Source organism: Ranitomeya imitator, chromosome 2 (assembly GCF_032444005.1).
Source record: "Ranitomeya imitator isolate aRanImi1 chromosome 2, aRanImi1.pri, whole genome shotgun sequence".
Lineage (NCBI taxonomy): Eukaryota > Metazoa > Chordata > Amphibia > Anura > Dendrobatidae > Ranitomeya > Ranitomeya imitator.
The window spans coordinates 638,499,431-638,643,609 of NC_091283.1; the positions used below are offsets into that span (position 1 = coordinate 638,499,431).

General features: G+C 46.8%; 3 protein-coding genes across 3 annotated transcripts in view; 2 read left to right on the forward strand and 1 right to left on the reverse strand.

Moving 5' to 3' along the window:
- Positions 1-7,806: 7,806 nt before the first annotated feature.
- On the reverse strand, positions 7,807-80,310 carry LOC138665342 (gastrula zinc finger protein XlCGF53.1-like). The gene is made up of 6 exons (XM_069752734.1): positions 80,269-80,310; positions 52,513-52,872; positions 49,979-50,143; positions 43,460-43,591; positions 26,915-27,038; positions 7,807-11,391 (listed from the first exon to the last, which is right to left on the reverse strand). Exons 2-6 carry the CDS (start codon positions 52,858-52,860, stop codon positions 10,061-10,063), a joined length of 2,100 nt encoding a protein of 699 aa, XP_069608835.1. The 5' UTR covers positions 52,861-52,872; positions 80,269-80,310; the 3' UTR covers positions 7,807-10,060.
- Positions 80,311-110,980: 30,670 nt separating this feature from the next.
- Positions 110,981-115,873, forward strand: LOC138665343 (uncharacterized). The gene is made up of 2 exons (XM_069752735.1): positions 110,981-111,580; positions 113,909-115,873. The coding sequence occupies exons 1-2, from the start codon at positions 111,511-111,513 to the stop codon at positions 114,865-114,867; spliced, it is 1,029 nt and encodes a 342-aa protein (XP_069608836.1). The 5' UTR covers positions 110,981-111,510; the 3' UTR covers positions 114,868-115,873.
- Positions 115,874-141,966: 26,093 nt separating this feature from the next.
- The window catches only part of LOC138665348 (gastrula zinc finger protein XlCGF66.1-like), a 15,822-nt gene continuing 13,609 nt past the window's right edge, over positions 141,967-144,179 (forward strand). The window contains exon 1 of the mRNA XM_069752747.1: positions 141,967-142,041. The gene's annotated coding sequence lies outside the window, so the exon portion shown is untranslated. The remainder of the gene's footprint in view (positions 142,042-144,179) is intronic.

The window sequence follows — 144,179 nt, forward strand, 5'->3', positions numbered from 1 at the left end:
ATCATCCCTCCACTCTCCACACAGCCCCTCATCATCCTCCCACTCTCCGCATAGCCCCTCATCATCCCCTCATTCTCCATACAGCCCCTCATCATCCCCCACTCTCCACACAGCCCCTCATCATCCCCCCATTCTCCATACAGCCCCTCATCATCCCCCAGTTCTCCACACAGCCCATCATCCCTCCACTCTCCACACAGCCCCTCATCCCCCCACTCTATGCACAGCCCCTCATCATCCCCCAGTTCTCCACACAGCCCCTCATCATCCCTCCACTCTCCACAGCCCCTCATCATCCCCCATTCTCCATACAGCCCCTCATCATCCCCCAGTTCTCCACACAGCCCCTCATCATCCCTCCACTCTCCACACAGCCCCTCATCATCCCCCACTCTCCCCACAGCCCCTCATCCCCCATTCTCCATACGGCCCCTCATCATCCCCCAAATCTCCACACAGCCCCTCATCATCCCTCCACTCTCCACACAGCACATCATCCCCCCACTCTATGCACAGCCCCTCATCATCCCCCAGTTCTCCACACAGCCCCTCATCATCCCTCCACTCTCCACAGCCCCTCATCATCCCCCATTCTCCATACAGCCCCTCATCATCCCCCAGTTCTCCACACAGCCCCTCATCATCCCTCCACTCTCCACACAGCCCCTCATCATCCCCCACTCTCCCCACAGCCCCTCATCCCCCATTCTCCATACGGCCCCTCATCATCCCCCAAATCTCCACACAGCCCCTCATCATCCCTCCACTCTCCACACAGCCCCTCATCCCCCCACTCTATGCACAGCCCCTCATCATCCCCCAGTTCTCCACACAGCCCCTCATCATCCCTCCACTCTCCACAGCCCCTCATCATCCCCCATTCTCCATACAGCCCCTCATCATCCCCCAGTTCTCCACACAGCCCCTCATCATCCCTCCACTCTCCACACAGCCCCTCATCATCCCCCACTCTCCCCACAGCCCCTCATCCCCCATTCTCCATACGGCCCCTCATCATCCCCCAAATCTCCACACAGCCCCTCATCATCCCTCCACTCTCCACACAGCACATCATCCCCCCACTCTCCGTACAGCCCCTCATCATCCCCCCATTCTCCATACAGCCCCTCATCATCTCCCAGTTCTCCACACAGCCCCTCATCATCCCTCCACTCTCCGCACAGCCCCTCATCATCCCCCCTTCTCCCCAAAGCCCCACAACATTCCCCCATTCTCACAGCACCTCATCATACCTTCTCCACACAGCCCCTTGTCATCATCTTCTCTATGCAGCCCCAGTCAAGTAACATCTACCCTTTCCAAAATACATCCTCAGACCATTCACACAGAGTCCTGTGTCCTCATTCCCATTTGTAAAAGGGTCCGTGGTGCAGACCCTCAGTTCTCTTCTCACACGGTGTGTCCCCTCTGTCCTCTCCTCACATGGCTCGATGGTGCAGCCCCTCGGTCCTCTCCTCACACAGCTCCATGGTGCAGCCCCTCGGTCCTCTCCTCACATGGCTCCATGATGCAGCCCCTCATTTTCTTCCTCCAGCAGCAACAGCACAACGCTGCTTCCCACTATCCGGTCTTCACTGGACTGAAGGAGGCCCCTTCCCTTCCGGTGACATCATTACCTCAAAAAATCAATTCTGTTCTAGTCGCTACCTCCCTCTACTGCCTCTGGTACCCACTCAGCCTGTACTGCCTGCGGTACCCACACAGATCCTCACTGGCTGCGGTACCCACCCAGCCCTGTACTGTCGCGATACCCACACAGCGTACTGCAGAGTAAAGTAATGCAGTGTGCAGGTGCTGGGAAAGGTTAGAGAGGCCCAACTCCTGAGCACTGCAGTACTTTACTCTGCCCTCAACAGGGCAGAAGTTTTAAATATATACATTTTCCGCACTGAATTCCTTTCCTTTTGTTGATGCTGCCTGTTATGCACACACTTCTCTGTACTGATTGCTGTACATAACCAAAGCTCTGTATTGCCTGCTTTACACCAGATTTCCATCCTTTCATGAAAACGTTTTAGAAAGATTCCTAAAGAATAGATAATTAGAATAATCACCACGGTGAACAAGAAAACCCACAGATTTAGGTGTAGACGATCTGGAGATCTGCACCTGCGGTGACATTTCGGGGGTCCCCTTCTTTCTCAAGTACAGTGGTGCAGGATGGAGTAATAAAGTTATACACTGAGGCTGAGGGGAGGGATATGCTTCAGTAGGGGGCTGTATACAGTGACCGAGAGGAGTAATGTACTACAGGAGGGGGCTGCGTAGAGATGAGTGATGGTCTGCAAGATGGAACTATATAAAGGGGCTGAGAAGAGTAATATACTGCAAAAGGGGACTGTGCATAGGTGGGAGAAGTGATTTTCTGCAGAATAAAGCTGCACACAGGGACTGAAAGGAGTGATATACTGAATTGCGTGGTTGACTATAGAGGAGTGATTTTCTGCAGGATAAAGCTGCACACAGGGACTGAAAGGAGTGATATACTGAATTGTGTGGTTGACTATAGAGGAGTGATTTTCTGCAGAATAAAGCTGCACACAGGGACTGAAAGGAGTGATATACTGAATTGTGTGGTTGACTATAGAGGAGTGATTTTCTGCAGAATAAAGCTGCACACAGGGACTGAAAGGAGTGATATACTGAATTGTGTGGTTGACTATAGAGGAGTGATTTTCTGCAGAATAAAGCTGCACACAGGGACTGAAAGGAGTGATATACTGAATTGTGTGGTTGACTATAGAGTAGTGATTTTCTGCAGAATAAAGCTGCACACAGGGACTGAAAGGAGTGATATACTGAATTGTGTGGTTGACTATAGAGGAGTGATTTTCTGCAGAATAAAGCTGCACACAGGGACTGAAAGGAGTGATATACTGAATTGTGTGGTTGACTATAGAGGAGTGATTTTCTGCAGAATAAAGCTGCACACAGGGACTGAAAGGAGTGATATACTGAATTGTGTGGTTGACTATAGAGGAGTGATTTTCTGCAGAATAAAGCTGCACACAGGGACTGAAAGGAGTGATATACTGTATTGTGTGGTTGACTATAGAGGAGTGATGTACTGCAGGATAAAGCTGTATGCAGGGTCTTAGAAGATTGATGTACTGCAGGGTGAGGCCATTTATAGAGGAGTGGTATTCTGCAGGATAAAGCTGTGCATAAATTAAAGGAATGATAATACTGTAGGATGGGTCTGTTAATAGATGTGAGGGGCAATAGTCTCCAGGGTGGCGCTGCATATAGATGAGTGATGTACTGCAGAATGGGCTGAGGGGAGTGCTGTAATGCAGGATGGGGTTTTGTATACAGTGGCTGAGACAAGTGATGCTGCAGAGTTATGCTGTACAGAGACATGAGGAGTGATGTATTGCAGATGGGGCTCTGTATAGGTGTTAGGAATGATATACTGCAGGATGGTGCTGTATATAGATGAGAGGGATGATGTTCTGCAGGATGGGGCTGTATGTAGATCAAAAGATTTATATACTGCAGGGTGGAGCTGTATATAGAGGTGCTGAGTGGTGTGCTGTTTTGCCATATGGGGCTGTATACAGAGGGTCTGAGTGGAGTGATGTTCTGCTGGATGGGGCTGCATAAACAGGGACTGAGAAAAGTGATGAACTGCAGGACGGAGCTGTATGTAGAGGAGAGTGCTGTTTTTAAAACATGGAAAAGCAGAAGTGCAGGCCTGGGGATGGCGACCGCTACTTGTCAAATTCGCTATGCCACAAAGCTTACTCCAGCAGGGACTGGAGTAGGACTTGTGACGAAGCCCGTGCCACTCGACCGACGCTGCTGACTTATCAGAATTTACCGACTCAAGAAAGCCGAATGAACATGAGCAACGCTGGTCTTGATGTATCAGCCCCAATACAGTGGATATTGAAAGTATTCATATCCCTTTAAATTTTTCACTCTTTGTTTAACTGCAGCCATTTGGTAAATTCAAAAAAGTTAATTTTTTCACATTAATGTACACTCTGCACTCCATCTTGACTGAAAACCCCCCAGAAATATAGAAATCTATGCAAATTTATTAAAAAAGAAAAACTGAAATATCACATGGCCATAAGTATTCAGACCCTTTGCTCAGACACTTATACAGGGTGGAGCGCGGTAATTTGATGATTTGGGAATGAAATAAAAAAATTATGATCATTAGAAAAATTTATTTTATATTTTAATTATACTGAACAGTAATGGAATTTTTAAATTACATGGTTTTAAATAGTGTATCTGGCAAATGTCGACCTTTGCTATCCACACACTGCTGCATACGTTTTCTGAAGTTTTCATGAACTCTAACAAGCATGTCCACTGGTATTCTGCCAATTTCAGCTTCAATATTGTTCCTTAGGTCTTCCAAGGTGTTGGGACTGTTGATATACACCTTAGACTTCAGGTAACCCCAAAGGAAAAAATCGCATGGGGCTAAATCTGGTGAGCGTGCTGGCCAGTTCACATCTCCCCTCAATGAGATAAGCCGTCCAGGAAATATTTGCCTCAAACAATTCATGGCAACCCTCGCTGTGTGTGCAGTGGCACCATCCTGTTGGAACCATGTATCCTCTAGTTCCATTGCCTCAAGAGCCGGCTGAAAATAATCCTGTATCATAGACAAGTACCGTTCGGAGTTCACAGTTATGGCACGACCATTATCCTGAAAAAAGTAAGGACCAATGATGCCTACTCGTGATATGGCGCACCACACAGTGACGCGGTCCGAATGCAGAGGTCTCTCGTGAACTTCTCTGGGGTTTGTTTCACTCCAGTAACGCACATTTTGTTTGTTTACACACCCACTGAAGTGAAAATGTGCCTCATCAGAAAAAAACACAATTGCGTCACGGGGTATCGTTGCTAACATGTCTTCACAAGAGGTCCGCCGTGTCAAATAGTCCCATGCTGACAAATGTTGGACCACGCACATTTTATACGGGTGAAAATTCAGTTCATCATGAAGAATCCGGTGGAGAGAACGTCTTGAAATGCCAAGAGCAAATGATTGCTTCCGAGCAGAGCGTTTCGGAGATTGCAGTACTGCTGCTCTAACTCTCTCGATGTTTTGTGGTGTTGTAATCCTTCTCTCAGGTCCCCTTCGTACACATGACACATTCCCTGCTGTTCTGAATGCATTCACCCAATTTACAATTGATTGCCGTCCAGGAACACGTCCGCGTGGAGGAACAGCGAATTGTAAACGAAAAGCACGCTGCACTGCAATGATCGAGTGGGCATTTGAAAAATACGCTTCAACACAAAATGACCTCTCCTCACGTGTCCACTGCATGATGGCAACTGAAAGGCAGAGGAATACAAATCTCCCATCAGCCACTGTAAGCCACACCCACTCTCCCCTCTCTTCGACCGACAGTGCCGCCACAGCATGCAGTGCAAAAAAGCAAATTACCGCGCTCCACCCTGTATTTAAGTCACATGCTGTCCATTTCCTTGTGATCCTCCTTGACATGGTTCTACTCCTTCATTGGAGTCCAGCTGTGTTTAATTAAACTGATAGGACTTGATTTGGAAAGGCACAAACCTGTCTATATAAGACCTCACAGCTCACAGTGCATGTCAGACCAAATGAGAATCATGAGGTCAAAGAAACTGGCCAAGGAGCTCAGAGACTCGTGGCAAGGCACAGATCTGGCCAAGGTTAGAAAATAATTTCTGCAGTACTCAAGGTTCATAAAAGCACAGCGGCTCCATAATCCTTAAATGGTAGAAGTTTGAGCCCACCAGAAGTCTTCCTAGACCTGGCCGTCCAGCCAAACTTAGCAATCGTGGCAGAAGAGCCTTGGTGAGAGAGGTAAAGAAGAACCCCAAGATCACTGTGACTGAGCTCCAGAGATGCAACATAGAGATGAGAGAAAGTTCCACAAAGTCAACTATCTCTGCAGCCCTCCACCAGTCGGGCCTTTATGGCAGAGTGGCCCGACGGAAGCCTCTTCTCAGTGTAAGACAAATGAAAGCCCGCATAGAGTTTGCTAAAAAAAACACATGAAGGTCTCCCAGACTATGAGAAATAAGATTCTCTGGTCTGATGAGACAAAGATAGACCTTTTTGGTGATAATTCTAAGCGGTATGTGTGGAGAAAACCAGGCACTGCTCATCACCTGCGTAATACAATCCCAACAGTGAAACATGGTGGTGGCAGCAGCATGCTATGGGGGTGTTTTTCAACTGCAGGGACAGGATGACTGGTTGTCATTAAAGGAAACATGAATGCTGCCAAGTACAGAGATTTCCTGGATGAAAACCAGAGTGCTCTGGACCTCAGACTTGGCCGAAGGTTCACCTTCCAACAAGACAATGACCCTAAGCACACAGCTAAAATACCAAAGGAGTGGTTTCAGAACAACTATGTGACCATTCTTGACTGGCCCAACCAGAGCCCTGGCCTAAACCCAATTGAGCATCTCTGGAGAGACCTGAAACTGGCTGTCCACCAACGTTCACCATCCAACCTGACGGAACTGGAGAAGATCTGCAGGGAAGAATGGCAGAGGATCCCCAAATCCAGGTGTGAAAAACTTATTGCATCATTCCCAAGAAGACTCGTGGCTGTACTAGCTCAAAATGGTGCTTCTACTCAATACTGAGCAAAGGGTCTGAATACTTATGACCATGTGATATTTCAGTTTTTCTTTTTTAATACATTTGCAAAAATTACTACATTTCTGTTATTTTGTCAGTCAAGATGGAGTGCAGAGTGTACGTTAATGAGAAAAAAATGAACTTTTTTGAATTTACCAAATGGCTGCAATGAAACAAAGAGTGAAAAATTGAAAGGGGTCTGAATACTTTCCGTACCCACTGTAATTATGTATTTATGTACAGTATGTATGTGTGTGTGTGTATAAGGCAATTCCTATATAAGAGCCATAACAAGTGAATACATGCTACCTAATTCTGCCCATATTTAGGATTCTGTGGGATCTATTGATTTAGAAATTATCTGCGCAAGCTTGAAAGAAAACAGAGCTTTGAAGAATTCAGTTCATCCATTGATTCAGTCCATTTAAAGGTAAGTCCACATGTATTAGAATTGCTATGGATTTTACCTGTAGATTTTCACAGGTAAGATCCACAGGTGATTAAAGTACTAAGCATGTGGATGAGATGTTATAAATTGTATTCAGTCGCTGCATTATTTTTCTTTATCAAGATTGACATGCAATGCAGATTTTGAAATTCACATCATGGAAATTTCTCTTTGGCTGGGTTCACACTTCGTTATGGGCGTCTGTTAGACGGACTACGTTACACTGCGGCTGGGCGTGCGCTAGCGATGTGCTGTCATTGAGTGACGGACCCTGGGATGCGGGCTGCAGCGTTTCCGGGTCCGTCACTGCTAGCACAGATAGAGCATCAGCTAGCTCTATCTGCGCTAGCGCGATGACAAATCGGCACTTGCGTTAACAGTAGCCCGTTAACGCAATGTGAACCTTGCCTTACACTGCTGATTTCAAACCTTTCAGTTTCACAGGGGTAAAGCAAAATATACATGTTACACAAGCAAATTTTGCCACCCTTAAGCCACATTCACACTTTCAGGCCGGGATCACACATGCGAGAAACACGTCCGTGTCTCGCATGTGAAATCCAAGCTCTGGCGCCGACACTGTGGAGCGGAGCGTGTGGCCACATAGCAACACATGGAGCCGCATGCTCCGCTCTGGAGTGCCGGCGCCAGAGCTTGGATTTCACATGCGAGACACGGACGTGTTTCTCGCATGTGTGATCCCGGCCTCAGTCTTTTTTTTTTTTTTTTTAAATTCGTTTATTAATTTCAGAATAGACAAACATTGCACATATTACATTTATCATTATTAAACATACCATCAGATACAAATGATTACAAACATCATCGCATCCAAAGTTCAGAGGCAATAGACTGTGCATGTTGAATCACTAGTACCTACAAAATACCTACTATACAACTTAAACAACTTTAACCTTTAGTAATAAGTCGCCAAAAGAAAACAGATTCAAGTTTGCTCTGCAACGATGTCCCCAAACCCCATGCCCTCCTCCCCGGCCTCAGTCTTTGATCAGTACTTTACCTCAGTATTTGTAAGCCAAAACCAGGAAAGTGTGAAAAATGCAGAAGTGATGTTTCTATTATATTTTTCCTTGAAGATGCTCTGTTAATACCTAAGCATACTTGGATAACACCTTATCCAAGCACATTCTCTCATCACTATTTAACACTAAATTTTTCAGAATAGCAAATGTTACCCATAAACCAATAGTAATTGCTATGCAATTTTGCAGGCCAAACAGATGTTCTGCAAAATCGAGTGCTCAAAAGTTAGTTTAAAAAAAAAAAACAGGTCATGGCAGCACTACGAATACTACATGGCCACAATATATGGTCTAAACCTTAAGATTTAATGCTCGTTCGCACGGCCAAATATATTGGATGGGTGCTATCAGTGGTTTTCGTTGATAGCACTCGTACCCATGATATTCTATGGGGTTGTGCACATGTACGATTTTCAGGGACATATCTGATTTTGATCCGAGTGTCATATGAATACTGGCAATGCAGCCTTTGGGTTCATGAAAAACATCAGATGTTTCGAGTGCGGTTCGATTTTCACAGACAGAACAGAGAGGGTGGAGAACCTTTTTTTTCTCTCCATCCCCTTAAAAAAAACCTGATGCCACTCTGATCAAACTCTGATCAGAATAATCTGACCGTTTTTCTCAGATGGAGAGAAAATGATTGCGTGACAGTGAATTGAGAGTACTAAGACAGATCAGTCCGGGAGAAGAAAGAAGCATATTTCTCAGATATATTACAACATTTCTTATTTTCATGTGTACTATTGAGTTATACACATATAAAACATTAAATGATAGCTATTTTTTAGGCTTAAAGAGAACCTGTCAGCAGTTTTGGCCACTATAAGATGCGGCCACTGCCTTTCAGGGCTTATCTACAGCATTCTATAATGCTACAGATAAGCCCCCGGCCGACCTGCAAAATAAGAAAAAATAAGTTTTATTGTACTCACCCGGGGGAACGGCCCGATCTGATGGATGTCGCAGGTCCAGCGCCTCCCATCTTCTTGCGACGCTGCCCTCCTGCTAGCTTCATGGCTCCCCAGCATCTCGCTTATGCTCAGGCGAAATTATCTGCCCTGTTGAAAGCAGAGGAAATTCCTGCAGTGCACAGGTGCTGGGCCTCTCTGACTTTTCCCTGGCCTGCGCATTACGGTACTTTGCTCTGCCCTCAACAGGGCAGATAAGTACGCCTGGGCATAAGCGAGATGCTGGGGAGCTATGAAGCAAGCAGGAGGGCAGCATCACAAGAAGATGGGAGGAGCCGGACCCGGACCTGTGACACCCATCAGACCGGACCGCACCGCAGGTGAGTATAAGAAAACTTATTTTTCTTAAATTTCAGGTCGGATCGGGGCTTATCTACAGCGTTATAGAATGCTGTAGATAAGCCCTGAAAGGCAGTGGTCGCATCTTATAGCGGCCAAAACAGCTGACAGGTTCCCTTTAAGAGGAGTACCAAACTGAATGTTTGCCCTGGGTGTAGGAAAACCTAGTTCCGTCTCTAAATGGAACTTACCGAAACAACTAAATGTTTTTATTTTCCATTTTGTGACAAGTTCTTCCAGGTATAATGATCTTAAAACAAAAACACAGATAGACGAGGCTCCAACATTAAACCCCATTTGCTTTTAAGGTTTAAGTAGTAACATTTCTCCTTGTAGAGAGTGACCTACCAGGCCTAGCATGCCAATGTAAGGAGGCTTACTGAAATCCTAAATTAGCTCACAAGAATCAGGGCACTGACTCTTATATGTTCATGACCCAAGTTAGACTTGTAAACTTTTTTTTACACAAAGCTCACAAGATATAATTTGTGTTCATGGTTGACCCACACTAGAGCCCATCGCTATGAAATCCCACATAGCTGTTCTTTCCTAACTCATATGACAATATTTTCTGCAAATATATTTCTGGTAGGGTCTTCCATGAAGCATCACATGAATGAGAGTTGGACCATTATTGAAGCATCTGAAACGAGGCCACATTTGAGTCTAGCATAAGGGTCACTGGCATCGGGAGAAAGCTCTTCATAGTCATTGGCTTTTTTGCTTTATGCACCTTTTGATGTTTCATGAGATTCCCCTTACCAGGAAAGCATCGTCCACATTCTAAGCAGACAAAGGGCTTCTCTCCCGTGTGGATCCGCTGATGTATGATCAGCGTGCTTTTCCTAGTGAAACGTTTCCCACAAGCGGGACATGAATATGGTTTTTCTCCTGTATGACTCCTGATATGATTAGCAAGATTTGACTTATTTGAGAAGTATTTCCCACATTCCGGACACTTCAGTCTTTCGATTCTGTGGATAGTTTGATGATATGCAAGATCTGACTTGGAGGTAAAACCTTCAGAGCACTCTGTGCATTTAAAGGCCAGAGTGTTGTCGGGGACCCTTATTTCTTCCAGGGTGAGCAATTCTTCTTCAATGTGAGTAAATGGGTACCGTTGTGTATGACCCATTGGCATACACATATTTGTCGTTGTGGAAGTTCCTGCATCATATATCTCTGGTTCCTCCTTAATATGAACATAGGGATGATGTTGCAGATGGTTTCTGGGTGTATAAACATTGGTGTCTGCAAGATCTCCATCCTCATAGTAGACTGGCTCCTCTTTGATATTCATAGATGGGCATGGTATGTGACCTGCTGGTGTATAAGATGTGTTAGGTGTGGTAGGTTCTGCCTCACGTAGGATATATTCCACTTCTATATGAGGTGCTGGAAAGCATTGTGTATGAAGTGTGTTAGTTGTGGCACTCGTTCGTTCTTCTTCACAAGGAATATATTCCACTTTTATATGTTGAGGTAGTTTATGTGGTATAGGATTTACAGGTATAGAAGGGCCAGGGTATATAGGATGTTCCCTATTATGGGTACTAAATTCCTTAACACAAGTAGACAGACAGTTTTTCACACCTTCTGCTGGTGGAAATCTAGTGGCATCTGGTAGAATATTTCCTTTAAACTCCACCATATCCAGAGTACATGGATACTCTTCTGTATGATTTGTGGGTGTATACCCACAGGTATTTGTGTTTTTCCCTCCATTACTTGTGACTGGTTCCGTCTTAATAAATGTAGAGAGATCTGTAGAAGCGGCATTTGCATCTGAGCCATCTTTTTCTTTGCATGAATTACCTGCTCTTGAGATATTTCCTACCCGTTCTTTCATTTTGTTGGCCATTTTAAGACAAGTAGATTTTTGGATGACACGATTTCTATTTGGGATGCCACGGTTTGAACAAGAAGTGTGCTGAAAATATTGAATTTGTTCACATGAAAGTCCTGTAAAAAATAATAAGTCACCGTAAATCTATGTTATTCTACTATAACAATCAATATCAGCTCTTCAGGTCTTCTGTGGAAGTGTCTGGGCTCATTCACACGTCAATTTTTCGCATATGAATGCTATCCATGTTCACATGTCAGTGATTTTTTGTGGACTGAGTGATCCGAGCAAAACTGATAGTAATCAAAGTGTCAGATCAAACTCAGCAAAACAAGTCTATCGGACCATGAAAATAATCGGACAGCACTTGGGTAACATCCATCTTTCACAGACTGCTATATAGAAAAAGATAGAGAAATTGTCTTTGTTAGATTCCAGCTTGGTAAAAAATAATGAAACTGGGACCAAATTCTGATGATAAAAACTGACATTTACCAAACTCTGATGACAATCTGATAAAAAAAACTATAATGAATCTTGGACGACAAAATCACTGACGTCTGAATGAGCCTTCAGTCTGCTTTCACACTTTTTTTTTTACAGCACTGATTTTAGTTTGTAAAAAAACAACACACCATAAATTTACTGTTTTTTGATGACTTGGCAATATTAGGTTACGTTCCCACAATGAGCTTTCCGTGAGTTTTTGACACTGCAGAATTACTACTTATTATTTAAATTAGGTTACTTGTATTATTTCATTTTTGTATTTGTGTGCGTTTTGTTAACATTTTTTTTTATACTGCGTTTTTTTGTCTCTTTGTTTTGTCATATCAAACCCCTTAGCGACCGCCGAAATGCATAAAAATGACGACTGCTAAGTTTTAAAGGCGTTTTAAAACTGTGGAATTTTCAACATTTTCGCCAAATAACCCTTTTTTTCACAAATAAACGCAAGTCCAAATCAACTTTTTAATCAAAGTACGCTGTTCTTCTGAACAATGTCTCGTATGACCCATATTTCTCAGGTTTTCAAGGAGAAATGCATGTACAACATGTCCTAACTGAATCCAACCTATTTCTTTACAGAATACAGTTAGGTCCATATATATTTGGACAGAGACAAAATTTTTCTAATTTTGGTTATAGACATTACCACAATGAATTTTAAACAAAACAATTCAGATGCAGTTGAAGTTCAGACTTTCAGCTTTCATTTGAGGGTATCCACATTAAAATTGGATGAAGTGTTTAGGAGTTTCAGCTCCTTAACATGTGCCACCCTGTTTTTAAAGGGACCAAAAGTAATTGGACAATTGACTCCAAGGCTATTTCATGGACAGGTGTGGGCAATCCCTTCGTTATGTCATTCTCAATTAAGCAGATAAAAGGCCTGGAGTTGATTTGAAGTATGGTGCTTACATTTGGAAGGTTCTGCTGTGAAGTAAACATGTAGTCAAAGGAGCTCTCCATGAAGGTGAAACAAGCCATCCTTAAGCTGCGAAAACAGAAAAAACCCATCCGAGAAATTGCTACAATATTAGGAGTGGCAAAATCTACAGTTTGGTACATCCTGAGAAAGAAAGAAAGCACTGGTGAACTCATCAATGCAAGAAGACCTGGGCGCCACGGAAAACAACAGTGGTGGATGATCGCAGAATAATCTCCATGGTGAAGAGAAACCCCTTCACAACAGCCAACCAAGTGAACAACACTCTCCAGGAGGTCGGCGTATCAATATCCAAATCTACCATAAAGAGAAGACTGCCTGAAAGTAAATACAGAGGGTTCACTGCACGGTGCAAGCAACTCATAAGCATCACAAATAAAAAGGCTAGACTGGACTTCGCTAAAAAACATCTAAAAAAGCCAGCATAGTTCTGGAAGAACATTCTTTGGACAGATGAAACCAAGATCAACCTCTACCAGAATGATGGAAAGAGAAAAGTATGGCGAAAGCGTGGTACAGCTCATGATCCAAAGCATACCACATCATCTGTAAAACATGGCAGAGGCAGTGTGATGGCCTGGGCATGCATGGCTGCCAGTGGCACTGGGTCACTAGTGATTATTGATGATGTGACACAGGACAGAAGCAGCCGAATGAATTCTGAGGTATTCAGAGCCATACTGTGTGCTCAGATCCAGCCAAATGCAGCAAAACTGATTGGTCATTGTTTCATACTACAGATGGACAATGACCCAAAACATAAACCCAAAGCAACCCAGGAGTTTATTAAAGCAAAGAAGTGGAATATTCTTGAATGGCCAAGTCAGTCACCTGATCTCAACCCAATTGAGCATGCATTTCACTTGTTAAAGACTAAACTTCAGACAGAAAGGCCCCAAACAAACAGCAACTGAAAACCACCGCAGTGAAGGCCTGGCAGAGCATCAAAAAGGAGGAAACACAGTGTCTGGTGATGTCCATGAGTTCAAGACTTCAGGCAGTCATTGCCAACAGAGGGTTTTCAACCAAGTACTAAAAATGAACATTTTATTTAAAATTATGGAATCGGTCCAATTACTTTTGGTCCCTTTAAAAACAGGGTAGCACATGTTAAGGAGCTGAAACTCCTAAACCCTTCATCCAATTTTAATGTGGATACCCTCAAATGAAAGCTGAAAGTCTGAACTTCAACTACATCTGAATTGTTTTGTTTAAAATTAATTGTGGTAATGTCTATAGCGAAAATTAGAAAAATGTTGTCTCTGTCCAAATATATATGGACCTAACTGTAATTAACCTCACTAATTGAACTCCACACTGCTGTTATTTTGAACACACCCCCTTTCAATTAATTATTCTAACACACAGACTCGAAAACATGCAGATCAAGAATGAGTCTGTTGGTTTTCTTAGAATCTATTGCACCAACTGGTAAATTGTTGACATGTGGTAATATAATTTGTAACGGGGTCTATCAAGCTGGGGTACCTCTTTCAGTACCACCCCGTGTTTCAGGAGGTCCACTCTGCTTTAGGCCTGTCCCACACGTCCAGATAATTCCGGTACCGGAAAAATCGGTACCGGAATTATCCGTGTCCGTGTGCTCACTTGGCACATCAGTGTGGCACACGTGCGGAATCCGTGTGCCGCCCGTGTGCCTACTGGGTACCACACGCACCGTGCAGGAGACAGCGCTACAGTTAAGCGCTGTCCCCTGCATCTGGTGCTGAAGCTGCCATTCATTTCTTCTCTCCAGCAGCGTTCGCTGGAGAGAAGATATGAAAAATCTTTTTTTTTTTTTTTTTTTTTTGGTGTTTAAAAAAAAGATCCCTGTCTCCAACCCACTCCCACCCCCTGTGCCCCCCCCCCCCCCGCTGTTAATAAAATACTTACCCGGCTCCCTCGCTGCTTCCTCTCCTCGCCGCAGCTTCTCCTGTATGAGCGGTCACGTGGTACCGCTCATTACAGTGATGAATATGCGGCTCCACCTCTATGGCCGCTCATACGTGGCCGCTCATACAGGAGAAGCTGTGGCGAGGAGAGGAAGCAGTGAGGGAGCCGGGTAAGTATTTTATTAACAGCGGGGGGGCACACAGGGGGAGGGAGTGGGTTGGGGAAAAGGATCTTTTTTTTAAACACCAAAAAAAAAAAAGATTTTTCATATCTTCTCTCTAGCGAACGCTGCTGGAGAGAAGAAATGAATGGCGGCTTCAGCACCACGCTGGGGGGACTGTTGTGAATTCAGCTTTTGGGCTCCATCCGGTGGTTGTAGAGGGTAATGCAGTTGTGCCTGAACTGCAGGATTGGACAGGTGTATCTACTAATTGCAAAACTGACTGGGGTATATAGCCTTGCAGGACTCTTTTGTCCCTGCCAGTTGTCCATTGTTTATGGAGGATTCACATCCCTTCTGGTCTCTCCTGTTTGCTGTGCTTTTCTTCAAAGATAAGTGCTGGCTTTGTTTTTGCTGTCCACCTGCTGTGGACCTTATAGTTCTGTGCATATTCATGTTTTTGTCTTGTCCAGCTTTGTCTGTGAAGGATTTTTTGCAGCCAAGCTGTGTCTCTGGAGATGCAGATATACCCCCCATGTCTTTAGTCGGATGTGGTCATTCGTATTTTCTGTGGTGGATATTTTCTAGTGTTTTTATACTGACCGCATAGTACTCTGTTCTATTCTTTCTTTTTAGCTAGTATGGCCTCCTATGCTAAAATCTGATTTCATATCTGCGTATGTTATTTCCCTCTTCTCTCACCGTCAATATTTGTGGGGGGCTATCTATCCTTTGGGGATTTTCTCTGAGGCAAGATAGGTTTCCTGTTTCTGTCTTTAGGGGAAGTTAGATTTTAGGCTGTGCCGAGGGGTCTAGGGAGTGTTAGGTACCCCCCACGGCTACTTCTAGTTGCGCTGCTAGGTTCAGGGTTTGCGGTCAGTACAGGGACCACCTTCTCCAGAGTCCGTCTCATGCTGCTCCTAGGCCACCAGATCATAACAGGGGACAGCGCTTACTGTAGCGCTGTCTCCTGCACGGCACACGGACTGCACACGGACAGCATCTGTGTGTGGTACGTGTTTTACACGGACCCATTGACTTTAATGGGTCCATGTAATACGTGTGCTCCCACGAACACTGACATGGCTCCGTGTTTTTCAAACGGACACACGGTCCGGGAAAACACGCTGACATGTGCAGAGACACATTGATTTTAATGTGCCTACGTGAGTCAGTGTCTCCGGTACGTGAGGAAACTGTCACCTCACGTACCGGAGCCACTGACGTGTGAAACCGGCCTTAGGCTGGAGTCTGAATGAAGGACGCTGGCTGGAATTACTTGGTTACATGGGCACATATAAAAGATCACTGCTTCTCCACGTATTTCCAGTCTGACAACACTTTCACAGGACACAGAATATATCACACAGATACAGAGGGCAGGCCAATAGAAAAGCGGCAGGCCAGACATACATTACAATAGCCGCAGGTGGCCGGAGCCTGCCGATATTTACTGTGGGAATTACAAAGGTGGGGGGCGGACAAAAGGGGAATATAGTGTCCCCTCTGCCCAGGAGCGCAGCCTATGGGCTGATGCATTAGGGACATGCATCTCACATGGAACCTATTATACATACATATAACTGCACAACATATTCTGGGTGCTGAGTGGTTCCGTAACACGTAACATAATTTATACCAAAAACAGTGATTAATCTGGTTAGTCATATTGGACTGCTATTATTTTGAACACTACTGTACACACGTAGACCCACTCAATTAAATGTGTCTTTGCACATGTCAGTGTGTTTTCACGGCCCGTGTGCCCATGGGCAAAACAAGCTGACATGTCCGTTTTTACTGGCAGCACGAGCCGCAAAACATCTTGCACACAGACGACACATTGGGATGTCATCCATGTGACATGTACCATAAGCTGAGAAGCAGTGGTACATTAAGCGCTGTTCCCCGTCGCTGGGTGCCGAAGACCGCTCCCATCATTCTCCCCTGCACGGCTGGCAATCACCGCGAGCAGGGGAGAATGATGAGAGCTATATTCAAGTCATAACAATGAGAGCAGGCGGCGACTGATTGGCCTATTACTTCCATCAGCCTACACTTGCTGCCGCTAATAACAGTGAGAGCAGAAGCGGCTAATGGGAGTATTCATCACCCGCTGCCTGTGTTGAATGAATAAATAAAAAATCTGGCGTGGGTATTTCTATAACCAGTCAGGCACATCTGACAGCTGAGGGCTGCAACCCTCACCTGCCAGCTTCAGCAAGGCTGGTTATCAAAAATAGAGGGATTTCCACGCTGTTTTCTAAATGATTTAAATAAATCTAAAAAATGGCATGGGGCCCCACGTTTTTGACAACCAACCAAGCTGATGCAAACAGCTGGGGGCTGGTATTCTCAGGCTGGTAAGGGGTCATGGATATAGACCACCCCCAGCCTAAACATAGAAGCCCGCAGCAGCCCAGAAAAAGCACATCTATTAGATGCACTAATTCTGGCACTTTGCCCGACTCTTCCCATTTACCCTGTAGCACTGGCAAATGGGGTTCATATTTGTGGGGCTAATGTCACCTTTGTATTGTCAGGTGACATCAAGCCCACGGCTTAGTAATGGAGAGGCGACTATAAGACACCTATCCATTACTAATCCTATAGTTGTATTGTAAATAAAGAGACAGCAAGTATAAAGTCCTTTATTAGAATTAAACGTTTTCCATTTGTATTTAAAAATAACAAACACAGTTATACCCACCTAACGCCTAATTACAGTGAATCCCTCGTCTCCTGCAATAAAACAAAAATAACAATATCCCTCACCTGTCTGTCGTTCTGTCCCACACCGTAATCCATGTAAAGAGTCTTCCACCTGAACAGTGCCAAGATGCGATCTTCCAGGCTGAGAACCACTGGTGAATGAGCTGCTGCGAGCGTAGCATTAGTGACCAGCGGTGACATCATTGAGGTTACTGCCGGTCATTGTGGCTGAGTTCCCAGCCGGGCTGAATTGCGGTGACCTCGGTATCATAGGAAAAAGTCAGTGACGAGGTCACCGCAGTTTAAGCTCAGTAATTTCACCGCAGATCACGGTGATCTGCTGTGAACTCACTGAGCTTGAACTAAAAACTATTTATACCCTAGCCATGGATTATTATTTATAGCACAGGCGGCGGGTTGTAAATACTCGCATCAGCCGCTGTCATTGTTATCACATGAATACAACTCTCATCATTCTCCCTTGCTTGTGCTGATCGCCGACACAGCACGGTAGAATGATGAGAACCATCTTCAAAATCTCATTGTGGGGAATGTAGCCTTACGGGTAGATGAGGAAGTCATCGCTGCAGCAAAAACTGAAGACAACTGCTGGAGTGGCGTTGATGTAACAGAGGAGTATAGGTTCATTTGTTGTTTTATACCATTCTCTCCTTTAGGTCAATTCTTTGGGGGATCTCAGAAAACCCTTATAACCAAAACTACAAAGACTGATTTCACATGAAGCTAGGTGATTAGATTATCAATAACTCAAACTGTTAAAGAGGTTGTCAGGTCCAAATCGATAAGTCACTATGTGACTGCAGACTTCTGAATGACGCCCAGCGCACGCACTGTGTGCTATGAGGATTCATCGGTTTCTGGCCAGGACCCATCAAGTGAGCGTGGCCTCGCTCCATACACTTGTACTGAGTGAGGCCGCGCCCCATCTAGTGGTGCAGTGGGCATGGCCAACTAGAGGGCACGGCCTCGCTCAATACAAGTGTATGGAAGCAAGGCCAAACCCACTGGCTGGGAGTATGTATAGCACATACAGTGGGGAAAATAAGTATTTGATACACTACCGTTTTGAAGTTTTCCCACCTACAAAGAATGGAGAGGTCTGTAATCTTTATCTTATGTACACTTTAACTGTGAGAGACAGAATCTAAAAATAAAAATCAGAAAATCACATTGCATCATTATTACATAATTAATTTGCATTTTATTGTATGAAATAAGTAATTGATACAATAGAAAAACAGAACGTAATATTTGGTACCGAAACCTTTGTTTGTAATTACAGAGATCAGATGTTTCCTGTAGTTCTTGACCAAGTTTGCACACACTGCAGCAGAAATTGTGGCCCACTCTTCCATACAGATATTCTCCAGATCTTTCAGGCTGTTGCTGGGCAATATTGAGTGTCTCTAAAATATAACTTTTAATATATAAAGTTTTAAAAGAGTATTCCAAAATTGGAGACAAGTAAAAAAAATTTAGTATATATCATAGGGAATAATATGAATACCAATAGTGTATCCTGTTTGGCCCTATCAATAAACTAGACTGACCCCTACCTGACAGTGGAGGTTGGCACCCTAAGTTTCAGCGGTAGGCGCCTCCACTCCGCGGCGGCTTGCCCTGCTGTCCCTACAAATCCCTATGATCAGCCAAAAATATGTCCCAATACACCCATTGTCCATGTGAAAAACACAAGGAAACTTCAAAAAGAAAAATAGAAAAAAAATGAAATAATAAATAGAGCGGGTATTTCCCCAACAATAAATACTCTATTTAGCTCCAAAATGGGAGATAATATCCCCTTTACAGCAGAATGTCCATATCAATCTGTAGGCAAATGCGGTGTAAGATTATATACTTGTCTCATTTGCTCTGCAGTATTGTTGAGAGGATGCAAAAACTCCGCATTCTATACCACTTTTTTAAAAAAATATATATATTTATATACACGTCCTAAATCACCAATAAATACCATGATGTCTGTTTATATAGAGTATATTGCAACTGATCAAATACCCTCTAAATAGAACCCAGAACGGAGTTTGCTATCCACATTGGGCCACCGATCGACCTCCACAAAAATAAAGGCCATTTTCAAACGTAGTAGTTCCAGAGACCTCCAAATAGCGACCTCCAACCATTAATAGGGTTTAACACATTATCACAGTATAAACGTTTAAGGCTGATAATATTCATCAATTTTATGCCACATGTCGTGCACAAATAGCCATATACTCATCTGTGCTATGATGTAAAGGGTCGCAGTCACACCAAGTTATCGGTAAGCCCACATATGAACGACATCCCAGATATTATCTCCCATTTTCTCCCATTTTGGAGCTAAATAGAGTATTTATTGTTGGGGAAATACCCGCTCTATTTATTATTTCATTTTTTTCTATTTTTTCTTTTTGAAGTTTTCTTGTGTTTTTTTCACATGGGCAATGGGTGTATTGGGCCATATTTTTGGCTGATCATAGGGATTTGTAGGGACAGGAGGGCAAGCTGTCGCGGAGTGGGGGCACCTACAGCTGAAACTTAGGGTGCCAACCTCCACTGTCAGGTAAGGGTCAGTCTAGTTCATTTATAGGGACCAATAGGATACACTATTGGTATTCATATTATTCCCTATGGTATATACTAAAAATATTTTTATATGTCTCCAATTTTGGAATACTCTTTTAAAACTATATATTAAAAGTTATATTTTAGAGATCCCTGTTTTCTTCTTTGGTTTTTCTGGTAATTTAGGATCTCTACTTATTTGTTTTTGGTGGATCAATATTGAGTGTCAGCTCCCTCCAAAGATTTTCTATTGGGTTTGGGTCTGCAGACTGGCTAGGCCACTCCAGAACCTTGAAATTCTTCTTACGGAGCCACTCCTTAGTTGCCCTGGCTGTGTGTTTCGGGTCAATGTCATCCTGGAAAACCAGCCACGACCCATCTTCAATGCTCTTACTGAGGAAAGAAGGTTGTTGGCCAAAGTCTCTCAATACATAACCCCATCCATCCTCCCTTCAATACGCTGCAGTCATCCTGTCCCCTATGCAGAAAAGCACCCCCAAAGTATGGGGCTTCCCCACCACCACCATGCTTCATGATTGGGACCATGCTCTTTGGGTTGTACTCATCCTTCATCTTCATCCAAACACGGCAAGTGGAGTTGATCCCAAAAAGTTCTATTTTGGTTTCATCTGACTACATGACCTTGTCCCATACCTCGTCTAGATCATCCAGATGGTCATTGGCTAACTTCAAATGGGCCTGGACATGTGCTGGCATGAGCAGAGGGACCTTGCGTGCCCTGCAGGATTTTTAATTTATGATTGCGTAATGTGTTACTAATGGTAATGTTTGAGACTGTGTTCCCAGCTCTCTTCGGGTCATAGATCTGGTCATCCCATGTAGTTCTGGGCTGATTCCTGGCCTTTCTCCAAATCCTCCTTAATCCACGAGGCAAGATCTTGCATGACTGAGGAAGACTGACAGTCATCTTGCGTTTCTTCCATTTTCTAATACTTGTGCCAACAGATGTAGCCTTCTCACCAAGCAGCTTGCCTGTTGTACTGTAGCCCATCCCAGCCTTTTGAAGGTCTACAATTTTGTTGATGGTGTTCTTAGACAGCTCTTTGGTCTTGGCCATGATAGAGAAGTTAGGAGTGTGATTGATTGTGTGGACAGGAGTCTTTTATACAGGTAACGAGTTCAAACAGCTGCAATTAATACAGGTAATGAATGTAGAATAGGAGGGCTTCTTACAGAAAAACTAACAGGTCTGTGAGAGCCAGAATTCTTGCTGGTTGGTAGGTGATCAAATACTTATTTCCTGCAATAAAATGCAATTTAATTATTTATTTAAAAATCCTACAATATGATTTTCTGTTTGTTTGTTTTTTAATTTTGTCTCTCACAGTTGACGTGTACCTACGATAACAAACACAGACCTCTCCATTCTTTGTAGGTGGGAAAACTTGCAAAATCGGCAGTGTATCAAATATCTATTTTCCCACTGTATATAATCTGCAGTCCTGGGTCACAAGCTGGCAAATCCCGACAGCGATTTGGACCGGACAGCCCCTTTAAGGTGGTTGTACTATCTTGTACATTTACGGCATATCCAGAGGATATATCACTGCCAATTGCATCTCCAGAATGGGGCATCATTGCGTTACACTGTGAGAGCTGCACATACGTGGTTGCCTCTCCTGAAATAGGAGCTCCACTCTCAAGATAAATATGTTCTCACTGATGAAACCCTGCATTTATCATAAATTTATCACATTGTAGGGATTTCACTCACTCGGGTGCGACGTCTGAGACTCAGGAGGCACGTTTCTTGAAAAGTTCATAGGGTTTATTGCATCATAAACCACGTGCCGAAATAACAGAAAACAAATAGCCTTTGGCTCAGGAAAAGAAAACAAATGTCCAGTCCTTCCGGCTCAGTCCTGGAGCCTTGACACACACAGGAGGGTTTCACCTCCTCACATATCTACCTGTGTTAAGCATTAGGCTTTCTTTTATATGTCTAACCACACCCAGAACCCATCACATGAACAGACATGTGGTTGTGACATCACCACAGGTCCTGAAACACATATAGGTAGCTATGGTTACATCACAGCAGCAAGCCATCTATAAGACACATATCTCCCATCGATTAGACATCCTTTAGCCACGCTACATACCTCCCCCCTCTGCCTAAAGCCGTGGGGCTTGGCACTTTCCCCCACTAGACAAGGGATTCTTGACAGGGCATCAGCATTACCGTGCAGCTTTCCGGCCCTATGTTCCACATGGAAACGGAAGTCCTGCAGGGCTAAGAACCAACGGGTGACCCTAGCATTTCTACCCTTCGTTTCCCTCATCCACCTAAGTGGGGCATGGTCGGATATCAGTCTAAATTTACGTCCCAGCAAATAGTACCGTAATGTGTCGACTGCCCATTTTATGGCCAAGCACTCCTTTTCAACGACTGAGTAGTTCTTTTCAGACGAGGACAGCTTCCTACTCAGATAGAGAACAGGATGCTCTTCTCCATGTAGTTCTTGGGAAAGGACTGCTCCCACCCCAACATCTGAGGCATCTGTCTGAAGAATAAACTCTTTCTTGAAGTTTGGGGCCATCAGAACGGGTTGCTTACATAAAGCCTCTTTCATTTCTTGGAAGGCTGAATCTGTTTCTTCGGACCACTTAACCATTACTGATTTTGTCCCTTTTAGCAGGTCAGTCAGAGGCGCCGCCATTGTGGCGAAGTTTGGGATGAACCTCCTGTAATATCCCACGATTCCCAGGAAGGCTTTAACTTGCTTCTTGGAAACTGGTTTTGGCCATGTTTGAATTGCCTCCACTTTACTGATTTGGGGTTTTATTTCTCCATGACCCACTATATATCCAAGGTACTTAGCTTCTTCTTTACCCAATGCACACTTCTTCGGGTTTATTGTAAATCCGGCCTCTCTTATAGCATCAAACACCGCTTGGACTTTCTCCAGATGACTCTCCCAGTCCGGGCTAAAGATGACGATATCATCTAGGTACACAGCAGCGTATGCCTTGTGGGGTGCAAGGACTCTATCCATAGCCCTTTGGAAGGTGGCCGGAGCTCCCTGTAGGCCAAATGGCATCCGGACATACTGGAAGCATCCATCTGGTGTAGAAAACGCCGTCTTCTCCTTGGCTTCCTGTGCCATGGGGATCTGCCAATACCCCTTCGTCAAATCCAAGGTGGTTATGTACCTGGCGGGCCCAAGCCTTTCGATGAGCTCATCAACGCGGGGCATGGGATATGCGTCGAACTTGGAGACCTCATTCAACTTCCTATAGTCGTTGCAAAATCTCCACTCCCCATCAGGTTTTGGGACCAGGACAATTGGGCTCGACCAACCGCTCTTGGACTCCTCAATGACTCCAAGCTTCAACATACGCTCCACTTCCTTGGAGACTATTTCTCGACGGGCCTCAGGAATTCTATAGGGCTTCACGTTCACGCGCACATGGGGCTCTGTCAGGACCTCATGCTCTATGACCTTCGTGTACCCAGGCAACTCGGAAAACAGGTCCCTGTTTTTCTGGAGTAACTCCCGGCATTGCTGTTTCTGGGACTCCGATAGCGTCTCCGCTATAGTTACCGCTCCAACCTCATCTTCTGGGTTGCTTAACAACGATGGAGTTACTGTCGGCTCTCTATCTTGCCACGGCTTGATAAGGTTGACATGGTATACTTGGAACGGTTTCCGTCTTCCTGGCTGGTGAATTTTATAGTTTACTTCACCAAGTTTCTCGACAACGTCATATGGCCCTTGCCATTTGGCCAAGAACTTGCTTTCCACTGTCGGAACTAACACAAGAACTCGGTCTCCCGGATTGAATTGCCTCACTCTAGCAGACCAGTTGTAGACCCTGGCCTGAGCTTCTTGTGCTTGGAGAAGGTGTTCTTTCACGATAGGCATCACCTTTGCAATCCTCTGCTGCATCAGGGCCACATGCTCAATGACGCTTCTGTAGGGCGTGACTTCGGTTTCCCAGGTTTCCTTGGCTATATCCAGGAGTCCTCGTGGATGTCGGCCATACAGAAGCTCAAACGGTGAGAAACCTGTGGAGGCCTGTGGAACTTCACGAATGGAAAACATCAGATAGGGTAAGAGACAATCCCAGTCTCTACCGTCTTTCTCTATAGCTTTTCTCAGCATGCTCTTCAGTGTCTTGTTAAATCTCTCAACAAGGCCATCTGACTGGGGATGGTACACCGAGGTCCTCAACTGGGAGATTTTCAGGGCCTTGCATAACTCCCTCATCACCTTGCTCATGAAAGGTGTCCCCTGGTCAGTCAGGATCTCCTTCGGCAGACCTGTCCGGGAAAAGACATGGACCAACTCGCGAGCTATACTCTTTGAAGAAGAATTTCTCAAGGGAATTTCCTCAGGATAGCGTGTGGCATAGTCCAGGATGACTAATATATACTGATGGCCCCGGGCTGATTTAACTAAGGGACCGACCAAGTCCATGGCAATTCTCTCGAATGGCACCTCAATAATGGGCAGTGACACAAGGGGGTTCCGGAAATGAGGAGTGGGAGCAGTTAGCTGACATGTAGGGCAGGACCTGCAATAGTTCACTATTTCCCGGTGGCACCCAAGCCAATAGAACCTCTGCACAACCCGTTCCTGCGTTTTTTCCACCCCTAGGTGTCCACCCAAGATGTGTGAATGGGCCATGTCCAACACCTTCCGTCTATATGGACCCGGCACTACCAACTGCTCTACCAACTCCTCCCTTATTTTCGTGACCCGGTACAACAACTCCCTGCTCATTAGAAAATGGGGAAATCTTGTGTCTGCCCCCGGCTCCTGTACCACCCCGTCAATAACTGTGACATTATTAAAGGCTTCCCTCAGAGTGGGGTCCCTATGTTGGGCAGTCCCAAAATTTTCACCGGACACCTCTAACTCCAGAATGTCAGATGCAGGGGACACTTCCTCCTCATCTCCAACCAGGACACAAAAAGGAAACCTGTCTGACTCTGGGTGTGGCGACACCTTTCTAGGGTTCATTGGTTCCCTACTCTTGCTAGGCAGCCCAGAACCTTTCCCCCACAAATCCCAAAACAAACAGAAATCCCAGCCAATAATTATAGGGTGCAACAAGTCCTGAACGACGCCGACTATGTGGGACTCAGTGCCACATGCCGTTTCAATGTCCACCCTGGCCATAAGGTAGTCCTTTGCATCACCATGTATGCACCGCACACCGACCTTCTTTCCTGGGAGCAGGTGGAGAGGAAAAGTGGCCCTCACCAGGGTCACTAGGCTCCCCGAGTCTAACAGTGCCGTTACTGCTCGACCGTTCACCTTTACGGGACACGCTTGAGGTCCCTCGTTGGATGGAGAGTTCACACTACAGGCTGGATACGCATAGTATGAACAACGGCGTCCCATGCTGCAGTCCATCTGCTCTGTGGTCTGGGAACAACGGGCAGCTATATGTCCCGGCCCGTGGCACCTCCAATAAATAATATCACCCGTAGGGACCTTGGGCACCACCTCCCCCGCCCTTTGTGACCTTGGACGCACCACCCCTTTTTGGGACTCAGCTCCCTTCTGGGACCCCCAGTACGGCATGGGCTGCCTCCCGAAGGAGCCTTCCAACCCTTGGTATCTCTCAACCAGTCCGATCAGCTCGTCGGCATTCTGGGGATCACCCTGGGCAACCCAAGACTGTATAGGCCTTGGGAGGGAATGGACAAACCGATCCATCATCACCCGTTCTACCATCTGTGCAGGTGTAGATGACTCTGGCTGCAGCCATTTCTGGACCAGGTGCAACAGATCAAACATTTGGGAATGAGGTGGTTTGTCCCGGTGATAGGCCCAGCAGTGAATTCGCTGTGCCCTGACAGTCAGTGTCACCCCCAAACGTGCGAGAATCTCGGCTTTCAACTTGTGATACTCCTTGGCATCCTGCAAGGTCAAGTCATAGTACGCCTTCTGGGGTTCTGCCGTCAGGTATGGCGCCAATACCTCTGCCCACTGCTCTGGCGGAAGTTTTTCCCTCTCAGCGACCCTCTCAAACACTGTCAGGAAGGCCTCAACATCATCCCCGGGGGTCATTTTCTGCAATGCGCGTCTTACCGTCTTCCGGACGTGGGCGTCATCAGCCAAACCTGGTGTTGGGGCACTCGTCTTGCCCTGGATGGCGGTTGCCAGAAGCTGCATCTGCTGCCGTTGCTCCTGCTGGCTCTGTTGTATCTGCTGCGTCAACAGCCTGTTGCTCTCTTGCTGCGACTGGAGCAAGTGTTTCAGCAGGTCCTCCATTTTCCCCGGCAAAGCTTGCTGGCTTACCACAGACTTGACCCAGGACATCCAATAACAGACTCTTCGTCTCCGCTGGGAACGCTGCCCGCACGTCTACCGCCAATTGTAGGGATTTCACTCACTCGGGTGCGACGTCTGAGACTCAGGAGGCACGTTTCTTGAAAAGTTCATAGGGTTTATTGCATCATAAACCACGTGCCGAAATAACAGAAAACAAATAGCCTTTGGCTCAGGAAAAGAAAACAAATGTCCAGTCCTTCCGGCTCAGTCCTGGAGCCTTGACACACACAGGAGGGTTTCACCTCCTCACATATCTATCTGTGTTAAGCATTAGGCTTTCTTTTATATGTCTAACCACACCCAGAACCCATCACATGACCAGACATGTGGTTGTGACATCACCACAGGTCCTGAAACACATATAGGTAGCTATGGTTACATCACAGCAGCAAGCCATCTATAAGACACATATCTCCCATCGATTAGACATCCTTTAGCCACGCTACAACATATAGATGGGAATAACTGTTACCTTGAGAACTGGGGTGGTAAAATATTTTTTTTCACTCTTTATGAATATATTTTATTACCTGATGATGGAAGGTTCTGGTGATTCTCCATCATGACGTCCTTGTACAGATCCTTGTGTCCTTCTATATAGTCCCACTCCTCCATGGAGAAATGGACGGTGAAATCATCGCACCTTATAGGAACCTGACACACAATGATACAGTCATCATCCAGACACATTAACCCTTGTTAGTATGCTTACATTTTATTAAATAATACTTCATCCGCCCTGCTAAGTATATATCTTCCATACATGAAAAGACACCCCTCACATTTTTGTAAATATTTATTATAACTTTTCATATGACAACACTGAAGATATGGCACTTTCATACAATGTAAAGTAGTCAGTGTACAGCTTGTATAACAGTGTAAACTTGGTGTATCCTCTAAATAACTCAACACAGCCATTAAGGTCTAAACCGCTGGCAACAAAAGTGAGTACACCCCTAAATAAAAATGGCCAAATTGTGCATAGCACTCATCCGTATTCCTCTCTAGTGTGACTCCGGCCTTAATGTGATTCTATTTTTCAATACTTACCTGTATTTTCTTAATGCCTTTATTCACATTGGTAAATTGTTATACCTATTATTGTGTCTGATGGTGTAACCTTATTCATGTTTTGGGGAGGACCCTATTCGGTCAGGTTTTTCCAGCCATTTGGGGCATTTTAAGTGTTTTTATTGTTTATGGTTGTATATTTATGTCTCTGTGTATTGAAATAGAAATAAAAATTATTTTTAAGGTGATTCCTAGTTGTACGCATACCTCTTTTTCTCTTTGGTCTCTACAATCTCCCAGGGGCCCCCAGCCAGTGGTGTGCACCAATAGTCAATATAGACGCCGATACAATTGAAAACAGTGATGGAGGAGAAAGTGTCAGATGACGCTCCCTCCCACATCACTCCCCCTCTGCTTCTGACTCAGCATGTGCACGAAGGCGTCACTTCATCGTACGCCATGCTGTGCCAGCATTGGAGCCACTGCAGAAGCCAGAACAGAGGGGGAACGGGGAGAGATAAGTATTGTGTGCGTCTGCATTATAGTATGGGTAATAATGCTGGACTGTGGGGCTGTGTGTGTATAGAGAGGCTGCATTATATTGAGTGTGTGTGTGTGAGGGACTGCATTATACTGTGTGTGGGGGCTGCATTATACTGTGTGTGGGAGGGGCTGCATTATACTGTGTGTGGGAGGGGCTGCATTATACTGTGTGTGGGAGGGGCTGCATTATACTGTTTGTGTGAGGGTTAAAATATACTCTGTGAGGGGTGCTGCATTATACTCTATTAGGCACGCTGCATTATACTCTATGTGGGGGAGTTGCATTGTACTCTATGAGGGAGCCATGCATACCAGGATAGGGATGAGGGGGCCATGCATACCAAGATAGGGGTGAGGGAACAGTGCATACCAGGATGGGGATGAGGGAGCTGTGCATACCAGGATAGGGATGAAGGGGCCATGCATACCAGGATAGGGATGAGGGGGCCATTCATACCAAGATAGGGATGAGGGGGCCATGCATACCAGGATTGGGATGAAGGGGCCATGCATACCAGGATTGGGATGAAGGGGCCATGCATACCAGGATAGGGATGGGGGGCCATTCATACCAAGATAGGGATGAGGGGGCCATGCATACCAGGATAGGGATGACGAGGCCATGCATACCAGGATAGGGATGAGGGAGCCAAGCATACCACAATAGGGATGAAGGGGCTATGCATACCAGAATAGGGATGAGGGGGCCATGCATACCAGAATAGGGATGAGGGGGCCATGCATACCAGAATAGGGATGAGGGGGCCATGCATACCAGGATAGGGATGAGGGAGCCAAGCATACCACAATAGGGATGAAGGGGCTATGCATACCAGAATAGGGATGAGGGGGCCATGCATACCAGAATAGGGATGAGGGGGCCATGCATACCAGGATAGGGATGAAGGGGCAATGCATACCAGGATAGGGATGAGGGGGCCATTCATACCAAGATAGGGATGAGCGGGCCATGCATACCAGGATAGGGAGGAGGGGCCATGCATACCAAGATAGAGATGAGGGGGCCATGCATACCAGGATAGAGATGAGGAGGCCATGCATACCAGGATGGGGATGAGGAGGCCATGCATACCAGGATAGAGATGAGGAGGCCATGCATACCAGGATGGGGATGAGGGGGCCATGCATACCAGGATAGGGATGAGGGGGCCATGCGTACCAGGATGGGGATGAGGGTTTTGCTAGCTGCTCTGGAGGCAGGTAAATTTTGTCTGAATCCTAAAAGGTTTCCAACTTTGGCTTTGCTTGAAAAACTGTGGAAACAAATAAAGCTATGGAGGGGTATAGGGAAATACATGAGATACACATCCATTTGGTATGACCCTCGGCTGACTGAACTGCTAAGTCTACGGAATTTTGGACACTGGAGAAGAATAGGTATATGGTATGTGTCGCAGCTGCTAGATGGTGAGACATGTAAAACATTTGAAACACTCAGGAATGAGTTCCTTTTGGAGCATACTATGTTTTACCAGTATCTACAGTTGTGACACGCATTCTCTAGACAGTGGAGAAGGTCACCGATAGTGATACAGAGTGACAGTATGTTGAATATACTTGGTCCACAGAGGGGTACTAGGGGTCTTATATCGCTAATTTACAGGGGACTGCTGGATACGCTTTTGGATAGACACCCATTGATGGCTAGATCCAAATGGACAAGGGATTTGTGAGACATATCGGATGATCAGTGGGAGTCGATTTTACAATATGTCCCTAGAATATCTATAAGTGAATCTGGGAGGGTGTCGCAGTTATTCACTATACATAGGGTATACAGGACACCTGTGTGGATGAAAAAAGCTGGACTAAGGGCAGACTCTGGATGCCCGAGATGTACGATGGATGAAGCTGATATTCTTCATATGCTATGGTCTTGTCCAAGATTACAGGCATTTTGGATTGTGGTCCTAAATTTAGTGGAAAGAGTGACGGAAGCAACTATTACTCGAGATCCATTGACGTGTATTTTAGGACATGTAGAGGAGGTGACGTCAGATGAATGGTGTAGGCTAGCAATAGCCAGACTGCTTTATGTTGTAAGGAAGACTATCACATTGCACTCGTTAGATGAAAATCCTCCTACTAGGAAGGAATTTGTAAATAGAGTTAATTTTGTAATCCTTATGGAGCGAAGCGTATACATGAAAAGAGGCAAGATGAACCACTACGAGAATATCTGGGGGGGCTGGTTGGACTTTCCTGGATTGGCTTACGCAGAACTCGTCAAAGATAGGATATTAGGGTTATAAAAGAGTGTACAACATTGTAATACATGGATAAGGATTGTAGAAGCGTGATGGGGGGGAGGTTGGGGAAGGTTTTCTTGTTATTGGAGGGGGGAGGGATGTGTTTGGTGTATTTACATTTATTACAAAATGGGGAAAGTATTATCATTTGTACTCTAATGCATTAATGCATGCTTATGTATGTAATTTTATCCTTTCTGCTTTCTTCAATAAAAAATATTTGATTTAAAAAAGGATGGGGATGAGGAGGACATGCATACCAGGATAAGGAAGAGGAACCATGCATACCAGGATAGAGATGAGGAGGCCATGCATGCCAGGATAGGGATGAAGAACCATGCATACAAGGATGGGGATGAGGGGGCCATGCATACCAGGATAGGAATGAGGGGGCCATGCATGTGCATGTGTTTGGATGTGCAGGTCAGGTTTTTGAAATGTATTCTCTAGCCTTCTGATCGTGCACTCCGCCTTCTAGCCACAGGTGTTTTAATTACAGCAGGTCCAATACCCCTCCATAGAGAGAGAGAGAATTTTAGTCTAGGAAGAGGTTTCACATGTACCCATTCAGATGGAGACGTTTATTCTCAGCGAGGTAAGGCAAGCGTAGGACCTGGTATAAGAGAGATGCCGTAAAGTGGCTACCAGGTACACATAAAATTGGCCATTTTTATGCGCTAAACGCTCTCATTTTTCATATTTCTAGTGCAGTAATGCAGTTCAAATTTCGTATTTCAAGTTTCCATGTTCTAGCGCTGCAGTGTGCTGCCTTATTTATTTAACATGCATACCAGGATAGGGATGAGGAGGCCATGCATACCAGGATGGGGATGAGGGACCATGCATACCAGGATAGGGATGAAGGGGCCATGCATACCAGGATAGGGATGAGGGTGCCATGCATACCAGGATGGGGATGAGGGGGCCATACATACCAGGATGGGGATGAGGGGGCCATGCATACCAGGATAGGGATGAGGAAGCCATGCATACCATGATAGGGATGAGGAGGCCATGCATACCAGGATGGGGATGAGGGACCGTGCATACCAGGATAGGGATGAAGGGGCCATGCATACCAGGATAGGGATGAGGGTGCCATGCATACCAGGATGGGGATGAAGGGGCCATGCATACCAGAATAGGGATGATTAACCATGCATACCAGGATGGGGATGAGGAGGCCATGCATACCAGGATAGGGATGAGGGGGCCATCCATACCAGGATAGGGATGAGGGGGCCATGCATACCAGGATGGGGATGAAGGGGCCATGCATACCAGGATAGGGATGAGGGGGCCATTCATACCAAGATAGGGGTGTACTCTGTTTTGTTGCCAGCGGTTTAGACATTAATGTTTTTGTTTTGAGTTATTTAGAGGGCACACCATATTTACACTGTTATACAGATTGTACATTGACTACTTTACATTGTATCAAAGTGTCATTTCTTCAGTGTTGTCCTATGAAAAGATTTAAGAAAATATTTACAAAAATGTGAGGGGTGTACTTATTTTTGTGGTATACTGTATGTTCTGTATGAAGAAAGAAAAGCTTTAGTGGCACAGCACCAAGCAGAGAATTTGGACCTTTCCCTTCAGGTTAAATATAGGGCTCCATGCCCCAAGCAATTGCAAATCTGGCAAATGACAGATAGGGGCAACTTCACCCCCGCTGATCAAATGTTCCCAGTACAGGCGGCAGCCAGATGTGCACAGTTGCAGAGTGGAACAACATATCTACGTCAACACAATAGTGGCAGCGGCTGGGTCCTGCACAGCCATCCTCTAATGGAATCAACTGGGGCAGATGTGTAATACCTGGCCGCGGCCACTGTGCATTTGATGGAGCAGTGCACTTCCGCAACTCAGCAGATGCGGCTGCCACCATCTGGAACGGCTGATCAGCGGGAGTGCTGGGTGTCGCACAACCAATGATTAGATATTGATGACCTATCCCAAGGATAGGCCATCAAAATTAAAGTACCGGACAACCCCTGTCAGTAGAATAATATCACTCCAATATTCTCAAAGATTGGAGTGATACTCTCATAAATCCTCAACATTCTCATAAATGGTTGCACATCCAATTGATAGAGTGTTTCAAGTGGGGTACCACAAGGCTCTGTCCTGGCCCAAGTGTTGTTCAACAGTTTTATAAATGATCAAGATAAGGGAACTGAAGGTAAACTAATTACATTTGCAGATGATGCAAAGCTAGGAGGGATCGCTAAAGGTACCGTCACATTTAGCGACGCTGCAGCGATCCAGACAACGGTCCCGATCGCTGCAGCGTCGCTGTTTGGTCGCTGGAGAGCTGTCACACAGACAGCTCTCCAGCGACCAATGATGCCGGTCCCCTGGTAACCAGGGTAAACATCGGGTTACTAAGCGCAGGGCCGCGCTTAGTAACCCGATGTTTACCCTGGTTACCAGCGTAAACGTAAAAAAAAAAAAACACTACATACTTACCTTCCGGTGTCTGTCCCCCGGTGCTGTGCTTCTCTGCACTGACTGTGAGCGCCAGCCGGAAAGCACAGCAGTGACGTCACCGCTGTGCTCTGCTTTCCGGCTGGCCGGCGTTCACAGTGCAGAGAAGCACAGCGCCGGAGGACAGACAGCGGAAGGTAAGTATGTAGTGTTTTTTTTTTTTTACGTTTACGCTGGTAACCAGGGTAAACATCGGGTTACTAAGCGCGGCCCAGGACACTGCAACGTCACGGATCGCTAGCGATATCGCTGAGTGTGAAGGTATCTTAACACTAGACAGAGAAAGGATTCAGAAGGATTTTGATAAGCTTGAACAATGGGCGACTAATAGAATGGTATTTAACAGGAAGAAATGCAAGATTCTACATCTGGGCAAGCAAAACAAAAATTACATCTGCAGAATGGGAGGAATAGAACTAAGCAACAGCACGTGTGAAAAAGACTTGGGTATACTAATAGATCACAGACAGCACATGAGTTTACAGTGTGATGCAGCAGCAAAAAACGCAAATACAGTTCTGGAATATGTATTAAGAGAAGCACAGAGTCTAGATCACGTGAAGTAATCATTCCCGTCTATTCCTCCTTGGTTATACCTCATCTGGAATACTGTGTTCAGCTCTGGGCCCCACATTTTAAAAAATACATTGAAAAACTAGAGCAAGTTCAGAGAAGAGCTACCAGGATGGTGAGCTGTTGTGAATTCTGTGGTCAAGCTCCCTCCTGTGGTCATGAGTGGTACTTCGGCTGGTTCTGTCTATGAGCTTCCTCTGGTGGATGTGAGTGGGGCTGCGGCTTCTGAGTTTCCTTCCTCAGGTGACGAGGTTAAGTCGTTAGGTGCTGCTCTATTTAACTCCACCTAGTTCTTTGTTCCTGGCCTCCAGTCAATGTTCCAGTATTGGTCTAGCTCTCTCCTGGATCGTTCTTGTGGCCTGTCTGCCCTGCATAAACTAAGTTTTGCTTGTGTTACTTTTGTTTGCTATATTTTCTGTCCAGCTTGCTATATTGGTTTTTCTTGCTTGCTGGAAGCTCTGAGACGCAGAGGGAGCACCTCCGTACCATTAGTCGGTGCGGAGGGTCTTTTTGCCCCCTCTGCGTGGTTGTTTGTAGGTTTTTGTGCTGACCACAAAGCTATGTTTCCTATCCTCGGTCTATTCAGTAAGTCGGGCCTCACTTTGCTAAAATCTATTTAATCTCTGTGTTTGTATTTTCATCTTACTCACAGTCATTATATGTGGGGGGCTGCCTTTTCCTTTGGGGAATTTCTCTGAGGCAAGGTAGGCTTATTTTTCTATCTTCAGGGCTAGCTAGTTTCTCAGGCTGTGCCCGAGGCGCCAAGTTTTTGTTAGGAGCGCTCCACGGCTACCTCTAGTGTGGTTTGATAGGATTAGGGATTGCGGTCAGCAGAGTTTCCACGTCTCAGAGCTCGTCCTATATTAGTAACTATCAGGTCACTTTGTGTGCTCTTAACCACTAGGTCCATTGTGGTTCTGAATCACCTGTTCATAACAGTGAGCGGACTGCAAAGTATGTCCTACGAGGAAAGGATAAAGCATCTGCGAATGTTCAGCTTTTAAAACAGAAGGCTAAGAGGGGACTTAATAGCGGTCTACAAATATCTGAAGGGATGTGATAAGAACAGGGGTGGGCAATTAATTTTCCCGAGGGGCCACATGAGAGAACCTGACTGTTGTGGAGGGCCGAACTGATAGGCTGAAATTATTTAGGCTCCATAATAATATCAATATATTAATTTTAATTATATTAATAATTATATTAATATTAATTATATCACTTAATATTAAGTAGAATTAAGTAGAATTAAGTATGCTGATATCCATCTATATACCGTTTGAACCCAAATCCAGCCCCTTTAATATATCATATGATGCCCACACAGCCTCACCAGGGCCAGCATCTGAGGCCCACACAGCCTCCCTAGGGCCAGCATCTGAGGCCCACACAGCCTCCCCAGGGCCAGCATCTGAGGCCCACACAGCCTCCCCATGTCCAGCATATGAGGCCCATACAGCCTTCCCCTGTCCAGCATGAGGCCCACAGAGCCTCTCCATGGCCACCATGTGAGCCCCACACACCCTCCACATGTACAGCATACGAGCACCATACAGGCTCCCAATGTCCAGCATATGAGCCCCACATAGCCTCCCCATGTCCAGCATACGAGCCCCATACAGCTTCCCCATGTCCAGCATATGAGCCCCACAAAGCCTCCCCATGTCCAGCATATGAGACCCACAAGGCCTCCCCATGTCCAGCATATGAGACCCACAAGGCCTCCCCATGGCCACCATATAAGCCCCACACTGCCTCCCCATGGCCACTATATGAGCCCCAAACAGCCTCCCCATGTCCAACATATGAAGCCCACACGGCCTCCTCATGTCCACTATATGAGCCCCACACAGCCTTCCCATGGCCACCCTATGAGCCCCTCACAGCCTCTTCTTGGCCACCATGAGACTCACACAGCCTCCCCATGTCCAGCATACGAGACCCATACAGCTTCCCCATGGCCACCATATAAGCTACACACAGCCTCTCCATGGCCACCATATAAGCCCACACAGCCTCCCCATGGCCACCATATAAGCCCCACACAGCCTCCACATGTCCAGCACATGAGCCCCACACAGCCTCCCCATGTCCAGCATATGAGCCCCACACATCCTCCACATGTACAGCGTATGAGCCCCATACAGCCTCCCCATGTCCAGCATATGAGCCCCACAAAGCCTTCCCATGGCCAGCATCTGAGCCCCACACTGCGTCCCCATGGCCACCAGGTGAGCCCCACACTGCCTCCCCAAGGCCACCAGGTTAGCCCCACACCGCCTCCCCATGGCCACCAGGTGAGCCCCACACTGCCTCCCCATGACCACCAGGTGAGCCCCACACTGCCTCCCCAAGGCCACCAGGTTAGCCCCACACCGCCTCCCCATGGCCACCAGGTGAACCCCACACTGCCTCCCCATGGCCACCAGGTGAGCCCCACACTGCCTCCCCATGACCACCAGGTGAGCCCCACACAGCCTCCCCATGGCCACCATATGAGGCTAACACAGCCTCCCTATATCCAGCATATGAGGACCACACAGCCTCCCCATGTCCAGCATATGAGGCCCATACAGCTTCCCCATGGCCATCATATAAGCCCACACAGCCTCCCCATGGCCACCATATGAGCCCCACACAGCCTCCACACATCCAGCATATGAGCCCCACACAGCCTCCCCATGTCCAGCATATGAGCTCCACACATCCTCCACATGTCCAGCATACGAGCCCCATACAGCCTCCCCATGTCCAGCATATGAGCCCCACAAAGCCTTCCCATGGCCAGCATCTGAGGCTCACACAAACTTCCCATGGCCACCAGGTGAGCCCCACACTGCCCCCCCATGGCCACCAGGTGAACCCCACACTGCCTCCCCATGACCACCAGGTGAGCCCCACACAGCTTCTCCATGGTCTCCATATCAGCCCCACACAGCCTCCCTATGGCCACCATATGAGCACCACACAGCCTCCCCATGGTCACCATATGAGCCCCACACAGCCTCCCCATGTCCAGCATGAGCCCCACACAGCCTCCCCATGTCCAGCATATGAGCCCCATACATCCTCCACATGTCCAGCATATGAGCTCCATACAGCCTCCCCATGTCCAGCACATGAGCCCCACAAAGCCTCCCCATGGCCAGTATCTGAGGTCCACACAGCCTTCCCATGGCCACCACATGAGCCCCGCACAGCTTCCCCATGGCCACCATATGAGCCCCACAAAGCCTCCCCATGACCAGCATCTGAGGCCCAAACAGCCTCCTCATGTTCATGTTAAGATCCACATTGCCTACCCATGTCCATGTTAAGACCCCATATCCTCCTGTAAGACTCATGCTGGTGTGGTAGTTGGAGGCAGATATATCTCGCCCAGGTGTTTGTCCTATGTGAATTAGGCCACTCAGTATCTTCAGGGTGCTAATGGGTTAATGATTGCAGGAATAAAAGATGACCAGCTGGGTGTTTCCAGTGTCTGCCTGGGGCACACAGATTGCCTGCCTGTGTGAGACAAACGTGAGTGAAGAGCTCTGCTCAAGAATTGTGTGATGTTAGCTGGGTGGGAGAAGCCCCCCCAGTTGTTGAGATAGCAACGTATTTGTTTAGTTAGTGCCGGACAGGCTAGGATTTATTTTTATGTTTTGTTTTTTGTGTTGCTTTCACGTTAATAAATCTGACCTGAGGTCAGCCTGCTCAGAAACCTGCTGTACGCCTCAGATTCAATGCACAAACCACGTGTCCTTTGACCCCAGCAAAGGCGATCCCAGAGTGTTTTGTCACATTGTGGTGGAGAACGCGGGCATACCGTGGCACAGGCGACAGCATGGAAGACGTGGTGAAAGCCTTAGTACAGTCCACTGCCGTACAGCAGCAGGCCACTGCCGCACAGCACGAAGCTAATCGCTTGATGGCCGCACAGCTGAAGGAGTTACTGGACATGACGGTTGCAGACCGCCAACTTCTCCAACAGGTGGCGCAGCGCCTGGTGAGCATGCCTGACGCTGACCCGGAAGCAGAGTCCAGAAGGATCCATGTGAGTCGATACTGGCAAAAGCTGACTGCAGAAGATGACGTCGAGGCATACCTGACAACGTTTGAGCGGACGGCATTGAGAGAGAAGTGGCCGAAGGCACGATGGGCCGATTTGATTGCCCCGTTTCTCTCCGGCGAGGCCCAAAAAGCTTACCATGATTTGGACCCGGAGGTCGCTCAGGACTTTGAGAAGCTGAAAGCTGAGATCCTGGCCCGGCTGGGTGTGACGACGGCTGTCCGTGCACAGAGGGTACATCAGTGGACATACCAGCAAGATAAACCGGCGCGGTCTCAGATGTTCGATCTGATCTACTTGACAAAGAAATGGCTGCAACCCGAGGTACTGACAATACCCGAAATAATCCAGCGGGTTGTCCTGGACAAGTACCTGAGAGTACTACCCCCAGCGCTGAAAAGGTGGGTAAGCCAAGGAAATCCCACGACAGCGGATCAACTTGTGGAGTTGGTCGAGCGTTATTCCGTGGCAGAAGGACTTCCCGACGACACCGCCAACCCCCGGTCTGTGCCTCCTCCTCGTGGAACCGGTAAGACTGTTCCAGGGACCATGGGTGAAGGAAAATCGCTTAAAACTGTGGGGGAGGAGTCCGGGACTGCTCGCACTCCGAGACCAAGAGTATTGGACGGTGGTCTCAGTAGGGGACCTGTTAGGTGTTTCCGCTGCCATGAGAAGGGTCATGTTTCTGCGAACTGTCCTGTTACCGCTGAACCCATGCAGTGCGACGTTATAGACTCTAGAAAACGCATGTCTTTGGTTACACAGCTAGTGAGTGTGAATGCGGGTCAAAATGATACAGTGAAACACCTGTGTGAATTATCTGTTGATGGGAAAAATGTTGTGGCATTACTAGACTCTGGAAGTGTGGTGACTCTGGTGAAAGCTAGTCTGGTGGCACTTCCGTCTGGTCCGTCTGACAAGTTTTCTGTGACGTGTGTGCATGGTGACACCCGCTCGTACTTAACAGCGGTAATATGGATTTCTACTCCCTATGGGTCAGTGCAGCACAAAGTGGGACTCGTCCCCGCATTGTTACAGGAAGTAATCCTGGGCAGGGATTTTCCCTATTTCTGGCAGTTGTGGGAGAATCAGTTGCTCCTTCACGGTAGCTGTACCCGTGAATCTTCTCCCATGCCATCTGGAGGTCCCGAGTCCCTAGAGGAGACCCCACAGGAAGATGTTGCTGGGGAGGTTGGTGAATCTAACCTTCAGTACCCCTTCTCCGTCATGGCGGGGGAAACAGAGGAAACTGAGGAACCTCAGCGAGAGGCGGAGGCAGACAGCCATCCGGCACCCTGCCTGCCAGATTTGGGAGTCCAGGTGGATGACTTCCACAGCGAGCAAATGAAAGATCCTACCCTAACTCCGGCTAGGAAAAATGTAAAAATGATAGATGGGGTACCCGTAGAACCTGACACTAGGCTAGCGTACCCGTATATGGTTCTTGAAAATGATTTGCTCTACCAGGTAGAAAAAAAAGGGGAAGACACAGTGCAACGGTTAGTGGTACCCAAACCTTATCGGCGGAAGGTACTGGATTTGGCCCACGGACATATAATGGGGGGGCATCTGGGGGTACAGAAAACCACAGAAAGGATATTGCATTGTTTTGTGTGGCCTGGAATACATTGTGATGTGCGTAACTATTGTGAGTCCTGTCCAGAGTGCCAAATCGCGGCCCCTAAATCTCAGTTCCGTAGCCCTTTGGTACCCCTTCCTATCATCGGGGTCCCTTTTGAGAGAATTGGGATGGATTTGGTTGGGCCCCTTCCCCGATCCGCACGTGGGCACCAACATATCCTAGTCATCATGGACTATGCCACTCGTTACCCGGAAGCCGTCCCTTTGCGTAACACAGCTACCAAGACGATCACCAAGGGATTGGTACAAGTGTTTAGTCGGGTGGGAATTCCAAAACAGATACTCACCGACCAGGGGACTCCCTTTATGTCGAGGGTAATGAAGGAGCTCTGCAGGCTCTTACAAATAGACCCGTTGCGTACGTCTGTCTATCACCCTCAAACAGATGGCCTGGTTGAGCGCTTCAACAAAACCTTAAAACAGATGCTCCGGAAGGCGATAGACAAAGATGGGAAGAACTGGGATTACTTGTTACCCTATTTGCTGTTTGCCATTAGGGAAGTTCCCCAGTCTTCCACAGGGTTTTCGCCTTTCGAACTGTTGTACGCCCGTCGTCCCCGGGGACTGCTGGACGTCGCAAAAGAAACCTGGGAAGGTCAAGTCACTCCCTTTAAAACGGTGATCGACCATGTAACACAAATGCAGGATCGTATTGCCGCTGTCATGCCCATTGTTAGGGACCATATGTTACAGGCCCAGGGAGCCCAGAGGCAAAGTTATGATAGAGGCGCTAAGGTCCGTACATTTGCACCCGGCGATAGGGTGTTGGTCCTAATCCCTACGGTGGATAGTATATTCCTGGCGAAATGGCAGGGCCCATTTGAGGTCCGAGAAAGAGTTGGTGAAGTGAACTATAAAGTGTACCAGCCGGGTAAGAGAAAACCGGAACAGATTTATCATGTGAATCTGATAAAATCCTGGAAAGACCGCTCTGCCCTAACGGCGGATCTGCCCCGTCCGGTTTGTTCACCTACTGTACCAGAGGTGCAGGTTGCTGAGACTCTCTCAGAACGACAAAAATCTGAGGTTAAGCAATTTTTGTTACAGAACCGACAGTTTTTCTCCGAAAAACCTGGCCGGACTAAGTTGGTGAAACATGAGATTGTCACAGAGCCTGGCGTCACTGTTCATGTGAAGCCCTACCGGATTCCGGAAGCCCGCCGTGAAGCCGTCTCCCGGGAAGTGATGGCAATGTTGGACTTAGGAGTCATTGAGGAGTCACACAGCGCCTGGTCCAGTCCAATTGTGTTGATACCTAAACCGGATGGCTCCATCCGGTTTTGTAATGACTTTAGGAAACTGAATGCAGTTTCTAAATTTGATGCGTACCCTATGCCCCGGGTCGATGAGTTGATCGACCGGCTTGGTAAAGCCCGATACATTACGACCCTGGATTTAACAAAGGGGTACTGGCAGATTCCTCTGGCCGAGGCGGCCAGAGAGAAGACGGCATTTGCTACACCGGAAGGTCTGTTCCAGTATGTCTATATGCCGTTTGGACTTCACGGAGCTCCCGCAACGTTCCAGAGATTGATGGATCGAGTCTTGAGGCCTCACAGACAGTACGCTTCTGCCTACCTGGATGACATCGTAATTTACAGCATGGACTGGGAAACTCATCTCCAGAAGGTACAAGCGGTGATTGATGACCTGCGAGATGCAGGTTTAACGGCAAACCCCAAGAAATGCCACATCGGGCTTGAAGAAGCCAGATACTTGGGCTACGTGATTGGCCGAGGAGTGGTTAAACCCCAGATCGACAAAATACAGGCAATTCAGGGCTGGCCACAACCAGTGAACAAGAAACAAGTGCAGGCTTTCCTGGGGATTGCCGGCTATTATCGCCGGTTCATACCCAATTTTGCAGCCATGGCTACTCCCTTGACGGATCTTACCAAGGGGAAGGGTTCCGTCATGGTAAAATGGACCTCAGCTGCTGAAGAGGCCTTCCACAGCCTGAAACGGGCTTTGTGCTCTCAGCCCGTACTAGTGACTCCTGATTTCAGCAGCGAGTTTGTGGTACAAACTGATGCCTCTGATACTGGTGTCGGAGCTGTACTTTCCCAGGTGAGGGACGGAGTCGAACACCCGGTCCTCTATCTCAGTCGGAAACTGAATGTACATGAGCAGAGGTATGCGGTGGTTGAAAAAGAGTGCCTAGCCATTAAATGGGCTCTCGACTCCCTCAAGTATTACCTGGCTGGTAGGAAGTTTAGGCTGGTCACAGACCATGCCCCTCTCAAGTGGATGCACCTCCACAAGGACCGTAATAGTCGGGTAACCCGGTGGTTCCTTGCCCTGCAGGCTTACTCTTTTACGGTGGAGCACCGACCTGGGGTGCAGATGGGGAACGCCGATGCCCTATCCCGAGTGCACTGTTTCAAAAGTGTTCTTGCTCGACCGGAGTGGTCTGAGCAAGGGGGGGGATATGTAAGACTCATGCTGGTGTGGTAGTTGGAGGCAGATATATCTCGCCCAGGTGTTTGTCCTATGTGAATTAGGCCACTCAGTATCTTCAGGGTGCTAATGGGTTAATGATTGCAGGAATAAAAGATGACCAGCTGGGTGTTTCCAGTGTCTGCCTGGGGCACACAGATTGCCTGCCTGTGTGAGACAAACGTGAGTGAAGAGCTCTGCTCAAGAATTGTGTGATGTTAGCTGGGTGGGAGAAGCCCCCCCAGTTGTTGAGATAGCAACGTATTTGTTTAGTTAGTGCCGGACAGGCTAGGATTTATTTTTATGTTTTGTTTTTTGTGTTGCTTTCACGTTAATAAATCTGACCTGAGGTCAGCCTGCTCAGAAACCTGCTGTACGCCTCAGATTCAATGCACAAACCACGTGTCCTTTGACCCCAGCAAAGGCAATCCCAGAGTGTTTTGTCACACTCCCCATGTCTACGATAAGACCCATATAGCCTCCCCATGTCCATGATAAGACTCCATAGCCTCTCCATGTTCATTATAAGACCCCATAGCCTCCACATGACCATTATAAGACCCATATAGCTTTCCCATGTCCATGATAAGACCCCCATAGCCTCCCCATGTCTATGATAAGACTCATATAGCTTCCGTATGTCCATGATAAGACCCCATAGCTTCCCCATGTCCATAAGACCCATAACCTCCCCATGTGCAGTCTAACATCCCATACACAAATAAATTAAAAAAAAACACATACTCCTCTTTCTCCCGTTCCCACAGTGCTCTGCTATGCATCTGTCTCCAGTGCGCTGATCGCCGCAGTACACATCTGACACGATGACATAACATCATCGCGCCAGCTGTTTCACACGCTGATTGGTGGAGGAAGAATCTGGAAGACCCTCCTCCACCAATGCAGTCAGCGTGGATGGAGAGTGACTGCAGGCGTGCATGGTGCCGCCCATGGGCCACTGTTTTCAGCCCCTTGGTTGCCTTGGTCTGCTCTATGGAACTTTCACTTATTTCACTTTAATTGCAGGTATAATACATTGCAATGCACTAGTAAGACACCAAGTCACCATGGCAACGATTAGGCCCTGCAATGACGTCGCGGGGTGCTGATCTGAAGGCAGAGGGAGCTCCCATCCCTGTCTCACTCCTACTGTTGAGATCGCTCTCGATTTTAGCATTTAGGGGGTTAAACAGCCAAGGGTGGTGTTGGCACCGTCTATGGTTGTTAGTGCAGGAGCTCAGCCACTAGCCGCGCCGTGCTCCTGGTGTGATCAGTTGGGAAGTGCTGAAATATCAGCACCTCCTGCACGATCATGCTGTGATCAGTCACTCAGATTAACTGACCAAGACCAATCACAGCACCCTGAATGAAGGGACTGACGGCATGGGTCCCCGCACCTCTTTCCATGCCGCTCAGCTGTGAGTGATGTAAAAACGAATGTTTAGCAATGACAGCAGAATGACCCCATTATAGTAAACAAGGCACTTCTGCTCATATTTGCATCTGTTATGTAACACATCCATATTACATAAATTCTCTTTCTGCAGATAAGTAAAACTCATAATGCAGGTGTGAACCTAGCCTAAGTTCCTTGGCCTGATTCTGTCCAAGAAAAAAATTGAACACATGCACTGCTTCATTGAAAAACATGGCGATGAGTGCTATCTGTCAAAACAACAGATTCCAGTCCTCTGACCTTTGCTGTCGTGTGCCTTTGGCTTAAAAATACTGAGGTAAAAAAATAAGTAAGTGCTCAACGTGTGCATGTGGCCCAATAGTGATAAGTCAGGAGGTCTCCTTTTAAATTAGACTGTTAGCAAAACTCACCCAAATTATTCTCAGTTGCACGTGATGCTAAAGAAAGTGGCACCTGATTAAGGTTATCAAAATTCATGTTGGAAAGCAACAATCATATTCACAGTAAACAAAATCAGCTTTTCATAACAGAATGCCATCCCTACCGTTAAACATGATGGAGGATCACAGATGTTTTGGGGTTGCTTTGAAGACCAACAATTTTGGCCAGGTCTTTAGAATGTCCCAGCAGCGCTCACCTCTCCTGTCAGTAGCTCTATGATCTTGTTGGTGAGTTTTATGATCTTCTCCATGTTGCTTTTCTCATGAATCGGTGAGTGAGGTGGGGATTCTGTGACGAGGTTCTGGGACTTCTTCACAAGGGCAAAATCCTACATAAAAAAGACTATATTTATATATTATATGTATACTCTCTCTCTATATTAATATATATATATACTAGCTGAAGAGCCCGGCGTTGCCTGGGCATAGTAAATATCTGTGGTTAGTTATAGCACCTCACTTCTCTTATTTTCCCATCACGGCTCTCATTTAGCACCTCACTTCTCTCATTTTCCCATTACACCTCTCATTTCCCCCTCACACCTCTCATTTTTCCCCTCACTCCTCTTATTTTCCCCCTCAATCCTCTCACTCCCCCGTCACTCCTCCCCTAACCCTTGTCATTTCGACCTCACATCTGTCATTTTCTGATCACTCCACTATTTTCCCTCATTCCTCTCATTTTGCACTCACACCTTTTCATTTTCACCTCACACCTCTCATTTTCACCTCACACCTCTCATTTTCCCCTTAGTATATACAGGTTTGTCATCTCCCTTATATATAGTATACACCTGTATGCCATCTCCTGTATACAGTATATACCTGTATGTCATCTTCCCTGTATATAGTATATACCTGTAGGTCATCTTCCCTGTAAATAGTATATACCTGCTGTATGTCATCTCCTCCTGTATATTGTATATACCTGTATGTCATCTCTTCTGTATATAGTATATACCTGTATGTTATCTCCTCCTATAGTATATACCTGTATGTCATCTCCTGTATATAGTATGTACCTGCTTATTGTCATCTCCTCCTGTATATACCTGTGTCATCTCTTTTATATAGTATATACCTGTATGTCATCTCCTCCTGTATATAGTATATAACTGTATGTCATCTCCTCCTGTATATAGTATATACCTGTAAGTCATTTCCTCCTGTATAGTATATACCTGTGTGTCATCTCCTCCTGTATATAGTATATACCTGGTCATCTCCTCCTGTATCTAGTATATAATTGTCTAAGGGTCACTTCCGTCTTTCTGTCTGTCCTTCTGTCTGTCTGTCACGGATATTCATTGGTCGCGGCCTCTGTCTGTCATGGAAATCCAAGTCGCTGATTGGTCATGGCAAAACGCCCATGACCATTGCCACGACCAATCAGCGACGGGCACAGTCCACCGTCAAAATGGCCACTCCTTCCTCCCCGCAGTCAGTGCCAGCTCCATACTTCCCTCCAGTCAGCCCTCACACAGGGTTAATGCCAGCGTTACCGGAGCGCGGAGTAACGCACTCCATTAACGCAGCTATTAACCCTGTGTGATCTGTGTGACCAACTTTTTACTATTGATGCTGTGTATGCAGCATCAATAGTAAAAATATCTAATGTTACAAATAATAATAATAATTTAAAAAAAAAACGTTATTCTCACCCTCCGACGTGCGCGCTGTCCTCGGCGGTGCAAGTGGCAGGTTCCGGTGCCAAGGATGCTATGCGAGAAGGACCTGCCATGACGTCACGGTCATGTGACCGCGACGTCATCACAGGTCCTGCGCTCATACCAACCCTGGGACCGGAAGCTGCCGCGTGCTCCGCACACAGGCGCCAGCACTACAAGGGGCCCTCGGAAGGTGAGTATATGTTTATTTTTTATTTTAAGTCTTTTTTAACCTGTTACATACGTGGCTGGGCAATATACTACGTGGCTGGGCAATATACTACGTGGCTGGGCAATATACTATGTGACTGGCCAATATACTATGTGACTGGGCAGTATACTACGTGTCTGTGCTGTATACTACGTGGCTCTCTGCTGTATACTACGTGGCTGGGCAATATACTACGTGGCTGGGCAATATACTACGTGACTGGGCAATATATTACGTGACTGGGCAATATACTACGTGACTGGGCAATATACTACGTGACTGGGCAAAATACTACATAGCTGGGCAATATACGTCACTGGGCAATATACTACGTAGCTGGGCAATATAGTACGTGACTGGGCAATATACTACATGGCTGGGCAATAAACCATGTGGTTGGGCAATATACTACGTGGCTGGGCAATATACTACGTGGTCATGCATATTCTAGAATACCCGATGCGTTAGAAACGGGCCACCATCTAGTATAGTATATACCTGTGTGTCATCTGCTCCTGTATATAGTATATACCTGTGAATCATCTCCCTTGTATATAGTATGTGTTATGACCTGGTGGTTAGGACAATAATGGACCTGGTGGTTAAGAGCACACGGAATGACCTGATAGTTACTAATAATACAGAACAAGCTCTGAGACGTGGGAACTCTGCTGACCGCAATCCCTAATCCTATCACACACACTAGAAATAGCCGTGGATTGCTCCTAACGCTCCCTATGCAACTCGTCACAGCCTAAGGAACTAGCTAGCCCTAAAGATAGAAAAAATAAGCCTACCTTGCCTCAGAGAAATTCCCCAAAGGAAAAGGCAGCCCCCCACATCTAATGACTGTGAGTAAAGATGAAAATTACAAACACAGAGTTGAAATAGATTTAGCAAAGTGAGGCCCGACTTACTGAACAGACAGAGGATAGGAAAGGTAACTTTGCGGTCAGCACAAAAACTACAAAAAGACCACGCAGAGGGCGCAAAAAGACCCTCCGCACCGACTCACGGTGCGGAGGCGCTCCATCTGCGTCCCAGAGCTTCCAGCAAGCAAGACAAAAATCAAAATAGCAAGCTGGACAGAAAAATAGCAAACCAGAGAAAAACAAGCAGGAACTTAGCTTCTGCTGGGAAGACAGGTCACAAGAACGATCCAGGAGCGAACTAGACCAATACTGGAACATTGACAGGTGGCATGGAGCAATGATCTAAGTGGAGTTAAATAGAGCAGCCAGCTAACGAATTAACCTCGTCACCTGTGGAAGGAAACTTAGAAGCCACAGCCCCACTCACAACCACCAGAGGAAGCCCATGGACAGAACCAGCCGAAGTACCATTCATGACCACAAGAGGGAGCTTGACAACAGAATTCACAACAAGTATGTACCTGTATGTCATCTCCTCCTGTATATAGTATATATGTGTGTGTGTGTGTGTGTGTGTGTGTGTCATCTCCTCCTGTATTAGACCTCGTTCACATGTTATTTGGTCAGTATTTTTACCTCAGTATTTGTAAGCTAAATTGGCCTGATAAATCCCCAGTCAACAGGAAGCCCTCCCCCTGGCAGTATATATTAGCTCACACATACACATAATAGACAGGTCATGTGACTGACAGCTGCCGTATTTCCTATATGGTACATTTGTTGCTCTTGTAGTTTGTCTGCTTATTAATCAGATTTTTATTTTTGAAGGATAATACCAGACTTGTGTGTGTTTTAGGGCGAGTTTCATGTGTCAAGTTGTGTGTGTTGAGTTGCGTGTGGCGACATGCATGTAGCGACTTTTGTGAGATGAGTTTTGTGGCGACATGCGTGTAGCAACTTTTTGTGTGTCGAGTTGCATGTGACAGGTTGGTGTAGCAAGTTGTGTGCAGCAAGTTTTGCGCATGGCAAGTTTTGCGCATGGCGAGTTTTATGTGTGGTGCGTTTTGAGTAGGTGCAAGTTTTGTGTGAGGCAACTTTTGCATGTGTTGCAACTTTTGTGCATGTGGCAATTTTTCCCCATGTGCAAGTTTTGCAGGTGGCGAGTTTTCCATGAGGTGAGTTTTGCACGTGTGGCGAGTTTTGCGTGACCCTAGTTTTGCATGTGGCGAATTTTGTGCATGGCGAGTTTTGAGTGGTGACTTTTGTGTTTCGACTTTTATGTGGCGAGGTTGGTGTATGTGTGGTGAAATGTGTGCTGAGGGTGGTATATGTGTTCAAGCACGTGGTAGTGTGTGGCGCATTTTGCGTGTGTGTTCATATCCCCATGTGTGGTGAGTATTCCATGTCGGGCCCCACCTTAGCAACTGTACGGTATATACTCTTTGGCGCCATCGCTCTCACTCTTTAAGTCCCCCTTGTTCACATCTGGCAGCTGTCAATTTGCCTCCAACACTTTTTTCTTTCACTTTTTCCCCATTATGTAGATAGGGGCAAAATTGTTTGGTGAATTGGAACGCGCGGGGTTAAAATTTCGCCTCACAGGCTGCTCTCGGGGTCCTGACATGTGACTGTGCAAAATTTTGTGGCTGTAGCTGCGACGGTGCAGATGCCAATCCCGGACAAACACACATACATACACACACACACACACACACACACATTCAGCTTTATATATTAGATTTATACAGCTCTGGCAAAAACTAAGAGACCACTGTAAAATGTTCAGTTTGTCTGATTTTTCTCTTTATAGGTATATTTTTGAGCAAAATGTAAATTGTTTATTTAGTCTATAAACTTCTGCCAACATGTCTCCGAATTTCCAAGCAATAAATTTTGTATTTTTTTTTCTGAAAAGAAGAAATGGTCAAAGAAAACCCAAAAAAACCCAGTGCTTTCAGACCTCAAATAATGCAAAGAAAACAAGTTCACAATCATTTAGAAACAATAATACTAATGTTTTAACTCAGGAAGAGTTCAGAAATCAATATTTTGTGGAATAACCATGATTTTTAATCACAGCTTTCATGCGTCTTGGCATGCTTTCCACCAGTCTTTCACACTACTTCTGGTGCAAAAATGTAAGCAGTTCTTTGTTTGATGGCTTGTGACTATCCATCATCCTCTTCATTACATTCCAGATGTTTTCAATGGGGTTCAGGTCTGGAGATTGTTCTGCCATGACAGGGTTTTGATGTGGTGGTCTCTTAATTTTTGCCAGAGCTGTGTATATATACACACACATAAACATTATACCAATGGTTTCCCTATCTTTATAGGTACAGATACAAAGTGCTACGAAATGCATGGAGGGTGTGCAAGCAGATGATACAAGGGACCAGATTCTGAGGAAAATTTTGGTAGGGTAAAACGGGAACAGTTTGTTCAGTGAAATGAGACGATAAACCTGTCTAAAGAAATGTGTTTTTAGGGCCCACTTAAAACTGTGGGTGTTGGGAATGACTTTAATTGTCCAGGGTAGTGCATTCCAGACAATTTTCCTGGCTCAGCACACGAGAAGTCTTGGAGACAGGAGTGGGAGGTTCAGATTATTGACGATTTTAGGTCATTAGCGGAACGGAGGGCACGGGTAGGGTAGTAGACTGAGACGAGGGAGAAGATGTAGGGCGGTGCAGAACTGTGGAGCGTTTTGTTGGTGACAGTGATAAGTTTGTATTGAACTTTGTAACGGATGAGCAACCAGTGCAGAGACTGACTCAGGGTAGAGATGTCAGTGTGGAGATTGGACAGTAATAAAATCCTGGCTGCTGCATTCAGGACGGATTGGAGAGGGGAGAGTTTAGTAAGAGTGAGACCGATTAGTAGAGAGTTGAAGTAGTCCAGATTAGAATGGTTAAGAACAGTGAGAGTTTTTGCAGAGTCAAAGGTAAGAAAAGGTCGAATTTAGTGATGCTTTTGAGGTGCAGGTGACATGAGAGAGAGTGATCCGATGTAGGGAGTGAAGGAAATATCCAAGTCAAGTATAACCTCAAGACAGCTGGTTTACTGCTTGGGAGTTAGTAGAACCACATACGGAAATGAAAATGTTGAGTTTAGGAAGGTCAGGGAAGAAACACAAGGAGTTCAGTTTTTGACAGATTCAATTTTAGATAGAGAACTTGAATTTAGTGACAATAGACAAAGAATTAATATTATGTTGTAGTAATGTAGGTGTAATGTCAGGAGACAAAGTGTTTAATTTGGCGTCATCAGCGTAGAGATGATGCCGAAAATAAAATCTATTGATGGTTTATCCAATAGGGGCAGTGAATAGAGAGAAGTGGAGGAGATGTAGGACTGAAACCTGAGGAACCTCGATAATGTGGGAGAGAGGAGAGGAAGAGGAGCCAGCAATAGATACTGTGAAGGAGCGATCAGAAAGGTTGGTAGGAGAACCAACAGAGAGCAGTATCCTTCAGAACGATAGAGCGGAGCATAGTGAGGAGGAGCTGGTCATCCAGTGTTGAATACTGCGGAGACAGGGAGTAGTGGCCATTAGATTTAACTGTTAGTAGATCATTAGAGTAAGGGCAGTTTCAGTAGAGTGCTTTTTCACATAGCTCCTTAAGGACAGAGTTACGATGTGATCACAATGAACCCACAGTGCTTACATGGAGTCTGAGGTAGTCTGAGACACACCTCCTGTCTCATTATTGGTTCAGTCTGCTATTCTCCCCCTCCCCCTACAGCTCTGCCTTTTCAGATTGGCTAATGTGTAGCCTATCACAGGCTCACAAATAAGCAAGTGCCTAGAGAGTTACTTGCTTATTGCATAAGGACAGTTTAATTACAAAGCCATAAATAACCCTTTCATTTCTTGCAGCCATTGTGAGCAGTACATTCTGGGCTTTGGGCCAGAAAAGATTTTGCACCCCTAGGTAGTTAGGATCAATTCCCAGAATCCCTCACCTCTCCAGTCAGTAGGTAGATGATCTCTAGTGTGAGATTAATAACTATTCCAGTTAACTCTCGTCCACTTTTTACTGATGTGGGGTTGTCCTTACAGAATAGTTTTGTTTCCTGTGAGTACCGTGAGGAGTCTTCATTTGCTCTTCTTTTCGTAAATTCTTTAGGCTGAATGACAGAAATTTAAAACATAAATAACACCCTTTAAAATAGTAGTTTTTGGCACTCAAAATTGAAAAGAAGAAAATAAGTAATAGTATCGTCCCTGCATAATATAAACAGTCTGTTGACCTGGAGTTTTATATGTTTTATGAACACTTCTGCTATGATTCATAAATATAACAAATAAGGACATTTTCATATATACAGCTAATGAAGACATGAGGCTGAGAGCAAATACACAGAGAATCAGTTTACATAAAAAGACTGCACAACCCCTTTCACATAGTCAGGTTTATGTCAAGTAAAAAAATAATCATATCAAGAAGAATCATTTCAGAATTTTTTCTACTTTTAAACCCCTTCACGCCATGGCCCTTTTCAGTTTTTGTTTTTTCCTGCCTTCTTCCAAGAGCCATAACTTTTTTTTTTCAGGCAATATGGCCATATGAGGGCTTGTTTTTTGCGGGACGAGTTGTTTTTTTTAAAATTATTTACCATGTTCACTATTTGGTAAAACTGACATGGCAATATGATCCCCGAGGTCAGTACGAGTACACATATATCAAACATATACAGGTTGTTGTTTTTTTTTCATTTTAGTAGTGAGAAAAATTCCAAATTGTGCATGAAAAAAAGTATTTGCAATTGTCACCATTTTCCGAGACCTGTAGCTTTGTAATTTTTTTTGGATCTGGGGTTGGTTGCTGGCTTTACTTTTGCATCCTGATCTGCACGTCTGCAGCCACACAGTGTGACTGCAGACTTACCGATTTGGACTGGACAACCTCTTTAAGACCTTGCTACTACTTGTGTATAAATCAGACGAGTGCAATCCGAGAAAATATGTTATTTAGTGAGACAGTGGAGATTTGCGGATTTTTTCTCAGCATGCTGCAATTTCACTCCGAAATCGGATGGGTGTGAGAAAAAAAATTGCATGCCATATGGACCATCAGGGTGGTATGCAATTTTTACAGATACATTGCAATTGTGTAACACAGGACACTGTAAATGATAATGTAAAAGATTAATAAATGCTGAGTAAAAAAACGGATTGCATACACACAGATGACAAGTGAGAAAAAAATCATCCCACTCTCCTGGATGAGACTCTGACCGATATTTTATATGCCAACGCGCGTTGGGGCTACGGTGTGGATCCTCCTTGATGCCAGTGTATGGGTAAGAACCCGGGGTGGGAATGATTGTTTCTCCTTAGACTTTTTGAGCCTCTTTATAGGGCCAAATGACCTTTTCATACGGATTAAATATACCCCTGTGTTTCTGCTTGCCCATATTTGCACTATGCACTTTATTATTATCTGTTTACGACATCGGGTGTGATCCGCACTGTGTTTTGGTCTGTGCTACCCGGTTTTTCCCTGACTGACTTAGCTGGTATCTTTTGTATTTATATGAACTAATCTGTGAATTGTGAATTGTGACATAATAAACTTGTAACTTGTTTAAATATGGACATATACTCCAGTGTTTTTTTTCTATGGATCTAATAACACTAGTAGGCAGCATTTTCAAGAAAAGAAGTCAAGGTGGGTGGATTAGGCATAATATGACTCACCCACAGTGACCAGAAAATTATCATTCCAGTTACATTATAGCATAGTGGAGCATGAATTTTGTAAAATGTTTTCATCATGTTTCCTTTTCAGCTGACATCTTTTTGTTCTGATAGAGTAATAAAATTCACCGCACTCACTTAGAGAGTGCGGTGAATTTTATTACTCTATTAGATTCGGGCCTTTGGTCCATTATACCAGCACCTCGCCCTATATAGGCTGAGTGCACGCCAAATAACCCCTTTATATCTTTTTGTTCTGGTTAGGAGGAAAATGTAAGTGTGATGTGAAATGCAGCAATATGGTAACCATTGGGGCTGATTCATCAAGACTGGTGCAGTGCATACTGACGCTACGCCAGTCTTGCTGGAGTACAAAGTGCCAAACTCATTAAGAAGCGCATGCCACTTTATGAATTCGGCGCAATTTCTGTTCGGAGTCGCATGCACCATGCCAGAAATGCTAATCCGATAAGTGACTAGAGTGGCATTTATGCTCCACAAAACGCCGGTACTTTTAATTAATGATTGGGCGTGGAATGGCCACTCCCCATCCAAGGTCCTCCTCAGCTCCACCCATTTCAACAGAGAGGATTCATACGACAAAAGTTGCTACATTTTTAGAGCAACTCCACATTGCACAAAAATTTAACAACTTTTAAAGCTTTTCCGCACATTCTCTGGTGTTAAAGAGTTGATGAATCGGCCCAAATGTTTTTTTCCAATATAATGGTATTACCAATGTACAGAGATATAGACCTCATCAGTTGTGTCGATATACTGTAAGTCCACAACTTACCTGTCTGCTCAGGGGCTCTGGCCTATGGATACAGCTTGGTTCCGTCACACAGGGAGTCAAGATTGTTGGAACTGCATTTTTATTCAATACTTTTTTGTCTCCATTCACCATATAACATTGCTGGGAAAAATGTTCAGAGCAAATGCGATACGAGTCATGCTTTTTGCCCTCATGTATTTTTGCAGCCATCTCATCAAGGTTCTTGAAAACTTGACCACCTTGTTCTAAAGATTTCAGCCAGGTTTTTATTCTATCAAGAGTGGTTGGAAAACCATGGAGAATTACATTGGCATAATTTTTCCGCATTCCAGCATAATTATGGCAATAATCAACAATGCATTTTGGCATTTTTGACTTTTCCTAGAAGAGAAGACATAAAGCAGTGTTAGAGAACAGTATGGAGATAAGTCTGTTGGCTGACAATGGTCTAATAGATGCTTAATAGATTTAGAGGAAGAGCCTTCATTATTTAAAGGGATTCTCCAAGAATTTAATAATAATTCAAAGAGCAACCAGTCCTAGTCACCTGTCAGGGTGGGCTGCAGTCTGAGAAAACAGCTCCCAAGACCTCATCTCTCAACTCAGCCAAGAAGGGTGTGACATCAGAAGAAAAGAGACAGAAGATCCGAAGAGACAATTTGCATATTTCCCAGTGGAACATTGCGGCTTAAAAGTCTCCTCATATCGGCATGCCTGGCATGTCACTCTCCTTAAGGAGAAACGTTACCCCTTGGATTCCGATCAAACGCCTCTCACCCAGCCAAAGCAGATGTCACACTTTGCACTGATGAGGGGAAGCACCCCGAAACACAGTGTCTGCAAATTGAGATTCTGGTTTTGTTTTTTATCCTAAGTCATGTGATAAGGTTCATTAAAGGGTCAACATTGACTTTTAGGATTACTACTTCCTATAGGTGACACTAGAGTTCTAGTCCTCTTCCTCTCTGAAAAGACAATTTACATCGCAAGCCAACTTTTTTATTTTTCCGTCAATATGGCCATGTGAGGGCTTATTTTTTGCGGGACGAGATGTTTTTAATTGTTCATACTACATCTTAAAAATCGGATTAACCCCTTTCTGACCTCGGACGGGATAGATCCGAGGTCAGATCCCCTACTTTGATGCGGGCTCCGGTGGTGAGCCCGCATCAAAAAAAATAGCCTAGTCATGTTAGGTGTCTATGAACTCATAATGACCTGGAGAATCATAATGTCAGGTCAGTTTTAGCATTTAGTGAACCTCGCAAAAAAGCCAAACAAAAAACAAGTGTGGGATTGCACTTTTTTTGCAATTTCACCGCACTTGGAATTGTTTTCCCATTTTCTCGTACACGACATGCTAAAACCAATGATGTCGTTCAAAAGTACAACTCGTCACGCAAAAAATAAGCCCTCACATGGCCAAATTGATGGAAAAATAAAAAAGTTATGGCTCTGGGAAGCAGGGGAGTGAAAAACGAACACGGAAAAACGAAAAATCCCATGGTCATGAAGGGGTTAAAAAGCGATAAAAAAATGATGTGCCCAAAATCTCAATGCACAAGAAGCACCACAATATAGTGCCGAAAAACCTTTTTTTTTTAATACTTTGTGGTAGCAGCAAAACATAAAAAAATATATAAATCTTGTATCGCTGTAATCACACCGACCAGAAAAATAGAAAAATAAAACCGTCGTATCCCCTATACCGCACAGTGAAATTTGCTCTCCTAAATCCAATTGCCCCCTCTTTCTGAGCCCCACTGTGCCTAAACTGCATTAAGCAGCCGCATGTTTGGCATTATTGTAGCAGGGAGAGCGCAATTAAAAACTTACGTGGTGTGTGTCACCAGAAGCACAAGGCTGGGCACAATGTATGGGGGCTACTACAATATCTGGGGGATCAAAACTGTATGGGGACACAATGTATGAGAACTAAACTGGCAGATTTGTAATTTTTCAGGAAAAAAGCATGGCGTCAATGTTACAAAATAAAATCAATAGTGGGAGGTTTGCTCCAGAGCGCCAAGAAGGTAGCTCCAAAGAAACGGGGAAAGTGCAAAGTCCCCCCGCATCTCCAGCCGAACACCTCCAATGGAGGATACAGACACGGGAAAAAAAAATGAAAGCTCAGTCTAAGGAGCACAGAAAGAAGACTCTGACACCAGGATATGGTTAAGCCACAAAGCGTTTCAACGGAAATACCGTCTTCATCAGGTGGACACAAAACATTATGTGTAACAAAATAGTCACTGCAGCTGTAGATGAATATGCTAAGAGGTGCAATTTCTACAAAGGGGGTCACTTTTGGGGGGGGGTTTCTGCTGTTCTGGCACCTTCGGGGCTCTGCAAATGTCGCCCGCATACTATTTTACCAAAATCTGTGCTCCAAAAACCAAATGTCACAGTTCCACCCGTCAGCGTGTCTGGGATGCAGTTACTGACAGCTTGGCCATCCATTCTGGTACAGGGGCATGCTGAGCTGTCAGTGTGTTGATTGACAGCTCGACTATCCAATCTGAGACTGTGAGGCATCAGCTGTCTCCATGTGTTCATTATTCCAGTTAATGACCATGCTTCTTAACTGAGCTGTTTCTCCCAGAGCTGCTAGATGTACATTCACCTTGTGAGGTTTGTGCTTTCCTGTGCCTTGAGTTCTGTATGCTTGATCTGTTGCCTGATCTTGGACTTCGTTTTGACCATCTGCCTGTTTTACCCCTTCAGCTCTGATCTGTTATCCTCTCGGTACTCTGACTTTGGAAAGTTACCTGACTACGCTTTTGTCTCTTCCTTCTGTTTATGACGTATGACGTACCCTCCTGACATTTGACCTTGGACTTCTTGACCACTGTGACTCACAGCTTGACCGTGAGAAGTGACTAGTGTCACATTACGTTTGGCCCATACGTTTTTCTTTTTCATCAGTATGGATCCTGTTCAAACACTTTGTGACCAGGTGGTGAATTTGATGCAGATGACTCAGGATCTGGCGAAGGATTGCAAGAGTCTGGAGTCATCGCAATATCAGTTGCAGGGTCAGATAGATATCTTAGTGAAGACCTCCCATAGTCCCCCACTGCTGGCAGTTGCCGTGACATCAGTACCCTCTGATGTACAGTTGGTCTCTCCCGAACCTGTCATATCCCTCCCTGATAAATTTTTGGGAGAGAAAGACCAGTTTAGGGTATTCAGGAAGAGCTGTAAGTTATTTTTTACCCTGTGCCCCCCGGTCATCAGGGGACGGGTTCCAGTGGGTGGGAATAATCATGTCCCTACTGCAAGGGGGTCTTCAAACCTGGGCATTTTGTTTGTCCCCACAAGCACCAGAACGGTTTTCTGTTGATGCCTTTTTTGACAGTTTAGGTCTGATATATGATGAACCTGACAGAATCCAGGCCGCGGAGGCTAAGATCACGAACCTTGCAAAGGGCGGTCGCACAGATGATGACTACTGCACTGAGCTCGGGCAGTGGTCCACCAAAGTTCTATGGAATGATGCTGCTTTCAGGTGCCAGTTCCAAAGAGGCCCTTCCGAGTCACTCAAAGATGCTCTGATCCTCCATGACGCCCCTTGTCCTCTGATGGAGGCCATGACCCAGGCCATACAAATGGACCGCAGAATCCGTGAGAGACATGGTGAACAGCAGGCTGCATGTTATACTTCCCTGAAGCAGGTCCATTTACCAGAGGTTAGAGTTGCCAGTCTTTGCGCTGCGGAGTGAAGATGTAGACAAGATCTCGGACTCTTTCTATACTGTGGTCTCTCTGGACATTTTCTTAAAAATTTCCCAACTCGTCCACAAGCCACCAAACCATCGGGAGAACGTCTGAGTCTGGATGGTGACCGAGGAGGTCACCCAGACTCCCAGGTACCCTTTTCTTCCACTAATAAATATGATGATTACCTTCGGGAAGCAGGTGTTATCAACATTAGCATTCATTGACTGTAGGTCTACTGCTAACTTTATTGATTCGGGACTGGTTCTGAAGTTAGGGTTAGGGACATTTAGTTTAGAAAGACCCATTCAAATAATTGACCTTGACATGACACCGTTAGCTCACAATTTGGTCAAGAGCACAATGGTGGATTTCACTCTCCAAGTGGGGGGCACTCCACTCTGAATCCATGTCCTGTTTTATGTTGGATAATTTACCTGCTGTATTGGTACTGAGGTTTCCGTGGTTGTGGATTCACAATCCAGTTACTGATTGGTGTCTGAAAGAGATTGTGAAATGGAGCCCCAGTTGTTACAAGAAACGTCAAAAAATAAAATATACAAATATGCTCCGCTAGTTTGGAAGGTCTTCTGGGGTACCTGTAGGACTTTGGACGTGTGCTCTCGGAAAAAGAGGTGGAGATACTACCTCCCCATCATCCCTATTGACAGAGCTATTGACCTTATTCCTAGCGCCAAATTGCCAAAAGCTCGCCTTTACAATTTGTCGAGGCCTGAACAGACCGCCATGAAAGAATATATTCACAAAATTTTATGGAAGGGTCATATCTGTCCTTCCTCCTCTCCTGTAGCTGCTGGATTTTTCTTTGCTAAAGATGGCGGGTCTCTGTCCTTGCCTTGATTTCCGAGAACTAAACAAGATCACGGTTAAAAATACTTACCCACTTCCACTCATCCCTGACCTATATAATCAGCTTCTGGGGCCAGGGTGTTTTCTAAACTTGATCTCAGAGGGTCTTACAATTTGATACGTATCTGGAAGTGATGAGTGGAAAACGGCATTTTTAACGTCTGAGGGTCTGTTTGAAAACCTTGTTATGCCTTTAAGATTATCTAATGCACCTGCTGTGTTTCAAAATTGTATGAATATTTTCTCTGATTGCATTGGAAGATTTGTTGTGATTTACCTCAATGACATTCTAATTTTCTTGCCAGACTTAGACACTTAGACATGTCCATGCTATGTTAAGAGACTGGGAGAGAACTCTCTATTCGCTAAATTAGAGAATTGTGCTTTTTCTATTCAGGAAATCTTTCTTGGGGGTTTATCTTGACAGCAGAAGGGTTTATGATGGACCTTGGGAAGCTACAGGCCATAATTGATTGGGTTCAACCTTGTGATCTTAAGGCTTTGCAGCGTTTTCTGGGATTCACCAACTATTATAAAAAATTTATCAAGGGGTTTCACAGATTGCTAAACCACTTACTGAACATACACGTAAGGGGGCAAATCTCAATTTGGTCGCCGGGTGCTATCAGGGCTTTTGAAAGATTAAGAGTGTTTTATGTCTGCACCCATTCTGATCCAACCTGATCTCCAAGAACCATTCATTGTGGAGGTGGATGCTTCGGAGATCGGAATGGAGGCAGTCTTATCGCAGGAGCCCAAAACGCTGACTAACCTGTGTCCTTGTGCTTTTCTTTCTAAAAATTTTTTCACCGGCATAGAGAAATTATGATGTTGGGAATTGGGAGTTACTTGCTGTCAAATTGGCCTTTGAGGAATGTAGACATTTTTTGGAGGGGCGGTTCATCCAGTTACGGTGATCATGGATCACAAGAATTTAGCTTACATTGAATCGGTTAAAAGGTTAACACCTAGTCACGCCAGATGGTCCTTGTTTTTCTCTCGCTTTAATTTTTCTATTACTTTCAGGCTAGGGTCTAAGAATGTGAAAGCTGACGCTTTATCTCGTAGTCTAGATTGCATTTTTCCCCAGAACCTCCATCTTCCATTATTTCTCAGGGTATTGTAGTGTCTATGGTAACCTCAGAGCTGGAAGAGGAGATTCGTAAAGTCCAGTCGTTGGCTCCTTTCACTTCCACAGGGTCTAAATTATTTGTGCCTGTGTACCTAAGATTACGGTGTTACAGAAATTTCATGATTCTGTTTTAAGTGGTCATCCTGGGGTTACTGCCACAAGGAAAGCCATTGCTAGACTTTTTTGGTGGCCATCCATGCATAATGATATTAAAGATTTTGTATCTGCTTGTGAAGTCTGCGCACGCGCCAAAGTTAGTCATAGTCGGCAGGCTGGGGAACTGGCTCCATTGCCTATTCCTGAAAGACCATGGACTCATTTGTCCATGAATTTCATTACAGATTTACCTCTGTCTGAAGGTAAGGGTACCGTTACACTATACGATTAACCAACGATCACGACCAGCGATACGACCTGGCCGTGATCGTTGGTAAGTCGTTGTGTGGTCGCTGGAGAGCTGTCACACAGACAGCTCTCCAGCGACCAACGATGCCGAAGTCCCTGGGTAACCAGGGTAAACATTGGGTTACTAAGCGCAGGGCCGCGCTTAGTAACCCAGCGCGCTGTGCTCTGCTTTCACTTTACGGCCGGCAGTCAGTCAGTGCGGGAAGCAGACGGCAAGGGACCTGACGGACACCGGAATGTAAGTATGTACTGTTTTTTTTGTTTTTTTTTACATTTACGATGGTAACCAGGATAAACATCGGGTTACTAAGCGCGGCCCTGCGCTTAGTAACCCGATGTTTACTCTGGTTACAAGCGAACGCATCGCTGGATCGGTGTCACACACACCGATCCAGCGATGACAGCGGGAGATCCAGCGACAAAAGAAAGTTCCAAACGATCTGCTACGACGTACGATTCTCAGCAGGGTCCCTGATCGCTGCCGCGTGTCAGACACAGCGATATCGTATGGATATCGCTGGAACGTCACGGATCGTACCGTCGTAGCGACAAAAGTGCCACTGTGAGACGGTACCCTAAGACTACTATCTGAGTGGTAGTTAATCGATTCAGCAAACAAGCTCATTTTGTTCTTTTGTCAGGATTACCTAATGCGGAAACACTCTCCGGGTTGTTTATTTCTCATATTGTAAGGTTACATGGAATCCCTCTGAACATTGTATCTGATAGGGGAGTACAATTTGTCTCTAAATTTTGGAGAGCTTTTTGCCTTAAACTAGGGGTTGACTTGTCTTTTTCATCTGCTTATCACACTGAAACCAATGATCAGACTGAGAGGACAAATCAGTCTTTGGAACAAATTTTAAGGTGCTTTGTGGCAGCTCGGCAGGAAGGCTGGTCTTCATTTTTACCTCTCTATGAGAGCTTTTAACAGTCGAGCAAATCAATCTACTGGGACCTCACCGTTCTTCTGTAATTATGATTTTCATCCCCATTTTGGTGAATTTTCCAGGATCAGTTCTGAATGCCCTGGGGTGAGGTCGCCGTGCAGAGACTTGGGGATGTCTGGAGGGAGGTTCAAAAAAATATTGAGACTGCCCAGATTCACCAAAAACGAAAGGCAGATAGAAGACGTTCAGTGGATCCTGTCTTTGAAATTGGGGATAAGGTTTGGTTGTCTTCTAGAAACATTAACAATAATAATAATTTTATTTATATAGCGCCAACATATTCCGCAGCGCTTGACAAATTATAGAGAGGATTTGTACAGATAATAGACATTACAGCATCACAGTTCAAAATAGATACCAATAGGAATGAGGTCCCTGCTCGCAAGCTTACAATCTATAGGAAAAAGGAGACACGCGAGGTGGATGGTAACAATTGCTTTCGTTGTTCGGACCAGCCATAGTGTAATGATTGGGTGTTCATGTAAAGCTGCATGAATCAGCTAACAGCCTAAGTATGTAACAGTACAGACACAGAGGGCTATTAACTGTATAAAGTGTATGAGAACATGATGTGAGGAACCCGATTAAGGTTTAAGGTTTGTTGTTTTTTTTCTTGAATGGGCCACACAGGGATAGTTAGGTTAATGCATTGAGGCGGTAGGCCAGTCTGAACAAATGCGTTTTTAGGGCACGCCTAAAACTGTGGGGATTGGGATTAATCTTATTAACCTGGGTAGTGCATTCCAAAGAATTGTCGAAACACGTGAAAAGTCTTGGAGACGGGAGTGGGAGGTTCTGATTATTGAGGATGCTAACCTCAGGTCATTGAACATTAAACTTAAAGTGTTGTCGGCAAAGTTGGGTCCAAAGTTCATTGATCCATATGAGATCCTGGAGGTAGTCAATCCTGTGGAGTTTAGATTAAAGCTTCCTCCATCCATTCACATCCCTAACGTATTCCATAAATCCCTATTAAAGGAGTATGTTCCTTCTACATCGTCTCCCTCATCCCCGCCTCCTCCGTTTCCATGGACGGTAGCCTGGAGTATGAGGTTCAGAAGTTTCTGGATTCTCAGAGAGTCTCTAATTCCCTCCAGTACTTCATCCACTGGAGGGGAAACGGACCAGAGGAGAGATCCTTGGTCCCTTCTTGAGAAAGCCGATCAGTTAGGTAGGGCCTTCCATCTAAAATCTCCTCGGAAGCTTGGGGGTCCGGTGCCCCCTCCCCCCCAGGAGAGAGGGTACTGTCATGATTCCACCCCTCAGCGTGTCTGGGATGCGGTTACTGACAGCTCGTCCATCCAATGTGGTATAGGGGTGTGCTGAAGCTGTCAGTACTTTGACAGCTTGGCCATCCAATCTGGTACATGGGCGTGCTAAACTGTCATTGTGATTGACTGCTCAACGATCCAATCTGAGACTGTAAGGTGTCGGCTGTCTCCATGTGTTCATCATTCCAGTTAATGACCATACTTGTTAACTGAGCTGCTTCTCCCACAACAATGCCAGATGTACATTCACCTTGTGATGCTTGTACTTTCCTGTGCCTTGAGTTCTGTATGCTTCATCTGTTGCCTGACCTTGGACTTCGTTTTCACCATCTGCCTGTTTAAACCCTTCAGTTCTGATCCGTTATCCTCTCGGTACTCTGACATCGGAACGTTACCTGACTACGCTTTTGTGTCTTCTATTTATGACGTACAATCCTGGCTTCTGATCTTGGACTCCTTGACCACTCTGACTCACGGCTTAGCCGTGATAAGTGACTAGCATCACACCAAATAGCACTCCTTCCTTTTCAGCCCTGACATGTGGCCAAACAAGTTTCCAACATAGGGCATCAGCGTGTGTGAGGAAAAATTAAGCAGTAAATAGTGGAGTCCACTATCACCTATTAACAGTGATGAGCGAGTGTACTTGTTGCTCGGGTTTTCCCGAGCACGCTCGGGTGACCTCCGAGTATTTATGACTGCTCTCCGGAGATATAGTTTTCATTGTGGCAGCTGAATGATTTACAGCTACTAGCCAGGCTGAGTGCATGTGGAGATTGCCTGGTTGCTAGGGAATCCCCACATGTATTCAAGCTGGCTAATAGCTGTAAATCATTCATCTGCAGCTATGAAAACTAAATCTCCGAACAGTCATAAATACTCAGAGACCACCTGAGCGTGCTCGGGGAACACCCGAGCAACGAGTACACTCACTCATCATTACCTATTAACCTTTGGGTAACTGACAAATTTGGAGCAAATAAAAAAGATACATTCTTTTACCACTAAAATGTTATATTCCCCCGTCCCAACACTCACTACACCCCTAGATGAATTCCTTAAACAGTGATGTTTCCAATATGGGTCACTTTGAGGGGGGTTTCTGATGTTCTGGCACCTCAGGAGCTCGGCTAATGGAGCCCACAATCTACGCATGTAGCGTCTCTTCCCATCCGCTCTGTCGTGTACTCAAATAGTAGTGTACAACTACATATTGGGTATGGCTACGTTTGGTAAAAATTGCATAATAAATTATGGGGTCCATTTTTCTTATTACCCCTCGTGGAAATTATAAATTTGGTACTGAAACAGTATTTTAGTGGAAAAAATGTTAACTTTTTGTATTGACACCTAAATGTTATAATGTTTTGTGAATCACCTGTAGGTTAAAAATGTTCAATATGCTACTAGTTGAATGCCTTAAGGGGTATAGTTTCCAAAATGGGGTCACTTGTGGGGGTTTATGCTGTTTTCTTATGTCAGGGGCTCTACAAATGCCGCATGACATTCACAATCTAATTCAGTCAAATTTATGCTCCAAATGGCACTCTCTCCTTTACAAACCCTGCCCTATGTCCAAACAGCAATTTTTGACCACAGATGGGGTAGCGTCACTTTCAGGAGAAATTGTGTATTAAAAAAAAATTAAAAAATTATGGGGTCGGTTTTCTCCTATTATCACTATGAAAATTACAAATTTGAGGCTAAAGGGGATAAGTCCTACTGGTAATTGTTTCCAGGAGTCCATCATGACAGCACCACCAGGATGTAGGCCTTCACATCCTTGATAAGGACAGGAACACACAGAAGGCTAAATAACCCCTCCCTAAACCACCCAATAGTGATTTTCCAAGTAAAACACCAGGATGGATGCAACTCAAATTTATATGTTTACCTCACATAGCAGAAAGTAAATTCAAGGGCAGGAATGTAATGGGTGTTGTCATGATGGACTCCCGGATACACAGTTACCGATAGGACTAATTCTCTCTTTCCAGGCTGTCCCTCCTGACAGTACCACCAAGAGAATACCAGAGAAACTATTCATTGAGGGATAACTGCCTGGAGGACCTTTATTCCAAAGGTTGTCTTGTGGCCTAACATAACCTCCAGATTATGATGTCTGTAGAAGGTGTTGAGGCTTGACAATGTCGCTGCCCTGCAGATCTGGCCCACTTAGGCCCTGGTACGCTCACCCCATGATGTAGAGATTGCTCTTGTTGAATGGGCCGTGATGTTATCTGGAGGAGTACATCTTGGTAATTACCTCACCAGAAGTTACAAAAGGACAGGCGCCGCCATACTCAGCACACTGACGCCATTGCACAGCTCCAAGACAGTTGTAATTGGAGGGAGAGAGCAGTTATCCAGGCCTGTGTGTGCGTAACTAATCAGAGTCCTCTAGTGTTGATACTGGTGCTGATTCATCATACTAACAATCCTTCTAAGGGTAATCTTGTGCTTTGCTGTCTGCATCGCATTCTGCATTTAGCATAGGGACAGTTGAACGAGCAGGGAAAGTAGCAGAATACAGCCTCTAGGCAGGGCTTAGGGTTTTGCAGTCCGCTGCTAAATATACAGCTGCTGCATGTGACCACTTTTCTTTTTTAGGGGTGAAAAAAGTGACTATATTGCCATCCATAGAGTATTACGTGCTTCGTGTTACATTTCGGTGCTATATAACACTTAAAAAAAATTCTATTTTTTTTTTTTATGGATTCAATTAGTCATCCACAGAGTTTAATGTGGCTAGTATCACATTGCATTGATATATAAACCTCAAAAAAAGTTGGCAGAATCCCGAGGAAGCGACCAGGGGAATATCTGAGCCAGATTAAGCTGGCGTGACAGCAGGGGTGGTAGAAGCCTGTGGTCCACAACCACCAATGCCCGAACCCAGGCCACAGCCTTCACCGTAGAGATTCTTGCAGACTGCGGATGGGAGAGCCAAGATCCAGCAACTGGTGAGTGGACTTCGGAGCCAAGGCTGGTCGGAAGAGAGAAGAAGGCAAACTAGGACCATGGCTGGAGAAATGCTAGGAGGCCCGCTAGCCGCAAGGAAACAAAGGCTGGCATCCCAGGAGGAGGATGTTGCATACCACTGGCAGCGATGATGGGTGACCATAGAGTTTGAGACATCACATCGAGTTGAACCAGTGGGCATTAGATACTGAACACTTGCCTCGAAGGCTGCCAGAGCTGACCGCTGGAACCAAGGTCACGTTCCTTAAAATGGAGGGGCGACATCGATAGTATGCGGTGGGTGTAATCTGAGGAGGGGAGCAGGACGAACCCTTTCTGAGAAATAAACAGGTCTGGGAGAGGCTCCTCGACACAGGGCTACCACCCCAGAGAGATCAGACTGTCCTTGGGGTTCCCCACCTCCTATGTGGGAGCAAGCGATGGTGCAAGTGACACAGGGGGTTGTTGCCCATTTCTACATGTTGGGCTCTCCGGCAGTACCCGAAGCATGGTCACTTAAAGCCCAGGCACCTGGGAATTGAGCTCCAGGAAGCAGGTGGAGCCAGTCCCCCCAGCCTCCCGAGAAAGGATAATAAATAGTGGACACCTGAAGAGGATTACTGTATTACCCTCCTTATCATTTTCTCCTGACTTTACGTTTGTGTAAAGCTTTTATAAGTGTAGGAGTAAATTAACTACACTTTCAAAATATTTGAATGAGGCCCACAAGTTGTTGCCTTCAAGGGTCTATGGATGACTCTCCTTATAACTTTTTGTGGATTTGCACTGTGTGCAAAGCCTCTGAGTGTAGGAGTACCACAGCTACACTTTGTTCACAATAACTGAATGAGGTACTACAGTTGGTGCCTTCGAGGGTGTATGGCTAACCCTGCTTGTCATTTTTGGCAGGCTTTGCACTGCACGTATTTGAACATAATGTGTATAAGGCCCTGCTTTATTGTTAATACAGGGTGTATCTAAGTCCCTCTTCCATCTAATTTTTGGCAACTGTTGCTTTCTTCATAAATTACACTGAAATTTCCCAAACAAATGTATTCAAAAATTCAATTTTGGTTTACTTATCATATTTTGCGGTTTGTAAGACTCACCGAATTATAAGACGCACCACAAATTTTGAGGAGAAAATAAGAAAAAAACCTTTTTACTAAAATGGTGGTACTTCTTACAATTCATGTGTCTTATTGTTTACCAGGGGTGGTGAATGAGGTGAAGCGGGGTCGCTGCTGGCAGAGGCAGGAGTGGGGTGGTGCTGCGGACCCCAGACTGGGAGAAAGGGGTGTGCGGATGTGCGATGCTGCGGGTGTTCGGTGGTACAGGGGCTCCACTGACATTTTGTGAAAGCCCAGAGTCCCCGTACTTCCATGGTTTACTTTGCAGTGGACTCCAGGGAAAATGGCTGCCGGGGGCGGCGCATGAGCAGATGGAGATCTTGGCGCGGAGATCTCATCTCCCAAGATCTTGGTGTCGAGATCTCTATCTATGCCTGCTCTGCCCCAGCAGCCAATTACCCAGAGTCCACTGCAATGTAAACCATGGAAGTGTGGGGGTCCCGGGCTTTCACAATGTCGGCGGGGCCCCCTGCACCACCAAACACCCGCAGTGTCGCACCTGTCACACCTGCTCATCCCAGCTTGCGGCCTGCAGCTACGCACCACTCTTGCCTCCTCCAGCAGCGACCCTGGGACCCAGCTCCACTGCAGCTGGTAAGGTATTTTCAAATTATAAGATGCACCCCCATTTTTCCCCACAAATAATCCCAAAAAAATATGGTACTTTTTTTTTCTTAATCCTTTTTAAATTTTGCCTTATATACAAGTCATTATACAGGAAAGAATGTTTCTTAACTTTTTTTTTCCTGTAAACTAAAATTTCTCATCGATTTTGAATGTTTTATTGTCGGTGACAGTTCATTTTCCTACGCTGCCGAGTTCACCACGGGTCAGGCTGAGAGGCTGCGCTGACATCACTGATGCTGACGCCAGCAGCTTCTCATTCATTCCTCAGTGGTTTACAGCCAGGACGGTAGCATTAGCACCCGCTCCCGGTTGTAAACTATATATCCCCCAGATATGGATTACGCCGTGGGACTGACTGTATGCCGGACAAGTATGGGTATATTGTTAGTTTTTTTTATTTATTACAGGAGATCGAGTGCATCATTTGGATTGGCAGAAGAATAATGATGGCAAAAAACTGTGTGTTCATTTCATTAAAATACTTTATTCTGCGTGTTTATTTAACCCTTTTACAAACTTTAGGATTAGTAATGGATGTTATTGACACCTCTCCATTACTAAGCCAGGCTTAATACCACCTTACAATACAATATATATATATTAATTAGTTTTCCTCCAATTATCTGACTAGGCTTCCAATATCTTTTTTAGAATGTTGAGCCTGAAATTGGATCCCAAATTCTAGATGTGGTCTCATAAGTGATTTTATACAGGGGTAACAATACATTTGGATCACAGGATTTTATCTCTTTTTATACACCCTAAAATCTTGTTTGCTTTTGCGGCTGCTGCTTGACATGGAGTACTGCTGCTCAGCTTACTTGTAACCAGAATACCCAAGTCCTTCTCCTGTTCTGTAGCCCCGTGTACACTATATGCAGCAATAGGATTACTCCATCCTAGGTGCATTACCAGTTCAGTCTCCCCTGTGTTACTACGATACACTGTTAGGATGCTCATCCTCCATGGTGTCCGTACCATTATAATGAGACCAGCCCATATTACTATTAGAAGACCAGTGACGAAGCTGAAGTTGGTTTCTTATTCGTTGGTTTCTTATTCGGCAATTGTTTCTTTTCTGTTTGTTATAGGTTTAACAACAAAAAATAATCATCACGATAATAAAAGACAATGCAGTGAGGTGCCCTAATGTGAATACACTTAAAAACGGCTACAAAAACAATAAAACTGGCACAAAAATGGGCATCAAAGTGGGCACCAAAGAGCGCTCAAGAAAGGGTTAAATGCCTTTGGGCCACTGATCTCACACTGCAGCTATATAGAACAGGGCGCCCCACATCAAAACCAGTTTTTTCCAGCCTGGCCCAAATGGGTTCTGGGCATCAGAACTGGCATCAAAGTGGGCAGACAGTCAATTTTGGACATTTGAATAAGTGATGTTTTTAAGGGGCTAAATGCCTTTGGGCCACTGATCTGACACTTACAATACACAGAAAGTGATGCCCTGCATCAAACCCAGATCCCTCCAGCCTGGCCCAAATGGGTTCTGGGCACTAAAACTGGCAGAGTGGGCAAACAGCCCATTTTCACAGATTTGAATAAGTAACTGATGTTTTTAAGGGGTTAAATGCCTTTGGGCCACTGATACGACACATAAAATTCACAGACAGTGATGCCCTGCATCAAACGCAGGTCCCTCCAGCCTGGCCCAAATGGGTTCTGTGCACCAGAACTGGCATCAAAGTGGGCAAACAGCTCATTTCCACAGATTTGAATAAGTAACTGATGTTTTTAAGGGGTTAAATGCCTTTGGGCCACTGATACGACACTTAAAATACACAGACAGTGATGCCCTGCATCAAACCCAGGTCCCTTCAGCCTGGCCCAAATGGGTTCTGGGCACCAGAACTGGCATCAAAGTGGGCAAACAGCCCATTTTCACAGATTTGAATAAGTAACTGATGTTTTTAAGGGGTTAAATGCCTTTGGGCCACTGATATGACACGTAAAATACACAGACAGTGATGCCCTGCATCAAATGCAGGTCCCTCCAGCCTGGCCCAAATGGGTTCTGTGCACCAGAACTGGCATCAAAGTGGGCAAACAGCCCATTTCCACAGATTTGAATAAGTAACTGATGTTTTTAAGGGGTTAAATGCCTTTGGGCCACTGATATGACACTTAAAATACACAGACAGTGATGCCTTGCATCAAACCCAGGTCCCTTCAGCCTGGCACAAATGGGTTCTGGGCACCAGAACTGGCATCAAAGTGTGCAAACAGCCCATTTTCACAGATTTGAATAAGTAACTGATGTTTTTAAGGGGTTAAATGCCTTTGGGCCACTGATACGACGATTAAAATACACAGACAGTGATGCCCTGCATCAAACCCAGGTCCCTTCAGCCTGGCTCAAATGGGTTCTGGGCACCAGAACTGGCATCAAAGTGGGCAAACAGCCCATTTTCACAGATTTGAATAAGTAACTGATGTTTTTAAGGGGTTAAATGCCTTTGGGCCACTGATATGACACTTACAATACACAGAAAGTGACGCCCTGCATCAAACCCATGACCCGTCAGCCTGGCCCAAATGGGTTCTGGGCACCAGAACTGGCATCAAAGTGGGCAAACAGCCCATTTTCTCAGATTTGAATAAGTAACTGATGTTTTTAAGGGGTTAAATGCCTTTGGGCCACTGATACGACACTTAAAATTCACAGAAAGTGATGCCCTGCATCAAACCCAGGTCCCTTCAGCCTTGCCTAAATGGGTTCTGGACACCAGAACTGGCATCAAAGTGGGCAAACAGCCCATTTTCACATATTTGAATAAGTAACTGATGTTTTTAAGGGGTTAAATGCCTTTGGGCCACTGATCTGACACTTAAAATTCACAGACAGTGATGCCCTGCATCAAACCCAGGTCCCTCCAGCCTGGGCCAAATGGGTTCTGGGCACCAGAACTGGCATCAAAGTGGGCAAACAGCCCATTTCCACAGATTTGAATAAGTAACTGATGTTTTTAATGGGTTAAATGCCTTTGGATCACTGATACGACACTTAAAATACACAGAAAGTGATGCCCTGCATCAAACCCAGGTCCCTTCAGCCTGGCCCAAATGGGTTCTGGGCACCAGAACTGGCATTCACGTGGGCAAACAGCCCATTTTCACAGATTTGAATAAGTAACTGATGTTTTTAAGGGGTTAAATGCCTTTGGGCCACTGATACCACAGTGCATACATATCGAACATGGAGCCTCACATCAAAAACAAGTCCCTCCAGCCTGGCCCAAATGGATTCTGGGCACCAGATCTGGCATCAAAGTGGGCAAACGTCCCTTTTTTACAGATATCAATAAGTAACTGATGTTTTTAAGGGGTTAAATGCCTTCGAGCCACTGATACCACAGTGCATATGTCAGGAAATAGGAAGAAGTCCTGATTACTTCAATTACATATACAGCGCTCTGAGCTGCAACTTCCTCTGCCTGCCAGCACAAGGCTGGAATTCTAAGCCACTCTTTCTCCCTCCCCCGCTATACAGCCGTAATGTACGATGAGCCTGCCAGCGTCATTGAAGAACTTATATGGCCCTGTGCTGCTGTCACGATAATGCCAAAAATTGTCATATTGTGAGTGTAGTTTAAGAAGGACATGGCTAACTACACACACACACACACACTCACAATGCAGCTGCGACCCCTTGCTCTTCCCCCCACTCAGTTTCACTCCTACCCGAAACAAAGCCTATGATAGAGACTGGGCTAGCTGATACTAATGGTGGGCAGGGTGTGGCTTTAAACTGCAGGTGACCAATGCGGCAAAGCCACCCGTTGTCCCTCCCCTCTCACTCAGGAATGCCTTTGTCTGAGACCTTGGAATAAGTAAAGAACTATCCGATCAGTGCATATCATTAAACAGCCCTTTAGTGATGTCACAAGCTCAGAAGTATAAGTCACTATAGTCTTAGACCAGCCATCAGTCTTGGCCGGGAAGCGATCTAACACAGCTTGGCAAAGCTGTTCCATGCATCTGGATGTATTTATCCTCCTAAGGCTACTTTCACACTAGCGTCGTTTTAGCTACGTCGCAATGCGTCGTTTAGGAGAAAAAACGCATTCTGCAAAGTTGTCCGCAGGATGCGTTTTTTCCCCATAGACTAACATTACCGACGTATTGCCACACGTCGCAACCGTCGTGTTGTGGCGGACCGCCGGCACAAAAAAACGTTCAATGTAACTTTTTTTTTGCGTTTTGTCCGCCATTTTCGGCCGTGCATTCGCGGCCGAAGCTCCACCCCCTCCTCCCCGCAACTCACAATGGGGCAGCGGATGCGTGGAAAAAATGCATCCGCTGCCCCCGTTGTGCGGCGCTTCCACAGCATGCGTCGGTACCTAGGCCCGACGCTCTGCGACGGGCCAAGCCCAACGCTTATGTGAAAGTAGCCTAAGCCACAGGCCAGCCAAGATGATACCATGACATAACCTGTAAGTTCTTTTTTCAACGTTAATCCTTTTTTATTTTGTAATCTGTAATGTACCGTATTTTCCGGCATATACGATAACTTTTTAACCCCTGCAAAGCATCTCAAAAGTCGGGGGTCGTGCAGGGAGCGGTCCTGTATGGTTCCCAGGATCTAAAGGAGAGGAGACTCTCCTTCACGCCCTGGGATCCATATTCATGTAAAAAAAGAATAAAAATAAAAAATATGGGATATACTTACCCTTCGACGGCCCGCGGCTCTCATCGGTGCAAGGGCCGGCCTCCGATCCTAAGGATGCATTGAGCGAAGGACCTTTGGTGACGTCACGGTCACGCGACCGCGACGTCATCAAAGGTCCTTCGTTAAATGCATCCTTAGGAACGGAGGTCGCCGCTTGCGCCGCTGAGAGCCGCGGGCCGTCAGAGGGTAAGTATATACCATATTTTTTATTTTTATTCTTTTTTTACATAAATATGGATCCCAGGGCCTGAAGGAGAGTCTCCTCTCCTCCAGACCCTGGGAACCATCCGCACCGCACATGCTGTATAAGATGACTGGGCGTATAAGATGACCCTCGTCTTATATGGCGAATATATCCCAAACTCCATATTTTATATGGAAAAGTTGGGGGTCATCTTATATTCCCAGTCGTCTTATACACCAGAAAATACAGCATATATGAATTGTCTGCTTTCTAATATCTTTTTATACTTTGTAAACACTGCCTAATTTTTCATGGAGTAAAATATTTAATTGCTAGCTTGTCTCTTCTGCTCTATAATGAACTGTGTCCTCTGAAGTGAATTGCGCTACTGATTTGGGTTGGCTCCGGACCCGTTAATTGGAGTTGGTGGCAGCATACTTTGTTCTGTGCGATTGGGAATCTTTGCAGCGATGGCAACGTTGATAATTATTGTTCCCGCCTGTGTGGGAGTAGTTATATCGCCCTCGCTGCAGTGTGCCCAATAGCCAGTACATAGCAGGCAGCCTTCCTGGCAACTAATTACCCTAGGTGCAGTACCTAGTCTGACCTGAGGGTAAAGGGGCGCCAGAGAGCTGCAAGTTCCAAACCGGAACTGGGAAGTGGAATATAGGTTAATCCCCTTCAGAAGGAACCAGGGGCAACCAAACAACCCCGGTTCATGACCAATTGGTGTGAGTAGTGGGAACGATAAAGATATCCTCCCTGGGATCCCTATGGCTGTGAGGGGGCCTTCCAGGCATTGAAAACAGCCCTGTGCAACTCTCCCGTGTTAAAAGCAGTCGACAGCAGTCGACCGTTCTTGGTGCAGACCGTCGCCAGCGAGTTTGGCCTCGGTGCTGTGCTCAGCCAGGTCGACTCAGGGAACCAAGAGCACCCCATGTTGTACCTGAGCCGGAAGCTTCTGTCGAGGGAAGTGGCCTATTCCACCATCGAGAAGGAGTGCTGGGCCATAGTCTGGGCCCTGCAACGTTTGCAGGCCTATCTGTATGGTCGCACCTTTACTATGGTGAACGACCACAACCCTCTGCACTGGCTAAAAGCCATGTGTGGAACCAACGGAAGGTTGCTACTCTGGGGCCCTGCCCTCCATCAGTACAACTTTCCAGTCAAACACAAAACGGGCAGGGAGCATGACAATGCAGACGGGTTGTCCCGCCGGGGCAAACGTGCTGAGGTGCGCATGGAGGAGTACTGCGAGGTTCTGCCTCCGTAAGGCAGTCAAAAAGGGGGAGGTGTCAGGAAATAGGAAGAAGTTCTGATTACGGCAATTACACATACAGAGTTCTCAGCTGCAGTTTCCTGTGCCTGCCAGCAGAAGGCTGGAATTCTAAGCCTGCAAGCTACTCCCTCCGCCCTGCTATATAGTTGTAATGTGAGACCAGGAATGTTTATGCCTCTGTGCTGTGACAAACAAGTCTCCCTACACTCCTCATTCCCCTCTTCCGCCTGTCACTAGCTAAAACCGGTAAAGCAAGCATGGGATTCTATTGTTCTTTTAAAGGTTATGTATATTGGCACCGATCACAGCTGTAGATATAAGGATTATATATTCTGAATGTCCATCGAGAGATCTATAGCTCACGGAAATCGCTAGGAGCTAAACACAATGAGTGCAAGGAGCGGGTTCCTCTGTAAGCGAGTTATGTAACTATGCCATGTTTACACTTAAAGGAATCCCCCCTATGGGATGCACATCCAGATCATTGTGTATTTCATATAGGAGGTTCTTACAGCGAGCTTTGAATAAAAATGGTTGCCAGAACTCTAAGAAAAGGGGAGGATTCAGCCTCTAAGCGAGGTCAGCACAGGGGGAGTGCCTTGGTTATAGGCTGGTAAATAAGTGAGTGAAGCAGCAGTCTTCCTTTTTTTTGTCCTGGGTCTAGCTGAGAGACAGGGGTGTGATGCATCTGGAATTATGCTCGCCATTCCTCCACAGCACACGGTCAGCCATGAGATGAAATGACATAACGAAATGTAAGTGTTTTTCAACTTTAATCCCATTTTATTTGCAATTGTACTGTACATACAATATTTGTCTTCTTTATAATATCTATTTATATTTCTGTCACGGATAACAGGGAGGATACCTTTATCATCCCCACCACTCACACCAATTTGTCATGAACCGGGGTTGTTTCGTTGCCCAGTTCATTCTGAAGGAGTTTTATCTATATCCCACTTCCCAGTTCCAGTTTGGAACGTGCAGTTCTCTGGCGCCCCCCTTACCCTCAGGTCAAACAGGGTACTGCACCTAGGGTAATTAGTCGCCAGAAAGGCTGCCTGCTATGTACTGGCTATTGGGCACACTGCAGCGAGGGCGATATAACTACTCCCACACAGGCGGGAACAATAATTATCAACGCTGCCATCGCTGCAAAGATTCCCAATCGCACAGAACAAAGTATGCTGCCACCAACTTCAATTAACGGGTCCGGAGTCAACCCAAATCAGTAGCGCAATTCACTTCAGAGGACACAGTTCGTTATAGAGCAGAAGAGACAAGCTAGCAATTAAATATTTTACTCCATGAAAAATTAGGCAGTGTTTACAAATTATAAAAAGATATTAGAAAGGAGACAATTCATATATACCGTATTTTCTTGTGTATAAGACGAATGGGCATATAAGACGACCCCCAACTTTTCTAAATAAAATATGGAGTTTGGGATATATTCGCCATATAAGACGGGGGACATCTTATACGCCCAGTCATCTTATACGGCATGTGCGGTGCGGATAGTTCCCAGGGTCTGGAGGAGAGGAGACTCTCCTTCAGGCCCTGGGATCCATATTCATGTAAAAAAAAGAATAAAAATAAAAATATGGTATATACTTGCCCTCCGACGGCCCGCGGCTCTCAGCGGCGCATGAGGCGGCCTCCATTCCTAAGGATGCATTGAACGAAGGACCTTTGATGACGTCGCGGTCGCGTGACAGGTCGGGTGACCGTGACGTCACCGAACGTCCTTCGATCAATGCATCCTTAGGATTGGAGGCTGGCCCTTGCACCGATGAGAGCCGCGGGCCTTCGAAGGGTAAGTGTATCCCATATTTTTTATTTTTATTCATTTTTTTTACATGAATATGGATCCCAGGGCCTGAAGGAGAGTCTTCTCTCCTTTAGATCCTGGGAACCATACAGGACCGCTCCCTGCACATGCCGTACCTGGCATATAAGACGACCCCTGACTTTTGAGATGCTTTGCAGGGGTTAAAAAGTCGTCTTATACGCCGGAAAATACGGTACATTACAGATTACAAAATAAAAAAGGATTAACGTTGAAAAGAGAACTTACAGGTTATGTCATGGTATAATCTTGGCTGGCCTGTGGCTTAGGCTACCTTCACATTAGCATCAGGCTCGGCCCGTCGCAGAGCGTCGGGCCCAGGTACCGACGCATGCTGTGGAAGCGCCGCACAACGGGGGCAGCAGATGCATTTTTTCCACGCATCCGCTGCCCCATTGTGAGTTGCAAGAGGAGGGGGCGGAGCTTCAGCCGCGAATGCATGGCCGAAAATGGCGGACGCAACGCACAAAAAAGTTACATTGAACGTTTTTTGTGCCGGCGGTCCGCCACAACACGGCGCAACCGTCGCAAGACGGTTGTGACGTGTGGCAATACGTCTGTAATGTTAGTCTATGGGGAAAAAACGCATCATGCAGACAACTTTATCATCTTGGCTGGCCTGTGGCTTAGGAGGATAAATACATCCAGATGCATGGAACAGCTTTGCCAAGCTGTGTTAGATCGCTTCCCGGCCAAGACTGAAGGCTGGTCTAAGAGTATAGTGACTTATACTTCTGAGCTTGTGACATCACTAAAGGGCTGGTTAATGATATGCACTGATCAAATAGTTCTTTACCTTATTCCAAGGTCTCAGACAAAGGCATTCCTGAGTGAGAGGGGAGGGACAACGGGTGGCTTTGCCAGATTGGTCACCTGCAGTTTAAAGCCACACCCTGCCCACCATTAGTATCAGCTTGCCCAGTCTCTATCATAGGCTTTGTTTCGGGTAGGAGTGAAACTGAGTGGGGGGAAGAGCAAGGGGTCGCAGCTGCATTGTGAGTGTGTGTGTGTGTGTAGTTAGCCATGTCCTTCTTAAACTACACTCACAATATGACAATTTTTGGCATTATCGTGACAGCAGCACAGGGCCATATAAGTTCTTCAATGACGCTGGCAGGCTCGTCTTACATTACAGCTGTATAGAGGGGGGAGGGAGAAAGAGTGGCTTAGAATTCCAGCCTTGTGTGGGCAGGCAGAGGAAATTGCAGCTCAGAGCGCTGTATATGTAATTGAAGTAATCAGGACTTATTCCTATTTCCTGACATATGCACTGTGGTATCAGTGGCTCGAAGGCATTTAACCCCTTAAAAACATCAGTTACTTATTCAAATCTGTGAAAAAGGGCCGTTTGCCCATTTTGATACCAGATCTGATGCCCAGAACCCATTTGGGCCAGGCTGAAGGGACCTGGGTTTGATGCAGGGCATCACTGTCTGTGTATTTTAAGTGTCGTATCAGTGGCCCAAAGGCATTTAACCCCTTAAAAATATCAGTTACTTATTCAAATCTGTGAAAATGGGCTGTTTGCCCACTTTGATGCCAGTTCTGGTGCCCAGAACCCATTTGGGCCAGGCTGGAGGGACCTGGGTTTGATGCAGGGCATCACTGTCTGTGAATTTTAAGTGTTGTATTAGAGGCCTAAAGGCATTTCACCCCTTAAAAACATCAGTTACTTATTCAAATCTGTGAAAATGGGCTGTTTGCCCACTTCGATGCCAGTTCTGGTGCCCAGAACCCATTTGGGCCAGGCTGAAGGGATCTGGGTTTGATGCAGGGCATGACTTTCTGTGTATTGTAAGTGTCATATAAGTGGCCCAAAGGCATTTAACCCCTTAAAAACATCAGTTACTTATTCAAATCTGTGAAAATGGGCTGTTTGCCCACTTTGATGCCAGTTCTGGTGCCCAGAACCCATTTGGGCCAGGCTGAAGGGACCTGGGTTTGATGCAAGGCATAACTGTCTGTGTATTTCAAGTGTCGTATCAGTGGCCCAAAGGCATTTAACCCCTTAAAAACATCAGTTACTTATTCAAATCTGTGGAAATGGGCTGTTTGCCCACTTTGATGCCAGTTCTGGTGCCCAGAACCCATTTGGGCCAGGCTGAAGGGACCTGGGTTTGATGCAGGGCATCACTTTCTGTGTATTTTAAGTGTCGTATCAGTGGCCCAAAGGCATTTAACCCCTTAAAAACATCAGTTACTTATTCAAATCTGTGGAAATGGGCTGTTTGCCCACTTTGATGCCAGTTCTGGTGCCCAGAACCCATTTGGGCCAGGCTGGAGGGACCTGGGTTTGATGCAAGGCATCACTTTCTGTGAATTTTAAGTGTTGTATCAGTGGCCCAAAGGCATTTAACCCCTTAAAAACATCAGTTACTTATTCAAATCTGTGAAAAAGGGCCGTTTGCCCATTTTGATACCAGATCTGATGCCCAGAACCCATTTGGGCCAGGCTGAAGGGACCTGGGTTTGATGCAGGGCATCACTGTCTGTGAATTTTAAGTGTTGTATTAGAGGCCTAAAGGCATTTCACCCCTTAAAAACATCAGTTACTTATTCAAATCTGTGAAAATGGGCTGTTTGCCCACTTTGATGCCAGTTCTGGTGCCCAGAACCCATTTGGGCCAGGCTGGAGGGACCTGGGTTTGATGCAGGGCATCACTGTCTGTGAATTTTAAGTGTTGTATTAGAGGCCTAAAGGCATTTCACCCCTTAAAAACATCAGTTACTTATTCAAATCTGTGAAAATGGGCTGTTTGCCCACTTCGATGCCAGTTCTGGTGCCCAGAACCCATTTGGGCCAGGCTGAAGGGATCTGGGTTTGATGCAGGGCATGACTTTCTGTGTATTGTAAGTGTCATATAAGTGGCCCAAAGGCATTTAACCCCTTAAAAACATCAGTTACTTATTCAAATCTGTGAAAATGGGCTGTTTGCCCACTTTGATGCCAGTTCTGGTGCCCAGAACCCATTTGGGCCAGGCTGAAGGGACCTGGGTTTGATGCAAGGCATAACTGTCTGTGTATTTCAAGTGTCGTATCAGTGGCCCAAAGGCATTTAACCCCTTAAAAACATCAGTTACTTATTCAAATCTGTGGAAATGGGCTGTTTGCCCACTTTGATGCCAGTTCTGGTGCCCAGAACCCATTTGGGCCAGGCTGAAGGGACCTGGGTTTGATGCAGGGCATCACTTTCTGTGTATTTTAAGTGTTGTATCAGTGACCCAAAGGCATTTAACCCCTTAAAAACATCAGTTACTTATTCAAATCTGTGAAAATGGGCTGTTTGCCCACTTTGATGCCAGTTCTGGTGCCCAGAACCCATTTGGGCCAGGCTGGAGGGATCTGGGTTTGATGCAGGGCATCACTTTCTGTGTATTGTAAGTGTCATATAAGTGGCCCAAAGGCATTTAACCCCTTAAAAACATCAGTTACTTATTCAAATCTGTGGAAATGGGCTGTATGCCCACTTTGATGCCAGTTCTGGTGCCCAGAACCCATTTGGGCCAGGCTGAAGGGACCTGGGTTAGATGCAGGGCATCACTTTCTGTGTATTTTAAGTGTCGTATCAGTGGCCCAAAGGCATTTAACCCCTTAAAAACATCAGTTACTTATTCAAATCTGTGAAAATGGGCTGTTTGCCCACTTTGATGCCAGTTCTGGTGCCCAGAACCCATTTGGGTCAGGCTGGAGGGATCTGGGTTTGATGCAGGGCATCACTTTCTGTGTATTGTAAGTGTCATATAAGTGGCCCAAAGGCATTTAACCCCTTAAAAACATCAGTTACTTATTCAAATCTGTGAAAATGGGCTGTTTGCCCACTTCGATGCCAGTTCTGGTGCCCAGAACCCATTTGGGCCAGGCTGAAGGGATCTGGGTTTGATGCAGGGCATGACTTTCTGTGTATTGTAAGTGTCATATAAGTGGCCCAAAGGCATTTAACCCCTTAAAAACATCAGTTACTTATTCAAATCTGTGAAAATGGGCTGTTTGCCCACTTTGATGCCAGTTCTGGTGCCCAGAACCCATTTGGGCCAGGCTGAAGGGACCTGGGTTTGATGCAAGGCATAACTGTCTGTGTATTTCAAGTGTCGTATCAGTGGCCCAAAGGCATTTAACCCCTTAAAAACATCAGTTACTTATTCAAATCTGTGGAAATGGGCTGTTTGCCCACTTTGATGCCAGTTCTGGTGCCCAGAACCCATTTGGGCCAGGCTGAAGGGACCTGGGTTTGATGCAGGGCATCACTTTCTGTGTATTTTAAGTGTTGTATCAGTGACCCAAAGGCATTTAACCCCTTAAAAACATCAGTTACTTATTCAAATCTGTGAAAATGGGCTGTTTGCCCACTTTGATGCCAGTTCTGGTGCCCAGAACCCATTTGGGCCAGGCTGGAGGGATCTGGGTTTGATGCAGGGCATCACTTTCTGTGTATTGTAAGTGTCATATAAGTGGCCCAAAGGCATTTAACCCCTTAAAAACATCAGTTACTTATTCAAATCTGTGGAAATGGGCTGTATGCCCACTTTGATGCCAGTTCTGGTGCCCAGAACCCATTTGGGCCAGGCTGAAGGGACCTGGGTTAGATGCAGGGCATCACTTTCTGTGTATTTTAAGTGTCGTATCAGTGGCCCAAAGGCATTTAACCCCTTAAAAACATCAGTTACTTATTCAAATCTGTGAAAATGGGCTGTTTGCCCACTTTGATGCCAGTTCTGGTGCCCAGAACCCATTTGGGTCAGGCTGGAGGGATCTGGGTTTGATGCAGGGCATCACTTTCTGTGTATTGTAAGTGTCATATAAGTGGCCCAAAGGCATTTAACCCCTTAAAAACATCAGTTACTTATTCAAATCTGTGAAAATGGGCTGTTTGCCCACTTCGATGCCAGTTCTGGTGCCCAGAACCCATTTGGGCCAGGCTGAAGGGATCTGGGTTTGATGCAGGGCATGACTTTCTGTGTATTGTAAGTGTCATATAAGTGGCCCAAAGGCATTTAACCCCTTAAAAACATCAGTTACTTATTCAAATCTGTGAAAATGGGCTGTTTGCCCACTTTGATGCCAGTTCTGGTGCCCAGAACCCATTTGGGCCAGGCTGAAGGGACCTGGGTTTGATGCAAGGCATAACTGTCTGTGTATTTCAAGTGTCGTATCAGTGGCCCAAAGGCATTTAACCCCTTAAAAACATCAGTTACTTATTCAAATCTGTGGAAATGGGCTGTTTGCCCACTTTGATGCCAGTTCTGGTGCCCAGAACCCATTTGGGCCAGGCTGAAGGGACCTGGGTTTGATGCAGGGCATCACTTTCTGTGTATTTTAAGTGTTGTATCAGTGACCCAAAGGCATTTAACCCCTTAAAAACATCAGTTACTTATTCAAATCTGTGAAAATGGGCTGTTTGCCCACTTTGATGCCAGTTCTGGTGCCCAGAACCCATTTGGGCCAGGCTGGAGGGATCTGGGTTTGATGCAGGGCATCACTTTCTGTGTATTGTAAGTGTCATATAAGTGGCCCAAAGGCATTTAACCCCTTAAAAACATCAGTTACTTATTCAAATCTGTGGAAATGGGCTGTATGCCCACTTTGATGCCAGTTCTGGTGCCCAGAACCCATTTGGGCCAGGCTGAAGGGACCTGGGTTAGATGCAGGGCATCACTTTCTGTGTATTTTAAGTGTCGTATCAGTGGCCCAAAGGCATTTAACCCCTTAAAAACATCAGTTACTTATTCAAATCTGTGAAAATGGGCTGTTTGCCCACTTTGATGCCAGTTCTGGTGCCCAGAACCCATTTGGGTCAGGCTGGAGGGATCTGGGTTTGATGCAGGGCATCACTTTCTGTGTATTGTAAGTGTCATATAAGTGGCCCAAAGGCATTTAACCCCTTAAAAACATCAGTTACTTATTCAAATCTGTGGAAATGGGCTGTTTGCCCACTTTGATGCCAGTTCTGGTGCCCAGAACCCATTTGGGCCAGGCTGAAGGGACCTGGGTTAGATGCAGGGCATCACTTTCTGTGTATCTTAAGTGTCGTATCAGTGGCCCAAAGGCATTTAACCCCTTAAAAACATCAGTTACTTATTCAAATCTGTGGAAATGGGCTGTCTGCCCACTTTGATGCCAGTTCTGATGCCCAGAACCCATTTGGGCCAGGCTGGAAAAAACTGGTTTTGATGTGGGGCGCCCTGTTCTATATAGCTGCAGTGTGAGATCAGTGGCCCAAAGGCATTTAACCCTTTCTTCACTTCTCTTTGGTGCCCACTTTGATGCCCATTTTTGTGCCAGTTTTATTGTTTTTGTAGCCGTTTTTAAGTGTATTCACATCAGGGCACCTCGCTGCATTGTCTTTTATTATCGTGATTATTTTTTGTTGTTAAACCTATAACAAACAGAAAAGAAACAATTGCCGAATAAGAAACCGACGAATAAGAAACCAACTTCAGCCTCGTAGACCAGTGTCACCTCCTCCATGTTACTATTATAAGATGCGCGTATCCTCCTTGCCCATGTTACTACCATTACAGTAGGGTCCGAGTCATCTCTTCCATGTATTTCACATATTATGACATGGGTGATAACAGTGTTTAGGAGTCACTTTCTCCAGGTGATTTCCCAGCATGCTCTGCTGTCCCCTCCCTGCAGATCCCTGCTCCCTCATGCATGGGTTACAATCATCATTACGCCATGTATAATAACAGTGATTAGATTTCGATACCTGACCTGGAAATGCTTCCAGACCCAGCAGCAGCTCTGCAGCCCCCACTTCCTGCCCATGTGATCATATGGAGCCAAGCCATGCCCCTCCTTCTCTACACCAGGCAGGGGTCCTGCTCAGTGACTGCATTAACTCCTCCACTGCTGAGCTGCAGTCCACTGATTCAGGGGGCAGATATATCATTGGTGCCACCTGTGCAGCTGGCCATGGGCCCCATGGGGAAGGGACCCTTATACTGCCCTTGCACAGGGGCCTCCTCAATTTCTGCCAAGCAGAGCACAGCTTTCTAGCCCTTCTAGAAATGTAATGCTGATTTCTGAGCAGCATGAAGGGTGACTATTTACAGGCTGCACTGCCAGCATGGTGCACAGTCACCAAAAGTGACTGCATGGTGCACATGCCAAAAGCAAACACATTTTACCTCAGATTACAGCATTTCTCACCATGTTTTGGAATCATATTTATTTTACACTTATGTTATTAAAAGGATTGTCCACTACTATGAACCATTTTGTTCTCCCATATTTCATCTTTTTTTTTTTCCATTTTTTATACGTGCTTCTAATTGCGGAATTTAGGAATCTGGTGCACATGGGAAGGTTTACATACCTCTCGTGGCAGTAGCGTAGCTACCGGAGGGGCAGAGGGCTGCGGCGCCCCGGGCCCAGCGCTCTGAGGGGGCCCACTCGGAGCTACACTACTGTAACCATACAGTTACATTCTGCGGCAGAGCAGGGAGAATCAATCTCCCTGCTCTGTCGCTATGGGGCCCCTGAGCAGGTGGGGGGCCCGGTGCCAGCAGTGGGCCCCCCGCCGTCATCGCATGGTGAGCGGCAACTAGCCGATACAGCTCACCGCATTGAGGGAAGGAGTGCTGCGCTGTGCTCCTTCCCCCATCATCCCCCTGTCAGCGTCTGACGTCACTCGCAGACGGCGACACTGACAAGGGGCGCGGTGACATCACCGCCCTGCGCCCGCTGTCAGGACAAGAACGGGAGCAGGGAGCGCTGCTGGAACAAGGAGGAAGAGAGGTGAGTATTGTGGTTTTTTTTTTTTTTATGGGGGCTGCCTAAGGCTACGTTCATATTTGCGTTGTGCGCCGCTGCGTCTGCGACGCAACGCACAACGCAAATAAAAACGCACGCAAAAACGCTGCGTTTTGCGACGCATGGGTCGTTTTTTGCCGAAATTTAGACGCAAAAAAAATGCAACTTGTTGCGTTTTCTTTGCCCGACGCTTGTGGCAAAAACAACGCATGCCTCGCACAACGCAGCACAACACATGTCCATGCGTCCCCCATGTTAAATATAGGGGCACATGACGCATGCGTCGCCGCTGCGTTTCCCGACGCTGCGTCGGGAAACGCTAATGTGAATGTAGCCTAATACACTAAAGGATCTGACTATGGGGGGGGGGGGCTGCTGCCTAATACACTACAGGATCTGACTATGGGGGGCTGCTGCCTAATACACTACAGGATCTCCCTAATACACTACAGGATCTGACTATGGGGGGGGCTGCTGCTTAATACACTACAGGATCTGACTATGTGGGGGCTGCTGCCTAATACACTACAGGATCTGACTATGGGGGGTGCTGCCTAATACACTACAGGATCTGACTATGGGGGGCTGCTGCCTAATACACTATAGGATCTGACTATGGGGGACTGCTGCCTAATACACTACAGGATCTGACTATGGGGGGCTGCTGCCTAATACACTACAGGATCTGACTATGGGGGGGCGCTGCCTTATACCACAGGGTCTGCCTATAGGGGTACTGCCTTATACTACAGGGTCTGCCTATAGGGGTACTGTCTTGTACTATATTGAGGACTATCTGACACATTATACTATATGGAGGTTATCTATGGGGCCATCATACAGTGTGGGGATTACAGTGAAGGGGCCATTATACAGTGTTGGAGCCATCAAACAGTTTGGAGTCTACTAAGGGGTCAGTATACTGTGTGGGTGGTACTATACAGTGAGGGAGCATCATGCTGTGTATAGGGGAGCTGTACAGGGGGAGACTCGGGACATTATTAAGTGTAAAGTGGGCACTTAGTGTCGGGTTACTGTGACTATCAAAGGGGCACACAGGACAATATTACTTTCTAGGGGGCAAAATATGGGCAGTGTTTTCTAGGGCACTGGCACCTGGCATTACTATATTATAGAGGGGTGCTTTAGAATTTACACAGCAGGTGCAGTAATAGGGACACATACAGCAGCGGCTCAGTATTGGGGTATCAGGTGCAGTAATAGGGACACATACGGCAGCAGCGGCTCAGTATTGGGATATCAGATGCAGTAATAGGGACACATACGGCAGCGGCGGCTCAGTATTGGGGTATCAGGTGCAGTAATAGGGACACATACGGCAGCGGCGGCTCTGTATTGGGGTATCAGGTGCAGTAATTGGGACACATGCAGCAGCAGCTCAGTATTGGGGTATCAGGTGCAGTAATAGGGACACATACTGCGGCAGCGGCTCGGTATTGGGGTATCAGGTGCAGTAATAGGGACACATACGGCAGCAGCGGCTCAGTATTGAGGTATCAGGTGCAGTAATAAGGACTCACATGGCAGCAGTGGCTCAGTATTGGGGTATCAGGTGCAGTAATAAGGACACATACAGCAGCAGCGACTCAGTATTGAGGTATCAGGTGCAGTAATAAGGACTCACATGGCAGCAGTGGCTCAGTATTGGGGTATCAGGTGCAGTAATAGGGACACATACGGCAGCAGCATCTCAGTATTGGGGTATCAGGGGCAGTAATAGGGACACATACGGCAGCAGCGGCTCAGTATTGAGGTATCAGGTGCAGTAATAGGGACACATACGGCAGCAGCATCTCAGTATTGGGGTATCAGGGGCAGTAATAGGGACACATACGGCAGCAGCGGCTCAGTATTGGGGTATCAGGTGCAGTAATAGGGACACATATGGCAGCAGCATCTCAGTATTGGGGTATCAGGGGCAGTAATAGGGACACATACGGCAGCAGCGGCTCAGTATTGGGGTATCAGGGGCAGTAATAGGGACACATACGGCAGCAGCGGCTCAGTATTGAGGTATCAGGTGCAGTAATAGGGACACATACGGCAGCAGCGGCTCAGTATTGGGGTATCAGGTGCAGTAATAGGGACACATATGGCAGCAGCGGCTCAGTATTGGGGTATCAGGTGCAGTAATAGGGACACATATGGCAGCAGCATCTCAGTATTGGGGTATCAGGGGCAGTAATAGGGACACATACGGCAGCAGCATCTCAGTATTGAGGTATCAGGTGCAGTAATAGGGACACATACGGCAGCAGTGGCTCAGTATTGGGGTATCAGGTGCAGTAATAGGGACACGTACGGCAGCAGCGGCTCAGTATTGAGGTATCAGGTGCATTAATAGGGACACATACGGCAGCAGCGGCTCAGTATTGAGGTATCAGGTGCAGTAATAGGGACACATACGGCAGCAGCGGCTCAGTATTGGGGTATCAGGTGCAGTAATAGGGACACATACGGCAGCAGCGGCTCAGTATTGAGGTATCAGGTGCAGTAATAGGGACACATACGGCAGCAGTGGCTCAGTATTGGGGTATCAGGTGCAGTAATAGGGACACATATGGCAGCAGCGGCTCAGTATTGGGGTATCAGGGGCAGTAATAGGGACACATACGGCAGCAGCGGCTCAGTATTGGGGTATCAGGGGCAGTAATAGGGACACATACGGCAGCAGTGGCTCAGTATTGGGGTATCAGGGGCAGTAATAGGGACACATACGGCAGCAGCGGCTCAGTATTGGGGTATCAGCAGGATGAGGAGTTTGTGCAGGCTGGGAATAGATGATGATGGGGCTGGAATGTGAGAAGTGAAATGTGTCTTTGTTGTATTCTCTGCAGACGAGTCCTGGCTGGAAGAAGTTGTCATGTCGGTCTGGGCCAGATGAATAAGACGGGAAAAGTGAACAACTCCATCAGAAAGAACGTCAGCGGTAAGACATTATCTGTAACTGCTGTGACCTCTTATATGTTCTGTAGGACTGTATTTACCACTGACCGTATGGTGGTAATATCTATGTTGATTCTCCTCCACTATTAGGGCACGTCACCGAATTGTAATCAAGGTTACCTGGTTAGGGGCCCACTCAGAAGCTTCGCTCCCCCTGAACCAAAACCCTAGCTACGCCTCTGTCTCGTGGAGGTTTTTTTTTCACAATGTCACTGCTAAATCCATCAGTTTCAGCCTGTATCTCTCATGTACCTCCCTACCACAGACGACCTGCACCTTACATGTACCTCCATTACACACAAATCTTCCATTCTACACTCCACATTTACCCCCTATTTCACACACACACAGCCTGCATGTGCTATTTATCAGACAGGCTGCACCACCAAATACCTCACACACAACCTGTGCTCTCATGTACCCATCTATCACACACAGTCTACACCTCGCATGGGCCATTTATCAGACATATAGGTACATGATGGTGCAGCCTATTGCGCACACACACAGCCTGTGCTCCCATGTATTCCTGTATTACACACAGGCTGCAACCCCACATGTTCTCTCACACACATATGTGTACTCCTCTAACATACACAACCTGCACCCCTATGTTTCCCTCTATCACACACCACTTGGACCTTAATATTCCCCTCTGACACACACAGCCTGCACCCATGTACCCCTCTATGACACAGCCTGTGCCTCATGTACCCTTTATCTCACACAGCTTGCACCTCCATGTACCCCTCTGACACACAATCTGCACCCATGTACCCCTCTGACACAGCCTGCACCCCACGTACCCTTTATCACACAGCTTGCACCTCCATGTACCCCTCTGACACACAATCTGCACCCATGTACTACTCTGACACAGCCTGCACCCCTCTATGACACACAGCCTGCACCCATGTACCCCTCTATGACACACACCACACGGCCTGCACCTTGTACCGCTCTCTGACACAACCTGCACCCCATGTACCCCTCTCTGACACAGACAGCCTGCACTCCATGAACCCCTCTGACACAGCCTGCACCCCATGTACCCTTTAACTCACACAGCTTGCACCTCCATGTACCCCTCTGACACACAGCCTGCACTCATATATACCCCTCTATGACACACACATACCCCAAGTATTCTTTTCCAGCTCTTTTTCTTCCATGTGGTTGTTACCTACTGAGAAAATGGTGGCTTAGAAAGGAGTTGCTACTGTGAGAAATGCTGTCACATGACATTGGTATTGTCGACCTCCGTGCAATAAGTGCCTGCCCATGGGTCTCCGACCCTTCCCCCCAACCCCAAATGACGACACGACTCCCAAATTGGATATAGTTGGCCACAGCGGCCTTTATTATAAACAAACAAAACATATAACAGTGGAATAAGCTGGGAAGGGGTCCTTTAAGCTAAAAATCTGGTGTTAACCATAGGATAAACTAGTGGACAGAAAACCAACAAGCCTGGGAGCTTTCTAGGAAATTTCCCACGATCTATGAACATCCAGCAGAGGGCGCCTCACCGCAAATGAAGCTAAATATAGCTCATTGATCTATATTTAGACTCATTCCCCGGAGTTTTGCAGCGAGGAGCAGCCTGCATTAGCAAAGCTCCTTGCTGCAAAATGTTTTAACCCCTTCAGAAGGATTTACATCGTTGGACGTTACAGATCTGCGGAGGGTAAGTATATTGTTGGTTTATTATGTTTTTTCTTTCACAGAACGAGGGTCTTCAGTGACTGGATTGGCCGTAGAATAAAATACTCCAACAACCATTGTTTTTATTTCATTAAAATAATTTTAAATAATGTGTTTGTGTTTTATTTAACCCTTTCATTCAATTGGATTAATAATGGATAGGTGTCATAACTGACGCCTCTCCATTATTAATTAGGCTTAATGTCACCTTACAATAGCAAGGTGGCATTAACCCTTCATTACCCCATATCCCACCGCTACACGGGAATGGGAAGAGAGTGGCCAAGTGGCAGAATAGGCGCATCTTCCAGATGTGCCTGTTCTGGGGTGGCTGGGGGCAGATATTTTTAGCCAGGGGGGGGCCAATAACCATGGACCCTCTCCAGGCTATTAATATCTGCCCTCAGTCACTGGCTTTACTACTCTGGCGGAGAAAATTGCGCGGGAGCCCACGCCAATTTTTTCCGCCATTTAACCCTTTATTTTAAGAGCTAGAACGGCCAAATTTTGCAGATACACACTACTGACATTAGTAGTGTGGAATCTGCAAAAAAAATGGAGAGAAGACATGGTTTACTGTATGTAAACCATGTCTCAAATCATGTCGGGTTTTAGGAAGGAGAAAGAAAAAGCCGGTAATTGAATTACCGGCTTTCAAGCTGTATAGCGCTGGAAAAAATATTAATATATATACATCTATGTGTCTAATGACATATATATATATATATATATAGACAGTATATATATATATATTTTTTTCTTTTTGGGACACATGGATCATTTCTATAGCGGTATGTTGGTTTTGCAAGCCTGCGAGAGAACCACACAGTACGGATGCCATACGGATTACATACGGAAGATGCCATGCGCAAAAAACGCTGACACACCCTGCCTACGGAGGAGCTACGGACCACTATTTTCGGGACATTTCAGCGTATTACGGCCGTAATATACGGACCGTATTTTCATACGCTGAGTGTGAAGCCGGCCTAACAGTGAAATAAGCTGGGAAGGGGTCCTTGAAGCTAAAAATCTGGTGTTAACCATAGGATAAACTAGTGGACAGAAAACCAACCATAGTTTACTCATAGCCGTTACCCCACTGGCTCGAGAGCACCAAAAATACCCCAAAGGGTTACCATTCTCCACTTCCAACTTTGGAATCTGGCCCACCGTTGCCAAGATTCCCCCAAATCACCAGACCTGCAACCAAAACTTATACCAACTGAAGAATCCATATCCCGACGGATACCCCAGACAAATTTAGCGCCAACTCCAAGGACCCTTCCCACCGCCACAACGAGGGCACTTGACCCCCTCAAGTACCCAATACCCCACCAACCTTAACCGCTATGGCTCTTTCGATTCCAGTCTGCAGCCCCAGGGCCCACAAATCACTGCCCACGGCGTTCAAATGTACACCATCACCCAAAAGGAATTCGTCACCCCCACGTTCCAACTCAAAATGACGCACTGCCAGGCCCCCATTCCGAACAACAAAACCAGACACGACCCGATTCACCTTGATGCGGGCCTTATTGATCTTATCCACCGACCTAGCATGCCTCCAAGATTTTCACGGAACAATCTCCGACCACACTATGGACATCTCCCGAAATGAAACCCATAGTGTAAGTAAGTCATGCTTGATGTCCCGAATCAACTCGCGACAAGGGTGAACTCCCAAGTCGTTTCCCCCAACGTGCAACACCAAGATATCAGGCGGCCTATCCAAGCGAACTCCATTGTGCACCTCCTGCATGACTCTGTTCCAGCCCAGGCCCTGAAAACCCAACCACCTGATAACGGCCACATCTCTGGAAAAACCGAGCTGCCTTCCATCCTGACGAACGTCTGCCCGCGTCGCGCCCCAATAAACGTAGGAGTGGCCTACAATCCAAACCAACAGCGAGGATGAACCTGGAAAATATAAACAACTTAGACAAGTGCAGACAACAAACAAGTTAACCGATCAGCCCATGCCTCTCAAGGCCTCACATAACTCTGATAACGGCCAGACTCCCACCGACCTATCCTCTGTACCACTGCAGGAGCCAAACCACCCAGTGCTGCCTCCGTAGCAGCCCCAATCTAGAAAGAATGAGAGGCAAACCTGGAAGAATCTACTCTGATGGCAACCAAAGCCTGCCGAAAAACCGCCACAAACTGGTATCTGGAAAGAAAAGACCCGTCCCCGTGACGCAACAAAGGCCCATCTCTAAGCGGTTGAAAGCTATCAAAATTCTGCCAACAATGGATACGACACATAACAGAACCCGGAACGGCACCAAAAACCACCTTTTTACCCCGTCCCGCCTGATCCGTCTTAGACCTCCGAATCCAAAATTGCAAAGAACTTCCGGTAAGGAAGACATCCCCGGCCCAAAGCCCCTCCTGCCGAACAGTCATAGGGGACACCAGCTCCCCAATCCTCAAAGCTCCAAAAATGCAAGGGAAAAAGCTAGGCGAAATAAGGTAGCCTCGAAACTGGAATCACAAATACCATCCAGCCGCGTCTCTAACTGCTCCAACATCTCAAAAGACACCGGACGCCTACGATCACCTCGGATGCATGCTCTTCTCAAACCCTTTGCCCCTTGCCTCACCAAAAAGGACTTTGTCAAATCCTGAACACCCCGAAGCCGAAAACCAAACGCCAAAGCCGCTATTATCCTGTCCACCTTCGCCACCGACCATCCTTGATCTGCCCCATGCCTCAGCCATAACAACAAGGCCCCAACTTGACCGATATTACCAACCTCGCACGACGCCAACCAACTCTCTCAAGCACTCCATACCGACCGATAAGCAGACCACGTACTAGGAGCCAAAGACGCCTGAATTAAAGGTTCTGCAGCCCGGACACCACGCTCCAAAGCTCCGCCGGGCATTCCAGCCCCATCTCCTGGGCATCCGGAGCCAGCGACCGGAAACGCTCCCACTGGAAACGAGACAAAGAGTCGGCAATACAATTTTTTACACCGGGCACGTGAGATGCCGTAAAATAAGCATTCATGGATAAACAAAACAGAACTAGTTGACGAAGGACCCTGATCATTGGGGGCGAGGCTGTCGTCAAACTGTTGATAGCACATACAACTGCCATATTATCGCAATTAAAACTAACCCTTTTATTTCGGAAATCATCGCCCCATAGATGCACTGCCACCAAAATCGGGAAAATCTCCAACAAGGTAATGTTCCGTACCAACCCGGTTTCAAACCATTCCTCCGGCCATCTAGTGGCACACCAACGACCCCCGAAAAAGGCCCCAAAACCGATACCGCCCGACGCGTCAGTGAAGAGATCCAGGTCAGCATTGCCCACTACTTCTTGCAATAACAACGAATGCCTGTTGTAACAAGACAAAAAACGATCCCAAACCTCCAAATCAGCCTTGTGTTCAGCCGACAAACGAACAAAATGACGCGGGGCACTAACCTCAGCTGTAGTGCTAGCCAATCTGCATGAAAAATCTCTCCCCTTTGGAATTACTCTCTGGCTTCCCTTTCTTCTTAAAACATCTGAACGCTCCATGGGAAGAACCGTTGCAGTGCGAGCACAAGTGCTTGAACTTGCAAGTTGTTCCAAACTTACACTGGCCTTCATTGAACTACCAGCACACGCCATGTTTTTGACCACCGGATTGACCTGACTGACCTCCGGTTCCAGAAGAGCTACCTTGCGAAGCAGCTTGGCCGGAAGCTCCGGCCCCGCTTTGAAAGGAGTGACCAAACTTCGTTGGCGCCATCACCCGCAACCACAACCCGATGTCCTTCTGGTCCCACGAGATTGCAGGACGAAACGCCTTCCGCTGTCTAAACTGTTCATCGTACCTCAACCATGCGTGGCCTCCATAGGCCCTATGCACCTCTCCTATAGAATTCATGTAACAAAACAAAGCAGAGCAATTCTCGGGGGCCTTCTGTCATGTCGGAAGCTGTTCGCACTAGGGCGTCCGACAGACAGCGGTAATTCCACATTTGTCCACTATACGCTCAGTGGCGCCGGCTAGATTTTATCCAGGTTATCCAGGGTTAATCTGGCTGGTAATCTGGTTGGAGGCTGGGTCACACCCGTGGCCTTTAAATAGTGATTCTGGACTTTGGGCGTCGCCGATTATAGCTTGTGTCTTGTGCCTGGTGATCTCGGTCTGGAGTGGTGGTCTAGGAGTTGAAGTATCGTATCCGGTAGTGTATTATCCTTTGTCATATTTCTCCTTCCTAAATTTTAGTTTATTTTTGCCCTGTGCACATTATAGTGTTTTCCTGTGTGTCTGCGGCGAGGTGCGTTTTTAGTTTTCCCTGTCTGTAATTTCTGTGTAGGTTGGTTTGTGGTCTTATCACTGGGTGGCGGGTGGAGGTCTCAGCATAGGGCTGAAACAGGAGTCAGGGTCAGGCCTGGCGGCCCAGACAAGCACACCATCGGTGTAAATTCTGGGAGAGGGACAGACAGGGTTTTCCCTAGTCTGAGGGATATCGCAGGGGCCCGGGTAATCAGCTTTAGTCTACCCAATACCCCCGTGACACCTTCTCACCAATAACACTTGCTAAGATCGCAAATGCCTGAAGCCAATTCACAAAAGTCTGAGGAATAAGGCGCCATCTCCGTTTTTCCTCGTCCTCCTTCTTACTATCCTCCTTCTTGCTCTTATCTAAATTAAATTTCTCCAACGGCAACAGCGAAAATATCTCCACGTACTCATCTTTCCAAATCACTTCCTTCTTCAAATGCGCCCCTAATGGCCCCTCAAAAGACATATACCTCACCACGCGCCTTATCATCCAAACGAATGCCCCTTTCCTTCTCTTTCTCTGTCTGTACGGATACAGAAACTGGCTTGGCAGACCTGTCCCGCACCGTAACACCGCCACCCGATGCCTCAAGCCCCACATCAGACGATCCCACCCAGGCTGACAAAGGGGACGGCCCAGGCCTAATACTGCCCAATCGCGACAACAGCGCTCGGACACCCGACAACAGCTCCCCCACCCCTTCACAACTCGCATCAGCACGCCCACTGACTCCCTTATCCCGCTCCACAGACCCCCCAGCCCGATCTACAGTAATTGAAGTAGGCGTCAAAAACGCCGGCAACAAACGAGACACAGAATGATTCTCACCAGGCTGCAGGGGAGCTGTGATCCCCCCAGCCGCAGATGCAGTAGCCATCCAGCCGTCTCTTGATCGCGATGCCTTACTTGGACCCTCCTGGACGAGAATGTCTCCTCTCAACGCAGCTCCCACCGTCCTGGTTCCTGCAGCTGGGACTGTGATGAATCGGTCAGCCGCGGGTGCAGCCTGGTGTGAAGGAGCCCCAGACCCACCATCCGGTCCGGTGCCATCTGTTCCCGCCTAACGATATGGTGCCGGCCCGGTCGCAGGTATAAGAGGGGAATTGTGACCCCCAGCTGAGTCCAGCAGCCCCGTTGGATCTGGGGCGCTGCCTGCCTCTGCCTCCGGAATACTCCCCTGCCGTCTTGTGCTGGTGGAAGAGGCAGACTGCCCGGCGTGGACATCACCACGGCGGCCCGCTGCGACATCGCTCCGACCATTAGTATGTCTGGCGCGTGCAGGCCCCGCCCCCCAAAGCGATGGGGGAGAAGGCCTGACTGCCGCCGCAGGCCTCAGCGTGGCTGGCGGATTCCTCCCAGACCGCGGTCTGCTTGGGCGTTTGTGAGCAGGCACGCGGTCCGGAGGGTCGCTGGAGGGGCTCCTACGCTGCCGCTGAGACGCCTGGGGCAGATCGGGGGATAGGCGCTCCGGGGGCCGTACTCGCCTGGACCTCCGCTTGCCGGAACTTGCTGCCGTGGAATCCCCGCTGTTGCCGCTGAGAATGCCGGCCACCCGCGCCTCCAACCAGCCGGGGGGGCCGGGACACCGCAGCCGCCCGCAGCTGGGACAGCATGAGTTCTATGGAACTCATCCCGGGTGAGTGCAGATGTCCTGCTCCAATGCCTTCTGAGCGGGAAGTGACAGGCTCCAACCCACCACCAATGCTATAGCCCCCTTTCTCCACAAAACCCCTCCCCCCTTAAAGATATAACCCCGGCCTCCCCTATTCCTGGCTCCAAACCCCCTGTCATGACGGCTTCCACGTACACCACCCGTGGGAGGGGGTGGGGCGGCTCGCTCCAGCCTGTTCTGGATAGAGCTCATAAAGAATCAAGGTTGTGCATGTATGCTGGTAACTACTCTAAAAGGAGTGATGTGCTCAATTATGGAGATGCATATAGAGGGGCTGATCGGAGTTTATATACAGCCCCATCAAGCAGTACAAAGGTTCTCTATACAGAGGGTCTGAAAGGAGTGATGTACTGCACGATGTGGCTGTATATAAAGAAAATAGTAAAATAGTTGTGGATCGCCCCCAGACACAGGGCCACGAGTTCTCGGTACCGGGCCTCTCTGGTTCGGTTCTGAGGCTGTCACGGTGGCTAGACCCGGTCCACGACCCTGCTGAGGGGCATCCAATAAAGGTGGTGCAGTCTGTCAGGGGTTCTTGACGCCACCTGTGGTGTTCGGTCAGGGTGACCGATGCTGTGGTGGGGTCCGCTGGGGTGATGGAACGGCAGCTGGATGGTATACCTTCCCACAGGTGAAGTATGTCCCCAGGGCTTCCCAGTAAGGTGGATGGTGATGGTGTGAGGTGCAGTCAATAACCAGGACACAGGGTTGCAGTCTCTTTACTGAAGACTTCAGGATCCTCAATCCAGAGCACGTTTAACAGGGCTATCTGAGACCGGCCGGTCCGATGGGCACTTCCAGAGTTTCCTTCGCAGATGGAAATCGTTGCCTACCACTAATGCCTGTGTGTTGTAGTCCTACCCTGCTGAGCATTCGGAATAGCCCTCACAACTGCTGTTCTCGTTCGTCGTTCTCTACAGCTCTCTCTCTCTTTAGTTCCAGATGTTGCTAGTTTCTCGTCCCCCAGATATGTTATGGCTAGGACGCACCCGTATGACGGGAAGGCCTGGAGGTCTTCTAGGACCCTAGAGACGCCCCTCTCCCACTGTTGCCCCCTTTGTCTATACCTATAATTAACTGTCCTGCGGAGTTCGAAGTAAGGCCTAGAGTCAGTTACTCCCGCGGTGTTCCGGCCACCGGCTACGCGCCTCAGTAGGATGTTGCCTCGGTCTCACGGCACGACTCCTACTGGCTCTCCTTTGTGCTTGATCTCGTTTACACTGTTCCACAATATCCTTCCCTTCGTGTCTCTTTCTTTAAGATACCGCCGCAAGGTAGTGCAGGCGTGGTTCTGTTACGTTCTGTCCTGTTCGCTAGGCACCTGCCAGGTTCCCACGCCTGACAGGGACCCCCCGGTGTCTTTTCCCTGCAACACCCCCTGCCACGGGATGTTGTCTGAATCCAACCCAGTCAGCTTCTGACTAACTTCCTCCCCAACCCCTAGTTTTACCAGTGTGAGGAGTGGCCCAATAAATAAAGCCTTTTTCTCCCTCTAGTGGCCGGAGTGTGAAGTGTAATGTGTTCTGGTGATACCTGGTCAGGAGAATTCCTTCAGTGCCATCAGACGTACCATCACTCCCCTTAGTGGCAGAGTGTCATACTGCAACGACCAGATCTCTGGGGCGCTGCACTTGTACTGCAGGATGAGGTTGTATTCCGAGGGGCTGAGAAAAGTGATGTATTGCAGGTGGGGGCTCCCCAAGAGGGGAGTGAGTTTTTTGGCAACTTGACTGTATGGCCTCTTTCACACTTCCATCTTTGAGCTCCCGTCGAAATCCATCGATTTTTTTTTTAAAAAACAGGATCCAGCAAATTTTTCTTCTCGATCCTGTTTTATCCCATAGACTTGTATTAGCGATGGATTGTGATGGATGGCCATCCGTTTCATCCGTCGTGCACTGGATCCGTCGGAAAATCGCTGTCCGTTGGGCGGAGAAAACAAACAGAGGAACGTTTTTTCTGCACGTCAGAAAATCGCTCAGTGACTGTCAAAAGCAGGAATCCAGCGACGGGTTCCGTCTTTTGAAACTGAGAATGTGGATCGCCCCCCCAGTAGGGCAATACGGTACTCGCAGCCGGGCCCTTCGGTTCTCTTCAGGGATGTCACGGTGGCTGACCCGGTCCGTGGCCCTAGGAGACGTCCGTTAATAAATGGGGGGGAAAGGTCTTTAAAGGGATAGTGTTCGTGACGCCACCTGTGGTATTCGGTCAGGGTTACCAACGCTGCTTAGGGGTCCGCTGGGGTCATGTGATGGCAGCTAGATGGTATACCTTCCCACAGGTGAAGTGTATCCCCAGGGCTTTAAACATAAGGATGAATGACCTCGGGGATATCAAAACATCCAACACCGCGGAGACACCGTCACGTGTTTCTCAACGCAAGCAATAAATAGCCAGGTCTTTCACCGGGAAGGAACAACCACGGGAAAAGCAGCATCCACAAAGGAAAACCACCTATGCCAAAACATGGTATCCATCCACAGACAGCTGTTTCAGGGTATTTGCCCCTTATCAGTGTGGAGTAGGAAACTGGCTATTAGGAGTAGTGCCTAGTAAAAGGACTATAAACTTCCCAGGGCTTCCCAGAGTGTGGATGGTGTGAGGCGCTGTGAAGAACGAGGACACAAGGTTGCAGTCTTTTTACCTTTACTGAAGGCTTCAGCATCCACAGTCCAGAGCACCGGATTGCAGAGCTAGCAGAGTCCGGCTGGTCTGAAGGCAAATCCAGAGTCCCCTTATCCAGGTGGAAATCAGTAGCCTTCCTCTAGCTCCTGAGTGTTGTAGTACCTCCCTGCTGAGCTTCTCGGTGAGGTCCTCACAACTATTGTAGATGTAATGTCTCTTTCTCTCTGTCCCCCTGATGGATAGGATAGGACAAACCCGTATGACTGACGGCCTGAGGCTTTTTACAGGGACCCTACGACGCCCCAGCCCCCACAAGTTGCCACCGTGCCTCCTGGGTATAAGGTCGGGCAGCCAACATGGAATTAACTGTCCTGCCAATCTCTGAAGTAAAGCATAGAGATCCTTACTCCCTCAGTGTTCTGGCTACCTGCTTCTGCGCCTCAGAGGGAGGCAGCCTATTGCAGGGCAGAACTCCCTCTGGATTCCTCTCCTTGTGCTATGACTTCGTTTCTCACTCTCAGCAATGCAATTCCCTTTGTGTCCTTTCTTAGGATGCTACCGCACATGGGGCAGGCGCAGCTCCGTGAACCCTCGTTCTCCGCAGACCTCAGTCTGCATCTGGCTCCCTCTCACTCAAGCCAGCTTCAGCTTCAGTCTGCATCTCCCTTGTTCTGCCTCACTTTCTGTCCAGACTACCAGTTTTACCTAATTGTGAGGAGTGCCCTAATAGATAGAAGCATGGCTCCCCCTGGCGGTCTGGAGTGTGAAGTGTGTTGTGTGGTTTGTGATACCTGGTAAGGTGATCTCCTTTATTGCCATCAGACGTAACATCACTCCCCCTGGTGGAAGAATAGACATTACTGCAACGACCAGGACCCTGGGGCGCTGCACATGCGTGGAAGAATTTCCAGTCAGGGAAATTCTCTCTAGCTTGCTCTCTCTCTTGGTACTATTAATGATGCCTATGCAGCGGTTTTCCGCTGCGAAGATGCACACACAACAGGTGCACATAGCCTCGACGGGTCTGTCAGAAAAACGAGCCCAGTGCAGTTTTTTACAATCTGCACAGGATCCGTCATTTCAACAATTTGACGGATCCTGTGCAGATTGTAAAAATGGAAGTGTGAAAGAAGCCTATGCTGGTGGGAGGAGAATAGAGTTGAGCTAAAAGATTGAGGCTAAAGCTAGTTTCACACTAGCGTTTTGAGGAGCTGCGGAGGGCTGCGGACTTCCTCCGTGAAGCCCCGTCCTCAGCCACACCTTCGCCGCTAGCTCCGCCTACTTCTGCATACGGCCTGCATACCTTTCTTTAACATTAGAGTCCAAGAAGTCAAAGGCAGCACACCATTGCAAATGAGTTCAAAAAGTGTTTAAGTTTAATAGCCCATCATGGCGACGTTTCAGCTCATGGAGAGCCTTTCTCAAGCCAATTTTGAACATTAGGTACGCAGGTCGTGCGGCTGTATGTGGATGCTTTCGCATGCGTCGTTTTGACGATGCGGCGAAAAAAATAAATTGCTACCAGCTGCGTCCTACGCTGGTCGCCGCATCGTCAAAACGACGCATGCGGAAGCATCCATATACAGCCGCACGACCTGCGTGCCTAATGTTAAAGATAGGTACGCAGTCCGCATGCAGAAATAGCCGGAGCTAGCAGCGGAGGTGCGGCCGAGGGCGGGGCTGCACGGAGGAAGTCCGCAGCCCTCCGCAGCTCCTCAAAACGCTAATGTGAAACCGGCCTAAGTGCAGACGTTACAGAATTGCCGCAGAAATATCCGTGGCAATTCCGCAACTCCTGCCGCGGGTATATCGCATGCGGAACTGGCATACGTATTCCCGCTAAACACTAGCATTTTGTAAGCGTAATTAGCTTGCAGAATGCTAGCGTTTTCCATGCGATCTGTAGCATCGCTTGGAAAACTGATTGACAGGTTGGTCACACTTGTCAAACATAGTATTTGACAAGTGTGACCAACTTTTTACTATTGATGCTGCCTATGCAGCATCAATAGTAAAAAGATCTAATGTTAAAAATAATTACAAAAAATTATTATTCTCACCTTCCGACGTCACCCGATCTCCTCAGTGGTGCACGCGGCGGCTTCCGTTCCCAGGGATGCTGTGCGCGAAGGACCTGGGATGACGTCACGGTCATGTGACCGCAACGTCATCCCAGGTCCTTCGCACACAGCATCCCTAGGAATGGAAGCTGCCACGTGCACCGCTGAGAAGCGGGAGGACTCCGGGGGCCATCAGAAGGTGAGTATATCCCGATTATTATTATTATTTTTTTTTTTGTTACAGTGATATGGTGCCCCAGTCCGTGGACGAGTCTCCTCTCCTCCACCTTGGGTACCATCCGCACATGATCCGCTTACTTCCCGCATGGTGGGCATAGCCCCATGCGGGAAGTAAGCTGATCAATGCATTCCTTTGTGTGCGGAATCCCCGTGATTCTGCAAATTAATGAACATGCTGCGTTTCTTTCCGGAATGCGTTTCCGCTCAGGAAAAAACCGCAGCATGTGCATACAAAATGCGGATTGCATTCTTTTAATAGGATGCTTAATGTGAGCTTTTTTTTTGCGTTTTTATAGCGAAAAAAAAACGCAAAAAATCTGGAACGTGTGCACACAGCCTCAGAGATCTTTGGTTCAGCAGTTATCTCAATAGTTTGTAGCTACCAGAACAGTGTCCTGCAAACCTCAAAGGCATCATGTTTTTGCAGCCTAATGCTCCTACCCGCAATTGTCTGAAGTAGGGAAGAGTGAAACCAGCATTGACTGGTCGCATAACATAACAGTGTCACGAGGTCACCAGGAGAGCGTCTGAAATGGTGCCAGTGGTGGGTATAACTTATTTCACTGGAGGGGAGGAGACATAGGGATTCAGAAGGGGTTGTCCAAATAGTGGACAACCACTTTAAAGCCCAAAGTATCCTGAGACACATGGAACCATAACTTAAACTCTTAACCTCCGGAGCTTTTTTCGCTTTCGTTTTTCGCTGCCCTCCTTCCCAAAGCCATACATTTTTTTATTTTTCCATCAATATGGCCATGTGAGTGCTTATTTTTTGCGGGACAAGTTGTACTTTTGAGCGACACCATTGGTTTTACCATGTTGTGTACTAGAAAACGGGAAAAAAATTCCAAGTGTGGTGAAATTGCAAAAAAAGTGCAATCCCACACTTGTTTTTTGTTTGGCTTTTTTGCTAGGTTAACTAAATAATAAAACTGACCTGCCATTATGATTCTCCAGGTCATTCCGAGTTCATAGACACCAAACATGTCTAGGTTCTTTTTTATCTAAGTGTGAGAAATTCCAAACTTTTCTAAAAAAAAAATAAATTGCGCAATTTTCCGTTACCCGTAGTGTCTCTATTTTTCATGATCTGGGGTTGAGTGAAGGCTTATTTTTTGCAGCTGAGCTGACGTTTTTAATGATACCATTTCGGTGCAGATGGGAGATAAAAGGAACCTGTTATTGCATTTTAATGCAATGTCGCGGTGATCAAAAAAAACGTAATTCTGGCGTTTTGACTTTTTTCTTGCTACACCGTTTAGATGAATCTTTGTTTATTAATCGGGTGATTCTGAACATGGCAATATCAAATATGTGTAGGGTTTTTTTAATTATTATTTTGAATGGGGCGAAAGGGGGGTGATTTAAAAAAAATAATAATTTTTTTTTTCAGATTTTTAAAAACATAATCTTTTTTCATTTTGGCATGCTTCAATAAGCTCTATGGGAGGCTAGAAGCTGCCATAACTCAATCGCCTCTGCTACATAGAGGCATGCTCAGATTGACTCTATGTAGTAGAATTATAGCATTGCTATGAGCCCCGACCACAGGGTGGCGCTCATAGCAATCCGGCATCAACAACCGTAGAGGTCTCAAGGAGACCTCTGGTTGTCATGCCGATGCACCGATGATCCACGATCATGTGACGGGGGTCACTGGAGCACGCATTTCCAGCTGGATAGCCAGAAGAACTTGTTAAATGCCACTGTTAGTTTGACAGTAGCATTTAACTAGTTAATAGGCGCGGGCGGATCGCAATTCCGCCTGTGCCTATTGCGGGCACATGTCAGCTGTTTTGAACAGCTAACATGTCCCGGCTTTGATGCAGGCTCATCGCCAGAGCCCACATCAAAGCGGGGGTGCTGCCATTGGACGTACTATTCCGGACGATGGCAGAAAGGGGTTTAAGGGGTTTTCCAGACTTGGGATAAAAATCTGCACTCACTCCAGTCTTCTGAATCCTGGCAGTGTGCATGCTGTCAGAATTCTCCAATGTTGCCGGTAAAGTTGGTGGTCACGTGACCACTAGTGATGGGTCGTTCGTGAACGATTTGGTACAAAGAGTCAGCTCCCTGTGAACGATGGGAGCCGGCACCCCAGTGAGAGCCACTAAATTCTCTGAATGGCTCTCACTGGGTGTAAAATCTCAGTGTTTGGCAGACATAACTCCGCCCACCCTAACAACTCTACCCACTCAAATTAAATGGTTACTGGAAAGTGGGCGGAGTTTCTGCCATAGGTGGGCGGGGTTTCAGACAGTAATTACTGATGGGCAGTCCGGCTCTTTTTGGTGATCCGGCTCACTCTGCTCCGCTGACCAAAATGAGCCGTCTCTTTTTGGCTCAGAAAATGGCTCTTCTTGCACATAATGCTACTTTTCCCACTTTTGTTACTCCAGTTCCTTAACTATAAAGCCTGGGCCTCATACACCTGTACAGGTGTCTAGTAAAGGCTTTTAGCATTGCCATTTTCTCAGATTGTAAGCTCCTGGGAATAGACCCTCACTCCTAGGCTGGGGTCACATTAGCGTATGGCATGATGCGATATGCTAATGACTCTCGGCTCCTGCTCTGATGCGAGAGGGAGCCGAGTGTCATGCGTCTGTGCTCCGAGCCTCTCGCATAGAGCGAATCGGAGCACAGCTGCGGATGAGGCGGAGAAGTTAATTTCTCCATCTCCTCCATTGCCGGCATATATCGCACACCACTCTGATATCCGAGTGATGTGCGCTGTGTCACTTGCACCCATAGGCTTAGGCTGCCGTCACACTAGCAGTATTTGGTCAGTATTTTACATCAGTATCTGTAGCCAAAACCAGGAGTGGGTGATAAATACAGAAGTGGTGCATATGTTTCTATTATACTTTTCTTCTAATTGTTACACTCCTGGTTTTGGCTACAAATACTGAGGTAAAATACTGATCAAATACTGCTAGTGTGACGGCAGCCTTATGAGTGCGAGTGAGCTGAGACTCGGCCAAGTCTCGGTGCCAATCGCAGCATCCTACTATTGTTCTTGCATGCCGATTCAGCATGAGAAAATAATTGCAGATGTGAGCTGCCCCATAGATTAACACTGGTCCGGGTGCTATGCAATGTTTTCTCGCATAGCATTCGTTATTGTACAGTAGATGGAGCAGCTCTATAACCGAGTAGTTCTGACTGCGGCAGACAGAATAGCTGTTCAGTAGGGGTATCGTGTGTCACAATCCAGCTATTGATGACCTGTTATAAGGATAGACCAATCTTAAAAGTCTTGGACAACCATCTAAAGTTAGCAAATGATGTGGAGTTGGGTCAGTAAGTGTAATATATACACATACACATGTACGTACGTACACACAGTGAAAGGAACCTTCAGGTGAGGGTCTCATACTGGAACAATTTCTCTTGACAGCCCTATTACTGTATTGTAATGAAGTTCTCCCTTCTTTAAAAAGTTTATTGCTATATGTAGCAAAAAGTTTTAGGTTGGGTGCAATTAGACCTAACTAGAAAAAAAACACCTAAAAAATTAATGCAAGTCACTTAAAATTATGTTAGTGTATATACAAAACCGTTTAAAAAGGGACTATAAATGGGTTAATTGTATAATCAGGAACAATACACAAAAGCTGAAAGCTAGGTGAACAGGGCCTATTAAGGATGTTCAGCTTTTGTGTATTATTGTTCCTGATATTACAATTAACCCATGTATAGTACCTTTTTTTAAAGGGTTTTGTATATACTAACATACTTTTAAAGGGAACCTGTCACCCCGAAAATCGCGGGTGAGGTAAGCTCACCGGAATCAGGGGCTTATCTACAGCATTCTGTAATGCTGTAGATAAGCCTCCGATGTTACCTGAAAGAGGAGAAAAAGACGTTATATTATACTCACCCAGGGGCGGTCCCGCTGCTGGTCAGGTCGGATGGGCGTCTCCGGTCCGCTGCGGCGCCTCCTATCTTCATTACAAGACGTCCTCTTCTGATCTTCAGCCACGGCTCCGGCGCAGGCGTACTTTGCTCTGCCCTGTTGAGGGCAGAGGATAGTACTGCATTGCACAGGCGCCGGAAAGGTCAGAGGCCCGGCGCCTGTGCAATGCAGTACTTTGTCTGCCCTCAACAGGGCAGAGCAAAGTATGCCTGCACCGGAGCCTGCACCGGAGCAGAAAAATCTGCTGCAGTTCTGCACGAATTCTGCACTAAATCTGCATCGTGTGCACATACCCTTAGGCTACTTTCACACTAGCGTTAACTGCAAACCGTCACAAAAACGTCTTTTTTCCGAAAAACGGATGCGTCAAAAAAGTGGAAAACGTATGCAACGCATACAGCATTTTGACGGATCCGTCGCAAATCCGCTAAACGGTTGCGTTGAAATGCTGGATGCGTTGCATCCGTTTTTACGACGGATCCGTTTTTAAAATGGGAGGCACCCAAATTTGATTGGCTACTGGAAAATAAGGAAATCTATATACTGACTGTATTTACAGCCCATCTTTGAGGGTTTTAGTTTAGTGGCAAGGATGGATGGTGTACTTGGTAGGATTGCGAGTTTGGTCACTGACGTTATATTTGAGACGAATCGCCTGGATATTATAGTGCGGGAGAAGGAGGTGGCAGCAGAAAGACGGAGGATGCTTCTGCAGCAACGGAGACTGAGACGACTCTGGATACATCCGATCAATGAACTGCGGATGACCAGGGGTGTCCAGTCCACTCTCTATCTGGAGTTGCGGCACAACCCACACAAATTCTTCAATTACGTACGGATGAGGATGGAACATTTTGACTATTTGGTTGAAAAACTAGGGGATGTCATCCAAAGGCAGGACACAAGGATGAGGCTTGCCATCACACCGGCGGAGCGGCTCCTGGTGACACTGCGGTAAGCATCTTTTTTTATGTCATTGCTCATATTGAATGTTAGATTACATGCTGCAGACAATACTGCGCTGACACATTGTGCAGCATTTTCTGCAGTATGTAATTTTTTTTGTTGTTTGAGGCCATTCCACCATATGGGCGGAGTTTTCGGGTGTTTGATTCACCCTTTCCTTACCCGCTGGCTGCATGCTGGCTGCAATATTGGATTGAAGTTCATTCTCTGTCCTCCATAGTACACGCCTGCACAAGGCAAGATTGCTTTGCGCAGGCGTGTACTATGGAGGACAGAGAATGAACTTCAATCCAATATTGCAGCCAGCATGCAGCCAGCGGGTAAGGAAAGGGTGAATCAAAAACCCCAAAAACCCCGCCTCCATGGCTGAAGATTGTTCCCTCCAAATTCAGGTGACAGAGTCCCTTTAACACCTGTTTCATGCAGGTTTTATTGTGCGTCCCGTCATACAAAAACCATTTTCACAGTGCTATTTATTATAACTTCACCAGGAAACCAAAAAAAAAAATCAAAAAGTTGTTGGTCTGTGCAATTTTTTCTAACATTTATTTTTTTTCTGCAGCTTCCTAGCTACGGGTGAATCTCTGACTTCGCTCCATTTCCAATTCCGGCTGGGGATTTCCACTATTGGCGGAATAGTGAAGGACACATGTCGGCTATTTGGGACACTTTACAGCCGGAGTATATCCCACAACCATCAATGGACATCTGGTTGAGAAGTGCAGAACAGTTTGAGAAAATTTGCAATTTCCCAAATTGTGTTGGTGCTGTGGACGGCAAACACATAAGGATTGCTAAATCGGCAGGAACAGGATCCGAGTACTACAACTATAAGAAATACTTTTCGATTGTACTTATGGCTATAGCAGACACCAACTGCAAGTTCCTTGCTGTGGACATAGGAGCGTATGGCCGGTCCAACGATTCACAAGTTTTTAAAAACTCTCCAATGGGTCGTTGCCTGTATGGAGATACATACGATTTCCCGCCAGCCAGACCGCTCCCAGGAACAAGTGAACCAGCCATGCAATATTTGTGTGTAGGTGATGAAGCCTTTCAACTCTCGCCGCACCTACTTAAACCATATAGCAGCCGTGACTTAAACTGTACCAAGCGGGTATTTAATTACCGTCTTACCAGAGCAAGAAGAGTTGTAGAGTGCTCTTTCGGTATATTGACGACAAAGTGGAGAGTTCTGCTGACGGCAATAAAACTGCAAACCAAAACTGTAGACGATGTTGTCAAGGCATGTGTGGTGCTCCATAACTTTGTCCTTTCAAAGGAGCCCGTTACCTTGGATGACGAAGAATTGGAGACAACCTTGTGGGATTACTGCAGTGCCTCTGTTCGCTCCACAGGTTCTGTTACTAGGATGAGGGACCAGTTTGCGGATTATTTTGTGTCACCTGTTGGGCGGATTCCATGGCAAGACATCATTGTGTGACATGTTTTTCATGGCTTTTGTTGTTTATGTAAAAATTGTGTTTCTGACAAAAAAAAAAAATTCCCAAAGCGTGGTTTGCTTGGTAATAAAACCATTGTGTTATACCTTTATACCTTTCAAACGTCTGGTGTTTATTTTTATTTTACCTTTTTTAATAGTTACCATATTACCTTAATGAATCCACACACACAAAGAGTAGAATTTAAATCAGAAAGAATTTTATTTTAACTCTTTTTAAAAAAAAAATTTTCCTTTGCAAAAAACATATATATTTTTTTTCTTTTCACAATTTATTTTTTTGGAAATTTAGAAAATTAAAATATTTATATACATTACAAATCTTGATAGTGTTTGGTGGAGTAACTATGGGAGGAGGGGCTGGAAGGTTGGACCACGTCGATAGTTGGGGAAACCCTACTTGTTTGGTCTGCAGTGGAAGGGTGGTGAAAAGCAGGAGGCTGACCAGAGGGGGGTTGTGTTGGGGTAGGTGGAAAACTTAATGGGGAAGGAAAGCTGGGCAAGGAAGAAGAAAACACTGGGGAATACATTTGGGTTGTGGGCCGGGTTGGGTATTGGGACTGGTGTTGATATTGGGGGGCATGGTGTTGAAATGGTGACTGGGAGGTGTGGGGGTAGATTGGGGTTCGTGGAGGACCTTAAGTAGAGCATTATGGCAGCTATTCATTACCCGCATCTGTTGCTCAAAAGAAAGCTTCTCTGGATTGGAAAAAAAAGATTTGCCGGAGATTGACTTACATCTAAATGCAGCCTATCCAAGCGACTGCTGGTTTCATGGTGGGTTTCACTGATGCGTGATTGCACCATGTTGAAACCAGCAGTCACTTGCTCTCCCAAAATTTTGAAAGAACTTTGGAAGGATGCATTTAGATGTAAGAACTCAGGAGCATAGCTCCTTTCCTGACCCCTCTGTCGCTGCCGCCACGAACCTAACGGTGGTCTAGAGGTGGCAGGGTCAGAGGGGTGGGGTAAAGGGAACGCTATCTGTTGAGCATCAGATTCGAGTAACGAAGGCTGCAATAATGCTCCAGTGGTTGAGGTGGATGAAGTGGAGGGGACAGAGTGGTCAGAGGTGTGAGGCCTACCGACGTGGTCCTCGGTGGCGGACTCAGGAGGGATCGCTCCAGAGGGCGCAGAGGAAGATGCAGGCGCACGGTGGCTGGAGAAGGTGCTGAAAGAAAAAACAAAAACAATTAATATATTGATATGAAAAAGCCTGGACTGAAACAAAAGTTTTGTGATTAGACAGGTTAAGATGGTTATTACTGGGATGTTGAATACTTACACTCTACTCAGCATGGTTCGCCTCAGGAAGGAGAGGGCAGGGGCGTATCTGTACCTCCTCTTCTTCTTCCTTCCTGCTGAGCCACTCGGGGCCTGCATCTCCTCGTTAAATTCCCTCTTAAAGGGACACTGTCACCTGAATTTGGAGGGAACAATCTTCAGCCATGGAGGCGGGGTTTTGGGGTTTTTGATTCACCCTTTCCTTACCCGTTAGCTGCATGCTGGCTGCAATATTGGATTGAAGTTCATTCTCTGTCCTCCGTAGTACATGCCTGCACAAGGTAATCTTGCCTTGCGCAGGCGTGTACTATGGAGGACAGAGAATGAACTTCAATCCAATATTGCAGCCAGCATGCAGCTAGCGGGTAAGGAAAGGGTGAATCAAAAACCCCAAAACCCCGCCTCCATGGCTGAAGATTGTTCTCTCCAAATTCAGGTGACAGTGTCCCTTTAAAGCGATCCCTCAGTGACCGCCACCGCTTCCTAACCTTGCCACCTGTGAAGACAGGAATGAAGAAAAAAAAATGGTAAATGCAATACATTACATTCAGCTCTAAACATGACTGAAAAGTGAATACTTACATAGTTTGCTCTGCTGCTGTGGAAGAAGGTCCTCCCACCTCGGAAATATGCTCTGGCATACTTCCTCCCAGAGCCGACGGGTGACACTGGTGTCAGCATGCCTGCGGTCAGCCACGTTCCACAGCGGCTCCCGCTCGCGAACCTCCTCGATTAGAGACTCTATTTCTATGTCAAAATCTTTGGCGGGAGCACGCTGTGAAGCCTGTGAGAAAAAAAAAATAAGAAAAACATAAAAATTAGTACACTGAAAAACAAAAGTACCAATCGAATCCCCCCCAAAAACCAACTCACTGATGGCCAACCGCGGCTTCGATTCCGCCGACTCTGGGAGCGCCTGGGAGAACCTTCATGCTGTGCTGAAAGTTCAACAGCAGGAGCAGCAGCAGCAGCAGCAGGACACTGAAATAAAGGAGAAGAAAAAATTATCTTTAATGTAGGCATATGTTTTCTGTGTTACGTTATATATGAAAATCTGTTTTGTGTATGGTGCAGTGTGATGTGTGAAGCAAGTGTTTCGCCACTACTTACACTTGGTTCCTCCTCCACTTGCATGTCTCCACCCATCTGGGTCCCTTCTGACAGCTCCTCATCGGATTCTGATTCCTGTTTAAACATAATAAATGCATGTAGAGAATAAAAATTATGTAAATTTCAACAACAAAAAAAAAAATTTTTTTGTTTACTTAACGATACACGCTGTTGCTGTGGAGGAGGGCTGTCAGAAGAGGACATTGTGGTCCTGGTGGTAAGGCCGGTGGCTGTGGTCCTGGTGGGTCTGTAAGTTAAAAGACACTTGCAATCTGCTCTACACATTGAAGTAGCAGATTTGGGGTCTTCAAAACTTACTTTCAAAGATGTGAGGATGTGGTCCTGGTGGGCTAGCCAGTGGCTGTGGTCCTGGTGGGTTAGCCGGTGGCTGTGGTCCTGGTGGTAAGGCCGGTGGCTGTGGTCCTGGTGGGAAGGCCGGTGGCTGTGGTCCTGGTGGCTCTGTAAGTTAAAAGACACTTGAAATCTGCTCTACACATTGAAGTAGCAGATTTGGGGTCTTCAAAACTTACTTTCAAAGATGTGAAGATGTGGTCCTGGTGGGCTAGCCGGTGGCTGTGGTCCTGGTGGGAATGCCGGTGGCTGTGGTCCTGGTGGCTCTGTAAGTTAAAAGACACTTGAAATCTGCTCTACACATTGAAGTAGCAGATTTAGGGTCTTCAAAACTTACTTTCAAAGATGTGAGGATGTGGTCCTGGTGGGCTGGTCAATGCATGTGGTCCCTAGTGTATCTGTAATATAATAAGTATAATGGATTTATAGTTAGACCACCCCAGAACTAGGTAATGTTTAACAATAAACACCCTGTTAAAATGTGAGAAATAGGTGACCACCAAAACCCAAAAACAGGTGCACGTTATACCATTCATTTCCATGTGCAAAAAAAAATATATATATTTTAAAATGTGACCCACCATGTAAAACTATTTTTACCACATTTTTTTTTTTTTTAAATAACCTCCCCCAAAAAACCTTCAAAGGATAACCTTTAGTAAAAAATGAGCCCTCAACCAACTCTGTATTGCATGTGTAACCATTGGTACATACACCTGTTTTAAATTTACCTTTATGAAATTATACTACGGACAATTTTTTAATAAACATTTTATTAATTTTTTTTTCCGTTTTTTTTTTAAATCACAATTAGGAGCAGAAATGCTCTTTATTTTAAATACAAGTACATCAACTGGGAATGGTTTCAACAGTAATAAAAAAAATCAACACTTTAAAAAAAAAAAAAGCACTCACACTTAGGGACACTGCGGCTTAACCCCTTAGTGACAGAGCCAATTTGGTACTTAATGACCAGGCCAATTTTTGCAATTCTGACCACTGTCACTTTATGAGGTTATAACTCTGGAACGCTTCAGCGGATCCCGTTGATTCTGAGATTGTTTTTTCGTGACATATTGTACTTTGTTAGTGGTAACATTTCTTCGATATTACTTGCGATTATTTATGAAAAAAAACGGAAATATGGTGAAAATTTTTAAAATTTTACAATTTTCAAACTTTGTATTTTTATGCCCTTAAATCAGAGAGATATGTCACGAAATATAGTTAATAAACAACATTTCCCACATGTCTACTTTACATCAGCACAATTTTGGAAACAAAATTTTTTTTTGTTAGGGAGTTATGAGGGTTAAAAGTTGACCAGCAATTTCTCATTTTTACAACACCATTTTATTTTAGGGACCACATCACATTTGAAGTCATTTTGAGGGGTCTATATGATAGAAAATAATGAAGTGTGACACCATTCTAAAAACTACACCCCTCAAGGTGCTCAAAACCATATTCAAGAAGTTTATTAACCCTTTACGTGCTTCACAGGAACTGAAACAATGTGGAAGGAAAAAATGAACATTTAACTTTTTTTTGCAAACATCTTAATTCAGAACCATTTTTTTTATTTTCACAAGTGTAAAAACAGAAATGTAACCATAAATTTTGTTATGCAATTTCTCCTGAATACGCCAATACCCTATATGTGGGGGTAAACCACTTTTTGGGCGCATCGCAGAACTTAGAAGTGAAGGAGCGCCGTTTGACTTTTTCAATGCAGAATTGGCTGGAATTGAGATCGGACGCCATGTCACGTTTAGAGAGCCCCTGATGTGCCTAAACAGTGGAAACTCCCCACAAGTGACACCATTTTGGAAACTAGACCCCTTAAGGAACTTATCTAGATGTGTGGTGAGCACTTTGAACCCCCAAGTGCTTCACAGAAGTTTATAACGTAGAGCCGTGAAAATAAAAAAATCGCTTTTGTTTACACAAAAATTATCTTTTTGCCCACAAATTTTTATTTTCACAAGGGTAACAGGAGAAATTAGACCACAAAAGTTGTTGTGCAATTTCTCCTGAGTACGCTGATACCCAATATGTGGGGGTAAACCACTGTTAGGGCGCACCGCAGAGCTTGGAAGAGAAAGAGTGCCGTTTTACTTTTTCAATGTAGAATTGGCTGGAATTGAGATCGGACGCCATGTCGCGTTTGGAGAGCCCCTGATGTGCCTAAACAGTAGAAATCCCCCACAAGTGACCCCATTTTGGAAACTAGACCCCCCATGGAACTTATCTAGATGTGTGGTGAGAACCTTGAATGCCCAAGTGCTTCACAGAAGTTTAGAATGCAGAGTCGTGAAAATAAAAAATATTTTTTTTTTCACAAAAAAGATATTGTAGCCCCCAAGTTTTTATTTTCACAAGGGTAACAAGAGAAATTGGACCCCAGAAGTTGTTGTCCAATTTATCCCGAGTACGCTGATGCCCCATATGTGGGGGTAACCCACTGTTTGGGCGCACGGCAGAGCTCAGAAGGGAGGGACCATTTGACTTTTTGAGCGCAAAATTGGCTGTCGTGTTTGGAGACCCCCTGATGTACCTAAACAGTGGAAACCCCCCAATTCTAGCTCCAACCCTAACCCCAACACACCCCTAACCCCAACCTGATCCATAATCCTAATCACTAACCCTAACCATAATCACAACCCTTACCCCAAAACAACCCTAATGTCAACCCTAACCATAACCCTAATCAAAACCCTAAATCCAACACACCCTTAATCCTAATCTCAACCCTAACCTCAAACCTAACCCTAATCCCAATACACCCCTAATCACAACCCTAACCTTAACCCTAATCCCAAACCTAACCCTAATCCCAAGCGTAACCCTAATGCCAACCCTAACCCTAATACCAACCCTAATCCAAACCCTAACCCTAATCCCAGCTCTAACCCTAACTTTAGCCCCAACCCTAGCCCTAACTTTAGCCCCAACCCTAACCCTAGCCCTAAGGCTACTTTCACACTTGCGTCGTTTGGCATTCCGTCGCAATCCGTCGTTTTGAACAAGAAACTGATCCTGCAAATGTGCCCGCAGGATGCGTTTTTTGCCCATAGACTTGTATTGCCGACGGATCGTGACGGATGGCCACACGTCGCGTCCGTCGTGCACTGGATCAGTTGTGTTTTGGCGGACCGTCGGCACAAAAAAACATTCAATGAAACGTTTTTTTGTACGTCGCATCCGCCATTTCTGACCGCGCATGCATGGCCGTAACTCCGCCCCCTCCTCCCCAGGACATAGATTGGGCAGCGGATGTGTTGAAAAACCTACAGCTGCTGCCCACGTTGTGCACAATTTTCACAACGTGCGTTGGTATGTTGGGCTGACGCATTGCGACGGCCCCGTACCGACGTAAGTGTGAAAGAAGCCTAACCCTAAATTTAGCCCCAACCCTAACCCTAAATTTAGCCCCAACCCTAACCCTAAATTTAGCCCCAACCCTAGCCGTAACCCTAACCCTAGCCCTACCCCTAACCCTACCCCTAATTTTAGCCCCAACTGCTGTTCTCCTGCCGGCCAGCAGATGGAGACAGATGGCGGGCGCACTGCGCATGCGCCCGCCATTTTCTTCTGCCGGCGGCCAGGAGGAGCAGCAAGAGGATCCAGGGACACAGGTGAGTATTGTAGGGTCCCCGAATCCCCCTATTTCTCTGTCCTCTGATGTGCGATCACATCAGAGGACAGAGAATTACACTTTACTTTTTTTTTTTTTTTTTTTGCGGTCGCCGGTAAACAGTTAATTACCGGCGATCGCAAAACAGGGGTCGCTAAAACCGACCCCGATCATGCTCTTTGGGGTCTCGGCTACCCCCGGCAGCCGAGACCCCAAAGATTCTCGCGGGGCTGGCCGGCGGGCGCACTGCGCATGCGCCCGCCATTTTGAAGATGGCGGCGCCCACCGGGAGACACGAGGAGCATCGGGGGACATAAGTGAGTATTGGGGGGCTACCTGGGACCCCTTTTCTCTGTCCTCCGATGTGCGATCACATCGGAGGACAGAGAAATTAAAAAGAGATCGCGTTTTTGTTTTTTTTTTGCGATCGTCGGTAAACGGTTAATTACCGGCGATCGCAAATGCGGGGTGGGTTAAAAACCCCCCGAATCATGTTCTCTGGGGTCTCGGCTACCCCCGGCAGCCGAGACCCTGGAGAAAATCGGCCTCTGGGGGGCGCTATTCACTTTTTCCACAGCGCCGTTAATTAACGGCGCTGTGGTTTAAGTACCCTTAGCGGCCGCCGTTAAAAGGCGTATCGGCGGTCGCTAAGGGGTTAAGCCGCTGTCCCCTGACTGCTGCGCCTCTCCCCTGTTCTTAATTTTGAGATCTCCCCTTGAGTGAACCCAGGCTGAATACGGGGTTAACTCCCCGTGGAGGGGGCGGGGCTTATCCCCTGCTCTTGGCGCCGGGAAGCGCCGAAGCGTCATCCGATCCCAGGACCCGGACCTGTTTGGGCTGCCGGCATTATGGACCCGCTGGAGAGTGTGGTGAGGGATAGGATCGGCAGGGAAGGCAGCGCTTGGTTAGCAGCTTTGCTGACCTGGAGCGACTCCTTCCCTGCCATGGTGCAGGCGGTGCCGCCGGAGGGTCGGCGCTCTCGCAGAGCCACCCGGCCTCCGGCACGGGTGAGCCCGCCAGTTTATTCAAGGAAGAGCGCGCGCAGCTCTCGTGCGCGCGCCTCTTCTGCTCTGGGCGCCAGGGAGACTGGAGGGAGCGCGTCGCAGCAGGTGGGGGAGACACAGGGGTCAGTAACGAGCGTTACAAGCTGCATCCCCCCTTCTGCCCCGGGCATACCAGGAGGGAGTGCAGGTCTGCAAGTGCCAGCATTGTTAGCCGGAGCTGTGCACTTAGTAGGAAACAACATGTGGGGGTGCACATGGAACGTCTGCTTCATCACAGGACTCAGGGACGGCAGGGAGAGAGACGGAGGCTCCGCAGGGAGGTATTCCTACACTTTCAAGGAACGTGGGGGAAGTTATTGCCAATACTGATAGGAACAAGGACACGGCAGCCATAGCGCAGCAGAATTTGGTTTCACCTCACATAATACTAGCAACAGGTCAGCATAGTGCCTACTCCCAGGCTATTACAGGGGGAGAATCTCAGTTTCCACCTTACCCACTCATTTTTAGTACCCCGTATTCGCAAATACCGGGCGGGCAAATTACTCCCTCTCAGGCGGCAGTAGTTGAACACCAGGACGCCCCAGCGTCACGATCACTGATAGCAACCAATGTTCGGGCCCCAATTCAGGGTGCTGGCACCCCGGCTCTGGACAATAGACAGAGTGCGGGTATCCGCTCCGCGCGCAGATCATCGTCGTCATCATCGTCATCCCCCAGAGAGCATCGCAGAAGCGGGCGTAGGAAGCGCGATCGTCATGTTAGCAAACGGCGCTCGTATAGATCTAGGTCCAGCCGGCGTAGTAGACGGTCTAGAGCCTCGCGGTGGCGCTCGCCTTCTTCATCAGGTAGTTCTTCAGGCAGGTCACACAGGCAGGAGTCTTCTCGTCGTAGGTCCATACATCGCATGGAGCGTCAAGGCCCGATGACTCCCGTGGCACGGGAAGCAAGTGGTCCGGATGCCGGTGCACCGATCGGTGAGTACCCCTTTGTCGGGGCATGAGGAGGGGAGAGAGTAAACACCAACCTTTCAGACACAATAGCCAACGCAACCACAGGAAACAGGATTTATGTCAATCCAAAATTGCTACAACCAGCGGGATTGTGCAGGCAGCCCCCTCCTCCCCGCCCGGATGTGTATAACGATGGCCTATTCTGTGGTGTCCCGCCTTTAGGGGCCTACTTGGATAGCGACATCAAGGAACAAATTTGGGCCAATGATTTCATTGACATATGGTCTCTGGTTTCCACGGACCAGCACTCGGTTGACAGAGAGAGGCGGTTGGGGGATAAAACATATGAACGTAAACCAAAAGTTGCAAAAACCATTAATAACTGGTTGCAAGCTTTTGCGGTCCTGGGATGCGTTATGTGGGAAAAGCACCCCAAGAGGTGCTCCGAGCTATTCATATACTTAGACAGTATCTATAATTCCCATAAGGCTCACGGGGGATCAGCGTGGTGGAAATTTGATGAAGATTTCCGCCGACGTTTGGCCGCTAATCCTCAATTGGGCTGGGGTATGAAAGCTACGGATTCGTGGCTCCGCCTGATGATGGCTCAGAAATCAACCCAATCCTTTCACGGGCGCGCTGCCGGGTCCAACAACAACGCGGCAGCAACAGCTATTCGGAGACCAGGGTCGTGCTGGTTATTTAATGAAGGGCACTGTAAGTTCTATGGGCTGTGCAAATATAGACATGAGTGCTCATCGTGCGGAGGTCCCCACCCAGTGGCAAAATGCACACGTCCGCCCCAAAAAGCTATCTCCGGGAAAACCCCCCCTGCAGGCGAGGTTAACGACGCCGGTGAGCGTAGAAAGAATGGGGCCGTGGCTGGACAAATACCTCAATAAATCGGCCGCGGGGCAACTGCGTTTCGGTTTCTCCTACGGTTTTTTCATCCCGTTTAATTGGTCACCCGAGCCACAATCAGCCCCTAATTTACAATCAGCGAAGGAATTACCCAACGTATTAGCAGAAAAGCTTGGAAATGAAATCAGGTTGGGTCGTTTTCGTGGTCCTTTCAATTCCCCCCCTTTCCCTAACTTACGTGTTTCACCCCTGGGCATAGTTAAAAAAAAAGAGTCGGGTAAATACCGATTAATTCATCATCTCTCATACCCCAAGGGCATGTCGGTCAACGATGGGATCCCCAGTGATGAAACAGCCGTCACTTATATTTCCTTTGACAAAGCGGTTGACCTCGTCAGAAATGCTGGCCCGGGGGCCCTTATGGCCAAATCGGACATAGAATCGGCTTTCCGGCTACTTCCGGTACACCCGGATTGTCACCATTTACTAGGGGCTAAATTTGAGGACCTATACTATTACGACACATGTCTTCCCATGGGGTGTTCAATTTCCTGTTTTTACTTTGAGTTATTTAGTACGTTTTTAGAATGGGTCGCTCGCAAGATTACCCGGCTAACCGCCATCACTCACTATCTTGATGATTTTTTGATCGTCGGGCCAGCGGGCTCGGATGCATGTGCCGCAGCCCTTGCCCAATTCAAAGATGCCATGGCACATTTCGGGGTCCCACTTTCCCCGGAGAAGACGATAGGGCCAGTACCAGTGATCACATTCCTCGGGATCGAAATCGACTCGGTCGCCATGGAATTTAGGTTACCGAAGGAGAAGATTGACAAGCTGCTGGATCTCATCAGCGGATGTATTTCGGTTGGTAAGGTGACACTAGCGCAAATGCAGTCGCTGCTTGGTTCCTTAAATTTTGCCTGTAGGGTCATGCCAGCGGGCAGGATCTTCTCGCGCAGATTGATGATAGCCACGAGAGGAGTGAAGCAGCGTCATCATAGAATCAGGATTACAGCACACCTACGTTCTGATTTAAACATATGGAAGCTGTTCCTCAGCGATTACAATGGTAGGACGTGCTTTCAGGAGGCAGAATGCTCAAACGAGGACATGGGTTTGTTTTTTGCAGCGTCAAGCAACACGGGTTTCTGTGCTCGCTTTGGTAACAAGCTGTGTGCTTCGAATTGGCCTGCTTTCTGGGTTTCCAGGAAATGGAACGTAGAGGCCACTTTGATCGAGCTTGTCCCCGTGGCAGTTGCCATGGACATCTGGGGTCCTCAATTGGCCAATAAGCGCATTCGCTTGCATCTCCAAACCGTTGGCGGGGCGCATGCCATTAACTACCTAGCATCTCCTTCACCGCTGGTTCTAGACCTAATTAGGTTCATAGTATTGAAATGTTTAACATTTAATGTTTGGTTTAAAGCGAATGCACTAACCGTCAGTAATGAGAATGTGTTTGGTGTATTAACTGGTTCTTACTCGCAGGATTTACTGGGACGGCGCCTTCAGGAGCCCTTGGAGGAGGTGGATTGCCCACATTCCATCTGGGATGTCCTGGGGACCTGATGCCATTAATACGCTCATTGATAGCTCCATCGACTTGGAAAGCCTATGGTAAGGCGTGGGAGGAGTGGTGTCTTTTAGCAGACGGCAAACCAGTGGGGTCTTCGGAGGAGGCTCGAATGCAGGTGACAATGGCATTTCTATCCAAAATGCATGCCACAGGGGTGTCGGGCTCAGTAGCGCGCAACCGTGTGTCTGCGCTAGTGTTCCATTTTAAGCTGCGAGGTTGGCCAGATTCTACGAAACATTTCCTAGTCAGTCAGCTATTGAAAGGTTGGCGACGAGCGGATAAACACGGTGATAACAGGCATCCCATATCTTTCGATTTGCTAGTGAGCTTGGTTAAGGCTGCAGAATTGGTTTGCGATTCTAAATACGAGGCTGCGCTAATGTCAGCGGCTTTTGGCCTAGCATTCTTTGGGGCCATGCGGGTCAGTGAGATTGTACCTACGGCTCTGAATAAACCGGGTGGCCTCAGGCGAGAAGACATACTAATTTGTGAGGATGGTATAAGGATTAGACTATGTAAGTCCAAAACTGATCAGGAAGGTAGGGGAACTTGGTTCCCAATATTTGCCATCAACAAGGACATCTGCCCATTAATGTTAATAAAGAATTACATGCGGGTGAGAAAGGATGGTTCCCAACTTTTCATTCATGAGAACGGGCTTCCCCTAGTGTCGGGCCAATTTTTAGCTATATTGAGACGCATGTTGTCACGTTTAGGAATGCCGGCGGCGGAATTTGGGACTCACTCATTTCGGATAGGTGCGGCGACAGAAGCATCTAGAGCGGGTTTGCTTGAATCAGAGATTCAAAGGGTGGGTAGATGGAGATCCCGCTGTTTTACTAGATACATCAGGCCTGACTTGCTGTTATAAGTTTGGGTGGTTCGGTTCTATGATATATGGGAACAGGTGCAGTAATTCACTGGGGTACTTCCTTGGGTTGTTGAGTTATTAATTATCGCTAACTGTATATTTTATTCCTAGATGGGGTGCGACCCAGCGTTTGGATAGTTGGTCACTCATACATCTATTGGGCTGCTCGCCGCGCCGAATTGTGCCCAGGAGGGCGATCCTTGGGCTTCAACGATGTCGACGTGCTATGGCGTGGTGTAAAGGGCATGATGTGGTCCCAAGTTCTTCCGGAGGTGGTTCACATTGCACGGGTGGCCTCATCCCCCACCATTGTGGTTATCCATGCCGGAGGAAATTACCTGGCTTCGTCTCCGCTGGCTGAACTACTTACGCTGATCAGATCAGACATGGACAAGTTCCCGAGTTTCTTCCCGTCGATGCGTCTAGTTTGGTCCGAAGTTATCCCAAGGCTGGTTTGGCGGGGTCAGGGCCGGCGTCAGCACCCGGCACAGCGGGCAAATGCCGGGGCCCTGGGGAGAGGGGGGGGCCCACTCATGCTGTCATAGATACAGCTGGGAGAGCAGAGCAGGAGATAACATGCTCTCTCCCCCCACAAAGTCACGCTGGCTGCGTTCTCTTAACCCCTATGTGCCAGCTCTGACACAAGGATCTTCTCACTCAGTCAGTGCAGCCAGGCAGGCACACATAGGGGTTAACAGAAGGCAGCCAGTGTGACATTGTGGGCGGAGAGAGCACGTTCTCTGCTCTCCCCCCTGGGTGGCTGCAGACAGTGCTGAAGTTTATCAGGCAGATTCCGGAGGAGCTCCTTCCTACTAGTGCCTGAGTGAGTGTTATGGTATCCAGCAGTGGTTGCAGTTGTGGCTCAGTCTGCTGCTGTCTTTCTCCACTGCCTAAAAATGTGGGTGATGTCTGGAGGAGCAGCTGGTGGGGTGCAGCCTGTAGCCGCCCAGCTCACCCAGAATACATGCATGCTGCACCAAACCTGCACCAGTGGGGTAGGAAGAAGCTTAACCCCTTCCCATCTGTATGAAGGTTATTGCTGAACCTTAAAGATAACAATCCGACCCGCATAAATGGGGTTAACCAGATGCCAGGAGGAAGGGGAGCTGCTGCCATGGATAAAACTGAGCTGTGGGCTGTACGTTGGGGCCCCGTGGCCCCAGGCTGGTGACTGGAGGGACTCTGCCCAGTGCTGGCATGTGGGTGATTTCTGCTCCGGAGTCTCAGCTTCTCTCCTCCAGGTCACACTGTGCAGTCACAGCAACATTGGTTGTCTCTGTCCAGGTCCCAGCAGCTGCCACTGCTTCCACCAAGGACATGGCATCACTTAACCCTTCCCCTGCAGCCACCGGCAACAAATCCACATTATTCCTTGATTAAATCAGGTTCCAACCCAATAGAGGAGCAGACATTTCCTGCTGCCATTAGGGTCCGGGAGGGGGTGACATTGGCTGCCCTGCTACTCTGTAGTGGGGGGTGACAAGTGTAACATGGGGTAACGATGAAGGAGAAATGCACAGGATAATAGTGAGAGCGACAGAGGGCAGTGTATGGTATGGAGCAGTCAGGGGGTGGGCTGCAGGATCCCCCCATACTGTACATGACTGCTCGGGACAGGGAGGCGTTTAATGAGCTTCTAATGACAGGGCACTAATTGGGTCATTAGGGTTTGTGGAAAGGATTCAGCATCAGGTCCCTCATTAATGCCCGAGCCGCCTGTTACTTTGTAGCACAGATCTGTTGGGGCCGCAAAACCAAACAACGTTGTTTATGTAGAAAAGTCTTTGTTTCATAGAAAAACTCAAAACAGAAAAGCACCTCTCCTGTATATATACACTGCACAGCACCTTTCCTCCTGTATATATACACTGCACAGCACCTCTCCTGTATATATACACTGCACAGCACCTTTCCTCCTGTATATATACACTGCAGAATCTACAATAGCTGTCACTCATGTAAGAAGTGAAATCTGGCATTGTACTATACATTTCTCTGCCGTATCTGTGCATCATAAATCGGGGTATGTGTTAAAGGGGGGGGGGGCCCACTGAGACTCTTTCGCCCGGGGCCCTCGAAAACCTGGAGCCGGCCCTGGGCGGGGTGCCAGGGAATTGAATGGTATGGAGAGATCCAGACGCACGTTGAACCAGAGGATATCACGTTTTGTAAGATTTAAGAATGGTGTAGTTGTTCGGCACCATCGGCTGGAAGGGGACAATTCCGGTTTTCTGCTCCCAGACGGGGTCCATTTGAACGAGGCGGGTCTAGATATTTTCCTCAATGGTATTAGAGAAGGGGTGGTTCAGGCGATGCATTCGTGGGGGGGGTCATAGCTCTCTATATTCGCTCCTCCTTGGCGGAAGGGTGGAGTTTTTGTTGGTGGTGAAGATACCTGCCCGGGAGACCGGATGGCAGTAATCTCCCTACACCCCATTTGTTGGCAGATATTGCCGGTTTAAGCTGCGACCAAAAAGATTTACCCAAAGGGAAAAGATGGAAATGTTATGAGCATATTTCGCAATAAAAGTTTTAAAGTTCTGATAACTGTTGTGTGTTCACTTAATGGGAGCAAACGGTCATGGGTCGTAGCAGTCATTCTAACCACAAGCTGCAGACCACTAGACTTTGCAATAATACATCCGATTTAAAAAAAAACAAAAAACATTCACACAGGCTGCACAAACCACTATACTTAGTAAATACATAAAAAAAGTACATTAACCAATATGGCATTGACAAATGCACATGCAATCAACAAGACGCACACAAACATGCCTGCAAGCAGAGTCATAACAAAAGCATAACACATGAACAGGCATAATATTGGCGAAGGCATAATAAGGTGCAGGCACGTGAAGACATACATACAAAAGCACACAGCAGTACAAAAATACACACACACACACACACACACACACACGGCCATCAGTCCTCCGGCTGGAGCTGGATGTCTTCGCAGTGGCAGGCCTCAGCGTGGATCTGGACTCTAGCAGGGCACTGGCTGTTGCAGGACGATGGCAGGCCTCAGGTTGTATTCAGGTTTTAAGCTCTTGCTGTAGTCAGTACGTCATACACAAATGCGCACACACACACACATGGACATGCAGACACATGCACACAGACGCACACAAAAATGGCAAAACTCACACTGTTTCTATGGTGGCTGGAGTCTGGTGTGGCAGGAGCCTGCAGGTTGGAGTGTGGCTGGAAGGTTCTTGCTGCCAGGCTGGGGTCTTGATGTCAGGCTGGGGTCTTGATGTCAGGCTGGGGGTCTTGATGTCAGGCTGGGGGTCTTGATGTCAGGCTGGGGGTCTTGATGTCAGGCTGGGGGTCTTGCTGGCAGTCTTGCAGGCTTCTTTTCTTCTCTTGGTCTTGCTGGCATATGTGGGGTTGAAGGCCCAGGCCAGGTTTATATAGATTTGGGGATGTCTGGCCAATTGGCTACAAAATCCTGGTTCTGAGCATGCTCAGTAGAAAAAAACGTATTGCAGCGCTGCATTGCGTCGTACAACGTGTCTAGACGGATCCGTCGCTCATAGACTTTCATTGTAGCCAACAACGCATGCCGCAGGATGCGTCGCGACACTTTTTTTTGTCGGAGCCAAAAAACGTTACAATCTACGTTTTTTCCAGACGACGTGTCGCCAAATTTCGACGCATCCGTCATACGACGTATGGCAATCCGTTGCAATGCGTCACCAATACAAGTCTATGGGGGAAAAACGCATCCTGCAAGCACTTTTGCAGGATGCGTTTTTTCGGCAAAACGACGCATTTTAACGTATTGCACTTAACGCTAGTGTGAAAGTAGCCTTAGGCTAATCTGCATATTAAACAACACTAAAAAGACTGACCCACTATATACACAACAGATTTAATTCCCAAATAATTAAAAAGGGGGGCTTCTAAATGGTAGAGCAGAGAGGAGACATATACGTGAGCAATAGGGATACTGGCTCTACTTGCGACCTAGTGGTTACCCTACCTTGCTGTGATATTGCACCCCCACATGATGTCGGCTTGCCCTCATTGACCCTAATAGACCCTGCAAAAACAAAGAGCGCACCAATGTGAAAAAAAAAAACACTTATATGTGACTGTAATGAGCCATAATGATGGAAACACTAAATGGATGTAAATCTTATCTAGTAAGGTACTCCATTCACATATTTTGAATAGTGGGGATCAGGGAAATTTGTTACTAAAAGCAAGTCGTAATTGGGCCTAGTTTGTCAAACAGACATACTGTATCACATACAAGGACGCCTGGGATACTGACCCTATTTTTTGGCCTGGTAGTATCCCTACCTTAGAAATGACAAAAAAAAGACTTGCACATCCAAACTAGTGTGAATAGGTGCATACCAGGAGCAGCTACCTCCATACATAAATATACAAAAAAGGTTGCACTCTATCGTGTAAAAGCATGTCTAATCTGAAATATATGAAATATGAAATAGCAAAATGGCTTTTGAACATTAGGAAAATATTTAAGAGACGCTTTGCACAGAATTTGATATAATCAAATAGTGTGAGCCCATCAACCGTCGTCAAGGTGGTCTCATAAAACTGATGGGTCTCTGACCCCCCTGTCCAAATGTGAACACTTACCGAAGGCCAATGTCTGTATGCCTGGGTGAATGTGGACACCTCTGTTCAGCAAAGCCTACATATGAGTTAGCCAGGACCAAGTGTGATGAGATGCAATTAAAAACCACATGGTGATGTGAGGAGTGCTTAGTCAGTCAGCTACCATAGAAATGACAAAAAAAAGACTCGCACATCCAAACTAGTGTGAATAGGTGCATACCAGGAGCAGCTACCTCCATACATAAATTAAGTATCCCTACCTTGCCACGGATGTTGGCGGATGCTGCGATCAGCACCAGCAGGGGACCATGATGAGAGTAGTGTCTGCTCCCGCAGTATCCAACTGTAAAAATAAGAATAAAATAAAAAATCCATGTACTCACCTATCCTATAGTCGTCCCCCCCCCCCCACTCCTGTAATGCTCTTGACCGCTCATGCAGAGGAGCCAGGGAGAATGATGCCTGCAGCGAGCGGGGCTCACTCACTGCAGGCGTCATTCGCCCCAGCTCCTCCCCATGACGGGTCGCATGGATTACAGTGGGGGACATTTAGGACATGTGAGTATAAGGAATTTTTTTTCATTCTGAGGCTATGTGCACACGTTGCGGTTTTTACCGCGGAACCACGGCGATTTTGATGCTGCGGGTCCGCAGCAGTTTCCATTGCGTTTACAGTAACCTGTAAACCCTATGGAAACCGCAAACCGCTGTGCACATGCTGCGGGAAAAACCGCGCAGAAACGCAGCGGTTTATAACCAGCAGCATGTCACTTCTTTGTGCAGAATCGCAGCGATTCTGCACCCATAGAAATGCATTGATCCGCTTACTTCCCGCATGGGGCTGTGCACACCATGCGGGAAGTTAGCGGATAATGTGCGGGTTATACCCGGGGTGGAGGAGAGGAGACTCTCCTCCAGGCCCCGGGAACCATATTTGTGGTAAAAAAAAAGAATTAAAATAAAAAATAATGTTATACTCACCTCTGAAGTCTCAGCGCTGCACGTGGCCGGCCGTCCGGTCTGGGTTGCTGTGCGAGCAGGGCCTGCGGTGACGTCGCGGTCACATGACCGTGACGTCACAAAGGTCCTTCTCGCACAGCATCTTTGCGATCTCCTGCAGCGCCAAGGAGATCGGGACGTCCGAGGGTGAGTATATCATTATTTTTTTATTTTTAACATTACTATTGATGCTGCATATTGCTGCATATGCAGCATCAATAGTAGGGGTAAAATCCCGCAGCGGAACCCGCAGGACAAACCGCAATAAATCTGCAGGGATAACCGCAGCGTGTTTGCCCTGCAGATTTATCAAATCCGCTGCTGGAAAACCCGCAGGGACCCGACGCAACGTGTGAACATGGCCTTATTTTTACAGGTGGAGACAGTGCGAGCAGACTACTACTCTCATCATTATCCACTGCTGGTAATGGGAACCATGATAAGGGCAGCGTTCAGCACTCGGCGCTTGGGAACAGAGCAAACTGTGCACTGATTCCCAGGTTCTGATACATGTTGCATTAATGGCATCTGTGTGAGGTACGTGTCACATGGACTCATTGACTTGAAAGGGTCCGTGTGATCCGTGCTGTCATCCACGACACATGGTCCGTTGAAACACACTGACATGTGCGCAGACTCATTAATTTCGATGGCTCTGTGTATGTCTGTGTCTCTGGTACATGTGGAAACTGTCACCACATGTACCGAAGATACTGACGTCTGAGAGAGCCCTAATAAAGAAGTACGATTTTTTTTATTTTATTTTATTTTTTTTTAAAATGTAAACGTGTCCACAAAAGTACAATCTACTTAAATTTAAAATTAACATGATCTGTAAAAACTAGAAAAGAAAAAAAAAACTTAGTGCCAGAATTGTGGAGTTTGGGTCACAATGCCACAAAAATGCATTAAGAAGCAATCAAAGCATCTTATGTACCCCAACATTTAATATAAGTTCCACATGTTTTGGAAAATTGCAATCCAAGTATTTTTTTTTTTTTGTTATGAATTTCTCAATGTTTTCACCCCAATAAAATAAAATAAACACACAAGCCCACACAACATTTTTTATTTTCCCGCTGACAAAGTCAAAGTTACAGCTCTTAGGCCAGTCTCACATGTCCAGATAATTCCGGTATCGGAAAAATCGGTACTGGAATTATCCGTGTCCGTGTGCCGGTGTGTTTCTGTGGCACATCCGTGTGGCACACGTGTGCCGCCTGTGTGCCCACTGGGTACCACACGCACCGTGTCGGAGACAGCGCTAAAGTTTAGCGCTATCCCCTGCATCTGGTGCTGAAGCCCCATTCATATCTTCCCTGCAGCAGCGTTTGCTGTAGAGAAGATATGAATAATTGTGTGTAAAATCAAGATCCAGGTCCCCACCCCCCTCCCACCCCCTGTGCGCTCCCTTCCCCCCGCTGTGATTAAAATACTCACCCGGCTCCCTCGCAGCGTCCTGTTCTGGCCGTACCTTCTACTGTATGAGCAGTCACGTGGGACCGCCGATTACAGTCATGAATATGCGGCTCCACCTCCCATAGGGAGGGGACCTGGATCTTGATTTTACACACAATTATTCATATCTTCTCTACAGCAAACGCTACTGCAGGGAAGATATGAATGGCGGCGCTTATTACAGTAATGAATATGCGGCTCCACCCCAAAGGGAGGTGGAGCCGCATATTCATCACTGTAATCTGCGGCACCACGTGACCGCTCATACAGGACAAGCAGCGACGCTGAGAGGATGTAAGCGCCGAGGGAGCTGGGTAAGTATTTTAATGCCAGCGGGCGGGCGCACAGGGGGTGGGAGGGGGCAGATTACCGGCAACTTTATTTTAAAAACAAAAAAAAGAAAGAAAGAAAAAAAAAGATTATTCATTCCTTCTTTCCAGCGAACGCTGCTGGAGAGAAGAAATGAATGGGGCTTCAGCACCGCACGCAGGGGACAGCGCTTAAAGGAGCGCTGTCTCCTGCATGGCACACGGACTGCACACGGACAACATCCGTGTGCGGTACGTGTTTTACACGGACCCATTGACTTTAATGGGTCCGTGTGATCCCTGTGCTCCCACGAACACTGACATTTCTCCGTGTTTTCCAAATGGACACACGGTCCGTGAAAACACGCTGACATGTGCAGAGACACATTGATTTTAATGTGTCTACATGAGTCAGTGTCTCCAGTACGTGAGGAAACTGTCACCTCACGAACCGGAGCGACTGACGTGTGAAACCGGCCTTAGGCCGGGTTCACATTAGCGTTTCTGTATGCAGCATATGATCCGCATCGATCTGCATGTCATGCGTACATATCTTTACCATGGTGTACGCGGGGACATGCGTTTGCATGCGGATGCGTATGCATGCGTCGTTTTGCGGTGTGCGGCTGTGGCCGGCGAATGTGACATGTTGCATTTTTTGAGGCGTCAAATATTGCGCAATAATGCACATGCGGATGAGTGCATAAAAACTGTCTATGGGAACGCATTGGTATGCAAGGACATGCATATGCATGCGTTCGATACGCATGCATACTTTAAACAGCGCATGTCCAGGAAATGATGTCACCAACTCAACCATGTGCATAAAAAATGCAAACGCATGCCAAAACGCCTTTAAATGCATGGACACGGAGCAGTGTTTTTTTGCATCATGTGTAAGGCCGGTTTCACACGTCAGTGGCTCCGGTACGTGAGGTGACAGTTTCCTCACGTACCGGAGCCACTGACACACGTAGACACATTAAAATCAATGCATCTGTGCAGATGTCATTGATTTTTTGCAGACCGTGTCTCCGTGTGCCAAACACGGAGACATGTCAGTGTTCGTGGGAGCGCACGGATTACACGGACCCACTAAAGTCAATGTAAAACACGTTGTCCGTGTGCAGTCCGTGTGCCGTGCAGGAGACAGCGCTACTGTAAGCGCTGTCCCCCCCACTGGTGCTGAAGCCGCGATTAATATCTTCCCTGCAGCAGCGTTTGCTGTAGAGAAGATATGAATAATTGTGTTTAAAATAAAGCTCCACGTGCCCACCCTTCTCCCACCCCCTGTGCGCCCCCTCCCCCCCGCTGTTGTTAAAATACTCACTCGGCTCCCTCGCTGGCGCTGCTTCCTGTCCTGGCCGCATCTTCTACTGTATGAGCGGTCACGTGGGGCCCCCCATTACAATCATGAATATGCGGCTCCACCTCCCATAGGGGTGGAGCCACATATTCATTACTGTAAATGAGCGGCCCCACGTGACCGCTCACACAGTAGAAGGTGCGGCCAGGACAGGAAGCAGCGCCAGCGAGGGAGCCGGGTGAGTATTTTAACAACAGCGGGGGGGGGGGGGGGGGGGGCGCACAGGGGGTGGGCACATGGAGCTTCATTTTAAACACGATTATTCATATCTTCTCTACAGCAAACGCTGCTGCAGGGAAGATATGAATCGCGGCTTCAGCACCAGATGCTGGTGCGTGTGGTACTCAGCACGGTGCGTGTGGTACTCAGTGGGCACACGGGCGGCACACGTGTGCCGCACGTGTGCCACACTGATGTGCCACAGAAACGCACCAGCACACGGACACGGATAATTCCGGTACCGATTTTTCCGGTACCGGAATAATCTGGACGTGTGAGACTGCCCTAAGATGATGCGGAGGCGTTTGCATGCGATTGCTCATGCAGATGATACGCTGCGCACAGAAACGCTAATGTGAACCTAGCCTTATTATACTGATATTTTACATATACCAGGATCTGTCCACTGTTTTTGTCTGCCTCAGATTTATATTACTTTTTCCCACTGTAGAGCAGCAGGAACAGAGGTAGAAATCCTCCTCCTTTTATTAACCTAAGATCACTACCAGTGCCTCCTCACCTACTGCCACTGCTCATCTTGCAGCTGCTGGACACCCACCACTGTCCAGTCTGACTGCAAATTATGATATCACAGCACTCACTACACTAAGCAGCCAATCACAGTAATGTATGAGCTCATGTGGGAGAAGCCCAGTCACAACAGAGCATTGCCAATCATTCCCCACTTGTATACAGGGCCCTAAGTGTCCTCCTCAACTCCTCCCAGCCCCCAGTCAGGCAGAAAGAAGCTAAGCAAACAGCAGGGGAAAAAAATTTGGCTGAGCTCCCAGTGGTGAGCCGCTGCCGTCCCCATCCTCCCCTCCATCGTTCACATTAAAGAGCCGACTCTTCGTCACGGATTGTTCACGAACGACACATCACTAAATTTAATAGGGATCCATTTAGGATCCAAAAAGAGCCGAACGGACCTTATGTGTACGTTTTGCATACTTCTCACGTTATGACTAGACGTGCTGGTTTCCCTTGTATATCTGCCGTCACATGAACGCCACACAAATTCAAATTCAAATGAGCTTTATTGGCAGGACAAAGTACATGTTAGCATTGCCAAAGCATATGGTAAAAATACGGGGGTGGGGGAGGGGGGGCATATAGAGGTCCAGGGAATATCAAATTCCTTTTAGAGGATAGGGGATGTTTCCAGGGTGGGGTATAGGAGTCCATGACATATCGGGCTCTTTAGTCGGGGGATAGGGATATGTCCAGTGTTGGGGTACGGGAGTCCATGACATATCAGGCTCCTCTTAGTCTGTGGCAGGCACTGACATATTCCGCTGCTACGGCCACTGCACTTTCCTCTTCCCCCAGTATTATCGGCAGTTTCTCTTCCTCCTCCTTGGAGGTGAAATCTGGGAGGAGATCAGACAGCCTCTTGAAGTGAGTATCCCTCACTGCGGAGTATTTGGGGCACCTCAGCAGGAAGTGGGCCTCATCCTCCACGGCCTCCTGGGGGCACTGCTGGCAGAGTCTGTTCTCTCGAAGCTTGTAGTTCTGTCGGTGCCGCCCGGATTCGATGAGTAGGCTGTGGGCGCTCAGTCTGTACTGGCTCAGGATCTGTCGATCTTTGGGGTTTTCTAGTTTCTCTAGATATGGGGCCAGTTTGTACTCCCTCTGTAGATTCCGGTATATTGTCAGTTTCTGGGATTTGTTTATGTCGTTCCTCCAGATGCTGAGATATTCCTCTTTGACTTTGTGTACCATATTCTGGATTTCACCTTTTGTCAGGCCATGGAGGTTGATGGCTTGGTCAGACTGGCTTTGGGTACTTTTCCTTGGGAGGCTTCCTGAGGCTTCCTGGTGTAGGAAGGCTTTGTGATGGTAGGAGCTGGGACTGCTACTTTGTAGATGAGCCTTGAATGACAGCGCCTTCTTCTTTATTGCGATGTGTAGTGGGAATCTGCCCAGCTCTGCTCGGCAGGCGCTATTTGATGTGCTCCGATGGACTTGGAGAAGATGCTTGCAGAACTCTAGGTGGAATATTTCTGTCGGCCCAGCGTCCCACTTTGACCAGTTTGGGTATGAGACTGGGCCCCAGACCTCACTACCGTATAGAAGAATTGGGGCAATGATGGAGTCAAAATTTTTTAGCCATACGGTTACTGGTGCCTTGAGGTGGTACAGACGCCTTCTGATGGCATAGAAGGCTTTGGATGCCTTGTCTTTTAGTGACTCTATGGCTTGCTTGAAGCTCCCTGACTGGCTGAGTTCTAGGCCCAGGTAGGTGTACCTGTTGGTTTCAGTAAGTGGACGGTTGTCTATCATAAAGGTAGGATTGCCAGTGGGTTTCTGCTTTCTTTTCTGGAACACCATGATATTAGTTTTTTTCTCGTTGATTGGCAGTGCCCATGTGCTGCTGAAGGTCTCTAGGATTTTCAGATGATCTTGGAGGCCTTTCTCAGTTGGTGATAACAGCACGAGGTCATCTGCATACAGCAGAAATTTCACCTGGGTGTCATGGAGGGTGAGTCCTGGTGCTGAGGAGGACTCTAGGGCCACTGCCAGCTCGTTGATGTAGATGTTAAAGAGCGTTGGACTGAGGCTGCAGCCCTGTCTCACTCCTCGACTTTGTTGGAAATAGGCTGTCCTCCTTCCGTTGACCTTCACACTGCAACTGTTCTCTGTGTAGGAGCTTCGGATGACATCATATGTTTTGCCTCCTATTCCGCTCCCCAGCAATTTTAGGAATAGTCCTGGGTGCCACACTGAGTCGAAGGCCTTCTTGAAGTCCACAAAACAAGCGTATATCTTCCCGTTCTTTGTATTGTGGACGTGGCTCTTGATGAGGCTGTGCAGAGTGTAGATGTGGTCAGTGGTGCGGTGGTTTGGCATGAACCCTGCTTGGCTCTTGCTGAGGACGTTGTGCTCGGTGAGGAAGGTGAGGATCCTCTTGTTCAGGATGCAGTTGAAGAGTTTACCCAGGTTGCTGCTGACACATATCCCTCGGTAGTTTGCTGGGTCGTACTTGTCCCCATTTTTGTGTATAGGGGTTATGAGGCCTTGGTTCCAGTTTTTGGGGAAGCAGCCGGCCTGCAGTACAATATTAAATAGTTTTGTTATCGCAGCCTGGATGTCTGGAGGGCTGTATTTCAGCATTTCTGGGAGGATCCCATCTGGACCACTGGCTTTTTTACCTTTTATCTGTGTGATCCTTTCTGTAATTTCTGTCAGTGTGATTGGTGTATCCAGAGGATTTTGGAAATCTTTGAACTTTTCCTCCATATCTTTCAGTTTTTTCACAAGCTCTTTTTGTGCCAGGTTCAGGTCTTCACTTGGGATGTCATTGTAGAGGTCCTTGAAGTACTGGAGCCAGATGTTGCCGCTCTGGATGTGGAGGCTGTTGCTTTTCTGGTTGGATCCAAGGTGATTCCACAGTTCCCAAAATTTGTTGTCTTCAAGGGCATCTTGGAGTTGGAGGAGTTTGGTAGAGATGTCGTTTTGCTTTTTCTTTCTGAGGATGGCTTTGTAATTTCGTTGTACGGTGTGGTAGGCTTCTCTCAGAGTGGGGTTATTGGGGTCTCTGTGTTTTTTATTTGAGGCCATTCTTAGGGCCTTCCGTATGGTCTTGCATTCTTTGTCAAACCAGTTGTTGGGATTTTGTTTACTCGGTCTCTTGTTGATGATTCTTTTCAGGTCAGACATTTCTGCCATGGCATATAGAATGTCGTTAAGGTCTCTTACCGCTAGGTGTACTCCTTCTGGGTTGAGTTCATACACGTTATTATGGAAACATTGGAGCTTCTCCTTGATCTCTGGTCTGTTGATGGCATCTTTGTATTTTGGGGCCGACATCTTGGACCATTTGAAGGATGGTGGCAGGCTAAAGAGGCCGGTCTTTTGCGGGGTTTGTGAGGGTGATTTCTTTGTGGATTTGATGTATAGGAGCAGTTGGTTATGGTCTGACAGATGTGTTTGTGGGGTGACTATAAGGGCGCCAATATTTGTAGGGTCCATATCTGTGATGGCATAGTCTATCACACTGCTGCCCACATGGGAGTTTAGGGTATGTCTTCCCAGTGAGTCTCCCTTGGTGCGGCCATTGAGGATACGAAGTCCAAGGCTTCGGCATAGGTTCAACAGCGTTCTGCCACTTTTATTAACTGTGCAATCATAGCTGTTCCTGTCGGTGTGCACTGGGTTGTCACAGTCGGTATCTGCTCCAAGTATATAGATGTTTCCATCAGTGGTCAGGTAGTCTCTTTCTCTTCCCGTTCTTGCGTTGAGGTCTCCGTAGATGAGAACGTTCCCAAGAGTCTGGAAATGGGCAGCTTCAGTCTTTAGGGTCTCAAAGCTGTCTGCACTACAACGCTGTCAGGATTCAGAAGTCTACAGCTACATAGTGACCCCAAGACTGGACAATCCCTTAAGTTATGGCACTATGTGGCTCGTTATTTACCCCACTGGCCACTCTACACCTATATACAGGTCCTTCTCAAAAAATTAGCATATAGTGTTAAATTTCATTATTTACCATAATGTAATGATTACAATTAAACTTTCATATATTATAGATTCATTATCCACCAACTGAAATTTGTCAGGTCTTTTATTGTTTTAATACTGATGATTTTGGCATACAACTCCTGATAACCCAAAAAACCTGTCTCAATAAATTAGCATATTTCACCCATCCAATCAAATAAAAGTGTTTTTTAATAACAAACAAAAAAAACATCAAATAATAATGTTCAGTTATGCACTCAATACTTGGTCGGGAATCCTTTGGCAGAAATGACTGCTTCAATGCGGCGTGGCATGGAGGCAATCAGCCTGTGACACTGCTGAGATGTTATGGAGGCCCAGGATGCTTCAATAGCGGCCTTAAGCTCATCCAGAGTGTTGGGTCTTGCGTCTCTCAACTTTCTCTTCACAATATCCCACAGATTCTCTATGGGGTTCAGGTCAGGAGAGTTGGCAGGCCAATTGAGCACAGTAATACCATGGTCAGTAAACCATTTACCAGTGGTTTTGGCACTGTGAGCAGGTGCCAGGTCGTGCTGAAAAATGAAATCTTCATCTCCATAAAGCATTTCAGCCGATGGAAGCATGAAGTGCTCCAAAATCTCCTGATAGCTAGCTGCATTGACCCTGCCCTTGATGAAACACAGTGGACCAACACCAGCAGCTGACATGGCACCCCACACCATCACTGACTGTGGGTACTTGACACTGGACTTCAGGCATTTTGGCATTTCCTTCTCCCCAGTCTTCCTCCAGACTCTGGCACCTTGATTTCCGAATGACATGCAAAATTTGCTTTCATCAGAAAAAAGTACTTGGGACCACTTAGCAACAGTCCAGTGCTGCTTCTCTGTAGCTCAAAAGTGGCTTTACCTGGGGAATGCGGCACCTGTAGCCCATTTCCTGCACACGCCTGTGCACGGTGGCTCTGGATGTTTCCACACCAGACTCAGTCCACTGCTTCCTCAGGTTCCCCAAGGTCTGGAATCGGTCCTTCTCCACAATCTTCCTCAGGGTCCGGTCTCCTCTTCTCGTTGTACAGCGTTTTCTGCCACATTGTTTCCTTCCAACAGACTTACCATTGAGGTGCCTTGATACAGCACTCTGGGAACAGCCTATTTGTTGAGAAATTTCTTTCTGGGTCTTACCCTCTTGCTTGAGGGTGTCAATGATGGCCTTCTTGACATCTGTCAGGTCGCTAGTCTTACCCATGATGGGGGTTTTGAGTAATGAACCAGGCAGGGAGTTTATAAAAGCCTCAGGTATCTTTTGCATGTGTTTAGAGTTAATTAGTTGATTCAGAAGATTAGGGTAATAGGTCGTTTAGAGAACCTTTTCTTGATATGCTAATTTATTGAGACAGGTTTTTTGGGTTATCAGGAGTTGTATGCCAAAATCATCAGTATTCAAACAATAAAAGACCTGACAAATTTCAGTTGGTGGATAATGAATCTATAATATATGAAAGTTTAATTGTAATCATTACATTATGGTAAATAATGAAATTTAACACTATATGCTAATTTTTTGAGAAGGACCTGTACAGTGGAGCAAAAAAGTATTTAGTCAGTCAGCAATAGTGCAAGTTCCACCACTTAAAAAGATGAGAGGCGTCTGTAATTTACATCATAGGTAGACCTCAACTATGGGAGACAAACTGAGAACAAAAAATCCAGAAAATCACATTGTCTGTTTTTTTAACGTTTTATTTGCATATTATGGTGGAAAATAAGTATTTGGTCAGAAACAAACAATCAAGATTTCTGGCTCTCACAGACCTGTAACTTCTTCTTTAAGAGTCTCCTCTTTCCTCCACTCATTACCTGTAGTAATGGCACCTGTTTAAACTTGTTATCAGTATAAAAAGACACCTGTGCACTCCCTCAGTCTGACTCCAAACTCCACTATGGTGAAGACCAAAGAGCTGTCAAAGGACACCAGAAACAAAATTGTAGCCCTGCACCAGGCTGGGAAGACTGAATCTGCAATAGCCAACCAGCTAGGAGTGAAGAAATCAACAGTGGGAGCAATAATTAGAAAATGGAAGACATACAAGACCACTGATAATCTCCCTCGATCTGGGGCTCCACGCAAAATCCCACCCCGTGGGGTCAGAATGATCACAAGAACGGTGAGCAAAAATCCCACAACCACGCGGGGGGACCTAGTGAATGAACTGCAGAGAGCTGGGACCAATGTAACAAGGCCTACCATAAGTAACACACTACGCCACCATGGACTCAGATCCTGCAGTGCCAGACGTGTCCCACTGCTTAAGCCAGTACATGTCCGGGCCCGTCTGAAGTTTGCTAGAGAGCATTTGGATGATCCAGGGGAGTTTTGGGAGAATGTCCTATGGTCTGATGAAACCAATCTGGAACTGTTTGGTAGAAACACAACTTGTCGTGTTTGGAGGAAAAAGAATACTGAGTTGCATCCATTAGACACCATACCTACTGTAAAGCATGGTGGTGGAAACATCATGCTTTGGGGCTGTTTCTCTGCAAAGGGGCCAGGACGACTGATCCGGGTACATGAAAGAATGAATGGGGCCATGAATCGTGAGATTTTGAGTGCAAACCTCCTTCCATCAGCAAGGGCATTGAAGATGAAACGTGGCTGGGTCTTTCAACATGACAATGATCCAAAGCACACCGCCAGGGCAACGAAGGAGTGGCTTCGTAAGAAGCATTTCAAGGTCCTGGAGTGGCCTAGCCAGTCTCCAGATCTCAACCCTATAGAAAACCTTTGGAGGGAGTTGAAAGTCCGTGTTGCCAAGCGAAAAGCCAAAAACATCACTGCTCTAGAGGAGATCTGCATGGAGGAATGGGCCAACATACCAACAACAGTGTGTGGCAACCTTGTGAAGACTTACAGAAAACGTTTGACCTCTGTCATTGCCAACAAAGGATATATTACAAAGTATTGAGATGAAATTTTGTTTCTGACCAAATACTTATTTTCCACCATAATATGCAAATAAAATGTTAAAAAAACAGACAATGTGATTTTCTGGATTTTTTTTTCTCAGTTTGTCTCCCATAGTTGAGGTCTACCAATGATGTAAATTACAGACGCCTCTCAACTTTTTAAGTGGTGGAACTTGCACTATTGCTGACTGACTAAATACTTTTTTGCCCCACTGTATAGTGTGCACTACGTGGCTCGTTATTTGCCCCACTGGCTACTCTACACCTATATATAGTGTTCACTACGTTGCTCGTTATTTACCCCACTGGCCACTCTACACCTATATATAGTGTGCACTTAGTGGCTCGTTATTTACCCCACTGGCTACTCTACACCTATATATATAGTGTGCACTATGTGGCTCGTTATTTGCCCCACTGGCCACTCTACACCTATATATAGTGTTCACTACGTGGCTCGTTATTTACCCCACTGGCTACTCTACACCTATATATAGTGTTCACTACGTGGCTCGGTATTTACCCCACTGGCCACTCTACACCTATATATAGTGTTCACTACATGGCTCGTTATTTACCCCACTGGCTACTCTACACCTGTATATGCAGCGCCCCAGAGACCTGGTCGTTGCAGTAATGTCGCTCTGCCACTAAGGGGAGTGATGGTACGTCTGATGGCACTGAAGGAGTTCCAGGTATCACCAGCACACATTACACTTCACACTCCGGCCACTAGGGGGAGCAAAAGGTTTTATTTATTAGGCCACTCCTTACACTGGTAAAACTAGGGGTTGGATAGGAAGTTAGTCAGAAGCTGACTGGGTTGGATTCAGGCAACATCCCGTGGCAGGGGGTGTTGCAGGGGGAAGATTCAGGGGGGTCCTTGCCAGGCGTGGGAACCTGGCAGGTACCTAGCGACAAGAACAGAACGTTACGGAACCGCGCCTGCACTACCCACGGCGGTATCCTAAGAAAGAGACACAAAGCGAAGGATATTGTGGACAGTGAGAAACGAGATCAAGCACAAAGGAAAGCCAGTAGGAGTCGTGCCCGAAGAACGGCAACTTCCTACTGAGGCGCGTAGCCGGTGCCCGGAACACCGAGGAAGTGACTGACTTTATGCCTTACTTCAAATACCGCAGGACAGTTAATTATAGGTTGGCTGTCTACCTTACATCACCTAAGCAGACATAGGGGGCAACGCGTGGAGAGGGGCATCTCTAGAGTCCCGGAAGAGCTCCGAGCCTACCCGTCAAACGGGTGCGTCCTAGCCATAACATACCTGGGGGACGGAGAATAGAAAGAACTAGAAAGAACTGGAACGAAATAGAACGAACGAGAATAGAAGTTGTGAGGACTATCCCGAATGCTCAGCAGGGAAGCACTATAACACACAGGCGCTAGTGGTAGGCAACGATTTCCACCTGCAAAGAGAACTCTGGAAGTGCCTTCGGACCGGCCGGTCTCAGACAGCCCTGTTACCTGTGCTCTGGATTGTGGATCCCGAAGTCTTCTGTAAAGAGACTGCAACCCTGTGTCCTAGTTATTGTCTGCACCTCACACCATCACCATCCACCTTACTGGGAAGCCCTGGGGACATACTTCACCTGTGGGAAGGTTTACCATCTAGCTGCCATCACATCACCCCAGTGGGCCCCAAGCAGCGTCGGTCACCCTGACCGAATACCACAGGTGGCGTCACAAAACCTTGACAGACTCGTATCACCTTTCATTGGACGCCCCTTAGCAGGGTCACGGACCGGGTCCAGCCACCGTGACTTCCCTCGAACTGAGCCAGCAGAGGACTGATACCGAGTAACCCGCGGCCCTGCGTCTGGGGGCGCTCCATATATAGTTTGCACTATGTGACTCATTATCTACCCCACTGGCCACTCTACACATATATAGTGAGCACTAAGTGGATCGTTATTTACCCTACTGGCTATTCTATATCTACATATAGTGTGAACTATGTGGCTCGTTATTTACCCCACTGGCCACTCTACAGCTACATATAGTGTGCACTACGTGGCTCGTTGTTTACCCCACTGGCCACTCTACACATATATAGTGAGCACTACGTGGCTCGTTATTTTCCCCACTGGCCACTCTACACATATATAGTGTGCACTAAGTGGATCTTTATTTACCCCACTGGCCACTCTACACCTACATATAGTGTGCACTACGTGGCTCGTTATTTACCCCACTGGCCACTCTACACATATATAGTGTGCACTAAGTGGATCTTTATTTACCCCACTGGCCACTCTACAGCTACATATAGTGTGCACTACGTGGCTCGTTATTTACCCCACTGGCCACTCTACACATACAGTGGGGCAAAAAAGTATTTAGTCAGTCAGTAATAGTGCAAGTTCCACCACTTAAAAAGATGAGAGGCGTCTGTAATTTACATCATAGGTAGACCTCAACTATGGGAGACAAACTGAGAAAAAAAATCCAGAAAATCACATTGTCTGTTTTTTTAACAATTTATTTGCATATTATGGTGGAAAATAAGTATTTGGTCAGAAACAAAATTTCATCTCAATACTTTGTAATATATCCTTTGTTGGCAATGACAGAGGTCAAACGTTTTCTGTAAGTCTTCACAAGGTTGCCACACACTGTTGTTGGTATGTTGGCCCATTCCTCCATGCAGATCTCCTCTAGAGCAGTGATGTTTTTGGCTTTTCGCTTGGCAACACGGACTTTCAACTCCCTCCAAAGGTTTTCTATAGGGTTGAGATCTGGAGACTGGCTAGGCCACTCCAGGACCTTGAAATGCTTCTTACGAAGCCACTCCTTCGTTGCCCTGGCGGTGTGCTTTGGATCATTGTCATGTTGAAAGACCCAGCCACGTTTCATCTTCAATGCCCTTGCTGATGGAAGGAGGTTTGCACTCAAAATCTCACGATACATGGCCCCATTCATTCTTTCATGTACTCGGATCAGTCGTCCTGGCCCCTTTGCAGAGAAACAGCCCCAAAGCATGATGTTTCCACCACCATGCTTTACAGTAGGTATGGTGTTTGATGGATGCAACTCAGTATTCTTTTTCCTCCAAACACGACAAGTTGTGTTTCTACCAAACAGTTCCAGTTTGGTTTCATCAGACCATAGGACATTCTCCCAAAACTCCTCTGGATCATCCAAATGCTCTCTAGCAAACTTCAGACGGGCCCGGACATGTACTGGCTTAAGCAGTGGGACACATCTGGCACTGCAGGATCTGAGTCCATGGTGGCGTAGTTTGTTACTTATGGTAGGCCTTGTTACATTGGTCCCAGCTCTCTGCAGTTCATTCACTAGGTCCCCCCGCGTGGTTCTGGGATTTTTGCTCACCGTTCTTGTGATCATTCTGACCCCACGGGGTTGGATTTTGCGTGGAGCCCCAGATCGAGGGAGATTATCAGTGGTCTTGTATGTCTTCCATTTTCTAATTATTGCTCCCACTGTTGATTTCTTCACTCCAAGCTGGTTGGCTATTGCAGATTCAGTCTTCCCAGCCTGGTGCAGGGCTACAATTTTGTTTCTGGTGTCCTCTGACAGCTCTTTGGTCTTCACCATAGTGGAGTTTGGAGTCAGACTGTTTGAGGGTGTGCACAGGTGCCTTTTTATACTGATAACAAGTTTAAACAGGTGCCATTACTACAGGTAATGAGTGGAGGAAAGAGGAGACTCTTAAAGAAGAAGTTACAGGTCTGTGAGAGCCAGAAATCTTGATTGTTTGTTTCTGACCAAATACTTATTTTCCACCATAATATGCAAATAAATTGTTAAAAAAACAGACAATGTGATTTTCTGGATTTTTTTTTCTCAGTTTGTCTCCCATAGTTGAGGTCTACCTATGATCTAAATTACAGACGCCTCTCATCTTTTTAAGTGGTGGAACTTGCACTATTGCTGACTGACTAAATACTTTTTTGCCCCACTGTATATAGTGAGCACTACGTGGCTCGTTATTTACCCCACTGGCCACTCTGCACATATATAGTGTGCACTAAGTGGATCTTTATTTACCCCACTGGCCACTCTACACCTACATATAGTGTGCACTATGGGACTCATCAGGCCCGGATTTAGGGGTGGGCCCAAGGGGCCCGGGCCCTGGGCCTCCCACCAAGCGGGGGCCTCCCACCAATATAGGGATAAATATCTCAAAACATGTAAAATACACGTCTCTTTGCTGTGAACCGTTTCTAATGATAAGGAACATTTAACAAAAAATAAACTATTGAAAGTATAGGGACCTGGCTACAGTCCTACATCTCAGTGGCTGGCGCAGAGCGGCAGAGTCATGGCACCTGACCTGCCTCAGCATCCACTGACCTGGCTAGCCTAGCCAGACTTTCTTAGTACCCTCCCTGTACCTAATACTTAGCTTATGGCATGTGGCTGCCTTCTCTGATCCCAACAGAAGCTTCTATTATCACTCCTTCGGATTAGATCAGATGAGAGTTTGTTCAGCTACCTTCGAGGAAGGAGTCGGAGCCACGATGTCGGCGAGAGAAGAGGATTCTCCACCACGGAGCACGGCAGGACTTCACTCTGGATATTCAGTCACTGAAGATCCAGAGGTGAAGTGGTTCAGTCATCAGTGTCGCGGTGGGTGAGTATGATCTATGTATGTCTGTGTATCTTTTCTGCAGCTCCTGTCCTACATAGTACCATACTGTATATACAGGTCCACACTATATCCTGCATTACAGTGTGTCTGTGTATACTGTATGTATATAGTGTGGACCTGTTTACAGTGTATTGCTGTGTATACACTTTATACAGCCCCTCAGCCTCTATTCTATATACAGCCAGCACAGCAACAGCCTCTGATATATACAGCCCGGCAGCAGATATATACAGTGGGGCAAAAAAGTATTTAGTCAGTCAGCAATAGTGCAAGTTCCACCAATTAAAAAGATAGAGGCGTCTGTAATTTACATCATTGGTAGACCTCAACTATGGGAGACAAACTGAGAAAAAAAAATCCAGAAAATCACATTATCTGTTTATTTAACATTTTATTTGCATATTATGGTGGAAAATAAGTATTTGGTCAGAAACAAAATTTCATCTCAATACTTTGTAATATATCCTTTGTTGGCAATGACAGAGGTCAAACGTTTTCTGTAAGTCTTCACAAGGTTGCCACACACTGTTGTTGGTATGTTGGCCCATTCCTCCATGCAGAGCTCCTCTAGAGCAGTGATGTTTTTGGCTTTTCGCTTGGCAACATGGACTTTCAACTCCCTCCAAAGGTTTTCTATAGGGTTGAGATCTGGAGACTGGCTAGGCCACTCCAGGACCTTGAAATGCTTCTTACGAAGCCACTCCTTCGTTGCCCTGGCGGTGTGCTTTGGATCATTGTCATGTTGAAAGACCCAGCCACGTTTCATCTTCAATGCCCTTGCTGATGGAAGGAGGTTTGCACTCAAAATCTCACGATACATGGCCCCATTCATTCTTTCATGTACCCGGATCAGTCGTCCTGGCCCCTTTGCAGAGAAACAGCCCCAAAGTATGATGTTTCCACCACCATGCTTTACAGTAGGTATGGTGTTTGATGGATGCAACTCAGTATTCTTTTTCCTCCAAACATGACAAGTTGTGTTTCTACCAAACAGTTCCAGTTTGGTTTCATCAGACCATAGGACATTCTCCCAAAACTCCTCTGGATCATCCAAATGCTCTCTAGCAAACTTCAGATGGGCCCGGACATGCACTGGCTTAAGCAGTGGGACACGTCTGGCACTGCAGGATCTGAGTCCATGGTGGCGTAGTGTGTTACTTATGGTAAGCCGCGTTACATTGGTCCCAGCTCTCTGCAGTTCATTCACTAGGTCCCCCCGCGTGGTTCTGGGATTTTTGCTCACCGTTCTTGTGATCATTCTGACCCCACGGGGTGGGATTTTGCGTGGAGCCCCAGATCGAGGGAGATTATCAGTGGTCTTGTATGTCTTCCATTTTCTAATTATTGCTCCCACTGTTGATTTCTTCACTCCAAGCTGGTTGGCTATTGCAGATTCAGTCTTCCCAGCCTGGTGCAGGGCTACAATTTTGTTTCTGGTGTCCTTTGACAGCTCTTTGGTCTTCACCATAGTGGAGTTTGGAGTCAGACTGTTTGAGGGTGTGCACAGGTGTCTTTTTATACTGATAACAAGTTTAAACAGGTGCCATTACTACAGGTAATGAGTGGAGGAAAGAGGAGACTCTTAAAGAAGAAGTTACAGGTCTGTGAGAGCCAGAAATCTTGATTGTTTGTTTCTGACCAAATACTTATTTTCCACCATAATATGCAAAAAAAATGATAAAAAAAAAAACAGACAATGTGATTTTCTGGATTTTTTTTCTCAGTTTGTCTCCCATAGTTGAGGTCTACCTATGATGTAAATTACAGACGCCTCTCATCTTTTTAAGTGGTGGAACTTGCACTATTGCTGACTGACTAAATACTTTTTTGCCCCACTGTATATATATATATATACACACAGTCCAACAGCCAGTGGGGTAAATAATGATCCATGTAATGTACGTGGCTCATTATTTACCCCACTGGCTACTCAACACCTACATATAGTGTGCACGAGGTGGCTCGTTATTTTCGCCACTGGCCACTCTACACCTATATATATGGTGTGCACTACGTGGATCATTATTTACCTCACTGGCTACTCCACACCCATATATAGTGTGCACTGTGGCTCATTATTTACCCCACTGGCCACTATACAGTTGTGGCCAAAAGTATTGACACCCCTGATATTCTGTCAGATAATACTCAGTGTCTTCCTGAAAATGATTGCAATCACAAATTCTTTGGTATTATCTTCATTTAATTTGTCTTAAATGAAAACACACAAAAGAGAATGAAGCAAAAAGCAAAACATTGATCATTTCACACAAAACTCCAAAAATGGGCCAGACAAAAGTATTGGCACCCTCAGCCTAATACTTGGTTGCACAACCTTTAGCCAAAATAACTGCGACCAACCGCTTCCGGTAACCATCAATGAGTTTCTTACAATGCTCTGCTGGAAATTTAGACCATTCTTCTTTGGCAAACTGCTCCAGGTCCCTGATATTTGAAGGGTGCCTTCTCCAAACTGCCATTTTTAGATCTCTCCACAGGCGTTCTATTGGATTCAGGTCTGGACTCATTGCTGGCCACATTAGAAGTCTCCAGTGCTTTCTCTCAAACCATTTTCTAGTGCTTTTTTAAGTGTTTTTTTGGGTCATTGTCCTGCTGGAAGACCCATGACCTCTGAGGGAGACTGTTATGAACAGGTAATTCAGAACCACAATGGACATTGAAGTTCAGAGCACACAAAGTGACCTGACAATTACCAAAAACATAGGACGAGCTCTGAGACGTGGGAACTCTGCTGACCGCAATCCCTAATCCTATCACACCACACTAGAGGTAGCCGTGGATTGCGCCTAACGCTCCCTATGCAACTCGGCACAGCCTGAGAAACTAACTAGCCCTGAAGATAGAAAAATAAGCCTACCTTGCCTCAGAGAAATTCCCCAAAGGAAAAGGCAGCCCCCCACATATAATGACTGTGAGTAAAGATGAAAATACAAACACAGAGATGAAATAGATTTAGCAAAGTGAGGCCCGACTTACTGAATAGACCGAGGATAGGAAAGATAGCTTTGCGGTCAACACAAAAACCTACAAACAACCACACAGAGGGGCAAAAAGACCCTCCGCACCGACTAACGGTACGGAGGTGCTCCCTCTGCGTCTCAGAGCTTCCAGCAAGCAAGAAAAACCAATATAGCAAGCTGGACAGAAAAAATAGCAAACAAAAATAACACAAGCAAAACTTAGCTTATGCAGGATAGCAGGCCACAGGAACGATCCAGGAGGAAGCAAGACCAATACTAGAACATTGACTGGAGGCCAGGATCAAAGCACCAGGTGGAGTCAAATAGAGCAGCACCTAACGACTTAACCTCATCACCTGAGGAAGGAAACTCAGAAGCCGCAGTACCACTCTCATCCACCAAAGGAAGCTCATAGACAGAACCAGCCGAAGTACCACTCTCGACCACAGGAGGGAGCTTGGCCACAGAATTCACAACAGGAGACCCAGCTTTCTCACAGTGGGCCCTACATTATGCTGCAAATTTTGTTGGTAGTCTTCAGACTTCATAATGCCATGCACACGGTCAAGCAGTCCAGTACCAGAGGCAGCAAAGCAACCCCAAAACATCAGGGAACCTCCGCCATGTTTGACTGTAGGGACCGTGTTCTTTTCTTTGAATGCCTCTTTTTTTCTCCTGTAAACTCTATGTTGATGCCTTTGCCCAAAAAGCTCTACCTTTGTCTCATCTGACCAGAGAACATTCTTCCAAAACGTTTTAGGCTTTTTCAGGTAAGTTTTGGCAAACTCCAGCCTGGCTTTTTTATGTCTCGGGGTAAGAAGTGGGGTCTTCCTGGGTCTCCTACCATACAGTCCCTTTTGATTCAGAAGACGCCGATGGATAGTACGGGTTGACACTGTTGTACCCTCGGACTGCAGGGCAGCTTGAACTTGTTTGGATGTTAGTCGAGGTTCTTTATCCAACATCTGCACAATCTTGCACTTAAATCTCTTGTCAATTTTTCTTTTCCGTCCACATCTAGGGAGGTTAGCGACAGTGCCATGGGCTTTAAACTTCTTGATGACACCGCACACGGTAGACACAGGAACATTCAGGTCTTTGGAGATGGACTTGTAGCCTTGAGATTGCTCATGCTTCCTCACAATTTGGTTTCTCAAGTCCTCAGACAGTTCTTTGGTCTTCTTTCTTTTCTCCATGCTCAATGTGGTACACACAAGGACACAGGACAGAGGTTGAGTCAACTTTAATCCATGTCAACTGGCTGCAAGTGTGATATAGTTATTGACAACACCTGTTAGGTGCCACAGGTAAGTTACAGGTGCTGTTAATTACACAAATTAGAGAAGCATCACATGACTTTTCGAACAGTGCCAATACTTTTGTCCACCCCCTTTTTTATGTTTGGTGTGGAATTATATCCAATTTGGCTTTAGGACAATTCTTTTTGTGTTTTTTTTTCATTTAAAACAAATTAAATGAAGATAATAACAAATAATTTCTGTTTGCAATCATTTTCAGGAAGAAACTGAGTAATATCTGACAGAATTGCAGGGGTGTCAATACTTTTGGCCACAACTGTACACCTATATATAATGTGCACTACGTGGCTCGTTATTTACCCCACTGGCTACTCTACACCTATATATAGTGTGCACTACGTGGATCATAATTTACCTCACTGGCTACTCCACACCCATATATAGTGTCACTATGGCTCATTATGATCATCATGCAGCCTTGCAGTGGGGTCCTGGGTTCTAATCCCACCTTGGACAACATCTGCAAGGAGTTTGTATGTTCTCCCCGTGTTTGCATGGGTTTCCTCCGGGTTCTCCCGTTTCCTCCCACATACCAAAGACATACTGATAGGGGATTTAGATTGTGAGCCCCATCAGGGACAGTGATGATAATGTGTGCAAACTGATAATGATAATGTGTGCAAACATTATGCAGCGTAATATGTTAGCGCTATATAAAGATTATTATTACTAGATGGTGGCCCTAATCTAACGCATCGGGTATTCTAGAATATGCATGTCCACGTAGTATGTTGCCCAGCCACGTAGTATATTGCCCAGCTACGTAGTATATTGCCCAGCTACGTAGTATATTGCCCAGCTACGTAGTATATTGCCCAGTCACGTAGTATATTGCCCAGCCACGTAGTATATTGCCCAGTCACGTAATATATTGCCCAGCGACGTAGTATATTGCCCAGTCACGTATGTCACAGGTTAAAAAATAATAAAGAAACATACTCACCTTCGGATCCGAGGGCCCACTGTAGTTGTAACATACTCTCCTTCGGATCTGGCACAGGCGATGAGCGCGCGGCTGCCGCCATCTTCCGTTCCCAGGATGCATTGCAAAATTACCCAGATGACTTACCTGTCTCGCGAGGCCGCTAAGTCTTCTGGGTAATTTCGCAATGCATCGCCGGGAACGGAAGATGGCAGCCGGGTCTGCGGACAATGGAGGGTGAGTGTAGCAGGTTTTTTTTTAATTATTATTTTTAACATTAGATTTTTTACTATTGATGCAGCATAGGCAGCATCAATAGTAAAAAGTTGAGGACACACAGGGTTAATAGCGGCAGTAACCGGCATAACGCGGTCCGTTACCGCCGGCATTAACCCTGTGTCAGCGGTGGCTGGAGGGGAGTATGCGGGTAGTGATTGCGGGGAGTAAGGAGCGGCCATTTTCTTCCAGACTGTGCCCATCGCTGATTGGTCGTGGCTTTTTTTCCGCCACCAATCAGCGACTTGGATTTCCTTGACAGACAGAGGCCGCGACCAATGAATATCCGTGACAGACAGACGGAAGTGACCCTTAGACAATTATATAGTAGATGGACCCCACTATACACCTATGTATAGTGTGTGCACGTGAATGTATGTTACTCCTTATATCCTGAAGTGGGAGAAAGTAATAATATTTCTCCTCAGTCTGTAGTGAGGGGACCAGAATGTAGTGTCTCTGAGCTCCTCCATTCCTTTCACCTCAGCTTTGCACTGTGTACAGTGAGTACAGAAACAAAGGGGAGGGGTGTCTGTCTCCACTCCAGTCACTGCCCTCAGCTCCCTGCCGCCCTGACAAAACACACTGACTTCACTTCCTGCAGTTTCTATAGCTCCTCCCATACAGGAGTCTGGTCACATGGTCGTGACGTCAGCAGAGGTCCTTTTATACACTGCTGACCCTTCGAAAGGTAAGAGCCAGGAGAAAGCTGAGGCGATTTGTGTCACTATCGTGTATGTCGTGATCCCTCCGCTCTTCTGTCGTTAGCAGGCTGGTCACAGGTCTATACACAGTTCTCTCTCACTTCCTGTATCGTTACACTGGTGTTACGTCATTGCACGCCCCTCCATCACCAGTGTGACTGCAGCCTCAGCTGCATGGTGCATCGTGGTCTTGCAACCTCTTTATTACTTCCCATTATGTTATCTTTTTTCAGCATTTTTATGGCTATTCTTATTTTTCTGCATTTATTGTTTTGAGAGGATGGTGTCCCCTTTCAGAAAGTCTTTGTCCCCGGCTGTAGTTATAAAATAACATCTTTCTCTACTTCTCCTTCCCAGGTCCACCGCTGCTTCCGGCGTCTGATATTGGCTGCAGCGCTGACATCACAACGACAGTGAGGCAGCCAGTCATTGCTCAGCAGCTCTGCCCGTGTACGCAGATCACTCACTGATTGGCTGCAGCACTGACATCGTAACAACAGTGAGGCAGCCAGTCATGAGCTCAGCAGCTCTGCCCGTGTACGCAGATCACTCACTGATTGGCTGCAGCGCTGACATCGCAACGACAGTGAGGCAGCCAGTCATGAGCTCAGCAGCTCTGCCCGTGTACGCAGATCACTCACTGATTGGCTGCAGCGCTGACATCGCAACGACAGTGAGGCAGCCAGTCATGAGCTCAGCAGCTCTGCCCGTGTACGCAGATCACTCACTGATTGGCTGCAGCGCTGACATCGCAACGACAGTGAGGCAGCCAGTCATGAGCTCAGCAGCTCTGCCCGTGTACGCAGATCACTCACTGATTGGCTGCAGCACTGACATCGTAACAACAGTGAGGCTGCCAGTCATGAGCTCAGCAGCTCTTCCCGTGTACGCAGATCACTCACTGATTGGCTGCAGCGCTGACATCGCAACGACAGTGAGGTTGCCAGTCATGAGCTCAGCAGCTCTGCCCGTGTATGCAGATCAATCACTGATTGGCTGCAGCACTGACATCGCAACGACAGTGAGGCAGCCAGTCATGAGCTCAGCAGCTCTGCCCGTATACGCAGATCAATCACTGATTGGCTGCAGCGCTGACATCACAACGACAGTGAGGCAGCCAGTCATGAGCTCAGCAGCTCTGCCCGTGTACGCAGCTCACTCACTGATTGGCTGCAGCGCTGACATCACAACGACAGTGAGGCAGCCAGTCATTGCTCAGCAGCTCTGCCAGTGTACGCAGATCACTCACTGATTGGCTGCAGCGCTGACATCACAATGACAGTGAGGCAGCCAGTCATGAGCTCAGCAGCTCTGCCCGTGTATGCAGATCACTCACTGATTGGCTGCAGCGCTGACATCACAACGACAGTGAGGCAGCCAGTCATGAGCTCAGCAGCTCTGCCAGTGTATGCAGATCACTCACTGATTGGCTGCAGCGCTGACATCACAACGACAGTGAGGCAGCCAGTCATTGCTCAGCAGCTCTGCCCGTGTACGCAGATCACTCACTGATTGGCTGCAGCGCTGACATCACAACGACAGTGAGGCAGCCAGTCATTGCTCAGCAGCTCTGCCCGTGTACGCAGATCCTCACTGATTGGCTGCAGCGCTGACATCACAACGACAGTGAGGCTGCCAGTCATGAGCTCAGCAGCTCTGCCCGTGTATGCAGATCACTCACTGATTGGCTGCAGCGCTGACATCACAACGACAGTGAGGCAGCCAGTCATGAGCTCAGCAGCTCTGCCCGTGTACGCAGCTCACTCACTGATTGGCTGCAGCGCTGACATCACAACGACAGTGAGGCAGCCAGTCATTGCTCTGCAGCTCTGCCAGTGTACGCAGATCACTCACTGATTGGCTGCAGCGCTGACATCACAACGACAGTGAGGCAGCCAGTCATGAGCTCAGCAGCTCTGCCCGTGTATGCAGATCACTCACTGATTGGCTACAGCGCTGACATCACAACGACAGTGAGGCAGCCAGTCATTGCTCAGCAGCCCTGCCCGTGTACGCAGATCACTCACTGATTGGCTGCAGCGCTGACATCACAACGACAGTGAGGCAGCCAGTCATTGCTCAGCAGCTCTGCCCGTGTACGCAGATCACTCACTTATTGGCTGCA

Excerpts from the sequence above, each read along its gene's own strand:
- LOC138665342 (XM_069752734.1), bottom strand. The coding sequence starts at position 52,860 with ATGCCAAAATGCATTGTTGATTATTGCCATAATTATGCTGGAATGCGG. Across the intron at positions 50,144-52,512 it reads CAGAGCCCCTGAGCAGACAG|CCTAAAGAATTTACGAAAAG; the intron begins GTAAGTTGTGGA and ends TCTGTCATTCAG. Across the intron at positions 43,592-49,978 it reads TCTACCTACTGACTGGAGAG|GATTTTGCCCTTGTGAAGAA; the intron begins GTGAGGGATTCT and ends TTTTTTATGTAG.
- LOC138665343 (XM_069752735.1), top strand. The coding sequence starts at position 111,511 with ATGGAGCGTCAAGGCCCGATGACTCCCGTGGCACGGGAAGCAAGTGGT. Across the intron at positions 111,581-113,908 it reads GGATGCCGGTGCACCGATCG|GATTTACTGGGACGGCGCCT; the intron begins GTGAGTACCCCT and ends TCTTACTCGCAG.